The sequence below is a fragment of the Emys orbicularis genome, chromosome 1 (genome assembly GCF_028017835.1).
Source record: "Emys orbicularis isolate rEmyOrb1 chromosome 1, rEmyOrb1.hap1, whole genome shotgun sequence".
In the NCBI taxonomy this organism is placed as follows: Eukaryota; Metazoa; Chordata; order Testudines; family Emydidae; genus Emys; species Emys orbicularis.
Window position 1 is genome coordinate 18,247,482 of NC_088683.1, and position 130,765 is coordinate 18,378,246.

A 130,765-nucleotide genomic window follows, 5' to 3' on the forward strand; every position below is an offset into this window, starting at 1 on the left:
CCCCGCAACACACACAACTTTTGTTATTCTGGGAGCTGGGTTAAGCTTTGTTGAAGCTGGTGGATGTAATTGTAGCCCTTCATTCAGGATAATATAAGAAACAATCAAGCTTCTTTGTGGAATAGACAGTTGAAACTATAGGAGCCACAGCCTCAGGGCCGGTGCTTCCACTAGGCGACCCTAGGTGGTCGCCTAGGGCGGCAGGATTTGGGGGCCAGCATTTTGCCGCCCTCGGCGGAAATTTGGCGGCGGGGGGTCCTTCCACTCCGGGTCTTCGGCGGAAATTCGGGGGCGGGTCCTTCACTCGCTCCGGGACCTGCCGCCGAAGTGCCCCGAAGACGCGGAGTGGAAGGACCCCCGCCGCCGAAGACCCCAGGCCCCCTGAATGCTCAGAGGAGGAGCGCTGCCGCCTAGGGATGCAAAAACCCTGGCGCTGCTCCTGCACAGCCTGGAACGCAGGCCATATAGGGCCAGTCAGAAACTCAGCTATGTAGGTGGAGGGGGTTTTCTGGGCATTGTTTCAGGGAGCTGTGTGTGTGAAGATGCAGCCAGAAACCCTGCAAATCCTCGCAAGGAAGCATCAGACAGACACAGCAGCATTAATAGTATGACCCTGGGGAAAAAACAGAGAGCTTTTGGGTTAAATGCTGGCAAGAAGGGGGCTTGAAATTGCAGTGGTGTAACAAGGCCCACGCAGACCCTGATACAAGAAAGGGTAAGAGGTTCCCTGCCTGAGTTTGAAATCAGCTCCTCCACAGCCCCTATCCAGTCCCAGAGCCAGCTAAAGGCAATCTGCCAGCCTCGGCAACACTTCAGTGTGCCATCCGCCATGCTACTCAAATCTGGCCTGCCTACCCCTCCATCATGACTGAAAGAGGGGGTGGCTGGACCAATCTGAATGAGTGGCATTGCAACCTGGTGCATGGGGTCACAGTGCCAGGACAAAGGGGGCAGCTGCCTAGCTTGCTTATAGCTAGATAGAGCCGCATCTGCTGGCCCCACCCATTCTAGCTTTCCCCAACTCACCTCGCTCCCTTCCAGTCCCCCTCACTCTCCCTCCACCCCCCTCCAGCCAACCTCCTTCAGTCCAGCCCCAATCGAATCACCCCTCCAGGCACTTAGTTCCCTTCCTGTTCCCCCCACTTCATTCATCTGCCCTCCCCCAGCTCCCCCCTTAGCCGCCTCCTGCTCTTCTCCAACCTTCCCACTCCCCCATGCCCCCACCTCTGATCTTGAGCACCCTGAGCTCTACTCCAACCCCCACCGTCAACAGCTCCAAGCCAGCCCTCCGGCTCCACGCAGTTCTCTCCACTCCCTGCCCCATACAAAGGAGCCACTATTTTTACCTTGCTCTCCATCTCTAAGGTGGTCACATCTCCTACCTTCAGACACTCTTCTTGAACCCCCAAACATCCCCGCCCTCTCCACACATGCTTACTGGCTGCTTATACCCAAAGCCTTGGGTTGTCCTGTGCCCGAGTGGCCCACCATTCCAGCTGCCCCCCTGCCATGGGGGACCAGCAGGTTCCACTGTCCCCTGGCAATGGCAGCCTCAGTGGTTGGGCTCCCATAACCTCATGGGCCCTGGTGCAACTGCACCACTTGCACCATTGTAGTTATGCCACTGTGGAATTGTGAACAAACTGTCTCGGTCTGTGTTCAGGTAAACAGGACTTTGCACATTCTTTGTAAATCAACAAGATGTCATCAAAAATACCTGACTAGATCACCAATTTCTCCCCCTAAAGGAAACAACTCACAAGACCCCACATTTTGGCAAAGGGGTCACTTTTCATTAAAACGGAGTGACGTTTATTTTAAAAAGTTTAACTTTTAAACAAAATTGGAAGTTGGAGTTTAAAAAGCAATTTACATGAGGATTTCTACAGCTTCTGGCGTTTAGATATTCTAGTTTCCAGATTTCAATCATAACTACAGCGTTCTAGTTATGTTTGAAACTTATAAATATCTTATTTACAAGACTGACTTAAAGAGGTTTTATCTAGCAGTTTCCTTAGTGTTTTTTAAAAATAGAATAAAAAACTCAAACCTTTAAAAATTTATTTTCTGTTTATTTCTTACGCAATTTCTAAAAAATAATTGCAAGTCACATTTTGGAGAAGATGGTAGAAAAACCATATTACCCGTTTAAGTCCCAATTCATCAAAGTACTTAAACATGTGCTTACCATTTCAGTCCTAAGGACAGCAGTAAATCCGGCGCTCAGATTACGTTTTTGGTGTGACCAGGCTATTCTCACTTCAGGAAGTGAGTCCATGCCCCCCACCTCCCCCGTCATTTTCATTGGTTTTCTACCTGTCTCTGAATTCAAGTTAAGATGTTCTTCCTGATTTTCAGAACATCCCATGGACTTTATTTGATATATTCAATGTACTCATTACCACAGTCTCTGGAGCATGTAAAAAAAATACAATTCCTTTTTAAACCAAAAGTCATAGAATATCAGCGTCGGAAGGGACCTCAGGAGGTCATATAGTGTAAGCGGGGGAATGGGCCCGCTATTGTGGGGAACTTTCCTGGCTTCTGCACTACCCCGGTGAAGTGGGCTAGCGAAAGGATCCGAGTCCTCGCTCCCACTTCCTTTACCCAGAGGCCTCCCTGCCCTTGAGGACTCCCCTTCCACTCTCCTGTCTGGCAGAGTCCTCGTAAACCCCGACAAGGCTGGGCCCAGGATTCCTGGGGGGCTCGACCCCCAACCCTGCTGTGGTCACCCAGGACAGGGGCTAGGGTGTCCCCACTCCGGGGTACTCTCTCTGCACTGGGCACCTCCCTGACCCACTGATCATTTCATACAATTTAAAGCAAATACAAGTTGTTTAATTAACAATTACTTTTAAAAAAGAATAAGGAAAAAGGGAAAGGTTAAAGGAAAACACATCACCCTGCTCTGTGGCAGGGAACATTACAAACAGTGTCTCTGGAACGTCAGGGCAGTTCACAGTCTGTTCCTTGTAGGTCCCAGGCTCCTTCTCAGGCCCTGGCTGTGCTGCAGAGACGCTGCGGGTTGGACACTTGCTCTGGCGGTGGCCACACGCTCTCAGGCTCTAGGTGGCAGGACCCTTTTTCCCAGCGTCGCCCCTGCCCGGTCGGGGTTCTGATCCCCCTCCAAGTCTGGCCTGCAAGGCCTCTTGGCTGAGGCGTCTCGCTGTGCTGGGCCCACTGCCCAGGGTCCCCCTCACTCTCCCCAGCTGCTCACCGCACCCAGCTCCGGACTGCTCCAGCCCCAGCTCCAGCTCCACTCTGCCTCAGCACGGCTGCTGCTGCTGCTCTGCCTCCAGCTCCCTGCGCTGCTTCTCTGGCCACTACAGCTCTGCAGGCTGCTTCTGTGACTCTGCTCCCAGCTCTGACCTGCTTCCTGGCTGCTTGTCTGGCCCCTCTGGCTCTGGTTGCTGCAGCTCTCCTCCCAGGGCAGGTCTGCGCTCTGGCGCTGCAGCTCTGCTTCCAGCAACTTAGCTCGGGCCCCTGCTCTCTCCTTAGCTCCGCCCCACTCTGTCTGAGCCAGGCAATTCCAGCTCACACAGAGGACAGGACCCCCCCTGACCTCCTGATTAGCCTGCCCGCCCTATCAATCAGGCTGACCTGGAGCATTGGCCTCTCGCCATTGTTCCTGGGGACTGTCAGTCTCAGTGTCCTGATTTCCCATCGACCCCTCCCCTTTTAGGGCTGGGAGCTAGCCAACCAAAACACCCCCACTGAATGTTAGTAAGGGGCACCAGTCCCCTTACATAGTCCAACCCCCTTGGTCCCCTCAAGGATTGAGCTCACAACCCTGGATTTAGCAGGCCAATGCTCAAACCACTGAGCTATTCCCCTAACTGCAATGCCCCTAAAAGAACTACCATCCCCATGAGTTTCAAGCCTTATAACTAAAGTAGCTAGTGTAGCTATACTGACAAATCCTCCTAGTATAGCCAGACACACCTTATGCTGGAAAAGGTTATTTTGCCAGTATAGCTTATACCAGTTTCCAAAACAAAATAAATGATACCAGCAAAATGAGATATAACTGCATCTACACTAGGGCTTATACCAGCATAATTATGTCAGTTTAAAAAAAAATCATACCCCTAAGTGACCTAGTTCTGCTGGTATAAATTAAACCAGGATTTAGCTTCCATCTCAGATCTGGGGGACTGCTCTCACTTATAATTCCTTATCTACCAGATACTCTGTCCCTTTCCCTTTACAAATGACTCCAGAGCATTTTTGTGATACTGAATATTAACCATTGTTGCTTTTTCATTGGTTTTCTTTTTGAAATGCTACAATACCCAGAACATAGATTTCAAGACAAAAGACTTTGGCCAGGTCTACGCTAGGAGCACTAGTCTGCTATACCAACAATGCACTGCTAGTGTGAATGCAGCTTATACTTGCAAAGTGCAGTCTTGCCAGTATAACTGTAACTACTCCAGGGGCTTTTGCTGGCTCTGTCGGTCAGGGATCACACCTCCTCACATCCCTGACCAACACAGGTATGCAGGCAAGAGTCTGTATTGTAGATTTGACCTTTATTTCCTAAATGGCGTTAATTGCTGCTTTGCAAACAGGTAAGATGGAAGCTTTGATTTGTATGTTTTTAATCAGTTGCCCCACTGACATCAGTCTCATTTTTCATTTAATGCAGCCAGCGGACGCTATATTTTTCTGTACCAACATTCTCTCTGCATCTGGAATCTGAACAGTCTAAAAGCCTCACCTTCTACCAGCGTTATTGCACCACCACCGTCCCCCTTTGTTTCGAAAAAGGGTGCGTAATCATTGTCGCCAGATCTGTAGATACCCGATACGTGGGCTTAACTCTCTTGGGATGCACCCTAAGCCCTGACTTCCTGAATTACCATCTCTGCAATGGAACTGAGCTAGCTATCGTATTCCAGCAGCTGGCAGTCACTAAAACATCTGCCTGGCCTGCATTGTGCACAGCTTCTAGTGAGTCATTTGAGAATATAAACTGAGTTCCTGCAAGTTGGAACCACCTGCTTCAGCTAATTTTTTTGGCATATCATCTTCTTAGTAACTCTCAATCCAGGATTTTTTTTGGGTGCCAAACCCACAGCAGTAGCTCCTGATTTTAGTAACTGCTGCCCTTAAGTTTAGCTATGCACATAGGGTGATTACTCTACAGGGGCCCAGCATCAGGCCTATGCGCCACTTAAATCCCTTTTAACCCTCGAATAGGACTTGTGTGGCCCAAAGGAAAGAACTCATATTGGCTCACTGCACAGGGGCCAAGTTCACCTTTAGATCTTTTATCTTCAGAGCACAGGCCTACAAATCAGGAGAGCTGGGTTCTGTTCCCACCTCTGCCACTGCCTTGGTGTATGGGCTTGGGCAAGAAGTCACTTAAGCCTAAATTGTCAGAAGTGGCCTCTAATTTTGGGTGCCTAACTTGAGACAGCTTAAAGAGGCTTGCTGGTCAGTGGTGCGGTGTTACTGAAGTCAGTGGGAGCTGCGGGTGCTCGGAACCTCTAAGAAACCCAGATTCTAGGTGTCAAGTTGGGCACCCAAAATTAGAGGCCACTTGGGAAAATTTGGCCCTTCACCTCTGTAGATCCACTACCTTATCTGGGAAATGGGCATAAGGATACAACCCCCCTCTGCATGATGCTTTGAGATCTGAAGATGAAGAGTGTGGTATAAGAGGCCTTAGTTATTAAATGCAATTATTTCCATGTGTACAGCTATTAAATACAGGCACATTTTTCCTTTCATTGTAGGGAGTAAGTCGCTGCCAAACTGTTGCCATAGTAATTTTGCTGCAGTGTGGTCTCTATGAACACAAAAATTCCCATGTCCTATCTGTCAGTCCATCTAGTTCTTGGAGAGACAAGCATTGCTAAACTGAGGACAACATTAGTAACTTTCCAGGAGCCCTTGATTTGCCTAAAATGGAGTGGACGGCAAACATTGTTTAATGGAGACATGTGACCCAGGGAGAGGATAGGTCCCAGCATGCAATACTCCATCTAGCTCAGTGGTGCCCAAACTTTTGAGGGTTGTGCCCCCCCCCACCCCTGCCCACCCCACTGCCAGAGCTGAGGCTACACCTTGAAAACTGTGTCCAGTTCTGGTTGCCCCATTTCAAAAAGGATATAGTGAACTGCAAAAGGTTCAGAGGAAAGCAACGGAGATGATCAAGTGTATGGAACGGCTTCATATGAGGTGAGACTAAAAAATTTAGGGCTGGTCAGATTAGAAAAGAGATGATTAAGGGGGGATATGATATGTCTATAAAATCATGAATGGTGTGGGAAAAAATTAACAGAGAAGAGTTATTTACCCATTCTGATAATACAAAAAGCAGGGGTCACCCAATGACATTAATAGGCAACAGGTTTAGTACAAACAAGAGACAGTACTTTTTCACACAATGCATAATTAACCTGTGGAATTGCCAAGGGATGTTGGGGTGGCCAAAAGGATAACAGGGTCCAAAAAAGAACTAGATAAGTTCATGGAGGATAGGTTCATCAATGGCTATTAGCCAAGATGGTCAGGGATGCAACCGCATGCTCAGGGCAAACTTAAATGTCTGACTGCCAGAAGCAGGCTGGGAAGACAGAGATGGATCGCTCCAACTGCCCTGTACAATCACCTGAAGCTCTAGTACTCTCACCGTCAGCGACAGGATACTGAGCTAGATGCACCATTGGTCTGACCCAGTGTGGCCATTTCTGTGAGCTGCATTGTGGACTTCATTGGATTCTCTCTGGTATGCAGGCTGTAGCTGGTTCCAATTCCACCCAGATTGGTGGTGACCAAAGGCTATTACAATTGGATAGTAGTGCACCAAATTCATTTCACGCAGGCCATTGGTACTGACCTGCTTGGAACTGGACTCAGGCCAATATTATGGATACCATTGCCAGGTATGAACCACCCTCCACCCCTAAAGATGGCCTTCATTCAGGCAAAGCTAGAAGGATACAGATCGGCCAATGTAGAGAGGCTGCATTGGACTGCTAGTTTTGTGGATATGGAGTGGATCTCAGTCTTCAAGGCCACCTTTCACCAGCACTAAGAGTCACATGAAAAACAGAAAAGCGCATTGTACCCCCACTATCTCTTTCCTACTCTCTCCCATTGCTGGGCTCAATGTCTTTCTTCCTGCACTTTGCCCGCATCTGGAACCCCTTCCTCTTTCATTATCAAGTTCTGAGTATTTCCTTATGTTGGAACTTAGGCCTGTCACTACATAATTGTCTGCTATGGGGAATCTACACCTTCCTTTGCAGCATCTAGTGCTGGCCACTGACAACTAGACTGATCACTGGTCTGACCTGGTGTAGCATTTTTTGTCTCTAGTACTGGAGGCAGGGTCCAAGGCACAATGAGCACCGCCTGATTTTCTGGTCCCAGGTGAGCTCTCAGGGCTATTAGTTAGAAAAAGCTTCTCTTGAGTTGACAGCTGGGTGCAGCTGGCCTAGACTCAGATAATCATAACTACAGGACTCCACAGTGTTATGCTGATGGAGCCATTTTCCAGAGTAGAGGCCACTGGGATGGGAAAGGGGAAAAGGCTGCAGCTGCAGAAAATGGCCGCAGCCTCCCATCTGCTAAGGGAGCAACACCCGCTCAAGGATCAGACATCGCTGGCCAGGAAGGGGCCATGGCCAATGCAGCTAGAGGAAGTGCTGATTCAACAGCCTCCACTGGCGTGGCTCCTGGGCTGCCTCACTGCTGCACACATCCTCTGGCTCTCTGCTCTGCGATGGGGGCATGCTGGGTTACTTCAGCATTAGTGACCTCGTGGGATGGCTTGGCAGGCACTCTATAGCCTGGGCTAAACATGCCTCCCTCTGGCCCGCTACCGAGGAGCCCAGCTACATGGGCTAAAAAACTTGGTCCCGTGTGTGCAGCTAATAGCTTAATTTTCCTCTTGGAAGTCAAGTTTCTACTGGGCATGCTCATTCCCACATGTTCAAAGCTTCATGACTCGTTTTTTGAGAGACAACATTCCCCCCTGCCCTGGGACTGCTCATTAAAATCTGTTTACAGATTCCAGGCCTAGGACTCAGACCTAGATCGGTATCACTGCATTGCAAATACTTTGGGTCCACTCGAATCTATTTGCACAACAAATTTCACCCACTTCTAGTCAGAATTCCGTTCCCCTGGCCACACGCACCAACCCTGCTCTATATCGATGGCTTCAAAAGGGGCATCTCCAGGAAGCCAGCTAAGCTAGCTGTAAGGATACTTTGGCCTGCTGCTAGACTAGCCCTACTGGGTGTAGAATTTAGCCCCATGTTTGCAGCTCTGTAGCCATGCATGAGCTAAGTCTAGTCTATAGGAATATAAGATGGTCAGAATGCTGTTGATTTTTGAATAGGAAACATGGTGGAGGTTCATGTGAATGAGAGTATTTCCTCTAACTTAAGCTAACAAAAGACAAAAAGTCACCATCTAGCAGACCAGAGACCAAGGAGCAAAGGTGAATGTTGTGGGGAGCTGATAATGTGTAAAGACAGGAGATTTGAATAGAAACTGTTATGCAGCCTTCATTACTGCAGTCACTGCTAGTGGAGCAATGCCAAGTTTTTTGTCTGACACTTTTTCCCCCCACACAAAAAATTTCAGATTTAGATTGACCGGAACATTTCAAGAATTCATGTTGATTTCACCAAATTGTTTTGGTAGAAAAAACCTAGAACAATTCTGGAAAAAAACAACAACAACCCTAAATGTTTTGTTTTGGCCTCTTTTAAATGAAACCATTTTGATTTTTTTCAATTTACTTCAATTTAAAATGTTATTTCTTAAAAAAACAACAACTCAGTGTTTCATTTGATACACAACAAATTGTTTAACTTTTTGTCTTGCTGAAATTTTCAAAAAAGTTTTCAGGTTGACACCCCTCCCCGGTTTTTCAAAATGTCCAACAAAACAAAAATTTCATTATTTGCACAGCTCTCACCATGAGTCTGGCCACTCAGATTTCCAGACACGTAATTACACCCCCCTCTAAAAAAAACAAAACAAAACAAACCCAACCCTAAACAAAATATTGAGTGAAAGATCAACACTGAAACAATGCTAGTGCTCTGAGGACAGTAATGGCATTTCAAACAAAAGCTACTGGCCTAAGCCGGATTCTCTTCTCACCTGTAGTGGTGTGAAGCAAGAGTAAAGTCAATAGAATCACAGGGATGCAACACTGGTGCAACTGATGTCAGACTCTGGCCCTGTATCTTCAACCCACTCAGTTTGGTTTGTAACCCTTCTGCCAGGTGGAGCCAGCAGCAACAAGGGCCGGGTTCAGTATCTAGGGGTTCCTTTTCAACAATACAACACAAAACCGGCTTGAGCCCCCACCCAGTGACCTGGGACAATTATACACCACCCTCTGGGTGCCTCTAAGAGGCAAAACTTCCTCACTCGCAAGCACAGAGTCTGAGTGTAGCAAAAACATTTAAATAAAAGGAGGGAATTAACTCAGCATTAATTTGGGAAAACACCACAACTAGGACTCATAAACACAAACCATGAGCAAAAGACCCACCCCCAAGTAAGTTGGGCAGTGTCCTTTTCCCCTTAGGGTCTCAAGTCAAGCAACCCAAAAGTCTCTTTAACGTGTCCATCCCTTCTCTGCACCCCACTCACAGTTGCTGTGCTTGGCCAGTGCAGCCCCAGAGTTCAGAGGTTCATCCTCAGAGTTCACCTCCCACCCTGTGTGGAGGGGTAAGGAGGCACCTTACACGCTCCACTGCTCGGGCACTCACTCGTCGCCCCAACAGCCGATTGCCGCACCTCTGCAAGGCTCTGTTCTGGCCCTCTCCGCCAGCCTCCCTATTGACCACTTGTCACGCATCTTCACCAGCTGTCCGGCTGGCCACTCACCAAGACACCTTCAGGCCCCCCCCCGCTACTTAACACAGCCCTCAGTGATTTCAGTTGTTAGTGGGGGATCCTCACTGCTGGTGCACACTAGGTAGTTTCGTGCAATAAAGATACCAAAGTAGGTCTAATATATAAACCTCAGTTCAGTGATTTCAGGTCTACAGCATGTAATAAGATTTTCAATTGACTCTAAATTAGCTCTTTTACAGAGAAAGAAAGGGTCAAACAGTGTCTAGGACCCTTAAACAGGGCCCACACCAAAGGTACACATACTTAGAGAATTTTTTCACTTCAAGGTCCCAGAAGCAAAGACAAGGTTTTCATCTCGAGGCCAAAAGACCAAAAACATCAAGACACTTGACCACAGCCTTGGATAGACCAAGAGACTACCTACACTTGACCAGCGCTCAGAGAGCCAAGAAGCAATCCCTCACTCTCTTAAGTCATTGGGCTTTGGAACCATGTGCCCTGCCTAGCGAGTGCCATTCAGTTGAGGGTGAGTCCCTCCATTGGGGTATGCCAGGTACAGTTCTGCTGCCCTTGGTTCACACAACAAGGATAACAACCCTTTATTACTTCTGCCCCAATAACAAGGAGACTGGGGATCTGACACCAGCCACAAGTGATCATTTGGGCAAGCAATCCCATCATGCTGAGCACCTAGGCAGGGTGGGTGTGTCCATGCAAACAAGATCAGCTTCTGAAGTCTTTTTCCATAGTTCACCAGTAGATGTCAGGGGAGAGCTCATTCAGACCCTGCTTACAGGTTTATATATTACAGCTGTTGGGCCCAAATCTTGTTTATCTCATTATCTAGATCTTTAGATAGACTTGTATGGCTCCATTACAAAAGTATCTAAACACCTCACAATCTTATTAATGGATTTATTCTCACAACGCCACTGTGAGATTGGGCGGTGCTATTGTCCTCATTTTACAGATGGGGAACTTGGGCACCGAGGCTTAGATATGGTCGACACACAGTTTTTGTACAGGTGTAACTATGTCAGCTAGGGGTGTGGTTTTTTTTACTAATATAGCTATACCGGTGTAAGTGTTCCCTGTGACTTAATCCCTGAAGAAGTGAGGTTCTTACCCACGAAAGCTTATGCTCCCAATACTTCTGTTAGTCTTAAAGGTGCCACAGGACCCTCTGTTCCCTCCCATATGGTACAGTTAAAGCAATATAACTTTTGTGGTTAGACGCGGCCTAAGTGATTTGCCCAAGTCACAGGAGTCTGTGGCAAAGAACCTAGGTCTGCTGAGTCCCAGGCTAGTGCCCTAACAACTGGACCATCTTTCCCTGCCGAGTAGCACTTATTTGTGAATGAATTTAATTGACGATAATGGGCTAGATTCCCAGCTAGTGTAAATCCGTATAGTTTATTGATGTCAATGGAACTATTCTGATTTACTCCAGCTGAAGATGTGGAGCTGACGAGATTATTCAGATGAGTAAGGTAAGTAGGATTTGGTCCATGGTTTGCACGCTCACCCACTGCTTAGAATCCGCCTGCAATATCGAGAGTGTGTTGCGTTTTCCTGTGAAGTCTGAATTTCTGGGCTTTCATTGCTGTGTGATTTGACTATTATTAGAAGCAATGATATTTTAGAGGCTATTCCCTTGTATATGCAATGGTGTGATAGTATATTATAGGCCAAAGGCGGCAAAGATCAGGATAGAAAATTGCTAATCGGTTCTGTCATTTATGATATCAGAGGTAGTTTTGAGTCTCAGACTTACCGAATGTAAGCAAAACCACCTCATCCACCCACAGTCGCTAAATATTTAGTCATTTTTAACAAGTTAAACAAAGCCCTTTGATTGGATTTATGCTAATGGCTCTTCTGTCAGCGTTTCTAATTCATTTACATTTCATTTTAAAATTGCCTGTGTACATTTCGGCTCCTCACTAACACCATTAGCAGAGAAAGGAATGAGTAACAGGTCACAGATGCCACAAGATGGCAATAGTTGAAGAGCAATTTGTTTCAGTAAGAAGTGATCTGGATTCTCCAGCAAACTTGTGCCTTATTTAGAAGGGCACCACGCTGTAAAGGTCTGATGCATTTAACCTTAGCACTAACATCACGTTTTTCCTCTGAAAACCTGAAAGCAACTTCTAGGGTGAGTCTCATTCTTCCCACTCCTGATAGGGAAACAGAGGCACAGCACAGGTAAGTGAGTTACCCAAGGCCAGTAGCAGAGGTAGGAATGGAAGCCACCTCTCCTCGCCTTGTGTTTTATCCAACAGACCATACTGCCAAATCTGTGCGGAGGGCTGGTAACTTGGGACAAGAGCGAGTAACATTCAAATGAGCAGCATTAGCACAGCCCATTGCAGCTACCATGAATGCAGTTACCCAGGGGGTGAATCATGGGTCCTAATTTTCCTAGTCTAGACCTAATTTAAGAAACAATGTAAATTTTGGCTTTCCTTGCAGATTATCTGTCTGTAACCTCACTTGTGCTCCTAACAAGACTCATCTGGTCTGGCTGTGAGGGTGTATCACTCGAAAGAGCTATACCTCGCTGAGCAGGATCCTAAAGTGACATCAGAGTAGGGTGACCAGACAGCAAATGTGAAAAATCGGGACGGGGGTGGGAGGCAATAGGAGCCTATATAAGAAAAAGACCCCCAAATCAGGACTGTCCCTATAAAATCAGGACATCTGGTCACCCTACATCAGAGTGAGGCGACAGAAGAGCTCTGCATCTCTGTGCATGGCCTTTGAACCTGACACACCGTTATATCAGCATTCACACTTAAGCAATGCTTAATTTGTGCTTGGCAGGACCGTCCTTAGGATTTATGGGGCCCTATGCAGTATTATTAAACTGGTGCCCCTATGCTCCACAGCAGCCTGGGCTCACATGTGTATTTTAGATGAGGGTGGTCTTTTGAAGGTTTTATTTAAAAAACTATATGTCTGAAGATCTAAGCATTTAAGGCTAAAGATGAATATTCAGATTGTGCATCTAAAAATCTATGCAAGGATTTTTTAGAGATGTGATTTTATAAACTTCAGCAACATACTAACGAAATATTTTTAAAGCAAATTTTAAACTAAGGTCCTGTAGACTAACGTGTTCTGAGTAAATATGACCGTCATGCACAACTGTTTTTGTCAGTAAATTCAGAAACTGACAGTATATACTTGGGGGTTGGCAAAATCCTGTTGAATGGCTTCAATACCACTTGAATGGCTCTTTAACAGTTTCAGTGTTGTGCTAATAGGGCTGGCAGGCTGGAGGCCTTTTCACTTTTAAGTACTAGATCCCCTCTGGAGGGAGCCTGCAGGAAGAGTCAGAACAGGGATAGGAAGATGCGGCAGGGTGGACACTAAGACCCAGGGGTGCCCCAAATGTTCAGGTGCCCTACGCAGCCTCGTATGCCTAAGGACGGCCCTGGTGCCAGAGCTTGGCAGTTCATAGCCCCGGTATCTCTGGATTTGCTGCATCAGTTATATGAATGTAAAAAAATTGCTTGAGCCCCAGCCATAGGCATTGACTCCGTGGGTGCGCCAGGGCTGGAGCACCCACAGAAAAAAATTAGCAGGTGGTTAGCACCCACCCTCAGCCAAACTCCCCCCTCTCCCCCAGTGCCTCTTGCCTGCCGTGGGCCCTGCTGATCAACTCCTCCTGCTCCCTGTTCCAAGCCTGTTCCAAGGGAGGGGTAGGAGTGGGGATGGGGCACGCTCTGGGGAGGGGGCGGAACTGGGGGGGAAGAGGCGAGGTGGGGATAGGGCCTTGGGCGAAGGGGTGGAATGGGGGCAGGGCCGGGGGCGGGACGAGGTGGGGTGGGGGTAGGAGCTTGGGGGAAAGGGTGGAGTGGGGATGGGGGCGGAGCAGGGGCAGGAAGAGGCGGGGCGGGGGTGGGAGCTTGGGGGAAAGGGTAGAGTGGGGATGGGGGCGGGGTGGAGGCTTGGGGAAGGGGTAGAGTGGGTCGGGGCCTGGGGCGGGGTGTCAAACTGCCTGGGTAGAGAGGAAGTCGGTGCCTATGGCCCCAGTACCTCTTTCATTACAAATTATGCAGTGCATTTAAGTGACCCAGGTTTGGATCCCCCTGGCTTTTGAGTGCCACATAATAGCATGTGATAAGAGTGGAGACGAAAGGAGTTGGGGGAGGGGGAGCTATTTCTGGAGAGAGGGCATGGGAATCTAATATAACACTTACAATTTGTAGAGAGGTCAGTGCTGTACTGGGTATGGGCTAAAGCCCGGTTATAGGACATGGCTAAATCAGTGTTAGGTCCTGAGCAGCCTGCAAATTGCAACCATGTTGTAGCTGAGGGTCCCTGGACCTAGCTGTGTTTGTGGTGTAGATGGGCCCTTAGTATAAAAGCACTTTAAAGTGCCATGTGCACCAGATCACTAGCTATTTTACTGATTCAATCGTTTATTTTTTACTGAAATATTCCTGTTTCAAATACAACTGTGACACATCCCAAGCGTGCAACTCTTTGGCACAAAAGCTGGGCCTGGAACAAAGCAAGTGGCTGAGTGTCTATTTCATAATCTAAGGGAGGAGAATCCCGAATTCCTCCAGCTTGATTAAAGGCAATTTATTGTTTAGTAAACAAAATGGCCAAGTGGATCGAGCACTGCTCTGGGCCTCGGGAGACCTGTGTGTCGTTCCTGGCTCCGACACTGCCCTGCTGGGTGCCCTTGGGCGGGTCGCTTCCTCCCCTGTGGCTCAGGTTTCTGATCTCTAAACTGGGGGTATTGACATGGACTCCCTTTGTAAAGTGCTCTGGGATCTATGGAAGGTAAGTGCCCTATAAAAGTTAGGTTTATACCAGTGGTTTTCAAACTTTTTTTTCTGGCGACCCAGTTGAAGAAAATTGTTGACGCCCGTGACCCAACAGAGCTGGGGATGAGGGGTTTGGGGTACAGGAGGGGCTCAGGGCTGGGGCAGAGGGTTGAGGTGCAGGGGTGAGGGCTGCAGGGAGGAGGGGTTTGGAGTGCAGAAGGGGGCTCTGGGTTGGGGGGGGTTAAGGGCTGGGGCAGGAGGTTGGGGTGCAGGAGGAGGTCAGGGCTCTGGGCTGGGGATGCAGGCTCTGAGGTGGGGCCGGGGAAGAGGGGTTTGGGGTGCAGAGGCTCTGGGTTTGGGGGGGCTCAGGGATGGGGCGGGGGATTGGGGCACGGGGTTGGGGCACGGGCTTACCTTGGGCAGCTCCTGGTCAGCAGCGCAGCAGGGGTGCTAAGGTAGGCTTCCTGCCTGTCCTAGCCCACAGACCGCACTGTGCCCCGGAAGTGGCCAGCAGCAGGTCCGGCTCCTACGTGGAGGTACGCAAGTGGCTTTCGCTCACAGGCACCGCCCCCCCCCAGTTCCCATTGGCTGGTTCCCAGCCAATGGGCGTGCAGAGCCGGTGCTCGGGGTGGGGGCAGCACGCGGAGCCCTGTGGCCCCCCTGCCTAGGAGCCGGACCTGCTGCTGGCCACTTCCGGGGCACAGCACGGTGTCAGAACAGGTAGGGACTAGCCTGCCTGAGCTGGGCAGCACTGCCAACGGGACTTTTAATGGCCCGGTCGGCGGTGCTGACCAAAGCCGCCATGACCCAGTGCCTTAAATTCCATAACCCAGTACTGGGTCACGACCCACAGTTTGAAAACCACTGGTTTATACATTATAATAGCAAAATTCTTTCCTAGCTAGTGCCGTGTTGTCAGTGGAGTTCTCATTGCTGGGTTCTGGCCCTTTGTAGTCTGACTCATTGAATTACTGACACAGTGGCATGACAGGAGACAGCGAGCTGGTAAATGCTGGATTTTCAAGCTGAAAACTTGCATGCAAAAGTTATTGGAAGCCTCAGAAGAGTGTTGTCCAGCTAGGAACAATTCACTATAGGCCCGACTGTGCAGCCGTTACTCACAATGGTGAGTCTGTAAATCACATGGATAATCCCATTGACTGGCAGTCTGGTCTCCTTAGGGGGGTGCCAGACTAGTCCAGGAAAGGGGGGAAGCTGAGAAAAGAAGAGGAGTGGGGACAGGAAAAGCTGCAGGACCCAATCCACCCTCTCTCAGCTGCAACCACGGAGCTCTGCTTCCACTGCTGTGAGTAGTTCCTTGCAAGCTAGCCAACTCTCTGCTCCCGCCCCAGCCCTTAATGTAGCCAGCCACAGGATTGACTCAAATGGACCTTGCTGCAGCTTCTCTGCTTACACAGTGCTCAGGTCAGTCGTAAGTGGCACCAGCCCATGTCCCCCACTCTCATGCTCAGCTGCATGTAATCTGCCAAACTGGAGGGACGGGAGGGAGGAAGAGATTAAGTGGCAGAAATAAAAAGCCAAAGGGGAGAGGAAAGAGGTGTTGGCAGACAAGCACTCAGGAGAAACTGATTCATTCTCTGGCCCCCACCTTGTGGTTTGAATCAGGGCTTCAAAGGTTAATGTCCCTGCCACCTAGGGCCCAGCGAGTCACTGAGTCCAGCTGCTACTGTTACGGGTGGTGCAGCTGAGGCAGTGGTTGAGCCAGGACTCCTGAGGCTGCCCTGTGCTCTAGCTGCTAGACAAGACAACTTCCCCAGGGGACTCTCGAGAAGTTAACTGAAAGGCCCACCGCTATCGATCGCCTTCAGTAAAGGGCTGACAGTGAGCACAGTCCTGCAATAAATGTTCAATGCAAAATCTGCTAGCGCTCTAGGGTTAGGCACAGTTGATGCTGTTGAGGTTACGCTGTCAGGAAGGCAATGACTTTAAACACACACAAGCCAGGAAATGAAAATGTTCTCATGGTTACATTATTGTGTATGCAGTTTAGGTAAGTTAATGTGCTGACTAGTTAGGCGGTTACTGTGTATCTTCAGAGAAATCTGCCTGTGCAGGGCAGGTGAGTTACTGTAACTGGGAGAATCATAGTGTTGCACTTTGAGAAGCAAGTGTTCTTCCATTGTGTCTCAGTGCTTTCCATCTCAAACGTCTTTATTTTCCATGCCAAAGACACCGAGCCAGATTCTTAGATGGGTAAATCAGCATAGTTAGGTTGAGCTCAATGGAGCTACCCTGATTTACAATAACTGAGGATCCAGCTGACTTTTTCTAACTGCCAACCCTGCAAACTGTACCTCATCCAGGAAACTCGGCATCAAGCCTATAACGTCTATCTGAACTTTAGAATCTCTCTCACTTAGGCAGGTCTACACTAAGGCAGGGATCGATGCTCTGAGATCGATCCACCGGCGGTTGATTTAGCAGGTCTAGTAAAGACCCGCCAAATCGACAGCCGATCGCTCTCCAGTCGACCCCTGTACTCTACCCTTGACAAGAAGAGTAAGGTAAGTCGACAGGAGATTTTCTCCCGTCAACAGGGCCGGCTTTAAGCTGATTCCCCCGATTCTCCGGAATCGGGCCCTGCGCCTAAGAGGGCCCCACTCCAGGGGACTGCGGCTGCATTTCGGCGGTGGGGGGTCCTTCGGTGCCGCGGAAGACCCGGAGCAGACCCCCCCCCCCCCCGCCGCCGAAGACCCGGACCGCCGCCGGGTATTGGAATCGGGCCCCGCGGGTCATAAAGCCGGCCCTGCCCGTCGACCCCCCGCGGTGTAGACCCCATGGTAGCTCGACCTAAGGTACGTCGACTCCAGGTATGTTATTCACGTAGCTAGAGTTGCGTTGTGTAGGTCAACTTACTGCGGTAGTGTAGACATAGCCTTAGAAAGACATCCAGTCTTGATTTAAAGACTTCAAGTGATGGAGAATCCACCACATCCCTGGATAACTAGTTCCTATGGCTTATTACCTTGCTGTAAAAATGTGCCCCTTATTTCTAGTCTGAATTTGTCTAGCATCAGCTTCCAACCACAGAGCTCGACCCAACCTACTGAGTCCAGGGACATATAAGGGGTCAGCTTGGGAGTGCTGATTGACCCGGTCCTCTCAGATGCGCTCTGTTAGTGTTTGTTAGTGTGTGTGTGTGTGTGTGTGTTCGTCTGATTCTGGGGCTGGAAGAACCCAGCCCTGGGGAACCTAGGCCCTGCAGGATAGCTCCACGGCGAGGAAACTTGCAGAAGGGAGATGTAGAGCTCCACATTAAAACACAAGTGACACAAGCAGTACATTGATAGAATTACAGAACCCCCCTCCCCCAAAGAGTAACCCTAATAAATGAGCATACCCCAAAGTAACGGGCAAACCTGGTAACAGTGCTGGGGGTGCTGCCGCACATAGGTGCTGGAACGAGGGGTGCTGTTGCACCCCGTAGCTTGAAGTGGTTTCCATCATATACAGGGTATACAGTGTGGGTCAATGGCTCTCAGCACCCCCAATATAAAGATTGTTCCAGCGCCCCGTCACTGTATGTTGTCATGTATGAAAATCTCAAGAAAGACAGTTCTGAAAAAAAGAAAAACTCTTTCCAGTGCTGGTGTTAAAGGTAGAGTGTAAACCATAGGCCAGAGATGGTCTTTTTACGCTTGGAAGCTTGTTCATTTCCTTCTTTGCCTGAGGGTGTTCTTTTCCCATTCCTATTGCTTATAAAAGAAAATTCATCCTGTCTTGCATCCCTTGCTGCATCCTGTCTTGTTGTAGGGTAAATTAGTAAATCCCACCATGGACACAGACACCAGTACTGGTACAGGCTCCTTGCTTTAGTAATAAGCCTCTTTGCTGTCTCTGGGCATCATTGCTGTCTGCCTGCCATTCAAACATGCCTGTTCTTACCAATTATGAAGCTAGAGGCTGCTCTAAACCTATTTTGGGATCTACACTACAAAGTGTGTTTGAGCAAGGACAACAGTTAGAATATGGCAGGGATAGCTGGGACAGCTGAGATCTTAGTGTGGTAAAGTGCTATAGCTGACTGGAAAGTTTGAGAATCACACATCCTGCAAAGCCCTTACTCATGTGAGTAAAGCTAAACATGTGCATAAGGACCTGCAGGATCAGGGCCGAGGATGGCAAATATTGTGCAGGCCTGATAATAATTTAGTTGCTGGTCTTTGTGTGTGTATACACACACACAGCCCCAAACACACGCCCCCCCCCCATGTGTACAAAACAACACATGCCAAATCATTTCTCATCCTATTAGGAACCTTTAATTGTGCCTGTGTATCATTTTTGTGATTTCTACCACTGTCTTACTCTAGATTCTGTTTTCTCCTCAACATCCTTTATGCTGTTTTTAACACGACTCTTTCGGCTCTTCAGGTGAATGCAAAGTTTTCCCCTCCATTGCTTGGATTTAACATCCTTCCGAACTCCACTACTGATAACTCTGATGTCTTTACATGTGGTCATCACTGCTTCTGTTTTCTTTAATCTTGCAAAAAACGCTGATCCAGTCCTTTCCAACTTTGGCTGTTGACACTCAGAATGTGGCAGTGCATTGACACTCATTGGATCTTTACAATAGAGCTGGGAAGCTCGGTACATGGTGGTGTGAACTGTTTTTGCGGGACCATGCTGGGAATTAAGGGTCAGATCGTGGGCAGGGGTAAATGGTAAACTGGCATAGCTCCAGCAACATCAATGAAGCCACACTACAGGCACCAGCTGAAGATATGGCCTTATGTTAAATGCCTGATTTTCCACCGCCTTGTGTCACAGGAAGTACCCTTCTGAATCAGAGCCAAGGTCTACCTAGTCCAGCAGCCTGTCTGTAAATAAGTCATCATTTATACCTGTGCAGTGCGGAAGAAAGAATGGGATGGAAATAAATCCAGGTAAAAACACTGGCATTTTATGCTCACTCTACAAAGCTACACCTGAAGACATGAGATGAACGAGAGTGGAGAATCAAGTCCTAAAACTCTCTTGGGTTCAGTTTCACATGTATTATATCAATCTCTTTTTCTATTCCTTTGCTAATAGAAATATCCATATATGGGATCAGTTGCACATTCTTCCAGGGTACTTTTATTACAAGCTGATGATTTTGTACTTGATTGAACTGCATTGATGTGTTCAGACAAACATAAAAATCATTATTTATGATCATTTTAACCAAATGCCTGACAAACACGGGGGAGAGCAGTCACATGCACCAGGGAAACACGGAACAACATCTCAGCATTAAAAGAGAGACACAAGAATGCAAGTTCTTTGAAACAGGGGCTTCTTTTTGCTGTGGGGATGTGTATGGCCTAGCACAATAGGGCCATGGTCCATGCTTGGGGCTCCTCTGTGCTATGGTAATACAAATTAATAATAAATCATTTCTCTGTCTCTGTGTCAAGTCCACTGGCGAAGTTATTTCACTAAGGTCCATGGGATCATTTGGACACTGTGGCCAATGCATCTGTGTTTTTTCATTTAAAGATGACAGACCGAAGTACGTATTCCCCCAGGTTCCCGCTCCAACTAGCAGAACTTCTGTGTTACTACCAGGGAGCTGCACCCCAGCAAAACGGTGTAACCGCAGGCCCACGGCCTCCTGATGCTCCCCCGGGAACAGGCAGACTCAGCACTTGCAAGGTCCTAGGCCCGGGCTCCAGCTCGAGCCTGAATGTCTACACCGCAGTGAAACAGCCCGTTCGCTTGAGCCCCCGCATCAGCTGGCCCGAGCCAGCCGTGGGTTTTTCATCGCAGGGTAGACATACCCTAAAGAGCACAGAGAGAGGAACAGACCATTTTATATTATTGCTTCTAGCCGAGGTTTCCAAGTCATGTTATTACTGCTATTTGAAAACGGGAGGGGGGATTGTAAGAGTTGGCATAAGGAATCATTTGAAGGGGACGTGGGGTGAATTCTCTTCAATTGCTGGCCTTCTATTTTTAAGTTAAGTCATGGGGGCTGAGAACATGTATCTCAGCCCCCTTTTTAGCATGTCTAGGCAATGAAAGAAATGAAACATTATTTCTTAGTAAAAAGAACGAGGAGTACTTGTGGCACCTTAGAGACTAATAAATTTATTTGGGCATAAGCTTTCATGAGCTAAAGCCCACTTCATCAGATGCATGCAGTGGAAAATACAGTAGGAAGATATATATACACAGAGAACATGAAAAAATGGGTGTTGCCACTCTTCTACCGGGTTGCCAGTAGCAAAAAGGGTTGGGTTCAATATCTAGGGGTTCCTCTTAAAATTAACAACGTACCAATGGAAAATTGTATTAAGGAGACACAGCATTAATTTGGGACACAGCAACAATAAATCAACAATATGTTTATATGAATAATGAGTAACACACCCACCTCCGTTTCCCCGTATGATGCGGTGAGTGGTTAGCAAAGTCCAGAAGTGCACTCAGGCAGGTCCGGCTCCAGCCCCTAGGAAGAAGTGCCACTTCAATTCTGTGAGGTGCCTGGCTGCTACTTCTAGCTGCAATACTATCTCTGCACCAATAGCTCCACCTCCTAACCCAGCTATAGAGATTACAGCTCTAGTGGTACTGGGTAGAACGTGCCTTGCCACACCCTTTGCATCATCTCTTGCCATACTACTATCCCTCACTGCAATGTTGTCTCCACACCATCTCTCATCACACTACTATGTCTTATCACAATACCAAGCCTGGGTCTTCAGGCTCTTTCTCTTACAGCTACACCTCTAGTAGTATATCATTACCAGAGTACAGCAGCATATACAACCTTGAAGCAGAGTCCTTCCTACAAAATAGGACCATCCTCCTTGCCTAGCCAAACTCCAATAGCCAGCCATGCAAGATCAAGAATTTTAGTTATGGTGACTCCCCACTCAGGACATATGAATTACAGCTCTATTCCCCTTTTGTCTCATAATAAGAATAACAACATTTCATTACCCCTACAGCCAAAACTTAAATCACTTTTAAACAAAATGACCAGGATGGTCACATTGGGATGGTAAGTAACCAACATGCAAATAAGGCCTGCTCATTCTGTCTCTTACTCTGGTTCAGCAATAGATGGCGGCAGAGAGCTCCTTCCCTCTAATGCTCTCTAATTAGGCAGGTGGTTGCCTAATTCCCATTGACTTTCACACTGATTGCCTTGCCGTTTGTGCTTTTGAAAACCTCCCGTGATATCAGTTCTTTGCCAGTGACTCATTACGAAACTGAGACGCCTGTCCCTCTCCTATCAGGTACCTTGGCTGAGCTCCATTCCCCAAAACTGTGCAAGGAACGGGAGTACGCTAAGCTTCTTATTTGTGAGAAGAAAAATAATCGTATCCGTGGGATCTAGTGGCGAATGCATCCAAAGCTCTTTCACCTGTGTGGGAAGTTTTGTCTGCCTGCTGCCTTTGGCTCTAGTCCCTTAGACAGCCTATGGGGGTTGGGGAAAATGTTAATTTCTCCTCTTAGATGAAGTGGGACAAGGGGCAACATTTTTAGTCCCAGGCCAGAGCACCAAAAAAAGGTGAATGTATCAATCTATCCAAGAGTCTGAAAAGGGCAGTCAGGACCAAGGGTTGGAGCAGGGTCAAACCTGAGGCTGAGAGGAGCAGAGAAGTTTGTAGTCAAGTTCTAGGCCGGGGTGGATACCAAGGATCAGAGTCCGAGTCAATTTTAAGGTCTGGCTCAGAAGGTGAGATCCAAATCAAGCCCAGGTTGAAGCCCGGGGGTGAAGTGCAGGACTGGTCAGAGCAGCTACAGGAGAGACACGTTTTTGCCTGGACACTTCCTGGAACAGCCCTTGGGATTAGAGAGAGCAAGGAGCCAACCAAGAGCCATGAGGTCCTTGAGATAGGACTTCCCTTGGTCTGTGTCTGCAGTGTGTCGTGGGTAGTGGGGTGCAAGCTGGTTGCAGGTGCTGCTGAGTGGTAGCATGGAGGTGTTTGCTGCTTAGCAGCTCTGCAAGCCTGGGTCTGAGACCCCTTATCCTCACAACACCTCTGTGAGGTGGGTAAGTGCTGTTAGACTCTCTAGGGTAGGGATTGTCTATTTAGCACAGTGTCAGTGATTAGATAACATCAATACGTGGCTCTTTTGTGACTGCTCCCCAGGCCACAGGATGCTGGGGCCAACTCCTGGCCGGGCCAAAGCTGTCCATGCTGAATCGAGTCTGTGGAGAAATACAGGGCTGCAGCCTCCAGGGCTGTCAAGCTGGCTTCTCTCACCCATATTACATTATCTTTAAACCCCAGACAGACTCCTGCACTCATCTTGGCCATGCAAGGCCTGAAAGGGGGGAGTGCGGCCTGAGCTCCAGAGAGCATCAGTCTCCAGGTCTAGGAGCACTTGACACTTTTGCTGAATGACGTGAGATGCTCCCTCTCCTGAGGGCTGAGGTAGCATGGTTCCTCTGAAGAATCCCAGCTCCCACTGGCTCCAGGCCCAGCGGTGGGTGGGACCTGATCCTAGGGCTCCTGCACAGCACTGTGGAGAACTAGACTGTTCAACAGTCTCCATTCAGGGCCGCAGAAGGAGTTAAATCTGTCACTGACACAGGCTGGGGCAGAGGATGCTGGGAAACGCCATCCCTCAGTGCAGTAAATACATCTGCAAGGGCTGGGCCAGGGGCATGGAAGACAAATCTCACAGACTCGTCCTGCATCTGTCATGAAAATGATGCAGGACGTTAGCTATACAAGGGGACTGCCGGTATGTAAACCCATTAAGACGAAGTTACAATAGGACGAGGCAGAGCAGAGGGCAAAATGACCAGTGACGCATTAAGCGGCTCTCGAGAGGGCATCATGAAGATTATGAACCAGTTTGGCAAGTAATGGGCTCAAGGTAAAGCCAAGAGATTGTTACCTGCCAAACCGGCTCCTGATTGCTGGTAATGCTTTCATCAGAGGGTCGTGTTGCTGTCACGTGTCACTGGTGAACCAAAGTGGGCGCTTTTTTACATTTCACCCAATGTTTCAGCTTCTGGTCTTTGTTCATCTCTAGCAGCCAGTCTCTAACACAAGGGGATCCCACTTCATTTCCTTGTTAGCTAGGCCTACGGGGTTCCGTGGTTGTTTGGTATTGGGGGAGGGGTTGGCTGGCAGTTTGGGGTTGCACTAAGAGCAGGCTAACTTAATGTTCACTTTGTTGTTTTTCTATTTCATTATTTCGAGTTTGCATTTTCCTCTTTGCTTTGCCTTGGCACCTAGGGCTGTGATCATTCCACCAGCCCGCCCCCTTGGATTGCTGTGGCATCTCTACATGCATGCAGTTAAGTCTCTCAATGCCCCACTTTTGGCTTCACTGAATGCCGACAGCAGGTTCTGCCAAGTACAGCGCCCTCATGGAGCTCACAATTTAAATGCAAGATTCTGCCCCCAGCTGAGGTGAGGAAGGGCCACGTTGCGGATGGAGCTTGTCCAGCGGAATGTCTCCTACGGGACCCGGGTAGGTCACAGTACAGTGATGGGCTCTATCAGCTACGTGTGGCAGCTATTTGTTACACCAAGCATGGCTACCTCCATGGGCTGAGGTAGTGGCCCTGTCTGCAGCAGCCGTCTCCCTCCCGAAACATTAATCGTGGTACTTTCAAAAGCACTCAGCATTGGCTGATACCTGCTTCCATTGACATCAAGGGAAAACTCCCAATGATTTCACGAACTCATGAAAACACTAGAAGGAAGCAGGGACTATCTTCCCCAATGAAGTTCCCGCTAGTTTCTTCTAACTAACCGTGCACTTCAGATCCAACAAGGCCAGATGCTGAGAGAAATAGGTAGAAGTCAGGAAATTACAAAACAAGCTGTTTCTACAGCTCTTGGAAACACACAAAGCACCTGCGCTGCTGTGTGGGTTTCAGACTGACAAAGCCACTAAGGCCTCCACAAAGAAAGGAACCAGAATAGAAACACAACAGGCTTGTTTCCGAGATTTCTCAGTCTTCCTTAGTGCTAACCATTTTTATAAACAGTCCCTGTTTGCACTGGCACACAATAACACCTCCACAGAGAGAAAGGCAGTGAAATTATTTCATTTCTTAAAGCACAGAATCAATGTTTACACAGCTGAGCTAAATTATTTATAGCTATAATATTATAGGTTTCACATCAGTGGCATTTATTAACATTCAATGTATGAGAAATCAGACCTGACCTACTTATGAAAAATGATCTAAACTCTCTCTACAAAGATAGGATACATGGGGAAGGGGCTAATGGTGAACCTTCATTCTCTAGCCACCAGAGACAACCCGTACCTGGGGCTGGATTTAGGGGCAGGCGACCCAGGCAACTGTGTGGGGTGCCAGGCTTGGGGGGCTCTGGACTTGGGATGCTGTTTTTGTTGTTAGTGACAAAAGGGAAAATGGAATGTTTGAAGTAACAAGTTTCAGGTATTCTGTATGTGGATTCATTTTTCACTAACCTCCTAGAATGTTCTGGACCTTTGTAGAATCTCATGGAACCTGCTAGATTTTCTGAGAACTACATTTTCCATGAACTTCCTAGAATGTTGTCAGTCATGCCCTTATGGGTACATAAGGGGCGGGGCGTCGACAGGTTGTCAGTGAGATATAAGAACGAACTGAAGTGAAGTGAGAGGAGAGCCCAGCTGCAATATTGTGAACCTTGTTCTATTGGGTAATTGTGAAAATGGACTTATGTTTTAGACTTGAAGAGTGTAAGTAGTGACTAATAAAGGACATATTTAATGAAATGCCAGAGATATCTATTGAACCCCTATCTATACAACAATATAAAAGAAATACTGTTACATCTTCTGCCATGCTTAACATGTAATGTGTGACTTTCTAAGTCTGTGGAACATAGACTTTTGCTCTCCCTAATACTGTCTATTTCCCCCCCGCAGAAAATAAAAGATGCTCCCGAAGCAGCCTTCAGGAGCTCAGTATAGTTGCGTAAAGCTCAATTGCAATCTAGTTTGCAGCAAGAGGCAAATTTGATGGGAAAATATCTGGAACAGAACAACATAGACCAGGCTTTAGGCAGTATGATCGTCCCAGTGCAGAAGAAACTGAGGAGTGAAGTGTAAATGATGGAAGTCCTATTACTAAGGAATGATCAGATTTACCTGAAGATAAGGAATGGAAATGTGAGGAAAGTGATGGAGAATCGTCCAGTTTTCCTGGTGGTGTAAAGGGGAGTGATGATAAAGAAGAATGTGGCTCACATAAAAGGAGAGTCATGACAACGAAAAATCTGGTTTACATGAAAAGGAGAGAAACGATAAAGAAGAATCAGTCTCGCATGATGACAGAAGCAGCAGTGAGAAAAATTCCACACCACAAATCGATACATCAGATCCTGTTTTATGGCCAGTGATCCTAAACTCTGCCGGTATTGATTGTGTAATTTTGAATGGGCTGGGAAAAATCCAGGCTATGACGTTTCCAGTAAATGAGCAGAAGTGACACTTCTCAAAGTCACACTGCAAAAGAGTGACTGAGAATAGTGAGAAACTGAATTGGCAAAGGCTAGTTTATCGAAATCAACTGATAAAGTGTTGTGTTTTTGTTGCAAAATATTTGACAAGAATGCCAAATCGTTGCTTGCGCTGTCCGGGTACAATTACTGGCATAATTTTAGCTGATGCTCTGAAGCAATATGAAAAGTCACTCGGCCATTTTATGGCCTACTCCAAATGGATGGAGGTCAAGTCCGGGCTCAAGCTGAATAAATGCACAGATGCAGAAAACCAGTGCATTATTAATGTAGAAACCCAGCATTGGAAGAACATGCTCCAGTGTCTGATCTCAATTACCCTCTTCCTCGCAAAGAATAATTTGGCTTTCCGGGGCTCATCGCATAAATTGTTCACTGAGCATAACGGTAATTTCCTCAGTTTGGTAGAGCTCCCTGGGAAATACGAGGATGTCACGCGTGAGCACCTACATTAAGTTCATAAAGAAGCTATGGACCATTACTGCACCAAAACAATTCAAAACAAATTTATTCACCTTGTGGTAAGGAAGGTGCTTGATAACATATTGATGTGGCTCAGAAAAGCGAAGTACTACTCCGTAATAATGGACTGCACTCCCGACATTGATCACAGTGAAAAGATGTCATTTACAGTAAGATTTGTTGACGACGAGGATGGTTGTATCCAAGTAAAGGAACACTTTATCTGTGTCCGGTCTGTGGACGACTCTTCTGGAAAAGGCCTAACAGACTGTTTATGGACGTTTTGAATGAGAATAAAATAAAGCTTCAGGACTGCAGCGGCCAAGGCTATGACAACGGCGTGAACATGAAAGGAAGAAACAGTGGCATCCAGGCAAGGATTCTTGCGCTGAATCCAAGAGCTTTCTCTGTGCCTTGTGGTTGCCATTGTGCCTAGCGAACAGGGGACCACAAACAGGGGAGTTTGAGAGGGAGTTGTAATATAGTTACTATGGTTAGGAAAGGCCACATCGCCAGTGCCAATGCTGCTCCTGTCTCCTCCACCTGTGCTTGTATCCAGACAGACAACCTGACCATGGATGCCTCTACCCAGATCCTGGTGTGGATTTGCAGAGACTGTGGCCTGCATTTCCCACTCATAGAAAGCCAGGCTGGGGGGACCATCCAGTGCGAAAGGTGCCTGCTGGTGGAATCTCTCGTGAAGCAGGTGGAAGAGCTACAGGAGGAGGTGGCTAGGCCGAGGAACATCTGTGCCCAAGAGGAATTCCTCAAGAGTATTCATAGGGAGACATCCAAGGCTGAGGAAGCTATCCAGCTACAGAGGACTGCTGTCACATCACCGGGGGAGGAGGATATGGCTCTGTCACAAGGAAGACCCTGGCTGCTGGTTACTTTTGGCAGCAGGCAGTGCTCTACCCCTACTCCCAATGTACCCATCATGGTGATGGAAAACCAATATGCTGCCCTGGCAACGAGCGATGATGAATCATCCCCAAAGATGGAGGAGGAGAAGCCATGTACCCCCAAGGCTGGGAGGATCACAGCCACCACTCCCAGGAGAAAACGTAGAGTAGCTGTGGTTGGTGACTCTCTTCTGAGGGGGACGGAGGCACCCAACTGTCGCCATGACATGGCATCCCAGGAAGTATGCTGCCTGCCAGGGGCCCGTATCTGAGACATTATGGAGGGATTGTCGAGGATCATCCGGCCCTCTGACTACTACTCCATGCTACTCATCCACGTGGGCACTAATGATACTGCAAGGTATGACCCTCAGCAGATCAGAAGTGACTACAGGGCTCTGGGAATAAGGGTGAAGGAGTTAGGAGCACAGGTGGTGGTCTCTTCTATCCTTCCGGTCAAGGGTAGGAGCCCAAGCAGAGACAGATGCATCCTGGCAGTGATGCCTGGTTGCGAAGATGGTGTCACTAGGAGGGTTTCAGCTTCCTTGACTATGGGATGCTGTTCTAGGAAGAAGGACTGCTAAGCAGAGATGGGGTCCACCTATCGAGGAAGGGGAAGAGCATATTCGGATACAGACTGGCTAACCCAGTGAGGAGGGCTTTAAACTAGGTTCGAAGGGGACAGGTGACCAAAACCCACAGGTAAGTCAAAAACATGGAGACCTGGGAGAAGGGTCGGAATTTGGGGGGAGCATGGGCTGTTATAGCAGGGATAAAGGAGAGACAAGACAGAACTGGGGGGGGGGGAGAGAAATTAAATCAGTATCTTAGATGTCTGTACACTAATGCGAGAAGTATGGGGAATAAGCAGGAAGAACTCGAAATGCTAGTAAATAAACACAACTCTGACATCACAGAGACTTGGAGGGATAATACGCATGATTGGAATATTGGTATAGAAGGGTACAGCTTGCTCAGGAAGGACACACAGGGAAAAAAGGGAGGAGGTGTTGCTTTATATATTAAGAATGTATACACTTGGACTGAGATTAAGATGGAAATAGGAGACAGACTTGTTGAAAGTCTCTGGGTAAGGATAAAAGGGGTAAAAAACAAGGGTGATGTCATGGTAGGGGTCTACTACAGATCACCTAACCAGGAAGAAGAGGTGAATGAGGCTTTTGTTAAACAACAAACAAAATCATCCAAAGCACAGGACTTGGTGGTGATGGGGGACTTCAGCTACCCAGGCATCTGTTGGGAAAATAACACAGCAGGGCACAGATTATCGATGTATTGGAGACAATTTTTTATTTCAGAAGGTGGAGAAAGCTACTAGGGGAGAGGCTGTTCTAGATTTGATTTTGACAAATAGGGAGGAACTGGTTGAGAACTTGAAAGTGGAAGGCAGCTTGGGTGAAAGTGATCATGAAATGATAAGAGTTCATGATTCTAAGGAATGGTAGGAAGGAGAACAGCAAAATAAAGAAAATGGATTTCAAGAAGGCAGACTTTAGCAAACTCAGGTAGTTGGTAGGTAAGATCCCATGGGAAGGGGAAAAACAATAGAAGACAGCTGGCAGTTTTTCAAAAGACATTATTAAGGGCACAAGAGTAAACTATACCACTGCGTAGGAAGGATAGAAAGTCTGGCAAGAAACCACCCTGGTTTAACCAGCTCCCTGCAGCATCTAGTGGCCGTGGTTCACCGTTCCTGGCCAATGGGAGCTGCGGGAAGCAGCAGCCAGCACTGCCAGGCTGTGCCTGCGGAGGGTCAACATAAACAAAACGTCTCACAGCCTGTCAGCGGATTACCCTGATGGTCCGTGAGCCGAAGGTTGCTGACCCCTGGTCTTGAATGATATTTAGTCCTGCCATGAGTGCAGGGGACTAGACTAGATGACCTCTTGAGGTCCCTTCCAGTCCTATGATTCCCTCAACGTGTTTCTGTCAGATGCAGCGTCATCTTCTTTAGTTTCAGTATCTCTCTTCGGAGTACTGCAGAGGATACACGTCCTGTTTTCAGCATCAACTCTCAGGTGGAAGATTCTCATGGACAACATTACAAATCTGGCTGTGAAGCTGCTAAGTGACACTTGCTGGGAGAGCCGCATTGACAGAGTAAGGCCAGTGAGATATCAAGTGACTGAGGTTTAGGACGCCCTGATGGAACTGGCGCAGTCGAGTAAAGCCGAGGCCGGAATCAGACATGAGGTGCAGAGCAAGGAAACTCGTATTCATTGGAAGAAGAGACAGTTTGGTTACAAGGGCAGAGATGAGGTGATGGGAAGCTCAAGAGGGAGGTTTTTTGCTCACTTGTTGAAACTGCTTGAGTGTCCAGCGGTGAAAGGTTTGGACAAATGAAACACCACAGAAAGACCTGGGTTTTTTTGTATGACCTGAATAAGCTGCTGGTGGACAGGAAAATACTCTTGAACAATTGTATGGACCTTCACCAGACGCTGACACATGGGGAATGTTTGGACATCAGGGATAAAGACCTCTATGTCGAATTGGACATCATCTGTCACATTTTGCCAAACCGGAAGCACTCTCCACTCCAAGTTCTCCAGTTCATTCATGATGCAGAGCTGACAGACGCTTTTCCTAATGTGCGGATAGCTTTGAGGATTCTGCTCATGCTCAAGCTCATTAAAACATATCTTCAATCTACGATGGCTGACGAGAGGCTGACGTTACTTGCTATTTTATCACTTGAAAATGCCATTGGCCAGTCTTCGGATCTCTCGGACGCTGTGCTTCAGTTCGCCAAGGCAAAGGTGAGAAAAACGACCTTTTGAACCAAAGGACTAGGGTTAACATTCTAACGCTGTCACCTACTGAAGCACTATTTAATACTGGCCCACCCAATGTCGGGGCACAGTCCAGTATCTTGATGGTAGTACATTTCAGTTATTCTTAAAATTAAAAAGTTTCTATAAGCTTAGAGGAAACAAATTTTTTAATTTGCTTATATATGGATAAATACAGATGTACAGATCCTAGCGTCCAAATTTATCATCTTATACGAGAGGGATAAATCACGCATGCAAATCGGGCAACAAAGTTGTGAAATGGGCTACAAATGCAGTTAAAAATAAGCAATTCAAAAATTTAACGAATTGGGGTGGGGGAGGGCGCTGAAGACGCTCGTCGCCTGGGGTGCCGTTTGGTCCAGGGCTGGCCCTGCCCGTACCCGCAGACAGTGGGGGAGCAGAATGTGGGCAGCAGCTTCAGCAGATGTTACTGAGCATGTTCAGTTGGTGTGAGCATGCTCAGTACAAGCCAAGCAGCACCTTGGGGGGGAGGGGCACATCCCCCCCCCCCCCATGTGTTGCCTCTGCTAGCCACGCTGTAAAAGATGCCTTCAGTGGCATGTAAAAATGAGCGCCAGGCCAAACGCAAGCCCCCATTATTTGCAGACACGTCCCCAGAATGTGAACCGCCATTTGTCTGGGTTTTGGTGAGCATCTGTGCAGCCAGACTTTGTTTGCACACCCAGTCTCAGCTGCGACAAAACCATCTATTTCCTCAAATAGCTAAAGCTTTGCACAGGGTCAGGGCTGACAGAGCGGGAGTTCATCATTGCTACAGCTTGGAATTGGCTTGCTCTGGAGCGTTTCATGAAAGGGGGTCTCTCCAATGGCCATCCTGCTGATTGACAGCTCTGCCTTTGTTCCAGTGAGTGAAGGAATCTCCTCACCGTCAGGTCTAGTTCTATGGCAATAATCCCTAGTTCTTATAATAACAGCAATATCACCACCACTTAATGGTCCTGTTTAGTTCTTTCCAACCGGAGATCTCACAGCAGTCTGCAAAAGGAAGATAATGATGATGATACCAGGCTGTTCTAGCTCGTGCACTTCTTCGGTAGATCTCAAAGCATTTTACAAAAGAAGTCAGTATCATTATCTCCATTTTTTTTTTACAAATGGGGAAACTGAGGCACAAAGCAGAAAATAACTTGCCCAACGTTGCCAGCAAAGCAGTGGCGGAGCTGGGACTTGAACCCATTGTGCCAGATGTGGCAATTTCCTGCAATATCCTTGAAAAACCCTTATTGAGTTAAGCTGAAACATTTTAGGGGTCCGTTGTATTTAATGCAAAGGTTATGTATTATTGTGGGCGAGGATTATGTGTCTTTTTATGGGGGAGAGGTGATGTGAACCCAGGGAAGTGTTATGAACTTCAAAGGACTGTACTGAACAATGGGCCAGACAACAATGGACTTTTGGGACACTGTCAAGTGATTTGCCTGGGGAATCTCTAGGGGGAGGTGAATGCAAATTTTCCACCTCCTGTTAAGCAAAGCCATCCCCTTTCAGAGCGAGGCCTGGAGAAGAGGACCATAGCCTGATGATTACTTGTTCCCAAAGGCTCAAGATCAGAAACCAACCTGTATAAAGTAAAAACTGAGCTATTCATGGGGGTGCTAGTTCTGAGCTAAAGCTGGCATGAACTTACCGCAGAAAACCCCCTTTGTGGGGTTTGAAGGACTGACTCCTATCAGAGCCCTTGTTGGAGATGGGGTGATCTCGTTAGCATATGTGTAGGTTCTTTTGTTTTAATATATTTTCTCTGTAATGCTTTCACCTTAAGAATAAACATGCTTGCTTAGAAAGAGCTCTGTGATAACCTGTGACTGCTGGCAATTACACTGTTCAGAGCCTTCTGAGAGAAAGCAAAGCACAGACACTGGCCTCTCTATCAGTCTGACTTGGTGGGAATATCACACTGCAGCCTGGAAAATACTCCGGTAAGGAGGGAGAAACAGGTCTCACCCAAGAGAGGTGATGGCTGGGGAGTCTGAAGCCTAGAGTGGGTGCCCTTGCTGGACCATGGAGATGCAAGTGAAGTTAGGGTGACCAGATGTCCCGATTTTATAGGGACAGTCCTGATATTTAGGGCTTTTTCTTATATAGGCTTCTATTACCCCCCATCTCCATTCTGATTCTTCACACTTGCTGTCTGGTCAACCTAGGTGCAGTTGACCTAATCTGTGACACCCCGGTCTCCTGAATCCCCGTGCAGTGCTTTATCCACTGGACCTCATCACCTCCTTTCCCCAGCTAAAAAAATTCCTTTTCCAACATGAAATCAGCAGTTTTTGGTAGAGCTGGTGGGAATTTTTGAACCCCTCTTGCCCCCCACAAATTAATTCTATTACATTTAGGACTGATGTGTTTTCCTCAACCAGCTCTCAAGTTGGTCTCAGGTGCTATGGAGTAGATCCCAAGAGTTTGAAAGTTTAGCTTCATGTGGTTTTTCTAATATCCCAAGGGCTCAGACAGCCTTTTCCTCTGAACCAACACGTCAAAGGCACTTACACTTCAGCTGGTTTTCTTCTTGTCTTGCAATTAATACATTTTTAATAAAGCTCAGGCTCCAGTTTCCTTTCATGTTACAGAGAGGAGATCCTTTTCCTGTTACGCTGCACAAGGATTTTTCCCCAAAGTAATAATCTCTAGTGTCCTGTAAACAGGTTAGATGAACGTATTAGCCAAACAACAAGGCACTGGTCGCTGATGCTTTAATTGAAGCACAGGTGACTAGCTACGTTGTTTGCTAGCCCTTACATGGCTGTCTCAACGGTGTGAAATGGCAGCCCTACAATAACATTTGATATTTATTTGTTAGTAGATAGCAAGATTGGCCATGCATTGGCTTTTGATGGTATAATGACAATACTGGTTATGTAGCTTAAGCTCCAATTTAGGTTTTGTAAAAATATTTTTAGAAGTTTACATTTCATATTTAGAGACATTTAAAAACAAAAGATGACAAAGTTAAAACAAAGTCAAATCACACTGAGACAACCTAAGAAATACAGTAACTCCTCACTTAAAGTCGTCCCAGTTAACCCTGTTTCCTTGTTACGTAGCTGATCAATTAGGGAACACGCTCATTTAAAGTTGCGCAATGCTCCCTTATAACGTCATTTGGAAGCTGCCTGCTTTGTCCACTGCTTGCAGGAAGAGCAGCCCATTGCAGCTAGCTGGTGGGGGTTTGGAACTGGCAGCCCCCTATCAGCTCCCCACTCCCCTAAGTTCCCTGTGCGGCAGCTGCCCAGCAGGCTACCAATTGCCAGCAGTTCAGCTGTCCCTCCCCCCACTGCCACGTGCTGCTCCTGCCCTCTGCCTTGGAGCTGCTCCCAGGAGCCTCCTGCTTGCTGTGCAGGGGGGAGAGGGGAAGGAGGGGGGCTGTCAGGGTGTCCCCCTCCCCCCTGCTCCTGCACCCCGCTTACCCCATCTTCCGTAGAGCAGGGGACACACACAACAGGGCTCAGGAGAGAGGGAGCTTCCTGGCAGCAGCTGCTGTCTCAGCTTGCTGATCTACTTAAAAAGGCAATGTACTTAGAGTGGGGTCAGCGTACTTAAAGGAGCAATGCTCATCTCTCTCTCACACACACACAGGGTGTGTCTCTGTCTCTCTCTGCCATGCTGTCTCCCCTCCCTCCATTCGTGCTGCCTTGTAGAGTGTGAGCCTACATTAACAACGAGTTAACCCTTGAGGGCTCAGCCAATTGCTAGTTCATCATTTAGCAGCAAGGTATTCACTGGGAAATATCCCACCCTCTGACTTCACCACCTCAGCCAAGCTTCACAATCATCATCACTGTGTACCAGTATTAAATTGTTTGTTTAAAACTTATACTGTGTGGGTGTGTGTATATATAATATTGTCTTTTGTCTGGTGAAAAAAATGTCCCTGGAACCTAACCCCCCACTATTTACATTAATTCTTATGAGGAAATTGGATTCACTTAACATCGTTTCGCTTAAAGTCACATTTTTCAGGAACATAACTACAATGTTAAGCACAGGGCAGTTCAGCAAAGTTACTAATGTGTGTGTGATTTGTTCCATCAAGCTAGATGAGCATTAATGGTAGGAGGTATGAAATACATTTGGCTCGGAAACCAATTTAATTACTTGGAAGACCGAAGTGAACACAGTTAAACAATTTTTAAAAAGTTATTCTACAATTAAAAGTCACTTAACTGATTCAACTCTGTACAGGCATGCAAGATTTCAGAAGCTCAATGCAACCTCTGAGATCTATAATGGAATGACCATCAGGCGTTTTACTATACAATTCCTCACAGGTGCTACTATATAAAATAGATAAGGTATGGCTGGTTGCTCATTCATTTCAATAGGCCATTGTAATTGATTGATTATTACTAAGGAACATGTTTTCACAGGAAATATTTTCTAAGGCTAAACAATGTTTGATGAGGTGTGATACAGTAGAACCTCAGAGTTACAAACACCTCGGGAATGGAGGTTGTTCGTAACTCTGAACATTTGTTCTTTCAAAAGTTTACAACTGAACATTGACTTAATACAGCTTTGAAATGTCTAAGCAGAAGAAAAATGCTGCTTTTAACCATCTTAATTTAAATGAAACAAGGTAGAAACAGTTTCCTTACCTTGTCAAAAATTTGTTTTAAACTTTCCCTTTATTTTTTACACAGTACTGTTCTGTACAGTATTTGCTTTTTTTTTGGGGGGGGGGGGGGGTGGTCTCTGCTGCCTGATTGCATACTTTCAGTTCCAAATGAGGTGTGTGGTTGACCGGTCAGTTCATAACTCTGGTGTTCTACTGTAATAAGTTATGAAAACATATGTTGTAGCAGCTACTTTTGCATTACGAATATTGGTTTGTCTTTCCTATGTGTTGTTTCCATAGAAGCGGAGCTTAACCTTTTAAGTGAAGATTATAAAGACACCTAATTCAATTAAAATTAGACTTCAAGCATATCAGCACTTAATTCTTATGAGATTTCATATAGCCATTTTTCTGATTGGCAGGCAAAATAGTTCAAAATTCACATAGTTGGGGAAATCTTATTGCTATGGGTTTTTTCATAAGCTTCCCTGCAAATGCCATTTTTTTTATACAAGGCTGTTAAAATGTTAATAAAAATCTTTGAATTACCAGGTACCCCCTTCTGAAATATGGGCATCTAGTACATAACATAGAAGACACATGTTCAATTAAAGTAATTTATTGTGGGTTTTTCTTTTCTGAACTGACAAAGAGGGTTTTCCCAGAGATTGGTAACACAACACAACGTTATACACCATTTCACAACTAGCCCCTTGTTGTTTTATTAAGAACATAGTAATTTAAAAATATCTAAATATTTACATATTAATAAAACATATATACATAAGATTGAGATGCTTTACCTAAACATGGAATGATTTTTCTAATAAACCCTATAAAAAGATTGCTGAAGAAAGTTTGAACAGTAGTCACAGTAAGTAAACACAAAATGCAATTTTTTAAAATTTACAAAATGTTGATTCCATCAGTTAAGGGTTGTGACATGTACCTGGCAGATTTGCTGCACAGGCTGTAGCTTGCCACAGCCCTGCTCAGAAATCCAGACCATGGGGGAAGCAGTCACATCAGCCTTTGAAGGAAATGCTCTTTAAGGGCTGCAGCGCACATTCGATATAGTCCACAGTTTTAAAGAGAACATCACCACCTTTAATAGTACATGTTTTTTTAAACAGGAGGGGAAAGATCAAAAGCCTGATTTTCAATGGTGCTGAGAATCAGGAGCTCCTGTTGGCTTCAGTGTTATTTGCGGGCATTTCAGCAGTTGTGACAATCAGGCCGCCGGTCTTCATGCTAGTTACTGATCATGACAAATATTTGTAAAAAGCAGCAAAAAAATTTAAATATTTTGAAAACAGGCCCACTCTCTGTAATAGCACTTCTGTTAAAACACTCGATAAAAAAGACCAAATAGTTTCAAGGAGAAAGCATCGTGATGGGCTGAAAATATACAAAGGAAAACAAAACACGATGGCAAAGGCTACTGCACTCTGTAGCGTTCCAGGAAACACACACTATTAGTTAACTGGCTGGTGATCAATATATCTGTGGGATAAGATACTTTCTATATTTTTTCTCTCTATTTTTTTTAAAGTGAATTTAGTGCTGGTGAAGGTGCAGAGTTAAAGGTGCAGAGGGCAGCAGGAGATGTCGCATAAGAAGCAGCAGTGCAACTTTCCCCACCCTGCCACATCAGTAAGCCTCAGTCCTGACCTGAAGGGACCACTTACAGGGTGAGAGGGTAATTCAATCTCTTGGTCAATTCACTCATCCTAACTGCTGAGACTCTCAATAGAGTGCTAGTAATGACGGTGGTTTGTATAGGTGGACCTATGTCCATAGGTCCATATATGTCCACAAGGGCAGTGGTTTTCAAACCATGGTGTGTGGACCAGCAGAGGTCCATGAACCCTTTCCCTGATGGTCTACAAAATAAAATGTTTTGAGAACCAGGCAGTGGGGATTCTGAGAGGCTGCGGAGGAGGTGGGGCAGGATGATTTTATGAAGTGAAAATGCTGGAGAACCACTGCACCAGAAACTGGCTGGGAACTCCAACTCATTTCACAAATACATTCTGTATACCATCCACTAGGAAACAGACATTATCAGCATGTACCCTGCTCTATGGCCAAATACAGTGTGTGCCATGTTATTTAGACAGTGTAGGACAGGCAGTTTGTACCATCTCTCTTCAAACATAGTCAAATAGTGAGCAAAAAGGAAAAGTGAGTCTTCCGAACAAAAGAGGACTAACCAATCACCCTAACCAAACATTCTTATTAGCTTCCTGGGCCCATGAAAGGGGGAGATTCCATCACCACTCCCTGAACTGTTTATTTTACTTCTGTGTAATTGAAGATGAAATACAGTTAGCATGCATACAGTCACGTGGGAAAATACAATCAGGAAGAAAAACAAAGGCAAGGGAATTTATTCAGTTGCAGTGGATACCACACTAATTAGACAATGTTCTGGATATTGAAAAAAAAATCATCTCTAATTATGATGGAAAATCTTGAAACAATTTTGTGGCTTTATTATCCCATGTTTCATTAAAAATAGGTGAAACAACTCAAACTTGAAGGGAAAACTGCACGGAACATCCCCCACCTTGAAGTATGCTGAAATGCTTACACAGATCTTGCAGGAATGTCATTCAAACTGAAGGATGTTTATATCTGCTAATGAAACACTGACGCAGAAAGTAAAATTTAAGCAGAAAAATCTGGTTTTGAGTCGACCAGCTTATCTGTTGTGATCTCAAGAATGCTACCTGAAGAAAGAGAGGATTTAAATAAATTAGAAAAAATAAATTATACCAGTTCAGTCATTTCCTAAAATTGTGTTCCAAATTAACCTACATGAGTTAAATATTTAGAGACTCAAATGTAATACTTGTGAGGTTGCTGAATTATCTGTGTATTTAGATGGCCATTGTTGGGTATCAGTTTAGTTGTCTAAAAAAAGATCCTATTATATACTGAATTTGTGAATAGAGGTTTTGATAGCAAAATGCAGAACACATGAAGTGAGGTGTAAAGTGTTAGAATATCGTACAAACCGCACTACAGTGCTTATATCTTTGAAGTTATATGGCTCTAAAGAGGTGAACAAAGCACCGCATGAATTTTAAGCCTACAGTATATACTTTGGGTTATTCTTTGGAAAACTTGAAAAATCATGATACTGTAAATGCATATGGCAGAATAAAAACCAGAGATAAGTTGCATGATTATATCACATCTTTTTTAAAACCACATTAAAATATATTTTTAAACAGAACAATGGAAGACGGACAGAAGAATTATAACTATAGAAGTAAGAACACAGAGCATATAGGAGACAGACATCAATCAGTGTAAGAGGCAAATACAACAAGATGAAAAGGGAGGACTTGTAGAATCATGCACTGAAAGGATAAAGATTTATATTACAATAAAGGATTTATATTTAAGGTTTTGAAGCGGTTTCTAAGGTCTCATTTTCTTCCCATTGTATTCCAAGAGAAAAGGAGGCAGGCTATACAGGATTGGCTCATAGTTATTTTCTTATCTGTTTCTTTAGCAAGAGATCTTTTCACAAAGCTGTATCTCCCTGGGACCCAAAGACTGGCATTTGTACTCCTATTAGTGGTCTCAAATTCTTTCACAACTTGAAATTCACTCCAGTGCAGAGGGACTATGCAAACCCTTCAGCACTGCTTAAATCTCTCGCTTGGGGCTTAAAGAGGACCTTGTAGCATCCCTGGACATACACATCCTTAGTGTGTAATGTTTCGGCTAAAGATACATAACCACCAGTGCTGAGGTTGGATTAGATTTGTTCCCGTTTGATATTTTAGGAAAGTGAGTCAGACTGGTGTTAATCCTCACTAATTCCAAATACGCAGTGTAAATCACATACCAGGATCCGAACTCTTTTGTCATAGCCATTATTCCTTAAGTAGGAAAGTTAAAGATCCTAATGGGGTGCCATATATTCACTCTGCTAAATGTTTATCCAACATCTACCTTGGTCTCCACACCACCAATCAGGGTAACTGGCTGCCTGGTCTCCCTCAAGACAGGGCCCTACAGTTTGGATTTTGGCAGGTCCTAGGCAGTCTTTTGCCTACGCTGAAGTGAATATGGGATTGTAACTCTACCAATACTTTCTAAGGGACCCTAATCACAAAGTTTGAAACAAAACCCAAGTTTTAAATAAGTTAAAATTTAACAGCCATAATTCTTCCAGTTCACTTTAAAGGTCTCCCAATTCACTGAATCCTTTAAGCAGAAGGGAATAATTAGCATCAAAGATACTTTTTAACCACAACACGATTTGTGCTCCTAAACACAGAAATATGGCTAGGCAAAAAATCCTTCCTTGGTTTTAGGATTTAAAAATAATGAAAAATAATGAAACCTTTGGATGTCATATGATTTCCCGTGTTAAGATAATAAGTCCAGGATTTCCTTAACTGTAAACACAAAGGCTGAGGGATCTAAACCCCTTTGTATACTGGGATTCCTCAGCCTGTATCCCCCGTGTTCAGATTTTTAAATTTTTTTCCGCAGGGAAAAAGGAAGGGGTGAACGGGCACCTCTGAGTCATCCCTCTATGCAGCTTAAAAGATTTTTTCATGTTTATCCAAACTTTATTCAATTCACTTGCTCTGAACTCTCTTGCTTCCCAATTTTGTCCAGTTCTTGGATACCCAGGTAATAAGTGTTTTAAATATACACACCATAAATCGATTCAGCATCCCATTCTTGCTCCCAGTCCCACTTCCTGCAGTACTCCCTTCAAGTAATCCCATTCAAACTCTGTGTCAAAGGTTGTCTCTACATCATGGAAGACTAACATAATCCGTTTGCCCTTGACCATTACTGATTTATTATTTATCTTATGGTACTGCCTGAGGGGCCCCTCACCCCCAGAGATCAAGGCCCCATTGTGCAGGGCACTGAACACACACACAGTACGGGAGCGCCTCTTCCCCAGAGAGCTTGCAATTTAAACACACAAGCCAGCTGAATAGATCACATCTGAAACTCTCCTTAAATGATCCACCAGTGACATCCCTGCAAAAACCAGCTATTGTACAAGGGAATCTAATCTACAGGTGAGGATCGCTATAAAGGTTATATCTACCTCCTTTACCAGCCTCCTTGATGGAAGGCGTCTATTTTGGCTTCCTACGTCAGTAACCTTTATTATAACTACCATAATTATATTGTCTGTATATCACTTAAAATGATTTAGTCCCAAGAATGGTAGAATATTAACTATTGATACATTCTATAAAGAGTCACTTGTACATATATAATAATGTGTGTAATTCAAACGCTTGGCTGAAAGCCTTCGGAGTTCACCTTTTTTCCACACACACAATCTGAAAAAGAAAATGACTATTGCACTGTCAATTTAGGCATCCTCCCACAGATTCCAGGGAGATCTATATACTGCAAGACAAATATTAAGCCTTAGAATTGTGCACACATGCATATTCAAGGGTATATGGGCACACATTCAAAAATACACGCTGGAAATCTTGCAGAAAAGAGAACAGGATTCCCAGGATGGAAATCTTGTCTCTTTACTAATGTGGCTGTCTCAATGCATCACATTCATTTTCACCAATAATGTAAGATGTGAAATACTAAAGAAACTACATTAGGCTCCAATAAAATAATTCTGGTACTGAATAAAATTACTAGAGCAATGAAAAGATAACACTGCATAATAACGTAACATTTATCAGGGTTCTCCTTTACTAGAATTGCTTCCATCCCTGATAACAGAAACAAACAGGATGTCACTTGAAAGAGACCTTCAAAACCAGAGCTTCCTGCATCTGTTATCAAATTAGTACCATGAAATGCTCAATGGGTAGCTAAGAAAGCAGCACTGCAGCTCCTATCAGTTAGCATGTGCTCCCAGCCCCCCATGAACAAGTTTATAGCTGCTTCACTGGTCCTACTCCTGAGTAACTCCACATAGTCTGACAACAGGATTTCAACCACCAGTGCCTCACTGCTAGCAGCTCATGCTCCAACCCATAGCACCTCCGCACTGAGGATGTCTGAAGACCCATCACAAGCCTTATGTAAGAGTAATTGGGAAGATAGTCTGCTGGGACAAATGTTGCAATACTGCTCTCATGACCACCACAGAGCATTTGTAGGGTACATTACAGCACTGTGGGGAGCTGCTGTCAAAGTACTACCCTGGATATAGCAATCTGCTAGCAGTAAACAGCCTACACTTATTCTTTGCAGATGTTGCGTGACTAATTTCCAAGGAATCTTTTTCATTAAGTATTAATTATATTGTATTGATCTGAGAGAGAAACTGTAAACCCAAGGTCCTGATCATTCAAGATTTTTACCACATTTTTCTCAGGTCTAGAGATATTAAACTGCAACTTGGTGACATTTTAAATGCAGGTAATTACCATCTATATAGTCAAGATTTTCAAAAGTGATTAGTTATTCTGGATGCCCAACTTGGAACACATGATTTTCAGAGGTTATGTGCTCAGCACTTTCTAACAATCTCAAGTTCAGCACTCAAAAAAAAATCACTAAAAAAATCTTAGCCTACCTACTTAAATTCCAGCTAGAAGTTTCAATTGCACATGGAAATCTTCATCAGTTCCTGCCCTAGACTATTGCACAGTACTAAAGTTTGCTGTTAAACAACTGCCATGTTTGACTGGAGGGTGGGTGCATTTTGAGGGAATGGGGGGGAGGGGGGAAGAGAGGGGTTAAAAGTGATCTTCCATATCAGATAAAGAGCTTTGCAATCCCTTTGTAAACCCAATATATTATTGCTAGTAGTACACCAATGCAGAACTGAAACACATTATGATACAAATTACTGTGCCAGTCCTTGGAAGTGATGTGGTGTCAAGAATTTTCAAAGTACCCAGAAATATCATGAATGAGCACAAGTTGCCATCTGGAGTCATGAAGATCACTTACTGGTTTGTGTCATTTAGCCATTACTGTCAAACTGGAGGTTTTATGAATAGGAAATCAAGGGGAAAATAGTGAAATTCTGGTGCATGTTCTCTCTCTCTTTTTTTTTTTTAAACACAAGGCATTCAAAACTTAGACATCTGGGCCTTGTGTGCAGATTACCCAAACTGTATATGCCAGGAATCGGCAACCTTTGGCACGTGGCCCACCAGGGAAAGCCCCTAGCGGCCCGGGCTGGTTTGTTTACCTGCAGTGTCCGCAGGGTCGTTCGATCGCAGCACCCACTGGTCGCAGTTCGCCGTTCCAGGCCAATGGGGGCTGCGGGAAGCGGCGCGGGCCGAGGGATGTGCTGGCTGCTGCTTCCTGCAGCCTCCATTGGCCTGGGATGGCGGACCGCGGCCAGTGGGAGCTGCGATCAGCCGAACCTGCGGATGCAGCAGGTAAACAAACCGTCCCGGCCCGCCATGGGCTTTCCCTGACAGGCTGCGTGCCAAAGGTTGCCGATCCCTGGTATATGACATACCTAGAATATTGAAATCTGCTTTATGCAAAACAAATAAATAAATAAAGAATTGGTACCTGATAAAAAACTTAATGCATTTTACCTGTTTGCAGTAGAGAAATGTCCAGTTTCTCATCGCAGTCAGTCGTCTCTGCTGATTACAAATATAAACAAGAAATCTCATTACTTTTACTGAATACAGGAATAGGATTAAAAAGCTACATACTGTAGAGTGTTTTTGCCATTCTCTATCTACTCTTCTCAGCTGCAATTTGCTAGCATCCAGTTAAACAGTCACTGCTTGTGCGAAAATGTCATATAATAAAAATGCAAATTTAGGAAAGGTAGTCTGGGTATTAATCCGTGGTTATGCTGGGCATTGGATTGGAGTAATACACTACTCCCTTGAAGAACTCAAACTCCTGCTGATATAGCAACAGAGGGTCCTGTGGCACCTTTAAGACTAACAGAAGTATTGGGAGCATAAGCTTTCGTGGGTAAGAACCTCACTTCTTCAGATGCAAGTAATGGAAATCTCCAGAGGCAGGTATAAATCAGTATGGAGATAACGAGGTTAGTTCAATCAGGGAGGGTGAGGTGCTCTGCTAGCAGTTGAGGTGTGAACACCAAGGGAGGAGAAACTGCTTCTGTAGTTGGATAGCCATTCACAGTCTTTGTTTAATCCTGATCTGATGGTGTCAAATTTGCAAATGAACTGGAGCTCAACCCGCCAACCTTAAGCATATTCTCACCAGCAACCACACACCGCACCATAACAACTCTAACTCAGGAACCAACCCATGCAACAAACCTCGATGCCAACTCTGCCCACATATCTACACCAGCAACACCATCACAGGACCTAACCAGATCAGCTACAACATCACCGACTCATTCACCTGCACGTCCACCAATGTTATATATGCCATCATGTGCCAGCAATGCCCCTCTGCTATGTACATTGGCCAAACTGGACAGTCACTACGCAAGAGGATAAATGGACACAAGTCAGATATCAGGAATGGCAATATACAAAAACCTGTAGGAGAACACTTCAACCTCCCTGGCCACACAATAGCAGATGTAAAGGTAGCCATCTTACAGCAAAAAAACTTCAGGACCAGACTCCAAAGAGAAACTGCTGAGCTCCAGTTCATTTGCAAATTTGACACCATCAGATCAGGATTAAACAAAGACTATGAATGGCTATCCAACTACAGAAGCAGTTTCTCCTCCCTTGGTGTTCACACCTCAACTGCTAGCAGAGCACCTCACCCTCCCTGATTGAACTAACCTCGTTATCTCCATACTGATTTATACCTGCCTCTGGAGATTTCCATTACTTGCATCTGAAGAAGTGAGGTTCTTACCCACGAAAGCTTATGCTCCCAATACTTCTGTTAGTCTTAAAGGTGCCACAGGACCCTCTGTTGCTTTTTACAGATTCAGACTAACACGGCTATCCCTCTGCTGCTGATATAGGACGCTTACAATAATTTTGTAACTTTTACTTAACAACTGCCACCCCAGATCAGACCAGTGGTAACACTGAGGCTGGTATTCAGTCTCCAATGGTGGCCAGTATCAGATGCTTCACAGGAAGGTGCAAGAATCCCAAAATGTGACCATTATATAACAGCCTGCCCAAAAGGGATTTTTTCCCCCTAATCCTAATCAGTTTGGGCCAGATTTACAAAAGGATTTAGGCACCTAAAAATGCAGACTGGAAGCTAGCTGGGTAGATTAGGCATCTAATTCACATTGAAAGTCAATGGGAGTTAGGTGTCAAATTCACTTGTGCACTTTTGTAAAACCCAGTAGGTCCTTATCAGCATCTTTAAGCACCTAAATCCCTTTGTAAATCTGGCCCTTAGTTGCTGGCTTATGTCCTGAAGAATGAGAATTTACAAGACTGATCAAAAGCCCACTGAAGCCAAAGAGAGTCTTCTCAGTGACTTCAGTGGGCTAAGGATCAGGCTCTATACCCCTATCTAATGTAACGTCAGATGTTCTCATTACACACACAAATTTCTACATCTTTTTTTGAACGCTGCTAAGATTTTGATCTCTAGTGGCAAGAAGAGTAAACAGGAGTACCAACACACTATCTCTGTACTACTATTTCATGCATCACTCCTTATATATTGATATTTATATTTTTTTTCAAAGAGGATCATGGTCATAAAGCAATGGGTACATTCCCACTGTAATGTGCCCCCGTCTTCGCAGATGTCAAAAACTGCCCAAAGTAATACAGATATATTGAACAACCAAATTCAGTGCACGTCCTTAACTGGGTTGTTTGTGCTGATTACCCTTAACAGTGTTGTCAAACAGCACCAAACTCATTGAAAACAAGGATTAGTTTATTTTTTAAATAGCGGAAGGTCTTAAAGCACTATGACCTGCTCAGAGCCAACATTAAACAGCCTTTTTCAGAGCCCTCATCCAGTGAGCTCCCTTGCCTCCCAACAGAAGATGTTTCAGATGATTATTGGGGAAGCAGGTCAAGCTAAGTTCAAGTTCACAAATAAGCAATAAACACCTTGACCCTACAAATGCTGAGGCAGATCACCCTTCCACATTCCATTCTAAACAGGAAAATGTGGTTTGCTTTCAAACACCACGCCCATCGGCCATGAGCCAAATCGTACTTGTCTCGACTTCAATGGGCCTACCTGCATGACAAGGCAAGCAAGATTGGAATTTTGAAACTCTCTTGTATTCTTTGTTTAGAAAGAGTTTGGTAACTGCGGTAAACACTCCTGTAGCCACGTCCTTCAGACCTTTTTCCAAAATCACTTTGTTGCTGCGGAATGTGCCTGTCTGGCAAATGTGCACCTGCTATTTTGCTGCTTGCACAGAAGCATGTACGTGCAGGAATGAAGAGGTTAATAGAGAGGTTTCCCTTATTAGTTCTGCTGTCGTTATTCTCCTGAATCTAGATAAAATACTGGCCAGGAAAGCATAATGTTACTCCTGTGATTCCCATCCAACATAATATCTGCCCTTGTGTCTGCTGCTAAACATAAATCAGCACTAGCAAGAATCTGCTATCTCACAAGACACATATGCCTTGTGTATTAATTACACTGCTCTACAGCCAAAATGCTTCTTAAATAAATGTAGTCAAACTTTACTAATTCTGGGTCACTGAGAACGAAAATGATGCTTAAAATTGTTGATTGGCTCTAGTTTTCAAGATATGCTATTGGGTCAGTATATACGACCCTTGACTTTGGAATGGCGGAGGATAAGTGAGTTATAAAGGGAAGGGATCTCAATTTAAACCAGAAATGACTAAAATACATCTTTGACTGGATCTATGAATAAATCTATGACTGGGTTTGGACAGTACTTGCTTTTTAGGCAAAACAATGAATGATGCAATCTGAAGCTGGTATTGCGTCATACATGATATGAATTGCATCATGTTATTCCTAGAAGTCATGGATGATGCAATCATAACGAAGCTTACATCACTCTGCTGAACAAATTGCCCTATATCAGCTCTAGAAATCATACAGTGTCGTGCTCTCTTATTTGTCAGTGTTTGATTTTGCAAAGGGACACATTTCTGTTTAGCCAAAGTGAGCAGAGATGCCTCGTACTTGTGTGAACAGTGCAGATAACTTCTGCTATGTTTGTGGTGAAGTGACTTTTGCATCACAAAAGCGCAGTATAACCACTATGGTTAAGAAAGCCTATCACCTTTATTTTGGCGGCAAAATTGGAGATCAGGACAAGAGGTGGGCCCCACACATATGCTGCAACACTTGTGCAACAAATCTTCGCCAGTGGTTGAACAGGAAAAGGAAATCTATGCCTTTTGCAGTGCCAATGATTTGGAGAGAGCCAACAGATCATACCAGCAATTGTTACTTCTGCATGGTGCCTCCAGTTGGGAAAGGTGTGTCAAAGAAGAAAAAGTGGACTGTGCATTATCCAAACATTCCATCAGCTATACGCCCAGTACCCCACGGAGAAGGACTGCCGGTTCCTGATGCACCAGAATCATTCTCACTTGAGTCAGACGAGGAAGAGGAAGAGGATGAAACTTCTGGTCCTGAACCATCAATGTCACAGGACCCACATTTTCTCCCATCCTCCTCCCCTGAACCACACCTCATAACACAAGGTGAACTGAATGACCTTGTCGGGGATTTGGAACTACCCAAGAGTAAGGCAGAGCTGTTGGGCTCCACACTACAGCAGTGGAATCTCCTGGCAGGTGATGTTAGGGTTTCCATGTTCCGTGACCGTCAAAAGGATCTTGTCCCATTCTTCTTCATGGAAGGTGATCTTGTAGCCTGCAACAACATCAATGGTGTGATGGCAGCCCTCAACATCATTCATGATCCAGATGAGTGGAGACTGTTCATTGATTCATCGAAGACGAGTCTTAAAGCTGTTTTACTGCATAATGGCAATGTTTTGCCATCAATTTCATTTGGTCATGCAGTCCATAGGAAGGAAACCTATGACAACATGAAACAACTTTTGAGGTGCATAAACTATGACCAACATCAGTGGCAGCTTTGTGGCGATTTGAAGGTTGTTGCTCTCTTGCTTGGTCTGCAGACTGGATACACAAAGTACTGCTGTTTTCTCTGCGAATGGGATAGTCGTGCAAGAGATTCCCACTACATCAAGAAAGATTGGCCACTCCGACGGTCATTGGAGCCTGGAAGGAAAAGTGTTCAGCATCCACCACTTGTTGAATCAAGGAAGATTTTGTTACCACCCTTACACATCAAGCTGGGTCTGATGAAGAACTTTGTCAAGGCCATTGACAAAACACAAGCAGCTTTCAAGTACCTCCGTGGAAAATTTCCAAGGTTAAGTGAAGCTAAGATAAAGGAAGGTGTCTTTGTTGGTCCTCAGATTCGTGAACTTCTTCGAGATGATGCATTTGACCATGCACTGCGTAGCAAGGAAAAGACGGCATGGAAAGCCTTCCAGTTAGTGGCAATACATTTTCTCGGAAACAACAAGGCAGACAACTACAGGTTGTTGGTGGAAAACCTCCTCAAGGCATACAAAAGCCTTGGTTGCAACATGTCACTAAAGATACATTTTTTGCACTCTCATCTAGATTTTTTTCCACCAAACTGCGGAGCAGTGAGCGACGAGCACGGCGAGCGATTTCACCAGGACATTGCAACAATGGAGAAACGCTATCAGGGCAAATGGAGCCCATCAATGCTTGCAGACTGTTGCTGGACAGTGACAAGAGATGCTCCATTTAATGAATACAAGAGACAAGCCAAGAAGCGCTGAGTAGACACTGAATAGGACTAAACTATGTACAGAATAGTTTTTTGCCTTTTGTTTCATAATAAATTTTATTTATATAACCCTTTTGCTGATTTTTAAAGTGTTACATAAACAGGACAGGTGAAATATTATCATGTACAGCAACCATAAACACATGAAAAGACCTAGGTTTACAATTTATGATTAAAACTCTACTATCTACACAATATACATAGACATAAAATGTAAAAACTTAAATATCTTAGAAACGGTAGCCAATCAGTTGTTTTAATTGTCATATTTGAATTCAGCACATCAAAATACATAATAAATAGCACATTTTATCTCTGAAGCAGACGACTTCTCAAAAATTGTAGACCAGTGTTACATCATGAAGAGAGGACCAGAGAAAGCAGAGGACTGAGAGGAGGGGCAAAGACACAAACAGAGGGGAAAAGAATACCACAAGAGACATAGGAAGATGTGGTAATGATGGAGTGGAGGTCTCAACACATGGGTGAGACAGCACAGTCCGGCAGGGATTTAATATAAGTTTTTCTCCTCTCGCCCCCAGCATTTTCCATTGTAATCAGGCAGTGTTTAAAATAAACAACAGTACAATGATGCAACTACTATCATCATGTCAGGTGACTACTTCACACCAATCAGACCTGAAAAGACTGAGCACATTTCATAGTGCTGCTTCATTTTCCTTTATTATGTGTGGTATTTAAAGGCTTTTGAGTTACACACAGTAAAATCATATTGCATGAAGAACTCTTTCTCACTCTGTGCTTTAGGAGCATTTAGTCATACTGTACCAGCATTCCTGTCTATATGGAGGCTTTTAGCAACATACTGCCATTAAAGAATAATGGCTCATAACCTTTTCAAGACTTGAAAAGGGAGGGAGGACTTATCACAAGAGATGTGTGGCTCATGCCCCATTTTTTATTATTGGAGACAGAGTGGAATAGCCAGAAGGTTTGGATACTAGTTTTGGATGCAGAGATGATGACAACAGCAGGGCTGTTTCCTGCTGAGACTAGCCCATTCATGGCCCTCCTTAAATCACTGTGCCAACGGCTGTGTCTCTGGATGTGTTGTCGCTGGCTGGTCCACTGGCCACCTACCCATATTCCCCTTTTGTAGCATGGCAAGACTACACAATGGGAGCTACTGCTGGTCAGGGCAGCTGTAAATCACAATGCAATTTGCATTGTAATTTATCCTGTTCTAAAAAGGGAAATGTATACATCTGATTTTTCCTCAACTTCATGTCCCTGGCCATACTCCCTCCCTCCCCAGCAGTTGCAGGGAGCTGAGCCTAGACGTTGTGGAAGGGATAGAATTGGCAATATGATCCAGTGCCCCAGAATGCATACAAACATGTGGATTTTTTTTGGCCGTGCCAATTGCATGAAGTGGGACCAATAGTCAAAGGTGAATAATATTATCATGCTATTTTATTTTAATTATAACATCTATTTGTAATGTTAACCTCACAGTCTTTTTTCCTCCCTTGTGACAGCCAACTTGTGAAATTTTGAAAAGACTGAACAAGGCCAATAAAAATTTAATGGCAATGACAGCTTTATTCTCAGATCTAGCAAATTAAAAGAAAAAACCCAAGTCTCAGATCTAAGGCAATAATCTAATGGAACAGAGAAAAATCCAAAGCAAAATAAGACTATTTCCAGTTATGAAAAAATGTTATTGCTGATGCTAACCTTAAATTAATTTCTATTTGTATTAGGATAACAACCTTTCAAACCCTACCCAGGGGAAGTTTTTTCTAGAGAGAGAGCAGGGTTTTTTTAAAAGCAGTTTGTTGATTAGCCTTCCCAGTCAGAGACTATTCTGTACCTAATTCTAGGAAATGAGCCAAATATGATAAATAAGGTTGAAGCTGGACAACATCTAGGATCCTGTGATCAGAATATCATTTAATTTGAAAATACTCAAGAGGGTAAATACTAAAGAAAGCAGCACTAAAGGCAGATCCTCCCCATTCATTTGCTGGAGTTCTCAAGCTATTACTGCCACAGATGGCTAGGGGAATACACTGGCGTTTACACCATTAGCTTATCAAATTATCAAACCACAGGATTCAGCACGGAAGATTACTCATGAACATAATTTGTCATCATTTGGACATGCAAATAGCTACTTGGCCTAAATAGAAAACCCAGTCAGAGGGTGGACTGAATGCATCAGAGGATTGGTAATGGAATAGAGAGCCTTTCCCTTCCAAGTCAGCAGTTCAAATTCAGCCCAACTCAGTAGGGGCCAAACGGCTTTTGGTGGCATTTGTGAAAAACAACAGTGGTCTCAAGCCTGTCCACACACAGTTTGTGCACCAGCTTAGCTAGAAATTGAATTAGTGAAATTCGTGCAACCCACCAGTGTGGACACACTTATATCAGTTTAACAAAGTCTTAAACCAGTTTAGCTTAACTCAATTGCAAATAAGATCTTTAGGTACCTTGGAACTTAGGGTACGTCTCCATGGGGAGTTATTCCAGAATCAGAGCACCCATATATGGAGTTAATCAGGAACAGCTGTTCTTTAATTATACACACTACCTCAATTTGAATCAATTTTTCTATGTAGACAACCCCTCAGGCCTGATCTACACTGATCTTACTATTTCAGCAAAGGGTGTGATTTTGTATGGAAACAGTTACATGGGTGGGCACAGTTATACCAATAAAAAAGGTGCCTTACAGTTTGTTCCTATACATGTATACAGCTATAACTATAGGGTTGCACTAGTGTAACTAAATCTGTTTCTATAGTTAAAGAACTACAAAAACTGTGTAGACCAGAGCTTAAACTGAATTAAGAGTGTCTGCACTAGAAGTTGCATAAATCAACTTAAAATCAAGTGGGTGAGGTAATATCTTTTATTGGAACAATTTCTGTTGGTGAAAGAACGCATGTTGCAAGAAACCAGGGTTTCCTGAACTCCCATTTCTGGCCTTCAAACAACACCCACAGTCTCACCAAGCTTACCATCAGAAGTAAGCTACCCACAGCCATGTCTCCACTGCTGTGATGATCAATACTTCCCACAACATGCCTTTCAAGCTTCATGGACCGACACATGACTATCACAAGGTGGTGTACTTCAGCCAGTGCATCAAATGCACGAACAATCTAGACAATCACTACACTCTTGAATGAGCTCACAGAGAAAAATGATAAAAGACAAAAACACCCTATCCCTGCGGGGGTGAACACTTTGTACAAAATGAGCGCTCTATATCTGACCTCTCAGACCTCGTCCTCAAAGGAAAGCTGCACAACACCTTCAAAAGACAAGCCTGGGAGCTTAAATTCATAACTCTGCTAGACACCAAAAATCATGGACTCAACAGAGACACTGTCTCATGACAACAGTTTGTAACCCATTCTCTCTCCTTTGTCTTATGCTGCAAAGATCTTAATTGCCAACTTCATTTTGAACGGTTTCTTGCAACTTGTGTAAACTCCTTATGCTTAACAATCTGTTCCACCTTATATTTAACTGTGCCACTCTGATTACCTTTCCCAGTACTGAAGAATAGCTCTGTGGAGCTCGAAAGCTTGTCTCTTTCACCAACTGAAGTTGGTCCAATTACAGGTATTACCTCATTCACCTTGTCATTCTAATATCCTGGGGCCAACATGGCTACAACAACACCGTAAATTTAAAAATCACACATTTAAGTAAACTGGTGCAACTGAGGCACACTGAAGTCAATGGGAACTAGTCACCTAAATACCTTTGTGGCTATGGGCCTGAGAATTCAGACCAGACTCCAGTTTGGGTTCTAATTTCAAAGCATCCCCACACAAGCCATTGCCTTTGGTACTAGGTTACCAGTCTATATTCTCACTCCTGGAGAGTCTAGACTGCTAACCTTGGTCTCTCCAAGGTAGGTGGAGCGTGCGGGAAGCTTGCACGGCCAGCACCAGCCGCATATCTGTGCTCTCTAATAATGAATTTCAGTCTCTGGGTCTGACAAATAGACCAGCACCTTTCCCAGGCACTACATTCATTATGCAAAGTTTTAAAGTAAGAATAAAGAGAACTGGTTTGAAAACATGAAGCTGCATTTTGGAAGCTAGAAAGAAATTAGCCCCAAGGTGCTACAGCTCTGCTCTGAGAACTCTTTTGTTAGCGTGTTCTGCTAGGAAAATTATTACATAGTTCTGTGATGATGTCAAAACTGAGGATGAAGTAAATAATGAAGGAAAAAAAGCAACCACATACGGAAGATGAAATCCTGGCCTCACTGAAGTCAATGGGAGTTTTGCCATTAACTTGAAAGGGACCAGAATTTCACCTCCTGGACTAGCTCTCCTCTCACTTACTCCACTTCTACTCCATTGAAGTCAGTGGAATTATTCCTGATTTACAAGTGTAAAGCTCTATACACAGATTTTAGTTTTAGTACCAGTATGTGTCAATTAAGGGTGTAATTAAAAAAAAAAGGTTTTACCAGCACAACTCCTAGTAGGGACGCAGTTATACCAGTATATATTATTCCCCTCTCCATATGGGAATAGCTAAACTTGTATAAAGCATCGTTATACCAATATAACTGCATCCACACTGGGGAGATAGTGCCACTTCAACTATACTGGTACAACTTGTGTATAGACAATGCCTAAGTGAGAGGACAACCAGATCCAGAGAGATTGGGATGTAGGTGAAGGGCCAGTAGAAAAAACATACATTAAAATATAAGAAACAATATAAAATAGAGTCTTTCCAACAATTCAGCTTCTATATACTAATTGGAAAATGGGACTATGGGTTAATGTATTTCTTTTCATTGTCCACCCACGCACTGGGTTGATCGGTTCCTGTCACTGGGCAGGCATAGTTAGTACCCCACCTAGTTTAGTATACTGGGCTCAGTTTCACTCATCTTTTCATTGGAAGCCTCTTACTGCTAAGGCTGAGATGCAGCATTCCCAGTTCGGCTCCCCAATATTGGGGAAAGAGCATAGGTGCGAGTGGTTCCTGGTAGCCCCTCTTTAAAAGAAAACCAGTAAAGTCATTGCTAACTCCCGCAGTAGAGCTGCAGCGCTAGCTACCATCCTGGAGAGGCACACCACAAAAAGCAAATAAGGGCTGGTCTACAACTTCAGCTACGCGAAGTATCTTAGATCGAATTACCTGGGGTTCACACGGCGCGGGATCGACGGCCGCGGCTCCCCCATCGACTGTGCTATCGCCGCTCGCTCTGGTGGAGTTCCAGAGTCGACGGTGAGCGTGTTCGGGGATCGATATATCGCGTCTTAACGAGACGCGATATATCGATCCCGGATAAATCGATTGCTACCCGCTAATACGGCGGGTAGTGAAGACATACCCTAAGAACGTTGGAAAAATATTCAAAACAAACTAAATCAAATTAGGTCAATGGAAAAAGCGACAAAGAGTCCTGTGGCACCTTATAGACTCACAGAAGTATTGGAGCATAAGCTTTCGTGGGTGAATACCCACTTCGGAGAGCTTATGCTCCAATACTTCTGTGAGTCTATAAGGTGCCACAGGACTCTTTGTCGCTTTTTACAGATCCAGACTAACACGGCTACCCCTCTGATAGGTCAATGGAGTTATCAACAAAAAGTTCTTCTGCACCTCTGCAGATACCCCAAGGGCCCCCAGTCTCTCTCCCTGCCCGCCTCCTCCACTGCACATATGAATCTTCATGTCATTGAAGAACTGCACCATAGTGCCATTCTTCCAGTCAAGGAGGACTAGGTAGCCTTCTGAAGCCTTCATCAATGGCAGAAAAGGATGCTGCTGTGCAACGACAAGCAATCCGATGATTCTCACTGGCAAGCTCACCTCATAACCTCATATTCAAGGGCAGAGTTGGCTTGATAGTCTAGGGGATTTGGTAAACTCACTTTTTTTTTTTTTGAAGAGGAGGATTATTGCTAGCAAACGATCTGCCCTTCTTTCCTCCTTCTTGTTTCTATATCTCCCCCTCCTTTCTTTTACACTCTTACACTTTTCTGTGTATTTCCCATTAGTGCGATAGAAGAATGCCTCAGCTTTTACATAGTTACCTCAGATACTTGCCTAATCAAATGCTACAGACAAAGCTCAGGACTGAAAATGTTGGCTCTTTGGTGCATGGATCCAGCAAACAGCAACAGTTCATTCATCTGCCATGGTCTATCTCATACTCTTTGGCCAGCTGAATATTCAGCCTTTGGAATTCACAATGGATTTTTTTTTTTTTTTAAAGGCTATACATAAACACACACAAGTTCAATAGGTCAGAATAACTCCAGTTGGCCCAGAAGCCTAGAGCTTTACATTGTCAGATTGGACACCTGGGTTCAGTGCTTCATCCAGCTCTTTTTTCCGGCAGAAACAATGCACTTATTTGCAGTGAGGAGCAGTAAGAAAAAATAAAGGAAGCAAGCTAAGAAAAGTGGCTGTAAGGAAGGGATATTGGTGTGATGCAAATGATGTGCCTCACACAATGGGGGTCAGGTGCTATTGGAGAGAGGGCTGTTGGAGAACTGGGAATACTTGCATATGGAGACTGAAGAAAATGCTGGGGAGAGAAGTAAGAGATAACCAACATAAGAAGAGAGTCCCCAGCAGGAAAGGGGGCACCGTACTTAGAAAGGAGACTGGTAAAAGTTTATAAAATAATTACACATACATCACTATAATGGGGAGAAACTTTTTTCAGCTTTCTAGGAATTCTACCGTGGATTCTGAAACTATAAATTTTATTTCAACTGGAATTGACAGCACATGGGCAGTGCCTTGCACCAACATGCCATTAATTATAAGATTAGAGCCTAAGTATGTCTTCACTGCAGAGTTAAGTCAGGTAATCAGCACCTGAGTTAGCCTAACCTATGTGTGGGCAGCCACTCGGCAAAGCCAAAACTACTGTGTCCTCACTAGTGCTGCACTTACCCACGTGTGTCGCTAGGACTTCCGGGGACATATCCTATGCAGTGGCGGATTAGCCACTGGGCCAACGAGGCCCGTGCCCAGGAGCCCCGGCCAATTGGGCGCCCCCGTGCCCTGACCCGCTCTGCCAGGCACTTCTGCTGGCGAGCAGGGTTGTGGCATGGAGGCTTGCCCCACTCTGCCCACCTGGACCTCCTGCCAGGGAGTGGGGAAAGCTCGCACTCTCCGACCCCGCTTCCCGGCAGGAGCGCCGGGCGGGCGGAGGGGGGCAAGCCCCCGTGCCCCAATCCCAGTGGGTGGGGGGCGGGGCAAGCCCCACACCCCGCCCCCATTTTCCCAGCAGGAGCGCCGGTGGGATGGGGGACTGCAGGTGGAAAGGGTGGGGAAGGGCCCCCACTTGCTCTGACCTATGGCCCCACAAAACAGTAATCCGCCTCTGATCCTATGATTCTTTGGGCTCCAGTAAACTGAGCTCTATGATTCTCTCTCAGTGAATTGTGGAAGAACTTGTCTGCCCCTTTGGGCGCATGGGGGGGAATTGTGGGAAGGCACTGGAGGATTCTCAGCATTTGAGTAATTTAGCCTGTGTCCTCACTGAGGAGTGGGCAGGTTACCAGCCCAAGTGAAAGCAGCCCCTAACCTCTAGTAGTCTATAGCCCCAGCTGGGAAGCTAGCCTGGGCTTAAAGCACTGCTAAACTCAGGTGAGATGGTTGTGTGTATGGTGGACAGGAAGGGCTTCGAGGCAACACCTGAGAAAGAGCCTGACTTAACTCTACAGTGAAGACATACCTTAAGACTATTACCATTCAAAACATATCAAACACCACATTTTGCATTCTAGCGGCAACATGCCAAAAGTGTATTGGCTTCATTTTCAGAGGTACGGAGCCCTCATAACTACAATTAAAGTCAAGGGGAGCTGTGAGTGGCTCAGTGCACCTCTGAAAAAAATCAGGCTCTATGACTTTAGTCTTATGCTAAGTTGTTATTTCTGACATTTTCATGCTTACCTGAGCCTCTTTTTAACCGTCTTCTTGCCAGTTTAATTTGATCCTGTAGAATCTGTACCCAGTCTCTGGGGCCAGGAAGTTTATCCACGTGGTTAGCAGTGCAATATTTTTCTGTGAAGACTAAAATAAAAGGTAGCATTTTTTTTAAAGTGTCTTGTCAAAATTGAGAAGGGGAAAACAAGGAAGAGGAGGAGGATTAAAAATAAAAACAACAATAACAAAAACTGAAGTTGAAGTGGCCAAAACTAGGGGGGCAAGACCAGAGGTCAATTCAATGTTCTATGTGTTTATCTTTAAATATATTATTTTGTGTCTAGATACTATATTGATTAGCTGCCTATAAAAACCTGAGAAAGAGAGAGAATGTCTACATCTCATGTATGTCACATACAGAAAATCTGTATTAAAATAATGGTGAACTTTGAACTAAGCCTCACAAGTGGTGGATATTTATAACTGTCTGTTCACCATATGCATTCTGGCATTAGCGGAGAACTGCAGGTCTCCTCCTGGTCCTTCTGGTCTCATGATCTTATCTGTCAGGCTGCTAGCAAACAGGAGATAATATGAAGAAGTCCTAAATCTTCAGTGGGCATTTATCATATTGGCAAAACAGAAGAGGACACTGAGCTTTTATAAACACATATAAAAACAACTGCTTTAAAGGGGACAATGTCAATCAGGTCCAAAATTTAGATTTTGTAAAAAACAAGCTTTTACAGAGCTTAAAATACTAGATATATTTTCAAAATTTGTTATAATTCCAATGAAAAACAAACAGATAAAACATTCCCCTGCTGTGTCTGCAACCCTAACACATTGCAACATTGAAAGCAAGAAATGAAACTGACTATAAACAAAAGTGAAACTGACTAATTGTTTTCACTGTCCACCTGAGAGAAGTGCAAAAAGTAAATCAGAACATAAATAGTCTAAGTATTACTATGATTAACAATGCTATTGCAGTAGTGGCCAGAGGTCTCAAAATCTGGAGCACCATTATGTTAGGGCAATATACAGGAAGACTTGGTCTCTGGCTCAAAGTGCTTACAATCCAAGAGGACTTCATATATCCAAGTAGTATATGAAAGATTTTTTACATTTTTATATGTGTGTGTATATATATATTATACACATACACAGTCTTCAAAATATTAATAAATAAGTATAAAGGGTTCAAAAATAATGTATTTTAAAAATTCTTTCAGTTTTGATAATGTAAGGCACTATTCACAATATACAGGTGTTTGTTTACAATCTATGGCCTCAATCCCGCAGTCTGATCAGTGAGGGCATGGGGTAGCCCATCTGGAGTCCCACAGATGTCAACAGGGTCTCACATAGGTGCAGTGGTCAGCTTTGCATGAACTGAAAGCTTATTGGATCAGGGACTGTCTTTTTGTTCTGTGTTTGTACAGTGCCTGGAACAATGGGGTCTTGATCCATGACTGTGGATCCCTAGGGGCTACAATAATAAAGTAATAATAATCAACTGGATACAAAATCAGAGTCTATGATGTGAAAGATTACATTGTCCTTTGAAACAGACATCAACTTGAATTCTAGGAAATTAAAAAAAAGTTGATAGTAGTTTCAGCTTCTATTCCTCTGCCAATTTTTGTGATTTTACAACCACATTTGCTTATTTTTAAACAAGATTTCTCTCTCTATGTTGTGTGAAAGACACACAAACAACAGGAGGAAACGACTACTCAGGGAAAACAGTGAAACTGTCGCTACACAAAGTGTGCGCAAAGTAGAAAGAGAGAATTTCTCCTCTAATCATTTTCAGTTATAGGAATCTTATATATAATTTGTAATGATAGTAGGTAAAATGTTTTCAGACAGAAGGACGATTTTCAAGTTGACAGTGTCCCCTTAAGTTCTCAGCTAATTTCTCCAATGAATGTAGTTTTTTCTCCATTTCTGTATCCACGTCATGGAAAAGGACAAAAAACATCACTAAACAATATCTGAGAGTTTGGTAGCGTAATGTCTTAATGATAATGCAAACAACATGATGTTGTTCTCATGGAGATTTCATACTGGCTCAGTCATTACTTGGAATAAATGAACCCACAGTGTCTTATAGCACAGCTCCTCAGGGGAAAAATAGTGCTATCGGAGCCAGGCTGAGTAAAGTTCCACACTGTGTCAACCCTTGGCAACTTGTTGCATTAGTCCCTAGGAAAGAACTCCCCTAATGAAACATGACAAAGGTCATGCACTGTCATTTGGTTGATACTCTAAATGCAGTGAATGCAATCCTCTTATTATAGCAGCGCCTAGTAGTACCACCACAGACACATTTCTATTTCCATTACAAATTCTATTTTTGAGGGTTTTTAATTGAAATGTGGTCATTTTTGTTTAACTGCTTGTGACTGCTGCTTTCTACAGTAGGGCGAGTTTTGCTATTTCAATGGTGCTGCCCCACCTACTGGAAATATCTGTCCCCTGCTACCTTTCCTCCATGTCAGCGGATTTAAAAATTCATATTGAAACCTTCCTGTTTTCTCTAGTTTATGACTAACTTGCCCTTTAAAGCTTTTTGTGACTTGTATGAAGGATACCATGTAAAAAATAAATTTTCCTTGTATGCCAATGTTTATCAGCAATACAGTATTCTGTATGATGGGTCCTACTGATATCATCCAATGGACCTTTCGGTGCTAATATATCGTCAATGCATTGGTACAAAACCATCAACAAGATGTGAATGGAGGCACTGAGTCAATGAACATTACATAGAAATTGCCATTCCAGATCAGTCGTCCATCTAGTCCAGGATTCTGTCTCTTGCAGAGGCCAGTACCAGATTCTTCAGAAGAGAGTGTGTAAGAAACCCCTCACTGGACAAATTATGAAATAACCAATTTTTTTCCTGAGTTAGGCAATCTAAAATCAAACTTCTAATATAAACCTGGTTCTGAATCTGGTTGTGGTTGCAGTCAATACCAGAGATTCTATCAGAAATATAAGTCAGGACTGTGTCACGGTCACAATCACAGAATCAGAGAAGAGTAGGACTGGAAGGGACCTCAAGTGGTCATCTAGTCCAGTCCCCTGCACCCAAGGCAAGACTATGTAATAACTAGCCAATTCCTGACAGGTGTTTGTCTAACTTGTTATTAAAAACCTCCAATGACAGAGAATCCACAACCTCTGTAGGCAATTTGTTCCAGTGCTTATCTACCCTAACAGTTAGGAAGTTTTTCCTAATGTCCAACCTAAACCTCCCTTGCTGCAATTTAAGCTCATTGCTTCTTGTCCTATCCTCAGAGAGCAAGGGGGATAATTTTTCTGCTTCCTCCTTGTAACAAATTTTTATGTACTTGAAAACTCTTATTATGTCCCTCCTTAGTCTTCTCTTCTCCAGACTAAACAAACCTAATTTTTTCAGTCTTTCCTGATGGTCTAAAAAGACATGAGCTTTCAATCATTTTTGTTGCTCTCCTCTGGACTTTCTCCAGTATGTCCACAACTTTCCTGAAATGTGGCACCCAGAACTGGACACAATACTCCAGTAGAGGCCTTATCAGTGCAGAGTAGAGTGGAAGAATTTACTTATCGTGTCTTGCTTGCAACACTCCTGCTAATACATCCCAGAATGATATTTGCTTTTTTTGCAACAGTGTTTCACTGCTGACTCATATTTGGCTTGCCATCCACAATTACCTCTAGAGCCCTTTCTGCAGTACTCCTTCCTAGGCAGTCATTTCCCATTTTGTATGTGCAACTGATTGTTCCTTCCTAAGTAGAGTACTTTGCATTTTTTCTTATTGAATTTCATCCTATTTACTTCTGACCATTTCTTCAGTTTGTCCAGATCATTTAAAATTTTGATCCTATCCTTCAAAGCACTTGCAACCCTTCCCAGCTTGCTATTGTTTGCAAATTTTATAAGTGTACTCTTTATGCCATTATCTAAATCAATGATGAAGATACTGAATAGAACTGCAAAAATAACAGGAGTACTTGTGGCACCTTAGAGACTAACAAATTTATTAGAGCATAAGCTTTCGTGGGCTACAACCCACTTCTTCGGATGCATATCATATGTAGCCCACGAAAGCTTATGCTCTAATAAATTTGTTAGTCTCTAAGGTGCCACAAGTACTCCTGTTATTTTTGCGGATACAGACTAACACGGCTGCTACTCTGAAACCTGAATAGAACTGGACCCAGGACCGATCCCTGCAGGACCTCACCCGATATGCCCTTCCAGCTTGACTGTGAACCACTGATTTACATTCTGGGAATGGTTTGTCAACCATTAATGCACCCACCTAATAGTATCTCCATCCCGGCTGCATTTCCCTGATTTGTTTATGAGACGGTCATGCGAGACAGTATCAAAAGCCTCACTAAAGTCAAGATATAACATCTACTGCTTCCCCCCATTCACAAAGTTTGTTACCCTGTCAAAAGAAAGCTATTAGGTTGGTTTGACATGTTTTTCTTCACAAATCCATGCTGACTGTTACTTATCACCTTATTATCTTCTAGATGTTTGCAAACTGATTACTTAATTATTTGCTCCATTATCTTTCCAGGTACTGAAGTTAAGATGACTGGTCTGTAATTTCCCCCGTTGTCCTTATTTCCCTTTTTATAGATTGGCACTATATTTGCCCTCTTCCAGTCCTCTGGAATCTCTCCTGTCGTCCATGAGCTTTCAAAGATAATCGCTAATGGCTCAGATATCTCCTCAGTCAGATCCTTGAGTATTCTAGGATGTATTTCATCAGGCCCTGGTCACGTAACAACATCTAACTTGTCCTTTTCCTATTTTAGCCCTCAAATTCTACCTCATTTTCCCTGGCATTCACTATGTTTGACTTCCAATCGCTACTATACTTTTTGGTGAAAACTGAAACAAAAAAAAAGTCATTCAACACTTCTGCCATTTCTACATTTTCCGTTATTGTCTGTTCCCCCTCAGTGAGTAATGGGCCTACCCTGTCCTTGGTCTTCCTCTTGTTTCTAATGTATTTGTAGAATGTTTTCTTGTTATCCCTTAGGTCTACAGCTAGTTTGAACTTGTTTGGTGCCCTGGCCTTTCTAATTTTGTCCCTACATACCTGTGTTATTTGTTTATATTCATCCTTTGTAATTTGACCTAGTTGCCACTTTTTGTAGGACTCTTTTTTGAGTTTCAGATCATTGAAGATCTCCTGGCTAAGCCAGGGTGGTCTCTTGCCAGACTTCCTATCTTTCCTACACAGTGGGATAGTTTGCTCATGTGCCCTTTATAATGTCTCTTTGAAAAACTGCCAACTCTCTCAGACTATTTTTCCCTTTAGAATTGTTTCCCATGGGATCTTACCTACCAACTCGCTGAGTTTGCTCAAGTCTGCCTTTTTGAAATCCATTATCTTTATTGTGCTGTTTTCCCTCCTACCATTCCTTAGAATCATTAACTCTATCATTTCATGATCACTTTCACCCAAGCTGCCTTCCACTTTCAAATTCTCAACCAGTTTCTCTCTATTTGTCAAAATAAAATCTAGAACAGCCTCTCCCCTAGCTGCTTTCTCCACCTTTTGAAATAAAAAAATGTCTTCGATGCATTCCAAGAACTTGTTGGATAATCTGTGCCCTGCTGTGTTATTTTCCCAACCGATGTCTAGGTAGCTGAAGTCCCCCATCACCACCAAGTCCTGTGCTTTGGAAGATTTTGTTAATTGTTTAAAAAAAGCTTCATCCAGCTTCTGCCTGGTTAGGCGGTCTGTAGTAGATCCCTACCATGACATTACCCTTGTTTTTTACCCCTTTTATCCTTACCCAGAAACTTTCAACAAGTCTGTCTCCTATTTCCATCTCAACCTCAGTTCAAATGCATACATCTTTGATATACAAGGCAACACCTCCTTCCTTTTCCCCTGCCTGTCCTTCCTGAGCAAGCTGTACCCTTCTATAACAATATTCCTGTCATGTGTATTATCCCACCAACTCTCTGTGAAGCAACTGTCATAGTCGTGTTTATTCACTAGCATTTCTAGTTCTTCTTGTTTATTCCCCATTCTTCTTGCATTAGATTATAGATATCTAAAACGCTGATTTGATTTCCCCTCTATGTTTCCTCTTGTCTCTCCCTTATCCCTGCTATAATGGCCCATGCTCCCCCTAGATTCCGACCCTTCTCCCAGGTCTCCATAGTCCATATACTCTTAACTTCCAGGTTAGCTCACAGCAACTCATAACTAGGAATGAATCACATGTATTTTAAAAGCTTCAGATGGTACAAAATGCAGCAGCCTGTCCACTTAACACAGATCACTAGCTTTCCTTTCTGCACTAGCTCCCTGATTAAGTTGAATACAAAGCCTCTGTCCTAATACTCAAAGCCCTGGACCATAATTTCCTCTAACAGCTATATTCTACCGGTTATCTTGAAACTGTTGATCAACAGGGGAGACAACTCAGAGGTGGACAGAACATTCACAGGAGCTTGACCTATGGAACTCACTCCCATAAGACAAGCAGGACCACAACCTCACTGACATCAGAACTAGATAGAAAACTCATTTCTTTTACTAGATTTTCTTCAATAAGATCTTCCTCACCTCACAGCCAGCCACAAACTACTAATCCAGTTATTCATAGACTAGATATGACACAATCAGATGAATGGCAAGTTTTTCCATTCTACCCTGCCGATGTGCCTCAACCCTGATCTGGGAAGATCAAGACAGAAATATGGCAATCCAGGACCCAAGGTAAAACTCAGGAGAGTTCTCCCATTACTCTGCATCTCCATGGAGTGGCAGCAGGCTCCAATCTAATGAATGAGCAGTGCATTTCTCTAGTTGGAGCAATTGTTTCAGGCTGTCTTCTGACTCAAAATGGATATCAAGTACTCTCTGGTCACATTTTCAAGTTTTTCTTTACATCCATGAAGGCCAGAAAAAAATTAAAGTTGAGATTCTTATGTCATCACAGGCCTTCAGGGGCTGGGGACCTAGGCATAAGCCTCTAGCTTAATCTGGTCTGGAGGGACCACTTCAGAAATTATGGAAAAATTATAAAAAGAATGCACATTTTTCTGACCTAAACACCAGGGATTCTAACTTCCTGGCATTACTCAATGACTAGAACATATTCTCAGCAAAGGATGGAGACACATATATATAGGAAACAAAGCAGAAACATACCTTTTATTGCACCCACAATATTTTGGTCTAGTCCTTTTCGGTTGTCATTGAGTCCTCTTTTCCTCTTGCCATTGGGTAAAGAGTTAGCCAAGGTCTTGTCATCAAAAAATGCACACACCAGCTTTCTAAACAGCAGGCTTCCTGAGCGAGTATAGTTTGACAATATAGAGTCCAGCTGAGATTTGGGCATAAAGACATCAAAGCCTTCAGCAAGTTGCACTTCTGGCTACCAAAGGAAAACAAATATTTTAATTAAAATAGTGTTCACACACGTTGTTTTACATTGTCACTTAGTGATCACATCCATCACATCACTTCATTGTCACTTAGTGATCACATCCATGAAGCTTATCCAGGGGTTATGATAAAAAACGGTTACTCACCTTCTCGTAACTATTGTCCTTCAAGATGTGTTGCTTATATCCATTCCAATCAGGTGTGTGCGCGCCGTGTGCACAGTCATAGGAAAGTTTTTCCCCTAGCAGCACCCGTTGGGTTGGCTGTGGAGCCCCCTAGAGTGGTGCCTTCATGGCATTCAATATATGACTCGGCGCCTCCTCAGTTCCTTCTTGCCGGTTACTCAGACAGAGGGGAAGGCGGGTGGGTTTGGAATGGAGATGAGCAACACATCCCGAAGAACAGTTACGAGAAGGTGAGTAACCGTTTTTTCTTCAAGTGATTGCTCATATCAATTCCAATTAGGTGACTAGGCGGTGGGGTCGGAGTTATGGAATCGCAGATTGAAGCACCACTCTGACAAAAGCTGCAGCATCTCTGGCATGCTGGACGATGGCATAATGAGAGGTACCATATGTACCGAGGACCAAATTGCTGCCCTGCAGATTTCTTGGATCAGGACCTGGGCCAGGAATGCCACCGACGAGGCCTGTGTCCTTGGGGGACTGTGCCGTAAGTGCCTGGGCTAGTGTCTTGGCGAGCTCATAGCACGTGCGGATCCAGGACGTGATCCAGGAAGATATTCTTTGAGATGAGACTGGTAGGCCTTTCATGCAGTCAGCACCCGCTATGAACAACTGGTTCGATTTACTGAATGGCTTGGTGCATTCAATATAGAAGGCTAACGCTTGCCAAACATCCAAGGAGTGCAGCTTCTGCTCACGGCTCCTGATATGAGGCTTCAGATAAAAAACAGGCAAGAATATGTCTTGGCTGGTATGGAAATGTGATACCACCTTAGGCAGAAAGGCCAGGTGAGGTCTGAGCTGCACCATGTTCTTGTGGAAAACTGTATAAGGTGGGTTGGAGGTAAGGGCCTTAACTCAGACACTCTTCTTGCTGATGTGATGGCAATTAGGAAGGCTACCTTCCACGATAGGTAGAGAAGGGAGCATGTCGCCAGTGGCTTGAATGGGGACCCCATTAATTTGGAGAGGACCAAATTAGACAGCAGGAACAGGCTGTCTAATCTGGGGATGTAGCTGATCCAGAGCCCAGACCCTTGAGGAACCGTCCAACCATTGGGTTGGCGAAGACGGCGCGTCCAGAGGCTCCGGGGTGGAAAGCCGAGATAGCCACTAGGTGTACCTTTACAGATGACACTCCCAGGCCTTGCTGTTTCAGGTGCAGAACATACTCCAGAATAAGAGGTAATGGCATCTGAAGTGGGGGCGTATGACGCTGGTCACACCAGCAAGTGAACCTCTTCCACTTCACCTGATATGTGGCCCTCATGGAGGGCTTTCTGCTGCCGAGTAAGACCTCCCTTACCTGCACCAAGCACAGGAGCCCCATAGGGTTCAGCCATGAAGCTTCCAGGCCATGAGGTGGAGGGACCGGTGGTCTGGGTGATGAAGATGACCATGGTCCTGAGTGGTCAAGTCGGGGAGGAGCAGCAACGTGACCGGAGTGTCGACTTACAGATCCAGAAGCGTGGTGTACCAGTGTTGTTGAGGCCATGCTGGCGCCACCAGAATGATCTCTGCCCCGTCTCTGCGGACCTTGAGCAGGACCTTGTGCACGATACTGATCGGGGGAAAGGCGTAGAGCAGACGGCCTCCCCAGGGTAGCAGGAACGTGTCTGCCATTGAGCCCGGGCTGCTTTTCTGAAAGGAGAAAAACACTGGGCACTTCCTGTTGCTCCGAGTGGCAAATAGGTTGTCCTGGGGAAACCCCCACCTCAGAAAGATGGAGTGAAATCCAGCTGGATGGACCACGCGTGGCTGTGGAAGGACCAGCTGAGGTGGTCCGCCAGTACGTTCTGGGCTCCTGGCAGATATAAAGCTTCCAGGTGAATGGAGTGGGCTATACAGAATTCCCAGAGTCTGAGAGCCTCCTGACAGAGGGGTGAGGACCAGGTTCCACCCTGCTTGTTGATGTAAAACATTGCAGTGGTGTTGTCCGTCATGACTGCCACGTGGCTGGCCTTGAAGACGAGACTGAAAGGTCTGGCATGCGAATCACACTGCTCTGAGCTCCGTGATATTGATATGGACAGAGAGCTCGTCCTGTTACCAGAGGCCCTGCATTCGGAGATATCCCAGATGTACGTCCCAACCTAGAGCTGATGCGTCTGTAACTAGAGACAAGGACAGCTGAGGGCTGCTGAAGGGGACTCCTTTACAGACTATTCGAGTCGAGCCACCACTGGAGTGACTCTAGCACCGGCTGTGGCACCATGACCACTAGTCCCAGGCTGTCGTGCCCTGAGCAGTATGTTGAAGCGAGCCATGTCTGGAGAGATCTGAGTCTCAGCCTGGTATGTCGGGCCACGTACATGCAGGCTGCCATGTTACCGAGAAGACTGAGGCAATTCCTTGCTGTAGTGGTCGGTACTCTCTCATGCATCGAATGACGCTTGCCGTGGTTTGGAATTGGGACTCCAGCTGGCTTGCTCTTGCCTGGACCGAGTCCGACACTGCTCTGATCACCTTGTCTCCGACCCAAAGGATCGAGTTTGATTTGTTCACATTGAGGAGGAGACCCGGTCTCTTGAACGTGGATGGGGCCAGACAGACTGCGACTCCACCTGTTCTCTGGTGTGCCCCCTGAGCAGCCAATCTTCGAGGTAAGGGTATATCTGCACCTGCCTCCTTCAGAGGAAGGCTGCTACCACTGACATGCACTTGGTGAACACTCGTGGGGTTGTTGACAGGCCGAAGGGAAGGACCGTGAACTGACAACGTTTTTGGTCAATCGTGAACCTTAAAAAGTATCTGTGAGTAGGGTGAATCGCTATGTGAAAGTACACGTCTTGCATGTCGAGGGCGGTGAACCAGTCTCCCAGATCCAGAGAAGGGATAATTGTACTGAGGAAAACAATGCAGAACTTCAACTTTACCATGAACTTGTTGAGTCCTTGCAGGTCTAGAATGAATCTGAGACCCCCTTTGGCTTTGGGGATTAGGAAGTAGCGGGAATAGAATCCTTTGCCCCTGAGCTCCTCAGGAACCTCCTCCACCGCTCCTATGGCAAGGAGCGCCTGCACCTCCTGGATAAGGAGTTGCTCATGAGAAGGATCCCTGAAGAGGGATGGGGGGGGAACTGGATCCTGCTGCGCCGATGCGGGTTGCGGTCTAAGTGCTGCCTCCATAAGGAGCTGTTTCAATCTAAAGTCCCGCTCCTTCTTGGTTTGGGGGTGAAAGCCCTTACAAATCCTGCCCTGTTCTCACTGATGTGCTTCCCCCAGACACTTTAAACAAGCGTCATGAGGGTCGCCCATTGGCATGGGCTTGTTTCAGGCCTTGCAGGGCTCGAACCCCTGGGACTTAGGCATGTAAGTCCCCCAAAGAGAACACAGTCGGGGTGGAGGGTAAACTCCCCAGCCCAACAGCTAACTACTAACTAGAACTACAATAACTAAGAACTAACTAAGAACTAAACAACTACAAAATACAGTCTGAAAGAGAAGCTAGGGAAACAGAGAGAGCTTGCAAAGCAGTTCTAACGACCGTCACTGGCGGTAAGAAGGAACCGAGGAGGCACCGGGTCGGCAGGGTCATATATTGAGCGCCATGAAGGTTCCACTCCCGGGGGTTCCACAGCCAACCCGACAGGTGCTGCTAGGGGAAAAGCTTTCTGACGACTGTGCACACGGTGCACACACACCTAATTGGAATCTATATGAGCAATCACTCGAAGAACAGTTTATTTGACTGAAATAAAAGTAACCAGTGAATGAGCACATTAAAAGGCAAGTCAAATAATTATACAGATTGTCATCTTTATGTACCATTGCAGCTACTCAACACTTACTATGCTACTTCTTTGTACACAGCAAAAAACTAAACAAAACAAAAACCCAAAGGGCGAGGATACCTTGCAATATGCAATTACCCAGAAGGTCACCACCAGAACAATTTCATTTGGACAAGGCCAAATAGCCTTTTAAAATAGTGTTTATATGACCCTTTAGTGGATCTGATTCACTCCCATGAGCACAGGGAGTACAATCTGCATCTTTCTGCACTAATGGAGCAGTTCACCCATAGGGCACCCAGGGAAGACAGGTGGTTGTACGGCAACCATCTTCCAGTAGGGTACTGGCTTTAAGTTCTATTCAAAGCTCCACAGGAAGTCAAGTCAAGTCAGTAGGACCTCGCAATGCAAGGACAACTCGTGTGTGTGAAAGATGGCAGAAACTGAGTAAATGATTGCTCCCAAATCCTGTGTTGGCTTGTGAATCACAATCTTTCTTGTTATCATGTATCATGAGTGCATCCTTAGGATATGATGACATTAAATTGACAGCTTATTATAGCAAAAAAATTGTGGTAAATCATATACTAAATGACACCGTCAGAAGAAAAGGGGGAAAATATCACTGCCTTGTATTTCCTACACAGCTAGACTCTCTTATTAAGCACTTTTAGGTCCAACATTTTCCAAAGGTCTCTGAGAGGGTCCCCACCTCACAATACACACTGGGCATGAACAATGTATATTTTTGTGCAATTACACATTTTTGGCAGGTTTGCTCAAGCAACATTTTGTTTTTGTTTTATTAATGCAAACATCCACCTGCAAATACGATGGATATGTTTTCAAAGACGCATACACAGGCATAAGTGGTAGCGTGTACAGCGCTATGCTGCAGGAGAGCTTCTCTCACCAACATAGCTACTGCTGCTTGTTGGGGGGTGGTTTAATTACGTTGACGAGAGAGTACTCTCCCAACGGCATAGAACGGCTACAGAAGAGATCTTACAGCAGCGCAGCTGCATCGGTACAGCTATGCCGCTGTAAGCTTTCTAGTGTAGACACGGCCTTAGAAATCTAAGGCCGTGTCTACACTTACAAGCTTACAGCAGCACAGCTGTACCGCTGTAAGAGCACTCGTGTAGCCGCATTATGCCGATGGGAGAGAGCTCTCCTGTCGACATAATAAAACCAGCTCAACAATCAGCAGTAGCTATAGCACTGTGCACACAAGCGCTTATGCCAGCAGAACTTATGTCGCTCAGGGGGGTGATTTTTTTCAAACCCAGGAGTGACAAAAGTTTTGCCAACGTAAGTGCTAGTGTAGATGTGGTCTAATAAGATCCCAGTGTTGCAAGGAGGAAATGCCATAAACAAATCTAATTAATACTGCTGTGAATTACTGGTGAAAAACACCTATGCATCGGGGAGGTCGGAGGGGGAGAACAGAGTCAATGTAATGTTAGTTTAGGTTTTTCTAAATAAATTAATCAATTTGTACCTCAGCCACATAAATTGAAGGTAAAATGCTGATTTATGACTGCATTCCTTTAGTAGCAAATTATTCTTCAATCAAAGGCAATCAGTACTTAATTGAGCTTTCATGGACAACTTTGAATGTGATTTATCAAATGGAATAGCTCTTGTTGGCAGATAATAATTAGATATAATTAAATATAAAGAACCAGTGGGTAACTATTCATGTACAGTGTAACAAATTATCTGCATTAATAGTAAAGCAAAGACAAGAAAGTTTAACTATCGTTATATTTTAAAAGGGCTAATCAGGTTCATGGGCCAGATTCTGAGCTCTGATCCACTGATGTGACTCCTGGGTACCTCAACTGAAACCTTAACATTGGTTTCAATGAAGTTATCCTTGATTTACAACTGAAGTGGAATGGGGATCGCTTTCTAAGCAAAGATGTAGTGAAAATAATATTGGCATTGGTTAGTAATTTTATAAATCAGTACATACAAGGCGCAATTTGTACAATTTTCCAATGAGAGTATTTATTTACTGTACTATCAAAACTCCCTTTCAGTTTTCCTAGGCGCTCAGACACAATGGTTGTAAGTGCAATAGAAATGCCTATAAATAAATAGAAGGAAAAGATAAAACAATGTCCTCATTCATTCTTTTTAAAAAGTGATATTATTTAATACATTCAAAATGTTTAGAGATTTCATTTTATTTCCACTGGTAAATATATCCACTCCCAAACCTCAACTTTCTTCTTTTGAAAATAAAACCCATATGGTTTAAATAATAATAAAAACATCTTGCTTATTTTCAGAACTGTCCTAAGCTGCTTTGACGGTGGGGAGGGTTCAGATGCTGGAAACATACTGAACCAACAAGTGTGGCAAATAGTGCATGTCAGTTCCAAACAATGGAAGCAATATGAGGCCCAATTTTTAAGCCAAGCTTCCATTTTCAGGGTGCAAAACTGCCATCTACAAGGAACTGCAGCCAGAATGAATCACCACAGAACTAGCGTGAATGAAACGAACCCACAAAACTATGGATGAAATTCCATTGCACACACAAAGCTTCCTGAAAAACTGGAGATCCAACCTAAAAATCAGGCCACAGGCATAGAAGTGTTATAAATGTAAATTGCATATCTGAGGCAGAAGTTATCCAATATCTACTATCGCTTCAAACCTTTCTAACCACAATACTACAACAGAAGAACCTTTGAAAAGCATTGAACTAGTTGCTATATATCATTACACAGACTCTCTTGCATGACACCGTAACCTAATTAGTAGTGTCGCTTGCATCTATATAACTGAATTATCATGACTGCTCTTTTTTATTATTAGTTTGCACTTCTAGAAAGGTACAACATTATCTACAGGATTCTTTTCATTTACGCTCATTGATACAAAATTTAATTATGTTCTTCTAGCTCACTGTACTTAGGAAATTGGAAACTGCCTTCTCAAAATTAAAAATATATTAAAGAAATTAATGATCAGCTTATTCATCAGTGAACTTTTCAGACATCACCCATCTGATCATTAAACAAAGCCAATCAACCACCCCTATGGTCACCAGATAGACACTTCATTAATCAATGCCACCTGCAACCTTCCATACGCTAATAGCTGCTAATTCTAATCCTGCAACTGGATCTGCCTGGGCAGCCTCTTGCACTCATACAGAGCCCCACTGACTTCAACAGCAGGATCAAGGCCTTTACCTGGATACAACAGGGATGAAAGTTAAATACCCCAATCTTGCAAAGATTTACACACATACACCTCTACCTCGATATAACGCTGTCCTCGGGAGCCAAAAAAATCTTACCGCGTTATAGGTGAAACCGCGTTATATCGAACTTGCTTTGATCCGCCGGAGTGCGCAGCCCTGCCCCCCCGGAGCACTGCTTTACCGCATTATATCCGCATTTGTGTTATATCGGGTCGCATTATATCGGGGTAGAGGTGTACTTAAACTTTATTCATGCGAGCAGTCCCTCTGAAGCCAATAGAATTACTCAAGTGTGTAAAATTAAGTAAATAAATACTTTTTTCAGGAGCAAAGCTTAGGTGTGGAATAATTACATTAGTCAAGAAAGGCTAGGGTTATGAATTCCTTAAACAGCTCCTTGCAGGGGCTCCTGGACTTACTTTGGCCCTGGGTAGCATGGCAGATGGGGACAGCAAGTTTATTTTGCAGGGGCAAACAGAGCTCCCGATCCCTATAGAGCATCTACAGAGTGGTTTCTATGGGGTCAGGGAAAGAGAATATAAGGCTTTGGAAGCAGCACTCCCCTTTCATGACTCCAAATCCAAATCCCCACTTTTTTTGTGGTAGAGGAAACAATATAGCCTCAAGTAGACTTCAACATTGATCCCTAAGTTATAGTGCGGTAAAGTTCTCTGGCATTTTATGCAACTGAAATATCAACTTACATCTGAGGAAGATGATTCAAGAATGATACCAAATCCTGAAACATGGGTCTCTGGCTTTGGAGTATGTTCAGCTGCTTGCAGGCTGGATCTTTCAGAGTTTGCTGACAGTTTCTTTTCCTTCTCTACAGTGCTGGGCTTCTTATTCACAGTAATGGGCTCAAGAGTCTTTTGGGGCAATTTTTTCTTTTTATTTCTCTTTCTTGATATTGTTGACTTCTGTGCACAGATCAGGGGAATCGGAGGCTGCTGTCTGTTTTGGGTGCCAACTGAAGGGAAAAAAAGCTGTGAATATATTTATAGAAACACGTACACCACTGCAGGTTAAACGTAGTTATTAACTTGCTGTATTCATCCTCTGGCTAAGCAACACTACTGACAATACAGTTTGTGCATATGAAGCATTTATATTTTCTCACGTTTGCATAATTAACCCTGAATATTGAAAAAAGGACTTGAACAATGATTACAGTTGTGTGAAATCGTATATCCTCTGACATTATCGACGATCTTATGGTCTTTCAACCTCTTTTACTGACATAAATAAGAAAACTCTAGATGCATTAGCAATCATGCTCTTTTCTAAAGAAAATTGGCTCAAAAAGAACATTTAAAAAACTATTTTAGCAAGAATTAGTAAAAAATATTTAACAGTTTAATTTCTACATTCTGGGAAACAGTTACCTGTTTGGTTTTTTTTGAAGCCTAATGGGTCTTATTTTCCACATATATTAATATTTTATATTTATATAGCATCTTTCAAGGACACATAAGTGCTTTACAAATTAAGGCCCTACTCCTGCAATCAGATCTGTCTGGATTGACTTTGTGCAGATGTGAAGGTCCAGCCACATGGATCAGATTTTAGAATCAGGGCTACCTAATCAGTATCAAGCAGCTCAGGGCTTGTCTACACTTGAAACGCTACAGCAGCGCAGCTGCAGCAGCACTTCCGTGTATACACTACTTACCCCAATGGGAGGGGTTCTCCCATCTCATAGACTTTAAGGCCAGAAGGGACCATTGTGATCATCTAGTCTGACCTCCTGCACATCACAGGGCACAGAACCTCACCCACTCTCTCTTGTAATAGACCCAAACTTCTGGCTGACTTTCTGAAGACTTCAAATCATGATTTAACGACTTTAAGTTACAGAGAATCCACCATTTCCTGTAGTTCAAACCAACAAGTGACCCCTGCTGCACACTGCAAAGGAAGGTGAAACCCCCCCAGCATCTCTGCCAATCTGACCTGGGGGGAAAATCCTTCCCAACTCCAAATATAGTGATCAGTTAGACCCCGAGCACGTCGGTGAGACCCACCAGCCACACACCTGGGAAAGAATTCTCTAGAGTAACCCAGAGCCCTCCCCATCTAGTGTCCCATCTGCAGCCACTGGAGATACTTGCTACTAGCAGCCGCAGATGGGCCACATGCCATTGTAGGCAATCTCATACTACCATCCCCTCCATAGACTTATCAAGCTCAGTCTGGAAAGTTCAGTCTGTTTTTTTGCCCCCACTACTTCCCTTGGAAGACTGTCCCAGAACTTCACTCCTCTGATGGTTAGAAACCGTAGTCTAATTTCAAGCCTAAACTTGTTGATGACCAGTTTATATCCATTTGTTCTTGGGCCAACATTGGCCCTTAACAGAAACAACTCCTCTCCCTCCCTGGTGTTTATCCCTCTGATGTCTTTATAGAGAACAATCATGTCTCCTGTCAGCATAGGTAATCCACCTCCCTGAGAGGTGGTAGCTAGGTTGAAAGAAGAATTCTTCCATTGATCTAGCACTGTCTACACTGGGGGTTAGATTAACTTAACTACATCACTCAAGGGTATGGATTTTTCACACTCCATAGCGACTATAGCTGGGTCAAAGTAATTTTTTAATGTAGAACCTTATTTTTTTCCATGGGCAATTGAAAGCCCCATTGAAAATGCTACAGCTTCCAGGGAACAGCAAACTGCCATCCTCTGCAAAGGTTTCTTAATAGGAACCCCATTCATAGTGGTATTTACTTAATGGATTTTGGAGAGGTTTCTGGCAACGATTACAAGGGCTGCAATTTGTACTTTGTCATTTAAATAGGAAGGTGCTTAACTATCAGAATAAATCATTATGCTTTCGTGTACACATTTGTATTTTAGGTGCTAATTCTTTTTTTTTTTTTTTTTTAAATAACAAAAGTGTCAAACAAGTGTCTACATACCACAAACTATAAACTATTTCCCAAAGCTTTTCATCAAGAGGTCCATTAAATTACGAACTTATTTACATTACAGATACACAGCACGGAAAGAGAAACACTCCTATTATCTTGGATTCCAGTTTTCATTGCAGAAGGTCTAGTCCTGCATTTTTTATCCACAAGTCATCCTTACTGATGCAAATAATCCCCCTGAAGTAAATGTAACTACTTGTGTAAAGGGATTTCTCATGTGCGTAGAGGACCCTCACACTCCTTTGAAACCCAAACATATTTACTCACGGTAGCTGACATTACAATACTTGTCTCATCTATCCTTAGCTCATAGTAACATTATTTCAAGTATGATACTGTATGCATACAATCACCTTCTTTGTCCTTTCAACTGCCACCATATTTCAATTAAAAGAACCCCCCCACACACAATTCTAACTTGTGGGGTCCCATGCGGAGCGGATAAAGCACACGACCAATGTGGTTGCAAGCTGAATCTGAATCCTGTTTATTACAAGCTTTCTTTTATAGTCTTTCTCAACATTATATAACACAATTAGGCTATAATCACACATCTACAGATTGGACAAGAAGGAGAATCATGTGTTTATCACATGTATAGCCCCACACCGATTGGTTCAATCGCTCCTTACATAAGGCCATGATTTATTACCTTGTTTACCTCATCTTATATAATCCCTAGACCACCAGGGGGCCTTACATAAGGCCATGATTTATTACCTTGTTTACCTCATCTTATATAATCCCTAGACCACCAGGGGGCCTTACATAAGGCCATGATTTATTACCTTGTTTACCTCATCTTATATAATCCCTAGACCACCAGGGGGCGCCTTTGTCTTACAAGGCCATGAGCCATTGCCAGGCAAGTGTCCCATCGTGACCCTTACCTTCTCATGGAACTTTCCATTAGGTTGGCGTAAGGATGATACATCCCCACACTAACTGAGGGCTGTCATAATTCAGATGACTGCTCCTGTGTTTCCCCCTCATGGTTCACCAAGGGCACCCACTTTCAGACTTCTGGCTTCCCAGCTGTCACCTCTCTTGGGCAGAGACCTGCATTTCTCCTCCTCCTGACCGGGTATTTCCAGGCTCCACGGTTCCCTGCCTACATTGTGAATTCTCCAGCACGACAGATAGCCTAAACAGGCCCACTTTGCCTTCTTCTCAGAGATTATGAACAGCATAATTCCTCAGAGATGGGAAACCCATTTAAATCCCTTCTCCCCATCAGGCAGAGTGGGGAACTGAACCAGGGTCTCCCACATCCCAGATGAATATCCCAAGCACTGAGCTAAAAGTTACAAAGGAGCTGCGGCTCCTCCTCCTTCTCCCTTTGTTCCCAGGCCATGTTATGTGGAGTTAGGTGGCTGCCTAACTTATTCCCATAAGAAATAACTTGGGGTGCCTAAGAGGGGTTCCCATTAGTGGATCACAAGCAGAGAGAGAGGCCTTTCTGCAGCCCAGATTTAGGCGCATATCTCCGTGAGAGAGTTTGGGTTTAGGACACACCCCTATGATTGGCATCTCCCCACTTAGCATGCTGGCTTTTGTGAACTGCAGTCTAAGGTGCCTATCTCTCCCCATTTGTTGTACAGAGAGCCTAGGTGCCTAACTCAGGCTTTGTGGATCAAATTGTTGTTCTAGTGATTTTCTAGGCATCTAAAAGTTAGGCATTGCGACGCTTAGCATAGCAACACCTAAGGCTAGGTCTACACTACAGCGGGGGTCCGACCTAAGATACGCAACTTCAGCTACGTGAATACCGTAGCTGAAGTTGCGTATTTTAGGTCGGTTTACCTAGCGGTGAGGACGCGGGAAAGTCGACCGCTGCCGCGCTGCCGCCGACTCCGCTGCCGCCTCCTGCCGAGGTGGATTTCCGGAGTCGACGGCAGAGCGATCAGGGATCGATTTTACCGCGTCTTCACTAGACGCGGTAAGTCGATCCCCGATAGACCGATTGCTACCCGCCGGATCGGCGGGTAGTGAAGACAAAGCCTAAGTCTCTTTGTGGATCCAAACCTTAGGTGCCTAAGGGCCTTAATGGGCTCCTATGGCACCTAGGCACTTTTGAAAAATTGACCCCAAGAAGCAGAGACTTGAATCCTGGTCTCCCAAGTGAGATTCCTTAACTACTGGACCATTCTTCGTAGTGAAAGCACTCTGGAAATATCCTGACTAAAGATATCAGACACAGATTAAAGGAGTGTGAGAAAGAGAGAGATCATGGTACCTGCTTGAATCTGCATTAACTTTCTCATGGTCTTCAGCTCTTGGAGAATGGCCTGCAAAGTTGACTGGCAATTACAAGTACAACAGTTTGGTCCAACTGATGAACTGACCCCTGGAAGTTCTCCTGAAGAAGAAATGAAATAAAATAATGATACAATCAAAAGAGCTGGACAGGATTTTGAAGCTAGCAATGTACGCTATCGTGAAATTGGACCCAAGGAAAGCACAGCCAATAATTACCAAAACATTCATTTTTGGGAGGAGGGGGCCATTGGGTTTTATCCGGCTACCAGTATATATTGCTTACATACTCGGGGGGACATGATGTTATAGGGGTTGGTGAGGACTGCACAAAAGCGTGAACACAAGGCGCTCTCACAGCAGGGCTCTCTATTGTCAGGCTAGTTCATCTCAGATAACAATAGCTCCAAATCTCATTATAAACATACTCACTTTATCATGCACAAAAAACCCCATCTCCTAGAACAGTCCTACAAAGAATGGGTAGCCCTCTGTGTAATAAAGGTTTATATTATGCATTAAATAAGGGCCTACCAATTCTAAAATTGGATGTTACCTACCCATGTTGCTTTATAACATGAAGAACTCAGAATGAAAATCAGATCCTCTGGTCACAGAATCACAGAAATTACTGATGGGAAAGAACCATCAGCAAGAAAACCTATATAATCTGCTCCATCCTTCTGCCAGTACTGGTTTGTTTCCTACAGCACATTTTCTCATGCTGTGTCCCAGGAGATAATGTTCGCACAACTCCCCTTGGGAGACTATTCAACAATTCAATAGACTGCTTTGTCCAGAATTTCCTACTGATATTTCAGCCTAATTTTCCTTTTCTTAATTTCATTCTTTTACTTCTGGTTCTACCTCCCTGAAAAAACCTTAACTCTTCCTCAGTCTCCAGACTGTTTTCATCTTTCACATACTTGGAGGTCTTGAAAAAGGGTGGCTCCCACAAGCTCAGAGAGCTGGTACCTTCCTCTGCTAGCTGTATTTTGTGCTGCAGAATCTGAAGTTTTTGTTATCAAAGAATTACGTTTCTAGCCTTTAAAGGTGCAAAGAAAACCTTCAAAATACAAATAGAATGTCAACTGCTGCAAAGGTATCAGTCTGAACCTGTAACCAGACATGAACTGCCCCTATTCATTTCAATGGCCGTTAATACTGAAGACTTATTTAAATTGGTAACTATTTTACTGTTTTGCAAAGCACAAAAGAAGAGGGATGATCCTATTATGAAGATCTGAACAACCTAATACAAGTCATTTCATTTTTGTATCACAGGTGTGCGGACCTTTGGAGAGTACATTGTTTATTTTTTCTCCAACCTGACTAGTCGAGTTATCGTGTGCCCTTTAGTTATCATTTAGCAAACTCTAAGGATACGTCTACACTGGATAGCTTACAGTGGTATAGCTGTACTGATGCAGCTGTGCCGCTGTAAGATCTCTCATGTAGCTGCTCTAAGCCGACAGGAAAGACCACTCCTGTTGACATAATTAAACCACCCGCAATGAGCGGCGGTAGCTATGTCAGCAAGAGAAGCTCCCCTGCCGACATACCGCTGTCCACACTGGCACTTATGTCAGTGCAACTTATGATGCTCAGGGGAATGTCTTTTTTTCACACCCCTGAGCGACAAGTTTTGCCAAGTGGAAGTACAGACAAGTAATTAACTCATTTAATCTTCTCTCAGAAGTCCCTCCAGCCTCAATTACTTTTGTTGCTCTTCTCAGAACTCCCTCCTATTTGTTAATAACTTTCCAGTTTCAGCTTGTACCTTCTGGATCAGATCCTCAGCTAGCGTAAACTGGCACAGCTCCACTGGCTTCAATGGAGTCATGCTAATTTATAGTGAATGAGCATCTTCCACATTTCACCCAATCCCTGGAAAACCATGCCTGATGTGGCCCACCATGTTTTACTCCTCTCTTCCTTCACGTCTCTCCTAAGAGTGTCTTCTTCCAAAAGTCCTATAAGCACTAATCCTTCCCACAGAGAAGTATTGGCAAACTAAACAACTGAATCTCCCACTGTCCCACCAAAAAAATCAAAATAAAGACTGAGAATCAAAGATTAATGGAAAATGTAATTCTTCAATCACACTGCTTTGTGTGACATCCCCATAGATCAGACTGGGGGGAAAATAAGTAGTGTTAATTCTCCCAAGAGCCTCCCAGTTTGTGGTACCAAAGTGAAATGTCATTCACAGTAGATTGCACAGAACTTCACAATATGACCCTTCCTCTTCCTTCTTACATATTTTGATTGCCATCGGCAAAGTAATTAAGAATGCTACCATTTAAAATTCTCTCCCTGTTAACACCACATTGAGATGAATGGGGCACCTCACACTTCCGAGACCTGCTGTTTCAGGCGCTCTGTGAATTTAGCAAACACAACTGCACCAGTTACACTTGAGTCATGTTTTATGGTTTTGTTTGCAGTCTTAAAGGTAGCAACTTGCTTTTTCTTTTTTCAAACAAAAAAAGTGATTCCAAAGACCAGGAAGGCAGTCTCAATTAAAAAATAACAAAACTAACAACAAAAAGGGGTTTACTGATCTGGCACAAGCCCAAGTTTGACCCATCCCTCATCCTTCCTTTGTACATTGCCTATTCAGACTTATGCCTGGTTTACACTACCCGGATAGGTCGACGTAAACTGCCTTGCGTCGACCTAGCTGTGGAAGTGTCTTCACTTAAATCTGGCTCCCGCCGACCTAAGTGCCTCTGTACACCAGGGGTCGGCAACCTTTGGGAAGTCGTGTGCCAAGTCTTCATTAATGTAAGGTTTCGCGTGCCAGACTGGCAGCGCGGGTGGCAGACGGAACCCCAGGCTGGAAGCGGGCTGAGCGGGGCCAGCGGCCGGGACCCCGGCTGACAAGGGGCCAGCGGCCGGAACCCCAGACCGGAAGCGGGCTGAGCGGCTCATCCCGCTGCTGGTCTGGGGTTCCGTAATCCAGGCCGGCAGCAGGCTGAGCGGGGCCACTAAAAATCAGCCTGCGTGCCGCCTTTGGCACGCATGCCGCAGGTTGCCAACCCCTGCTGTACACCAATTTAATAACACTACCTTCCTGAGTGGGAGTGTCAAAGTCGATGTAATTAGGTCAATGCAATGTCAGCGCAGACTCTGTGTTACTTATGTCGACTGTTACTGGCTTTCAGGAGCTGTCCCACAATGGCCCACACTGACAATACAATTGATACAAGTGCTCCTAATGAGGAAGCATACCACCGACACAAGGAGCCAACTGTGCACACACACTAGCAATTTATTAACTGCGGTGGCTGTATGCCGACATAAGTTAGGTCGATATAATTCTGTAATGTAGACATGGCCTTAAGGTTCTTTGAGGGGAGGAATGGGACTTTGTCTTCCCAATTGTTCACAATGTGCTTAGCACAGTGTTAGAGCTACACAAACACCACATAAGGAAGGTTTTTATTTTTAGTCTTGTGGCAGATCACTCAGGGTATGCCTACACTTAAATAGCTAGAGTGGCACACAGCCACTGTAGTGCTTTAGGGCTTGTCTACACTTGAAATGCTATAGCAGCACAGCTGAACCGCTGCAGCTGAGCTTCAGTGTAGACACTGCCTATGTCAGTGTAGGTAATCCACCTCCCCGAGAGGTAGTGGCTATGTCGATGGAAGAATTCTTCTGTCATTCTAAAGTGGTCTACATGGGGGCGTCGAGGTAACTATGTCTCTCAGGGGTGTGGATTTTTCACATCCCTAAGACATACCTACGCCTATATAAGTTCCCACTGTAGACCAGCCCTCCTAGTCCCTGAAGAGACTTCCACCAACACCCAATTGAACGACAAAATTTTTATTGTTCACAGGTGCTTAAACCCTCCCCTCCCCCCCAAGACAAAAGTTTTGCCACGGCAAGTGGCAGTGAAAACAGTTCGTTGTCGGTACGAGCGCTCTCCTGTCGACAATGCAAACCCCACTCGTAGGGGGTGGAATTATTTTGTCGGCAAAAGTGCCGACAAACAGCATTTACACTGCCCGACTTTTAGTGACACGGCCGTGTCGCTAGAAGCTGTGTAGTGTAGACAAAGCCCTAATGTCAGTAGGAGATTAGGTTCAAGGCAGCTTCCAAATGTGTACGTGCTTGGTATAAAAATTCAGCAGCAACACCATGGCCCCCTCCTCCCAAAAATGAATGTTTTGGTTATATTATCAACAATAACGAAAAAATCCCAGTCACCCCTCCCTCTGGGCTTCTCGAGGTCATCCTATCTACTCTATCTTCTTTGAACAATAAGCTCCTTGGGACAGGCCCAGTCTTATTTTCTCGCTTGTAAGGCATCCAGCAAATTGCAGGAGCTTAGCAAATAATAAATAATATTTGAAAGAGTAGATATTTTCAGATTTTGCATATTTGTCTCTAGAACATAGAAACTTTGACTAAGCAAATACTGCCAAGTAAATACCTGTTCATCTTTCCTGTTACAAATATAGTACATTCCTAATGAAGGCACAGAGGCCCTGACTGAAAACCAAAGGGTCTGTTTTCCCATTGAGGCATGTGGGATTTACATTATAATTCCCATTAGCATTGATAGAAATTACCCATGTAAATCTACCATATGTATTGTAAATGGGAAAGGAGACCACCAGTATTTCAAATCAAAGCAGACTTCTGCCAACTTCATACATATTCATGAAGAGTTTTTATTTTTCTTCCATCATCTCTCTTCCAATCAGTTACAATAGCGGAGTAAGAAACATCTTGTAGAATGGTCTCAATCATTGTTCCAAGCACTACCTTTATCATTTTTAGAGGACAAAAGCAACTCTTTTCTACTCGTTATAAATCAATTTTTAATTTTAAAAAGAAAGCAGACTTTTTATTTTTATGGAAGAGTCTTTAAAGACCCATCTCCCTCCATTCTGGAGGCAAGCCAGCATGTGAATTTGATAGTGGCTTGTATGACGGAAGAGACACAAATACATCGCTTGGTGGTTCTCTCTGCATAATCAGCAAGTACCCCAGGATGGTTCTCTACAAATGGATCCGCTGACAGTAAATCATGTTGGTGTAACAAAATTACTACACTAACAAATTTATTCTTGAAAAGCACTTAGTACAATTCATCAAAAACAATTTGAGCGTAACCAAAAAGCAATTAAGATGGCACATTGCTGCCAGATCCTCTAAAGAATCAGAGAAATAATAATAAAAAAAAAATCTCAAAAAATAATTTTGGCCCAGATTCTGTAAATACTTCACTTACATGCATGAGTGTTTGCAGGATTGGGATGTTAAGCCAGATCCCTGTACCAGACAGACCTCCATTAAAATCAGTGGGGCACTAAATGAGCACAGGAATCTGCCCATCCTGGTCAGCTTGTAGGATTAGTGCCTTAAGGCCTGACCTAAGCAACGCTCCCACTGGCTTCAGTGGTGCAGAATCAGACCGTTGCTTTGTAATTATCATTATTTCTTTCCTTTGGTTACAATAATCCCTGCACCCCCTTCACCTTCTTCTTCCACGCTTGTCTGTGCTGTCTTCTACACTTGGAACTCCCACCCTATCCCCTTGCGCAGGGCACTCATCCTCCAATCATTCAAATCTCTCCTTAAAAAACAAAACCCTGTGAGGCCCATAAACCCTAAATTACTGTATCTCTAAAATATACTGTCACACTAAAACAAACAAATCCACAAAACCTGAGTTACTGTAACACCATCCTCTGGATCTCCCAATACATGTGAGTCCAATCATTGTCTATACAGGAATATAGTCAATCCAGGAGGACTGAAACCTAAGCTTCTGAGTGCAGGGATAGTACTTTCTCTTGTACAGCATAGGGAATAACAACAGTAATCATTTTTTCATCTGCTACAAATGATGAATACATGCGTGTCCTTATAAGACACACAACAGATATCGTTCTATGGCAATTATTTTTAGAGAGAGAGAGAGAGAGAGAGAGAGAGAGAGAAAAGATTCCTATCTCATAGAACTGGAAGGGACCCTGAAAGGTCATTGAGTCCAGTCCAGCCCCCTGCCTTCACTAACAGGACCAAGTACTGATTTTGCCCCAGATCCTTAAGTGGCTCCCTCAAGAACTGAACTCACAACCCTGGGTTTAGCAGGCCAATGCTCAAACCACTGAGCTCTCCCTCCCAGAATATCTCTGGGGATAACTGCAATTTAGTTGACAATGTTTTTGGATAGAAGCTCACAATTGCCATTTAAAATTTTGATAAACAAGATATCAGAATTGAGGCAGGTTTTATATTAGAATTTTGGAATTTAGGTTGAATGTCAGGGAAATTTCTTGGACAGAAAGATCTAGCAGATTATGGAAGAATCTTCCAAAGGAGTAGAGAAAGCTCATTTGTGACATTTAAAGCACTAAGAAAATATACATTTAAAAGCACTGGAAAATCCACCTCAGGGAACAAGCCTACATTGGAAGCGGGGTGGACAACATGCTCCAGATTCCATCACAATTTATCCCTAATGGTCCCATAAGAACAAAAGCCTACATGTGCATTTGCCCTGTGTTGAAAAAACTGGCATTTTAGATCACAGCTACAATGGTATTTCATATCTGGATGTAAAAAGTAATTTAAGTCCAATTCTGCCACCCTTACTCACGCAGAGTTGGATTTTACTCACAAGCAGTCCTCTGACTTCATTGTGCTATTCAGTGTGAGTATGAGGGACAAAATCTGGCCCTTAAGGCACTATGAATTCAGTAACAATGGTTTTAATGAGTACAGAAATAAAGTCTATAGAATAAAATATTAATATTATGCCCCACCACTAGGAATCCACTTTACAACTTAAGGCCTATGGGAGTAGCATGCACCAGGCCCACACCCACAGTCTTTCAAAGTGATAACTATAATAATGTATTTATACCTACTATAATTATCTGAACACAGGTAGATATTTAGTATAGTAAAAAATAGTATTTGTAATATCTAATCTAGATCATACCATTGGATCCTACAGTTCTTGTTTCATTTTGGAAGCTTTTAGACCGAGTCCCATACTGCCCTGAAAAATGGCTAGCTTGAGGTGATACTTCATTCCATGCACCATTCTGAGAAGGATGGAGGCTCGCCTGGGAGTCTGCAAGGGCAGTCAGGCGCTGGGCCCATGCTATATCTAAATCCTGGGGTTCTTCCTTCAGTTTTTCTCCTTCTTTGCCAACTCGCTGATAAATTCTTCCAGTGCTGTCATTCAGTAATCTTCTCATCCCTGTAATTTGTTTTTTAATTTCCCGGCTTTCATCTCCTAATGAAAACAGAGCCACAGTTATCACTGTACATTTGCAAAAATGGTAATGGGTAGAGATTAGTGATTTTAGATGCCAATAAGAGTTTCTAGCTGCTGGACTACAAAACAACAAATAAATAAAAATAAAAGACATACTCGAGTGGTAGTTATGTATTGTGCCATGCTTTAATACAGCAGTAGTTGGGATATCCATGGTTAAAAAACCCTCTCATCTTGGCTTTCCTAATACTGTTTTTAAAGCTCTTACATATACCATACCATGGTTTTTAAAGCCCTTACATATACCATACCATGGTTTTTAAAGCTCTTACGTATACCATACCATGGTGTTTGCTGTTTTCTGCTGAAGGAAACAACAATGGGTACAGCTGTTTCAAATACACTATCATTTTATGAGCCTAATCCTATTCAGACATTGACATCAATTGGAGTTTCATCTGAGTTAAAGGGTGCAGGATCAGACTGTAAAGAGAGGAGCCAGATACCTATTAAGGGATAGACCCAGCTCCCGTTGAAATCAACAACATAGCTCCCATTGACTTTAATTGGAAAAGGATCAGTCTCTTGGTCCTCAGAATTTCATCATAATGGGATACATAGAAATAAATTTAAAAAACAGCTAATATCTGTACAACCTTATATAGACAAACTTCTGGATGCCTTAAAATGCAGATTATATGAGAAAAAAGAAAATATATACAAGAAAAATGTAACTGTTTCAAATAAATTCAGCACATTTAAATAATAACAATTACATACTTAATGCTCTCAGCACCGTTTAAGAATTAATTTTATGTATGAAACTACTGATTGCACAATGAATATATATGTTTTGGGCAGATAGTAGCTATTTTTCTCATTAAAGTAGGCATTACATTTCATTAGTAATAAGGAAATATTCATAACTACTTCTGAAATAAGAAGCTTCTATTTTTTACTGGTAATAGAAAAAAAAATCAAACATCATAAGCAAGAGGAATAATGAAGATCAAGAAACTGATCAAATCAATCCTCCTCTTAGAATACATTTAAGACGGTGCTACTTGGCATCATCTGTTCTTTAGAAAAGATTTCAACTTCCATTCTTACATACCACCCCAAAATAAGACATTTTTAAGGAAAAATAACTGTACAAAACAGATTTTGGGAAGAAATGTATAATGGCTCCAATTCAGCAAGGTCCTTAAACACATGCACAACTTCAGGAATGTGAATAGCCAGTCTCATCAACTTCAATGAGACTATTAATGAAAATTAGGCTTTTGTGATGCCTAAAATACTTGATAACAGTTAGGCAGTTGAGAACACAGCACATCATGTTGACCAACATGGTCTCATTGTTTCCTTGTACTCCCCCGTCTGTATCCATTTGCTGTCTCTTGTCTTACAGACTGTAAAATCTTTGGGGTACGGACTGTCTTCTTGTTGTGTCTGTACAACATATTCTGGGGGGAATTCTGCACCACTGCACAATGCAGAATTTTGCAGAAATTAATGTTGTGCATGCAGAATTTCCTTTCCCCCACAGAAATGGGCAGCAGTGCTGCTAGCCACCACTAGAGGCTGCTGGACTTGGAAGAGCCCACCTTGCACACAAAGACACTGCTGGGGGGAGGGAGAGGGAGCCAGAGGGTTCCTGGCAGCTGCAGTTCCCAGAGTGCCCTGAGGGAAGGAGAGGACGGCATGCAGGAAACTCTGTGCAAGCCTGAGACTGAGCATCAGGCTGTTTCTCCCTCTTGGATCCCGGGGCTCTGGAGAGGGGAGGGGGACAGGTGTCTGGGCAAGGGGGGCCCCACAGCTGGGCTCTGGGGAGGAGGGGGTTCAGGTATATTGGTTGGGGGGTAGCAACAGGTGGGCTCTGGGAAGGAGGGGTTGGGGGTCTCTGGTCCACTGGCTGGGCTTGGAACGTGGCAGAGAAACAGGAACTGGGTTGTCATAGGGGTTTCTTTAACTCTCCACTCCTGGGGGAATTTTTGTGTGTGTCTGTATTGTTACAGACGTACTTGCTGATAGGTATTTTGAAATAAATTACCAAAATAATTGACACTGGCATGATTATGTAGTGTTATTTTGACAAATAAAATTTGCAGAATTTTAAATTATTGTGTGCAGAATTTTTAAATTTTTGGCACAGAAATTTTAATTTTTTGGTGCAGATTGCCCCCAGGAGTAACAACACTTAGCGCAATGGGGTCCCGGTCCATGACTGCGGCTCCTAGGTGATACAACAATACAAATAATAGCAGCTATGTGCTTTGGTACTTTGCTGAACTGGAGCCTACTTTTTTTTTTCTTTTTTTTTAAACTAATACACAATATGGGTCTGTAATTGTGCATCCTGCAACCCCAGTGTGCCCATGGGGCCAGCTATGTTGAAGGAGAGCTTTGGTCTTGAGTGGAGAATAAACATGGGAGGACAGCTGCAAAATCTATCTCCAGAGAATCACTGCATCTCCCATCTGACTTAGCTTCAACATTGCCAGGGCTGGCTCTGCTCCACTGTGGAGCTGTGCGTAAAAGTGGCAAAATCTTGCCCTATTTTAATATATCACAAGCATTGTTCAAGAGAAATGCTCATAACCAAGGTGTATGACAAAACATACTTACTATTTCTTGTTCAACTATAACTCTTCTATGCCAAAGCGTAACTAATTTGTAATTTTCAAGTGGCCTATCTTCAAGCTGTCTTAATAAAGCTCAGATACTACTTATTCTGAGGAATGGATGTGCTCTCTTTAAAATAATGTTAAACTGTTTCCTTATTGAGTGAGAATTTGTGTACAGAATTTACAATACTGCTTTGAGAATCATCAAAATACTTCAAATTAAAACAGGTACAAACTGAATTCTCCCCCGATAAATGCATGTGTGCTTCCAGGTGCTAAATATTTAACTGTATTAAGTAACAACAGTGTATTTATAGCAACCTGAATTAATGAAACACCACTGGTAATGTTGTAATGTAATGCCTAAACCCCTACTTCACCAGTATGTTTTCACTATTTTTCTTTATTGTTATACTTTACCTGTATGTAGTATGTTGTCTAAATGCAGGTCATTGTGTACTTTTCATATAGATTAATTTCATGGGCTATCTTTATCACAGTGGTACATAGAACTACCTAATTTTGCTACCCCACGTTGTGAAAAAAATTATATGATTATACTGTAGTAGCTAAGAAATGGTATGTGATCATGAAATGAAAATCTCTATTGAAATACATGTATAGGCTCAAGAGGAAAGAGTTAAAATTACACCTTCATCCTTTGCTTTGGCATTTCCTGAGTGCATAAATTAAACAAATAACCTTAATGTTCCCTTAGCACAGTTTTAACTTCCAATTTTTTATTTTAAATAAAAAGTAGGAAATATTTTAAAAATATAGTCAGTTTTACCTTTTACTTTACACAGCTTCAAAGTTTTGCTGAATTACAAATAATCGCATGAGAGCATTCAAGTTCTTCCATTCAGAACATCACCAGAATGCTGCCTTCCTGGACAAAGGCCAGCAAAACTCAGCTGCCGTATTTGAAGAATTTACACGGACCAATTCAAAGCACTTCAGGGGACCAGGGAGTTTAAAGCACACAACTACACACGTGCATGCCCAGTGCATCCTTTCTTATGTGCATCGCTAATGAGCCAGCCAAAACTCTCATACTCAGGCTATATGATTTACAAACACTTGGTCAAAAGAAAGTGAATTTCTCCTGGCACAAAAACATGCAACCCTCCTCTGCAAGGACTATTTCTATACCAAAACACAACTTTCAAACTTCAGCTGTTTCTGCTGTAATCCTCTTCAGACGTCACCAAATTATGGTTTTGAAATACAGGCAATTATGAAGGCCAGCCAGTAGAAAAGGTGGGAATAGGACTGCCAACCTCATGCCTCCCTGCTCTGTGCACATTTCCCTAGATTAAGGAAGTATTTTGGCTGAGAAAATAGAGGCAGGAGGGGGATCCTTTTTATCAGATGATAGGTTTTCCAAAACAACTGAAAAGTTGTCCTGGCTGTTTTGTAGCTATCTGCGATTAGTCATTTCACTTTATAGCTAAATTATGCACATCTGGTATAGCAACATTCCCTCATTGTACACTTTGGCCCCAGTCCTGCAAGCCCCTGAGCCCATGTGGAACCCCAGTGAAGTTAAAAAGGTCCACATGGGTGCAGACATCCATCTCAGCAGAGCAATTTACAGGATCAGGTTCTTAGGGTCAGATCCTCCATCAGTGGGAGTTCTGCTATTGACTTCAATAGGAGCAGGAGATAGCCCTGGATGAGCTTAGCAAAGGGGGGAAAAGCATCCTTTACTGTGTGTGCTTGGTATAAGATTTTCAAAAGCTTATTATCAGTCAGATCAAAAACATTTTCCCCTGGAGCAAGGCTACTGTCCTTTCATGCTACATTACAACTATTAAACTATAGCTAGATGTTTCATCTGGAGGGCTGTTCAATATATAGCTAAATAAATAGGGTTGCATGAATTTTTTAAAATGAAAAGTGTACTTCAAATCCACCCCTCACTAGGAATGCTAGGAACCATTAAGAAAAGGATAGATAATAAGGCCGAAAATACCACATTGCCTCTATATAAATCCATGGTACGCCCACATCTTGAATACTGTGTGAAGATGTGGTCGCCCCATCTAAAAAAAAAGATATATTTGAATTGGAAAAGGTTCAGAAAAGGGCAACAAAAATGATTAGGGGTATGGAACAGCTTCCATATGAGGAGAGATTAATAAGACTGGGACTTTCAGCTTGGAAAAGAGACGACTAAGGGGGGGTTATAATTGAGGTCTATAAAATCATGACTGGTGTGGAGAAAGTAAATAAGGAAGTGTTATTTACTCCTTCTCATAACACAAGAACTAGGGGGTCACCAAATGAAATTAAGAGGCAGCAGGTTTAAAACAAACAAAAGGAAGTATTTCTTCATACAACACACAGTCTTCTTACATTCTTACATACCACCCCAAAATAAGACATTTTTAAGGAAAAATAACTGTACAAAACAGATTTTGGGAAGAAATGTATAATGGCTCCAATTCAGCAAGGTCCTTAAACACATGCACAACTTCTGTGGAGTCTGTGGAACTCTTTGCCAGAGGATGTTGTGAAGGCCAAGACCATAACAGAGTTCAAAAAAGAACTGGGTAAGTTCACATAGGATAGGTCCATCAATGGCTATTAGCCAGGATGGGCAAGGATGGTGTCCCTAGCCTCTGTTTGCCAAAAGCTGGGAATGGGCGAGAGGGGATGGATCACTTGTTGATTACCTGTTCTGTTCATTCCCTCTGGGGCACCTGGCATTGGCCACTGTTGGAAGACAGGATACTGGGCTAGATGAACCTTTGGTCTGACCCAGTAGGGCCATTCTTATGTTCTTATTTGAAAACAAAGCTATATATAAGAAACCCTTTTGCAAGTTTAACTATAGTAGCTGTGACAAAAAAATCATATCTGGATATAATTCTATTAAAACTAACAAGTAACTTCATAGACTTAAGTAAAGTCAACTTTTTCTGTATGAATAAATTGTGGAGGATATTATTCCTGGAACAGAATATATTCTTGGAATTACTGAGTAATTTATGCACTGTTCCACCATTCCAAGTACACATTATTTATTTTATCATGACAAAATAAAGTTATTAATCTGCTGACTTCCATTTTAACAATGTGAAATGCTGTAAAATGCACAGACACCTGCATTACAGTACATTTCAGTTCCACTTTATATCAGCCATAAACATCTCTGTTTTGGACACCGCTTCAAAACAAATGCACACAGCATACTGTATGTGGCATTCGATTTTATGAAACTATAAAAGTTCTTCACTGTTAATTACACAGACAAATGTCTCATCACACATTTGGCTACCAGGATAATAATTAGTTTTCCACATTAACCTTTCAAAGACAGAGCATGAATTTCAAGTCAAAAGCACTGTAAAAAGACTCAGATAGGAGGTACCTTACATTATACTTTAACATTTTTGTGAAGATAATAAAATACAAAGACTGAAGAAAACAAATTATGTATGCAATCAACTTTTTAAAAGCCATTGTGTCTATATGTAACAGTATTGTCTGCATGATACAGTGGTACAATCCTCTCAAGGACTTGCATGCTCATCTCTGAGCTAACATTTTTGTGCTAAAACAGACATGCTGTCAGTATCTGCCAGACAGTTATGGGGCTTTACTGATTCAAACATCAGACCCAGAGCCTGAGCCTGACAACCTTTACTCATGAATTTAATGGGACTATTCAGGATCAGAGATACTGGATTTGCTTTCAAATCCAACTCTCACTGATGTCAACTGAAAGACTCATATTGACTTCACTGGGAGGTGGATCAGGCCTTTAATGAGGGGATGTCTTGAGTATCTTCAAGTCTTGCTGAAGTCCATGGGTTAAGACACAGCTCTTTTCCGCAGAGGCTCAGAGCCTCTCAAGATCAGACTCTAGATAAGAATGGAGTGGAAATGTAAAAGGAAGAGTACACGGCCACAAAAATGATGAGCGGCTCAGTGATAACTAGTTCTATCAAGCTGTAGTTAAAGCAGACTATATATTACATCTCTGTTTTCTTTACACATTTTTGACTGTTGATTTAATTCGATTTTGCGATGGCAGTATTAGCAGCCAGGCTACAGAGGTGAAAGGACATTACATTAAGACATTACATTAATCCTCTGTCCCACCCAGGGCAGAAGCAACACCAAACAAATAGCAGCTTCCTGGAAATTGAATTTCTGTTATCCAGATGTCAAAGATGTAATATCCCCAATTACACAAACTACTGCCAGTGAAGCATGCTAGTGAATATGCAATGTAAATGGGGTGAACAGAGAGCTGCAAAACTGCCCAGTCAGCATCTGGCTCTGACAGTGAGTGATAATTAGCACTCTGTGTAGACTCTAATAAACATTTATGTCTGAAACTACAACTTTTAGCAATGTTAATAAAGGATATATTGGCAATCTGTAAAATAAAAAGGTCTTGAAGAGACTGTCATATTAAACAATGGCATACAGCTCTTTGCACTGCCCCCTAATTGCAAATGGCTAAACTGTGTTGCTCATAAATTAATTGACACAAGAACATACCTAAAAAAACTGATTGTGTTTCTTTGGTCTCCCCATTAACATCATTGCTGTAGTCAGAGATCTTGTATACCTCATGATGATAATCTGGAATGAAAAAGGATAAAAAAAATTAGAGCTCAAGTGATCTGGAAAAAATGAATGCTGAACACACTGCTACAGCTTTACTACATCATTTATCAATGTATCTGCAGTTTATTCCATGTACATCAAATTAACCACAGAAAATGTGCTCTGTATCAGCACTTCCTAAAAAACTTTGCTCACACTGAAGAGAACTAGGGTGACCAGTCAGCAAATGTGAAAAATTGGGACGGGGGTGGGGGGTAATAGGAGCCTATATAAGAAAAAGACCCAAAAGTCGGGACTGTCCCTATAAAATCGGGACATCTGGTCACCCTAAAGAGAACTGAAATATTTCAGATTTTCGGGACAAGTTATGCCTGGCGTAAATTACTATGTTCATTTTCACACTAAATTATTTCACCAGATGCCTATTATCTGGATTCTTGCCTTACAGATGGAATGCAAATATATAACGTAAATGAAAACGTTACCCTCTTATAGGCCCAGGGAAACTTTCACACTACCTCAAAACAAAATTAGTGATATACATTATGGGATAAATTTTTAGCTCTGTGGCCTGATCCTGTGCCGCTGATGTCATTTGGCCATTGAATTCCTATGGGACCAGATTTGGGCGCTATATATGGATATTGACTCATGGCAATTGATTTCCACAGCCATCATAAAAATATTGATTTTCTATTTCAAATGAAATGCAACTTGGATAAACAGTCTGAGCTCTGACCACGGGTGTGCATTTAGTGAAAACAACTACACTCTCTACATGCACACAAGAAGAGAGTAGCATTTACAACAGGGAATACTGGGAGACAGCACGCCAGGATTCTATTTCTGACTCTGCTACTGACAAACCTGACAGTGACCGTGACCTTGTGACTGTGTGAACTTGGGAAAATCACTTTGGACTGAATAATAAGGTACTAAGCAGCTCTTGTGAGATGTTGCACACATTCAATTCTACTGACTTTAATGAGACTTGAGCATGTTCAGCACCTCACCAGGACTGGGTTCTCGAATTCCATGCGTCTCAGTTTCTCCCTCTGTAAAGTGTTTTTATAACATTCACTTGCTTCATAAAGGTGTTGTGAGGCTTCCTTAATTAATGTGTGGGAAAGTGCTTTGAGATATTCGGAAACATGGCACAACAGAAGCAAGAAGTATTATGTTCACTCCTTTTATGAGAAAGGCACCTGCCTCTCTGACAAAATAATCAGGTCCAGAATGTAAAGATCCCCTAATATACGGACTTTATTGTTACTTATTTTGTAAGGCACTACTAGTGTGACTAACTCAAAAAAAAAAAAAAAAAAAAAAAAAAAAAAAAGACACTCTCCAGCAGCAAACCAAAATCACACATAATACAGCAACATGACAGACAGACAGAAGGGCTGTAAGGGAAGGATGAGGACGGTGAACATAAGGAAGAAAAGGTGAAGAAGTGAGTGATGATAGGTAAGTCAGAAGAAATGAGATTTGGTTTTGGGTTTTTTGGATGGGGCAGATAGATGGATGAAGGAGAATTAAGTTGCACAGCACATGGGACTAAAGATAAAGTTCCAGGCACAGAGGTGGGAAAAGCTAAGTCTCTTTTGTGAGAATTATAAAAAAGAGGATTTACCAGAATCTGATACATTATTCATTTTTTCCTATATTTTGATACCTCCTGGTGAAGATTGTCAAAATCTGGGCAAAAATGTGTAATAATGCTTAAGAACTATAGTGAGGGGCAGATTCATAATGCTTAGAGAAACAGATTGCATGCTGTCTCTCTAAAATTTTCCCTGTCTCCAGTTAGATATGGTACTCTTCACTGTTTCTTAACTGTTCTATGACCGTTTCTGCATTTCACCCAGAGGTGGCTGCATTGGAGGTATACACAATTTTATGTATACAGTAGTCTGAATTAGTTCAATATGATGATAAAGTACTTTGACAGGTTTCAGAGTAGCAGCCGTGTTAGTCTGTATCTGCAAAAGGAACAGGAGTACTTGTGGCACCTTAGAGACTAACAAATTTATTAGAGCATAAGCTTTCGTGGGCTACAGCCCACTTCTTCGGATGCATATAGAATGGAACATATATTGAGGAGATATATATACACACATACAGAGAGCATGAACAGGTGGGAGTTGTCTTTGAGATTTCTTGGAATGAAAGAGGCTACAGTATACAGTAAACGTGACAATAGTTTACATAATATAAGTCAATATAACAGTGGGTGTCTCCCTTAGTCCTTTCTTCTACCTGCGATGTCATAGTCCAGGGCCTATGAAATCCCTATTAATTTCCTCACAGTAAACACTAAACTATGACAATACTGAATGACCCAAGCAGGAAGCACCGGCTGAGTAGCAGGGAGACACCTATTTATACATAATTATCTTGATAATCAACTTGCATAGGAAATGGGGGGGAGGAGGGTAACATGAAAGCTGAATCTTACTTTGTTAAAATACAATTTTTATCTTCTCCATTCTCCCAGAATCAAAATACAACTTTCTCAGAAATTGTGTTTAGTGTGGCTGGTCTCTAAATTTCTATAACCAGAAGGGTTCTCAGACAAACCAAAAATAGATAAGAATTCACTAGTGAAAATTAGTTATCTATGATTTAAAGTTAAAAGTATTATTCAAAAAATTATCAATCTACATTACAAATGACACCTTAAGACTGAATGTTTGTAAAATATTAATTTACTTTTGACTATTTGTGTTATTCTTCACTTCTTACAGTTTATTCAACTTGGAAATACAAACAACTAATCAGTTTCATTTTCAGATCCTCATACTCTAGCACAATTCAGCAATGCTTATATTATAAGCAATGCAAGAGAATATAATTGTTAAAAAAAAAAAACCTGTTTCCTTTGGAACGTTAAACCCCAGATATGGCCAGCAGAAATGTGTTTGCAAATGTTTGTTTTTACAAAACCTACAGTAGTTTTTTGGCCAATTTTGACCTGACAGTATTCCTTTAGATTAAAAAAAAGTTATGTCCAATGCTCAAGATTCTACAGTACTGTAATGTTAAAATTAAAACATTTAATTGTTCAATGTTTCCTCAAAGTGAGGTTATTTTCATTTTTAAATTCCTTTGCTTCCCGTTTGTTTTAATCTAACGTTGACTGAAGAGGGATGCCTAAATATACTAAGTGCAAAAAAAAAAAAAAAAAAAAAAAGTGTGACATTACACCAAAGAAGTCACTTGCCTTGAACTTAACATGCAGGACACACACAGCATTCCATGGAGATATTTCAGTTCAATACTTTAAAACACGGAAGTCAAATCAATGAGAGTAAAAGATCTAATCAGCTGGAGTAGCAGTACATACCCCCACCAAAATAAAACGCTAAGGCTGTAAAGTCCACCTGTGAAAATGACCACCAGCGACTCTATCTTATTTTTTAAAAGATCGAAATAGAGAGGTCTGTTTTTTTCCCCGACATAAATCCAAGTATTTTCTTAACCATCCCTTTTAAAACACCCTCTTCTTTTCGTAAAGCAAACACACACCGAGCGAACAAGTTACATGCCAGGAATTCTTCCTTACCATGTACAATTAATTAGCTGCGTTGATTTTTTTTTAAAGCAACCTCTATTAGGTTTTTCTTTGAAATACGTGTATGTACGCAACCAACAGGAAAAAAAAAAAAAAAAAAAAAACCCTCCACAGGAGTTGAATACCGAAAGGGTTCTCTGTTCCCCAAGTACCATTATTTTGATAATTTCCTGACTCGCTTTTTTTGTTTGACTGGGTTTACAAGGAAATTGCGATCCAACTTTATTTTGGATAACATCTGCCTTGAAAACCATGCCCTCGCTGGGGAAGAGGGTTTTCAGAACAAATCCAAGGAGTTAAATAATAAACAACAGAAGGCAGAAAGACACTGAAGGAGACAGAGGGAAGGGAGAAGCACACATTTCATAACATCCTGCTCTTCTCCTTTGATACACGTTGAGCCGAAAGTCCTTTTGAGAGACAAATAAGCAAAAAGTCACACACCAAGCCGCCCCCCACCAGCACCACTTTACCTTGGTTGATCAGTTTAAAGCTTTGGGATTTCCTGCTCCTCTTCCTCTCAGTAAACTCCATGGTGTGGGCAGAAGGCAGGAGGAGGAAGAAAGGAAGGAGAAAGGGGATGGCACAGAGCGAGTTGGAGGCTGAACAGCCACCCAGCCGCAGGACCAAGGTCCGTCCCTTTAATCAGCAAAAATAAACCGGGGCTGGGAGATTTCAGTTCCAACTGCGGATCGGCGGCGATCTGGGGCAAGTTGGCTCCGGGCTCCCTCCTTCCCCCCGGATCCAACCCCAAACTTTGCGGGGGGCTGCTCGCCCGGCGCAGGGGAAGCCCTCGCTGTGTGCGGGGAGCCGGCCGGGCCGCCTCCGGGGAGCCACCGCCGCCGCCAAGGGAAGCGCTCCGCGGCTGGCGTGTGTCGCTACCTCAGCGGCGCCTGGGACCCCGCTGCCACCTGCTGGGGGAAGCCTGCGCGCACCACAGCGCGCCCCGTGGTGGCTGAGGGAGCCTGGCCCGCAGGCCGCCACCCCGAGGCCGGCCCGCAGCCCCACGCCACGCCGAGGCGGCGGCGGTGGCAGCGGGCCCCAAGGGAGCTGGGAGGGGGTTCGGGGGAGGAGCGGGACAGCGGTTTCAGCCTCATGGTCGTGAATGAAGAGGACGGCGAGGTGATTCTGCGCCTCCCCCTCCTCTGCCGGCCCGGAGGAAAGGGGGTTGGTCTCGGAGGGAGGTGGATCGGGGTCTGGTTATCGGAGGGGGAGGGGGACGCAGGGGCGGCGCCATTTTGTGCCCCCGTCCCCAGTGCGGTCCCCTCACGCGCACGGGCTGGCTCCCGCTACTGCCTCCTAGAGCCGCGGGCGCTCCCCGACTGAGGCACGGGCTGGGGGCCCCGCAGGGCGCTTGGGGGCGAGCCAGCTCCTCTGGTCATCCCGAACTGGGTGACATTGAGGCAGGCGGGTGGCATTGCCCCCAGTCCCCCAGGGGCTGCATTCCCCCAGCCGGGCCTGGAGCGAGCCAGGGCCACTTCTCTCCACTGCAGGGGGGGCTGCTTGCTGGGCACACCTGGGGCCAAATCCCACCCTCCTGCCCTGCCAACTTTGCTCGGGAGAGGGGGAGCGATGGCCTGCAGTGGAGCTCCCCAGGGGGTTGGGCCCAGAGAGGAAGAGGCAGACTCTGCTCTCAAGCAGCCTACACTGGGGGTCAGATCCTACCTCCCACCAGCAGCTCTCCCCCATGCCTGAGGCTCTGCTCAGGGAAGGATTTGTCATGTAAGCAAAGGTCAGGCCCTGGATCAGACAAAGGCAGCACCTTTCAGACTAGCAGAATACTTGACACCGGGCTTCAATTAAAAGCAAAGAAAAAAGGTGGATGATTCTGCCTGATTTTTGTTTAGGCCTGGTCTGCGCGCAGTGTTTGTACCAGAACAACTGTTTCGGTTAGGGGTGGGATGTTTAACCAGAATAGTTATACTGCTACCAGTCCTAGTGTGGATACAACTATGCCAGTATAGAGGTGCCTTATGCTGACATAGCTGGATCCACACTGGGGGTTAAACCACTTTTAAGTGCATTAGGCTTGGTTTACATTACAGGGTTAGGTTGATGTAAGCTGCCTTGCGTCAAACTAGCTGTGGAAGTGTTCTTCACTTAAATTTGGCTTCTGCTGATGTAAAGGCCTCTCTACACCCATTTATCAAAGGGGTAGCCGTGTTAGTCTGTAGCCACAAAAACAACGAGGAGTCATGTGGCACCTTAAAGACTAACAGATTTATTTGGGTATAAGCTTTCGTGGGTAAAAAAGCCACTTCTTCAGATGCATGGAGTGAAAATTACGGATGCAGGCATACATATACTGACACATGAAGAGAAGGGAGTTACCTTACAAGTGGAGAACCAGTGGAGATCCACTTCCTGGACACTAAAGTGCAAATAAGTAATGGTCACATAAACACCCTATACCGGAAACCTACTGACCGCTATACTTACCTACATACCTCCAGCTTCCATCCAGGAAAACATCACACTATCCATTGTCTACATCCAAGCCCTTAGATACAACCAACTTGCTCCAATCCCTCAGACAGAGACAAACACCTACAAGATCTTTATCAAGCATTCTTAAAACTGATGAGGAAGTGAGGAAACAGATTGACAGAGCGAGACGGGTACCCAGAAGTCACCTACTACAGGACAGGCCCAACAAGGAAAATAACAGAATATCACTGGCCATCACGTACAGCCCCCAGTTAAAACCTCTCCAGCACATCATCAACGATCTACAACCTATCCTGGAAAATAATCCCTCACTCTCACAGACCTTTAGAGGCAGGCCAGTCCTCGCTTACAGACAGCCCCCCAACCTGAAGCAAATACTCAGCAGCAACTACACACCACAGAAACACTAACCCAGGAACCAATCCCTGTAACAAACCCTGTTGCCTACTCTGACCCCATATCTACTTTAGCAACACCATCAGAGGACCCAACCACATGAGCCACCTCATCAGGGGCTCATTCACCTACACATCTACTAATGTGATATATGCCAGCAATGCCCCTCTGCCATGTACTTTGGCCAAACCAGACAGTCTCTATGTAAAAGAATAAATGGACACAAATCAGACATCAGGAATGGTAACATACAAAAGCCAGTAGGAGAACACTTCAGTCTCCCTGGACATTCTATAACAGATTTAAAAGTAGCCATACTTCAACAAAAAAACTTCAAAAACAGACTTCAAAGAGAAACTGCAGAGCTACAATTCATTTGCAAATTTAACACCATTAATTTGGGCTTGAAGAGGGACTGGGAGTGGCTGGCTCACCACAAAAACAATTTTCCCTCTCTTGGTATCAACACCTCCTCATCAATTATTGAGAGTGGACCATATCCACCCTGATAGAATTGCCCTGTCAACACTGTTTCTCCACCTATAAGGTAACTCCCTTCTCTTCATGTGCCAGTATATTTATGCTGCATCTGTAATTTTCACTCCATGCATCTGAAGAAGTGGGCGGTTTTTCCCACGAAAGCTTATGCCCAAATAAATCTGTCTTTAAGGTGCCACCGGACTTCTAGTTGTTTTTACACCCATTTAGTAACAGCACCTTCCGGAGCACAGACACAGTTGATGTGTCACAGAGTCATCTGGGTGATGCTCTGGAACTACTCCCTACAAAGCCAGTCAGGACTCTGGGGGAGCATGCCTCCTCTCTCTGAGCATACTGTCTCCAGGGCAAGAAGCTTACACAGCTTCGACCTTCCTGGGTCTGGCCTTGCATCCCCTTCCACACCGTGCGCTTCCCGCAGCAAGTCCGCCCAGGTGGGCCTCCTGGGGAAGGCAGAGGGCCCTGCACCTCAACTCCGCAGTCAGCAGTGACTCTCAGCCAGCCTGTAAAACAGAAGGTTTATTAGTCGACAGGAACACAGCGTAGGGCAGAACTTGTTAGCACAGAAATTAGTGACTTTCAGCCAAGTCCATCTTGGGGGGAGTGGAGCCCAGAGCCAGTGCTCTGGCCCTCCTCCTGTGTCCCAAGCGAGCTGAGGGCTTGTCTACACTACAAAATTAGGTCGGATTTATAGAAGCCGGTTTTATAGAAACCGGTTTTATGCAGCCGACTGTGTGTGTCCCCACATAAAATGCTCTAAGTGCATGAAGTCGGCGGACCGCGTCCACAGTACCGAGGCTAGCGTCGACTTCCGGCGCATTGCACTATGGGTGCCTATGGGTACCTATCCCACAGTTCCCGGAGTCTCCGGCGCCCATTGGAATTATGGGTTGAGATCGCAATGCCCGAATGATGCAAAGCAGTGCCGCGGGGGGTTCTGGGTACATTGCGTCACGCCCCTCCCCCGCCGTCACAGCAACGGCAGACAATAGATTCGCGCCTTTTTACCTGGGTTACCTGTGCAGACAACATACCACGCCAAGCATGGAGCCCGCTCAGCTCAGCTCACCGTCACCATATGTCTTCCGGGTGCCGGCAAACGTGGGACTGCATTGCTAAACAGCAGCAGCAGATTACTGCCTTTTGGCGGTAGACGGTGCAGCATGAGTAGTAGCCTTCATCGGCGCTCGGGATGCTGGTAGCTGTGGGGCTGGCAGCCGTAGGGCTGCATTGCACCAGCCCCTTGCCTTTTGGCAGTAGATGGTTTATTACGACTGGTAACCGTCCTGTCAGTATTGTCTGCTGAGCATCCAGAAGAGGCCGAGGGCGATCTGGGTGCTCAGCAGATCTGCAAGAAGAGCTTTCCTCAGGTCTGAAAGCAAGTAAATTTAGAGGTTGCCTGAAATGCTCATAGATTATTGTAGCCTGAGCGCCTTTACCGATCCTTCTGGCTACTGTACAGCAGCAACCCCTTGCCTTTAACCGTCCTCGTTGGACAATGATGGTTACCAGTCGTAGTATACTATTTGCTGCCAAGTATTGTCTGCTAAGCACCCAGAAAAGGCCGAGGGCGATCTGGGTGCTGGCAGACATGTGGCTGGCACACGTGGGGCTACATTGCTACACAGCAGCAACCCCTTGCCTTTAACCGTCCTCGTTGGACAATGATGGTTACCAGTCGTAGTATACTATTTGCTGCCAAGTATTGGCTGCCAAGCACCCAGAAAATGCCGAGGGCTATCAGTCATGCTGCACTGTCGTCTTAAGATGTAAAAAATAGATTTGTGTTTTATTCATTTCCTTCCCCCATCCCTCCGTCAAATCAACGGCCCGCTAAACCCAGGCTTAGGAGTTCAATCTCTGGGGGGGGGGGCATTCTGTGTGACAGTTGTTTGTATTTCTCCCTGATGCACAGCCACCTTTCTTGATTTTAATTCCCTGTACCTGTACGCCATGTCGTCAGTCGCCCGCCCCTCCCTCCCTCCCTCCCTTCTTCCCCTGGTCTTTAGATACTAGTTTCGCGCCTTTTTTCAGACCAGACGCCATAGCTAGCACTGGGATCATGGAGCCCGCTCAGATCACCGCGGCAATTATGAGCACTATGAACACCACGCGCATTGTCCTGGAGTATATGCAGAGCCTGGACATGCCAAAGCAAAACCAGGAGGACCAGCTGAGGAGGAGGAGGCGATTGCAGCGCGGCGACGATAGTGATGAGGAAATTGACATGGACCTCTCACAAGGCACAGGCCCCAGCAATGTGGAAATCATGGTGTTACTGGGGCAGGTTCATGCCATGGAACGCCGATTCTGGGCCCGGGAAACAAGCACAGACTGGTGGGACCGCATCGTGTTGCAGGTGTGGGACGATTCCCAGTGGCTGCGAAACTTTCGCATGCGTAAGGGCACTTTCATGGAACTTTGTGACTTGCTTTCCCCTGCCCTGAAGCGCCAGAATACCAGGATGAGAGCAGCCCTCACAGTTGAGAAGCGAGTGGCGATAGCCCTGTGGAAGCTTGCAACGCCAGACAGCTACCGGTCAGTCGGGAATCAATTTGGAGTGGGCAAATCTACTGTGGGGGCTGCTGTGATCCAAGTTGCCAGGGCAATGAGAGGCCTGGTGATATCAAGGGTAGTGACTCTGGGAAACGTGCAGGACATAGTGGATGGTTTTGCTGCAATGGGATTCCCAAACTGTGGTGGGGCGATAGACGGAATCCATATCCCTATCTTGGCACCGGCGCACCAAGCCACCGAGTACATAAACCGCAAGGGGTACTTTTCAATGCTGCTGCAAGCCCTGGTGGATCACAAGGGACGTTTCACCGACATCAACGTGGGCTGGCCGGGAAGGGTACATGATGCTCGCGTCTTCAGGCACTCTCTTCTGTTTCGAAAGCTGGAGGAAGGGACTTTCTTCCCGGACCAGAAAATAACCATTGGGGATGTTGAAATGCCTATCGTGATCCTTGGGGACCCAGCCTACCCCTTAATGCCATGGCTCATGAAGCCATACACAGGCAGCCTGGACAGGAGTCAGGACCTGTTCAACTACAGGCTGAGCAAGTGCCGAATGGTGGTGGAATGTGCATTTGGGCGTTTAAAAGCGCGCTGGCGCAGCTTACTGACTCGCTGTGACCTCAGCGAAAAGAATATCCCCATTGTTATTGCTACTTGCTGTGCGCTCCACAATATCTGTGAGAGTAAGGGGGAGACATTTATGGCGGGGTGGGAGGTAGAGGCAAATCGCCTGGCCGCTGATTACGCGCAGCCAGACACCAGGTCGGTTAGAGCAGCACAGCAGGGCGCGGTGCGCATCAGAGAGGCTTTGAAAACTAGTTTTGTGACTGGGCAGGATTTGGTGTGAAACTTCTGTTTGTTTCTCCTTGATGAAATCGCAGCCCCCCCCCCCCACGCACCCGGTTAACTCTACTACCCTGTAAACCAAGCACCCCAACCTCCCCTACCCTCCCCTCTTCAAGCACCACTTGCAGAGGCAATAAAGTCATTGTTACTTCACATTCATGCATTCTTTATTAATTAGGCACACAACTAGGGGGATAATTGCAAAGGTAGCCCGGGATGGGTGGGGGAGGAGGGAAGGAAAAGGACACACTGCACTTTAAAACTTTAAAACTTATTGCTGTGGAAATCATCTAGGGTGGAGTGATTGGGTGGCTGGAGGCCCCCCCACCGTGTTCTTGGGCGTCTGGGTGAGGAGGCAATGGGACTTGGGGAGGAGGGCTGGTGGTTACAGAGGGGCTGTAGCGGCGGTCTCTGCTCCTGCTGTTGGTTACAGAGGGGCTGTAGCGGCGGTCTCTGCTCCTGCTGTTGGTTACAGAGGGGCTGTAGCGGCGGTCTCTGCTCCTGCTGCCTTTCCTGCAGCTCAACCATACGCAGGAGCATATCACTTTGATGCTCCAGCAGCCGGAGCATCGACTCTTGCTTTCTGAGTACAAGCTGACGCCACTTCTCCTCTTCAGCCCGCGTTTCAGCACGCAAACTCTGCTCTTCAGCCCGCCACCTCTCCTCTCGCTCATATTGGGCTTTTTTAAAATCAGTCATTGACTGCCTCCACGCATTCTGCTGTGCTCTGTCAGCGTGGGAGGCAGTCTGTAGTTCAGTGAACATTTCGTCACGCGTCCTTCGCTTCCTTCTTCGAATATTCACTAGCCTCTGTGAAGGTGAAACATTTGCAGCTGGTGGAGGAGAAGGGAGAGTTGTTTAAAAAAGATACATTTTTGAGAACAATGGGTACACTCTTTCACTTTAGATTTTGCCATGCATCACACAGCACATGTGCTTTCGTTACAAGGTCGCATTTTTCCTCTTATATTGAGGGCCTGCCTGTTTGGTGTGAGAGATCACTCACGCAGTTCCAGGCCACAGATTTCAGCTTGCAGGCAGCCATGGTAAGACACAGTCTTTTGGCTTTTTTAACCTTGGTAACAAGTGGGGATGGTTTAAAACAGTACTGCTCTCATTAACCATACCAAGCACCCGTTGGGGTGGGTTGGCCATTTAAAATGGGTTTGCAATGTAAAAGGAGGGGCTGAGGTTTCAGGTTTAACATGCAGCACAAACCCAACTAACTCCCCTCCCCCACACACCCAATTCTCTGGGATGGTCACTTCACCCCTCCCCCCCACCGCGTGGTTAGCAGCGGGGAATATTTCTGTTCAGCAGAGCAGGAAGGGGCACCTCTGAATGTCCCCTTAATAAAATCGCCCCATTTCAACCAGGTGACCGTGAATGATATCACTCTCCTGAGGATAACAAAGAGCGATAAGGAATGGATGTTGTCTGCATGCCAGCAAACACCAGGACCATACGCTGCCATGCTTTGTTATGCAATGATTCCAGACTACGTGCTACTGGCCTGGCGTGGTAAAGTGTCCTACCATGGCGGACGGGATAAGGCAGCCCTCCCCAGAAACCTTTTGCAAAGGCTTTGGGAGTACATGAAGGAGAGCTTTCTGGAGATGTCCCTGGAGGATTTCCGCTCCATCCCCATACACGTTAACAGACTTTTCCAGTAGCTGTACTGGCCGCGATTGCCAGGGCAAATTAATCATTAATCATTAAACACGCTTGTTTTTAAACCATGTGTAATATTTACAAAGGTACACTCACCAGAGGTCCCCTGTGTGCCCACAGGGTCTTGGGTGAGTTCGGGGGTTACTGGTTCCAGGTCCAGGGTGACAAACATATCCTGGCTGTTGGGGAAACTGGTTTCTCCGCTTCCTTGCTGCTGTGAGCTATCTATGATGTTCTCTCCATCCTCATCTTCCTCGTCCGCCGAACCCGCTTCCCTGTCTCCAGAGAGGGACTGATAGCACACGCTTGGGCTACTGGTGGCTGCACCCCCTAGAATGGCATGCAGCTCCTCGTAGTAGCGGCATGTTTGCGGCTCAGCCCCGGACCTTCCGTTTGCGTCTCTGGCTTTGTGGTAGGCTTGCCTTAGCTCCTTAATTTTCACGCGGCACTGCTGTGCGTCCCTGTTATGGCCTCTGTCCTTCATGGCCTTGGAGATCTTTTCTAATGTTTTGCCATTTCTTTTACTGTTTCGGAGTTCGGCCAGCACTGCTTCATCTCCCCAGATGGCGATCAGATCCCGTACCTCCCGTTCGGTCCAGGCTGGAGCTCTTTTGCGATCCTGGGACTGGGACTGGGACTCCATCACGGTTACCTGTGCTGATGAGCTCTGCATGGTCACCTGTGCTCTCCACGCTGAGCAAACAGGAAATGAAATTCAAACGTTCGCGGGGCTTTTCCTGTCTACCTGGCCAGTGCATCTGAGATGAGAGTGCTGTCCAGAGCGGTCACAATGAAGCACTGTGGGATAGCTCCCGGAGGCCACTAATGTCGAATTCTGTCCTCACTACCCAATTCCGACCCCCATAAGGCCGATTTTATCGCTAATCCCCTCGTCGAGGTGGTGTAAAGAAACCGGTTTAAAGGGCCCTTTAAGTCGAAAGAAAGGGCTTCGTCGTGTAAACGTGTCCAGGCTTAAGTCGACTTAACGCAGCTAAAGTCGACCTAAACTCGTAGTGTAGACCAGGCCTGAGACTGACTTGCTTCCAGCTGCCTGGCCCCTGCCCTGCCCGTTGCTCCTCCTCTGGCCTTTGTCTCTCTTCCCGGGCCAGAGTCACCTGGTCACATTCCCCTCCTGGATCTCAGGTTACAAAGGGGCATCCATAGCATCCCTGCAGCAGCTGGAGCAGCCTCTGCAAAAGTCACACACAGCATTCATGCAAAACAGTAAGACTCACATACAACATAACAAGGGAAAATCCCTACTTCATCACATGATGTAATTATGTCAACACGTTGCTTATGATGACTGTTACTGGCTTTCAGGAGCCGTCCCACAATGCCCCACACTGACAGTACAATCAATACAAACATTCTTGCTGAGGACACGCATTGTTGACACAAGCAGGGGCGGTGCTACCATTTAGGCCAACTAGGCGGTTGCCTAGGGCGCCAAGCTTTGGGGGCGCCAAAGAGCGGCGCCCCCAATTTTTTTTTTTTTTTTTTTTTTTTACAGCGGCCTCTGCACTGGGAGGAAGAGGGAGTCTGAGCTGCCGGCAGGCAGCCCAGGGGTTCCCCTGGGTCAGCGCGCCGCCGGCAGCCCAGGAGAACCCCTGGGTCAGCGCGCCGCCGGCAGCCCAGGGGAACCCCTGGGTCAGACCTGCCGCACGGATCCCTGGGCCGGGGGGTGGGGAGCTGCCCCGGGGGGGTGCCTCAGGGCGAGGGGGGAGCTGCCGCACGGCTCCCTGGGCCGGGGGGGGAGCTGCCGCGGGGGGGGGGGCCTCAGGGCAGGGGGGGAGCTGCCGCGGGGGGGGGGGCGGGGAGCTGCCACAGGGCTGGGGGGGGGGGCGCAATGTGGAAGTTTCGCCTAGGGCGCGAAACTTCCTTGCACCGGTCCTGGACACAAGGAGTCAAGTATGCGCACACACAAGTGATTTAGGCCTGGTCAACACTACAAGTTTAGGTCGACTTTAGCAGCGTTAAATCGAATTAAGCCTGGACACGTTCACACGACGAAGCCCTTTCTTTCGATTTAAAGGGCCCTTTAAACCGGTTTCTTTACTCCACCTCTGACGAGGGGATTAGCGATAAAATCGGCCTTAGCGGGTCGGAATTGGGGTAGTGTGGACGGAATTCGACATTATTGGCCTCCGGGAGCTATCCCACAGTGCTTCATTGTGACCGCTCTGGACAGCACTCTCAACTCAGATGCACTGACCAGGTAGACAGGAAAAGGCCCGCGAACGTTTGAATTTCATTTCCTGTTTGCTCAGCGTGGAGAGCACAGGTGACCACGCAGAGCTCATCAGCACAGGTAACCGTGATGGAGTCCCAGGATCGCAAAAGAGCTCCAGCATGGACAGAACGGGAGGTACGGGATCTGCTCGCCATATGGGGAGATGAAGCAGTGCTGGCTGAACTCCGAAGCAGTAAACGAAATGGCAAAATATTAGAAAAGGTCTCCAAGGCCATGAAGGAAAGAGGCCATAACAGGGACGCACAGCAGTGCCGCGTGAAAATTAAGGAGCTACGGCAAGCCTACCACAAAGCCAGAGAAGCAAACAGAAGGTCTGGGGCAGAGCCGCAAACATGCCGCTTCTACGCGGAGCTGCATGCCATTCTAGGGGGTGCAGCCACCACTACCCCAACCGTGTGCTATTACTCCCTCACTGGAGAAACACACAGGAAAGCAGGTTCGGGGTACGAGGAAGAAGAGGATGGAGATAATGTAGATAGCTCACAGCAGCAAGGAAGCGGAGAAACCGGTTTCCCCAACAGCCAGGATATGTTTATCACCCTGGACCTGGAACCAGTAACCCCCGAACTCACCCAAGGCGTGCTCCCAGACCCTGAGGGCACACAGGGGACCTCTGGTGAGTGTACCTTTGTAAATATTACACATGGTTTAAAAACAAGCGTGTTTAATGATTAATGATTAATTTGCCCTGGCAATCGCGGCCAGTACAGCTACTGGAAAAGTCTGTTAACGTGTATGGGGATGGAGCAGAAATCCTCCAGGGACATCTCCAGAAAACTTTCCTTCATGTACTCCCAAAGCCTTTGCAAAAGGTTTCTGGGGAGGGCTGCCTTATCCCGTCCGCCAGGGTAGGACACTTTACCATGCCAGGCCAGTAGCACGTAGTCTGGAATCATTGCATAACAAAGCATGGCAGCGTATGGTCCCGATGTTTGCTGGCATGCAGACAACATCCATTCCTTATCGCTCTTTGTTATCCTCAGGAGAGTGATATCATTCACGGTCACCTGGTTGAAATGGGGCGATTTTATTAAGGGGACATTCAGAGGTGCCCCTTCCTGCTCTGCTGAACAGAAATATTCCCCGCTGTTAGCCACGCGGTGGGGGGGAGGGGTGAAGTGATCATCCCAGAGAATTGGGTGTGGGGGGGAGGGGAGTTAGTTGGGTTTGTGCTGCATGTTAACCCGGAAACCGCAGCCCCTCCTTTTACATTGCAAACCCATTTTAAATGGCCAACCCAACGGGTGCTTGGTATGGGAAATGAGAGCGCTACATGTTAAGAAGGTTAAAAAAGCCAAAAGACTGTGTCTTACCATGGCTGCCTGGAAGCCGAAATCTGTTGCCTGGCACTGCGTGAGTGATCTCTCACACCAAACCGGCAGGCCCTCAATATAAGAGGAAAAATGCGACCTTGTAACGAAAGCACATGTGCTGTGTAATGTGAACAGCAAAATTTAACGTGAAAGAGTGTACCCATTGTTCTCTAAAATGTGTCTTTTTTAACCACCTCTCCCTTCTCCTCCACCAGCTGCAAATGTTTCTCCTTCACAGAGGCTAGTGAAGATTAGAAGGAGAAAATGGAGGACGCGGGACGATATGTTCACGGAGCTCCAGATGTCCTCCCACGCTGACAGAGCACAGCAGAATGCGTGGAGGCAGTCAATGTCAGACTACAGCAAATCACAATATGAACGAGAGGAGAGGTGGCGGGCTGAATCGCGGGATGAACAGAGCAAGTGGCGGGCTGAAGATGATAGGTGGCGTCAGCTTGCAGACAGAAGGCAAGAGTCGATGCTCCGGCTGCTGGAGCATCAAACTGATATGCTCCAGCGTATGGTTGAGCTGCAGGAAAGGCAGCAGGAGCAGAGACCGCCGCTACAGCCCCTGTGTAACCAACAGCCCTCCTCCCCAAGTTCCATAGCCTCCTCACCCAGACGCCCAAGAACACGGTGGGGGGGCCTCCGGCCACCCAGTCACTCCACCCCAGATGATTGCCCGAGCATCAGAAGGCTGGCTTTCAATAAGAGTTAAAGTTTTAAACTGCAGTGTGTCCTTTTCCTTCCCTCCTCCCCCACCCATCCCGGGCTACCTTGGCAATTATCCCCCTAGTTGTGTGATGAATTAATAAAGAATGCATGAATGTGAAGTAACAATGACTTTATTGCCTCTGCAAGCGGTGCTCGAAGGGGGGAGGGGAGGGTGGGGTGGTTGGTTTACAGGGAAGTAGACTGAACCGGGTGGGGGGGGGGGCGGAGGGTTCATCAAGGAGAAACAAACAGAAGTTTCACACCGTACCCTGGCCAGTCACAAAACTCGTTTTCAAAGCTTCTCTGATGCGCACCGCGCCCTGCTGTGCTCCTCTAACCGCCCTGGTGTCTGGCTGCGTGTAATCAGCGGCCAGGCGATTTGCCTCAACCTCCCACCCCACCATAAATGTCTCCCCCTTACTCTCACAGATATTGTGGAGCGCACAGCAAGCAGCAATAACAATGGGGATATTCTTTTCGCTGAGGTCTGAGCGAGTCAGTAAGCTGCGCCAGCGCGCTTTTAAACGTCCAAATGCACATTCCACCACCATTCAGCACTTGCTCAGCCTGTAGTTGAACAGGTCCTGACTCCTGTCCAGGCTGCCTGTGTACGGCTTCATGAGCCATGGCATTAAGGGGTAGGCTGGGTCCCCAAGGATCACGATAGGCATTTCAACATCCCCAACGGTTACTTTCTGGTCCGGGAAGAAAGTCCCTTCCTCCAGCTTTCGAAACAGAGCCGAGTGCCTGAAGACGCGAGCATCATGTACCTTTCCCGGCCATCCCACGTTGATGTTGGTGAAACGTCCCTTGTGATCCACCAGGGCTTGCAGCAGCATTGAAAAGTACCCCTTGCGGTTTATGTACTCGGTGGCTTGGTGCTCCGGTGCCAAGATAGGGATATGGGTTCCGTCTATGGCCCCACCACAGTTTGGGAATCCCATTGCAGCAAAGCCATCCACTATGGCCTGCACGTTTCCCAGAGTCACTACCCTTGATATCACCAGGTCTTTCATTGCCCTGGCAACTTGGATCACAGCAGCCCCCATAGTAGATTTGCCCACTCCAAATTGATTCCCGACTTACCGGTAGCTGTCTGGCGTTGCAAGCTTCCACAGGGCTATCGCCACTCGCTTCTCAACTGTGAGGGCTGCTCTCATCCTGGTGTTCTGGCGCTTCAGGGCAGGGGAAAGCAAGTCACAAAGTTCCATGAAAGTGCCCTTACGCATGCGAAAGTTTCGCAGCCACTGGGAATCGTCCCACACCTGCAGCACGATGCGGTCCCACCAGTCTGTGCTTGTTTCCCGGGCCCAGAATCAGCGTTCCACGGCATGAACCTGCCCCAGTAACACCATGATTTCCACATTGCTGGGGCCTGTGCCTTGTGAGAGTTCTATGTCCATGTCAATTTCCTCATCACTCTCGTCGCCGCGCTGCAATCGCCTCCTCGGCTGGTCCTGGTTTTGCTTTGGCATGTCCTGGCTCTGCATATACTCCAGGACAATGCGCGTGGTGTTCATAGTGCTCATAATTGCCGCGGTGATCTGAGCGGGCTCCATGATCCCAGTGCTAGCTATGGCGTCTGGTCTGAAAAAAGGCGCGAAACTAGTATCTGACGGACCAGGGGAAGGAGAGAGGGAGGGAGGGGCGAGTGACGACATGGCGTACAGGTACAGGGAATTAAAATCAACAAAGGTGGCTGTGCATCAGGGAGAAACACAAACAACTGTCACACAGAATGGCCCCCCCCAAAGATTGAACTCAAAAGCCTGGGTTTACAGGCCGTTGATTTCACGGAGGGAGGGGGAAGCAAATGAATACAGAACAAATCTATGTTTTACATCTTAAGCTGGCAGACAACGGTGCAGCATGACTGATAGCCCTCGGCATCTTCTGGGTGCTTGGCAGAAAATACTGGGCGCTTGGCAGTTAGTGTACTAAGATTGATAGCCATCATCATCAAGACAGTTCAATAGGACTGAGCATGTCTGCCCAGGTGCCTCTGATCGAACCGCAATATGACGACGACGGATATCAATCTTAATACACCATCTACTGCCAAAAGGCAAGGGGCTGCTGCTGTGTAGCAATGCAGCCCCACGTCTGCCAGCCCCACGTCTGCCAGCACCCAGATCGCCATCGGCCTCTTCTGGGTGCTTAGCAGAAAATACTGGGCGATTGGCAGAAAATAGCATACTACGGCTGATAGCCATCATCATCAAGACAGTTCGATAGGACTGAGCATGTCTGCCCAGGTGCCCATGATTGACAGCCACTGCAGTACGATGACGACGGATACCAGTCATAATATACCATCTTCTACCAAAAGGCAAGGGGCTGGTGCAATGCAGCCCTACGGCTGCCAGCCCCACGGCTGCCAGCACCCAGATCGCCGATGAAGGCTACCAGTCATGCTGCACCGTCTACCGCCAAAAGGCAGTTAGCTGCTGCTGCTGTGTAGCAATGCAGTCCCACGTCTGCCGGCACCCAGATGACATATGGTGACGGTGAGCTGAGCAGAGCAGGCTCCATGCTTGCCGTGGTATGTTGTCTGCACAGGTAACCCAGGTAAAAAGGCGCGAATCTATTGTCTGCCGTTGCTCTGACGGAGGGGGAGGGGCCTGACGACATGTACCCAGAACCCCCCGCGACACTGTTTTGCATCATTCAGGCATTGGGATCTCAACCCAGAATTCCAATGGGCGGCGGAGACTGCGGGAACTGTGGGATAGCTACCCATAGTGCAATGCTCCGGAAGTCGACGCTAGCCTCGGTACTGTGGACGCGGTCCGCCGACTAGAGCACTTAGAGCATTTTATGTGGGGACACACACAATCGGCTGTATACAACTGATTTCTATAAAACCGGCTTCTATAAATTCGACCTAATTTCGTAGTGTAGACATACCCTTAGTATCTGCAGTGGCTGTATGCCAACATAAGTTAGGTGGATGTAATTTTGTAGTGTAGACACCTCTACACTTACAGAGACAGGGTGGGTGAGGTAGTATCTTTTATTGGACCAACCTCTGATGGAGAGAGACAAGCTTTTGAGCTTACCCAGAGCTCTTCTTCAGAAGAGAAGCTCTGCCTTGGTCTACACCAGTGGTTCTCAAACTTTTGTACTAGTGAACCCTTTCAAATAGCAAGCCTCTGAGTGCGACCCCCCCCCCATTATAAATTAAAAACACTTTTTAATATATTTAACACCATTATAAATGTTGGATGCAAAGCGGGGTTTGGGGTGGAGGCTGACAGCTCACGGCCCCCATGTAATAACCTCACGACCCCCTGAGGGGTTCCGACCCCCAGTTTGAGAACCCCTGGTCTACACTACGATGCCAGTGTTGGTATAACTACATCGTTCAGCAGTGTGGAAAATCCACACCCTTGAGCGACACAGTTATACCAACCTAACTCCCAGTGCAGACAGCATTATGTTGATGGGAGGGCTTCTCCCTTCAACATAGGTACCGCCTTTCGGGGAGGTGGAGTACCTACACAGATGGGAGAAACTGTCCTACCGGCATAAGTAATGTCTTCACTAAGCGCTACAGCCCCCTGTGTAAGTTCAAAACTTGCCTCTTGCCAACAGAAGTTGGTCCAGTAAAAGATACTACCTCACCTACTTTGTCTCTCTAATATTCTGGGACCAACATGGCTACAACACTGCATTTAACTACATAGGTATATGTTAAAGTAGTACAACTTCTGTGTGTAGACAAACCCCATTTCTGAGTTTGCTGAAACTTAAAACTAAAAGCTAAATGCACATTTTTTCATATTTTTACAATGTGCATATTTAAATTACCCATAAGAATAATATCAAATTTTGGGGGGATGCAAACCAAGATCAAAAAAAGTTTTGCACAAACCTTTGTGAATTAAGGCTGACAAATTTCGTGCAGCTTAGTTTAACGTGAATACCCAAAGTAAGAGAAAGATAGAGTCTTCTCCTGTGAAGGAACATGTGTTGGCATAGCTGGCAATCTGTGTAATGAATTACAGGAGGCCCAGTTTAATATTTACAGGATTGACAGTTGAAATTAATGCTGTAATTTATTCACCAGTTGACACCTTCACACATTGCAATTTTACATCTCATGCTGTCTGCTAAAGTAGAAGGGCTAAACTCTTTCCTGGTGTAACTTCTTTGCAGTCAATATGTTAGGGGTGCATTTAGGACAAGTGTATTGTTTGCAGAGAACAGCCTGGACACACAATCCTGGACCCAGAGACTCTCAAACTCTGGGGAAGGGCAGATCAGAATCTTGTGGGTCAGACCCATCCCCAGTCACTTGGTGAAATGACAACTAAAAGGGCACACGATAACTTGCCTACAAGTAGGGTTGCCACCTTTCTAATTGCTGGTAACCAGACCCCCAAGGTCGTGTCCCCTACCCCGTATCTTTCCCCAAGTCCCTGCCCCTGTTGCTCGCTCCTCTCCCGCATTGCTTGCCTCCACCTCCACCTCCCCGCTCCTAGCTCTGCTCCGGGGCTGGGACGGGACCTGCTGCAGCCTGACAAGGAGGCTGCCTGCAGGTAGGAGGTAGCCTCGACTGAGCAGGGTCTGGCATGGGTTAATGACCCAGCACCTCCCACTGCCCTGCGGTAACTAGGCTTTTGGTATCTGGTCAGTACATCTGACCGGACACTGCCAGGTCCCATTTTCGACCAGACTTTCAGGTTGAAAACCGGGCACGTGGCAAATCTAAATGGTACCCAGGCTCAGAAGCCAAAAAACGGACTGTCCAGGTAAAAGCCGGATGGGTGACAACCCTACCTACTTGGACTCCTAAGGGAGGTGATGGAAACCTCATAGTTTGGGCAGGAGTGTCATTTTATATTACATTGCTTTGGGGACAATCCCAAAAGGCAATCAGTATGCTACATTGGGGAATTTTCTAAACTTCAATGCTAGACTTTCTCAGAGAAAGTTGGACTTAAATACTATCTTAAATCCTACATCATATTTTGGGTGTGGATGCTGAAGCAGTGGTGGTAGGTTGATGTTGTATACCGTGTGCTAAATTAAATAGGCCAAAGTAATACCCACTGTAACTTCACTGAAGTCAGGTCTACAGTGCAGTACCTTAATTTTGTTTGCAAAAATCAGGTTAACTGTTTAATAATTACTGCTGATTCTATTCTGCTAACCTGACAAAAGATTTAAAATATCTGGGACTGCTATGATTAGCACTCATCTTTAATGAGGACAATAGAGGAATTTTATGAAGCATAAGTCCCTCATTCACTGCTAATCTAATCACATGATAGGATCCTGCAGTGGACCAAGGGATATGCTGTAGGCCAAAGAGATCTTTTCTAGTATTTCTGTGTTCTATATCTTGTATTGTTCATGTCTGTGAAGCATTTGGGGATACAATTTGTGAAAGAGATACACAAGATAAAATTGTATTGGTGGTTGTCTTCCCTTTTTGTTCTTTCCCTTTGTTATATTTTTGTCCTTGAAGGGACACTGTCAATTTGAAATTTTCTGTCTGAAAATTGTGTAAACACTAGTTACAAGTAACACCTAAAGTTATTGTCACAGAAAGTTATCATAAACCGATTTCATTTTTCAGTTTGTTGTAGAGTTGCCAACTCTGACTGAAACTATTACAGGAGATATTTCCCCCCAACATGACGTAATGTCACTTTCTTAAAATATCCTATTAAAATCTCCCGGATTGCTTTCAATAGTCACCGGGAGATCGATGCTGATTCCAGGAGACTCTAGGCCAATCCTGGAGGGTTGGCAACCCTAGTTTGTTGCCTTTGTGCATGTGACAGAACTTAGGGTACAGTCAGTTTCACTCTTTCCCCTGTATAGTCAGAACCTGATCCTGCAAACATAAACACCACACACGTCAATTTACTCATGTAAGTAGTCCCACTGACTTCCCCTAGATAAGCGTTTACTGACTCATACACTTAGGCCCTGATTCTGCAATCTGTGCTGCATGGAAATGAATTAGAAACTAGAAAATTGGATAGCCCTTTAGATCAAAGTCCTTTAGTTATTTATAGAACAGATATGACATGGGTAGCTACTGAGCACTTGTCCTTACTACACTGACAATGTGCCTCAGCCACGACCTGATGGGACCTCCTTGAGAGATCACAGGGTAGTTTGGTCTCCATGTATCTTCATTCCTGGGCCTGTGGGTTGGGACTGGGTTGGTATTTTTATGCTCTGGACAACTAGGCCTCATCTACACTTAGAATGTATGTTGAAATAGCTATGGCGCGCACAGGGTCGGCTCGAGGCACCAGCGAAGGAAGCAGGTGCCTGGGGCGGCCAATGGAAAGGGGCGACACGTCCGGGTCTTCGGCAGCAATTTGGCGGCGGGTCCCTTAGTCCCTCTCGGGGGGAAGGACCCGCCGCCGAATTGCCGCCAAAGATTTTTTTTTTCCCGCTTCGCTGCTTGGGGTGGCAAAAAAGTTGGAGCCGACCCTGGGCGTGCAGGTTGTGAAAAATCCACACCCTGGAGCGCTGTAGCTATGCTATCCTAACCCCAGTGTAGACACAGCTAGCTCGACGGAAGAATGCTTCTGTTGACCTAGCTACCATCCTTCAGGGAGGTGGTTTCACCTACATTAATGGAAAAACCTCTTCTGTTGCCGGCCTAGTTATGGCACGTAGCTAGAACTGGACTCAGACCATCAGCTCACTTGTCACAGGCCACCAACAGATTATTCTAACTAGAGACCCACAGATAAAAGTCTTCTTTATTCTGTTACCATGGCTGCCATGTTCTACCCTACATATTCAGTACCTGCTCTTCTGTGGTGGGCAAGTGACTGTAATAAAGGGAACTGGATCAAAGGAGCAGAAGGCTTTTAATTTCACCTTTTAATTCAATTTAAATCTCAGGGCTGTATGAATATTACATTTTAAGAAAATATTGTTCCTCTTTGGTGGAAACCTGGGAGTATTATTTATCCAGTTCTAGTCAGGGTTTATTTGGGAATGTTTTATTTCAAAATAACACTTGACATTTGTATATATTCACAAACAGTCAAAATTATTTGCTCCGTTAAAATATTCATTGAATAATTTGTTTTTTTAAAAAGTCATTAAATTAAAATAAAGCCAAGGCCATATCTCACAACAAGCTCCATGTGGAGGCAGGATCAGTGCCTAAATGGATCAGTTCTATCCCTGACCCAGTCTCTCTCCTTCCTAGTTATTATGTTCTGAGTTACTCTGCCTTCAAAACCAATTTCCTGAATCAATACCGGTCCTTCCGGGTCTGTTGAATCTTACGTCTGCACGCACACGCGCGCGCGCACACACACACACACACACACACACACACACAAACACTCTCTCTCTCTCTCTCTCACACACACACCTGCAAATAGGGATAATGATACGGGTCTCCTATGTAAAGGACTTTGAGATCAACTGATAAAATGTGCTGTATAAGAGCGAGGTATTATTACTGCAGTACTAAATAATAATGCTTTCTACATCAGGATGTTCTAGACACTCAGTGTTTCTTTGCTCCAAGGCTTATCCTAAAAACAGGCATGTTCAGCTATTTAAAAATATTTAGCTGTGTGCAAACAATTATTATGAAGGCAGGATAGCTCAGGGCAAACAAGAGGAAAGGAGAGTGATGGTACAGGAGTACTATGTGTGGTACAGGAGCACTATGTTCCCTTAGCCATTTAATTTAAAAATTGTACATTAAAAAAAGCCTTGACTTACAAATCTCCAGACTCAGTTCAAAGTATTATATTCACATGTGTAAAGGAATCTGCCAGGCTTGTGCAAGCAGAAGTGGCTGTCAGTTGCAATATTAATATTACTTTTATTGGAGATGGGAAAAGTTCACTGTGAAATGAAAGACCAAGAGACAGTTGAAGAGGCCGATGAGAGCATCAGGAGTTCCATAGGTGACTGGTTAGTGGGCTAGCAATTCAATTTCAGCTCTTTGTTTTTAGTTGAATGTATTCAATTATTTATAAGCTGTGGTAACCATTTCTCCCTGAAGGTTTCCACTTTTCTAGACAGGTTCAGGCAGTCCTTTTTTAAATCTGTTCGCTTGCTAATAGGACACACCCATGCTATGTTTACTCCTCGGGGAATTCTGCACCAAAAAAATAAAAATTCTACACACAATAGTTTAAAATTCTGCATATTTTATTTGTCAAAATAACACAATGTAATCATGTTAGCCCCATGCGGCTGGGCTGCCATTATTTTTTCATGCAGAAATCACAAATTCTGCATGAAAAAAAAAAATTCTACAGAAGACATTAATTCTGTGCAAATTCTGCATTGTGCACTGGCGCAGAATTCCAGCAGGGATATATCTTGTCTCTCTCATTGCAAAGCATCCCTTACATAGAGCCTGAATGTTAAAACAGCTGGAGACTGGGCCACTGCGGATATGGACATCTGGATGCCATGAAGAAATGCTTCTGAAGTTTGTGGTAACCTGTTTTGTGGTCCTCCACAATTTCTTCCTGAAACACTCTTACACCAGTACTTGAAATCTTACTCTTCCACTGCTCTTATTCTCTTTTTCATTTGAGAGAGTATTTTGCAAATTGCTCCTTGTCTTGTTCATTCCCCGGGTTGTTCTCATATAACTAATATTACAAAATCAAAAACCTCAAAACCACCCAGGGCTACAAGGGGGTGTACTACTTCTTACAACTTTTTGCTACCTAACATCTCTCTTTTCCTCAGTGAGACCTCTTGAGAAGAGCCATGAAAAGACAACTGACAAGCCTGTGTCATTCTCAGCTGCCCTACAGCCTTCTGAGCTAATATTCCACCTGTTCTCATCTGAAAGGGGCATTTCCCAAAACATTCAGTTGCTGTTTTAACAGCAGTACATTGTGTAACCTGTACTCTTGCAGCAGTCCCTTCAGCTTCCATTCCTCAAACACAGTCATGAGAATACACCCATAGTAGTAGTCAATCACTGCAGCTACACCCGGAAAAAATATCCTTAATCAGCTGCAGGCCCAATGGCACTTAGCAACACTAGCCACTCCAGCTCCATCGGGTTATAGGAAGCTGTACAATGAACCTCTCCGCATCCCCTAACAGCCAGCCTCACGTAAGTCCCGACTGAGGCTAGTAATGGAGACATTACTTCATACTATGCCTCCACAGCTCAATCCTATCATTGCTTCCAGCTTGCCATAGGGATCTGCTCCTTGATTATGTTTTGATCCTTTTCTATTTCTTGTACATTTGCACCAAAATCAATAGGACTTTGCAAACTAAAAGTAATGTGTGCTTTGGTATGCTACTAATCCACTTATTTGGATCCTCTTACTGCTTCTTTGGGCTGCCCTGATCTTCTCTATCAGCCCACCCAGCTGCTCTGATCTGGTCTCTAAACTTCCACTGAGGCTATATTAGCATCCCTGTCAACTCACAAGGCCGCTCTGTCAACTCCTCCAATCTTCTCTTCCAATGAGAGACTCTGTACTAAAATATAATGCTTGTAACATAGAACACTGATGTAAGCTAAAATCATGAAAAGTTGCTACAGCGCCTGCTCAGAAGCTGTATTTCCCCAAATGTTTAAAATTCAGACAACTGAAATGGTTTAGGCCACACTAGGAAATAACAGCCTGCTTTTCAGTTCTCAAAATTAAAGCATTTTTGTCCCAGGGAGAATGTGGAAACCCCCGCACCTATTTAGAAAATAGATTATGTGAATTTCATACCTGTGGGAGATTGACAACCCTGGAGACCAATGTCCTTATTCATCAAGAAGATTTATGCAGCAGCAGTTTAAACTTCCTTGAACCTACCAACCACTAATATGGCTCTCTCTTGATGTGGAGAAGCTGCGTCTAGGGATGAAAGGATAGTTCAAGTCTCCATGACCCCTTCATCCTTGACCCCTCTGCCGAAGCAGATGATAGTGTTAATGGGGGTGAGTTTTTTGGGTGACATGGACAGATTCAGTGGAAATTAACTGACAAAAACCAGACCTGAAAAAGAGCTCTGTATAAGCTCAAAAGCTTGTCTCTTTCACCAAGAAAAGTTGGTCCAATAAAAAACAAAATACCTCACCCATGTTGTCTCTCTAAAAACCAACTAGCAATCATTGGGAAACAACTTTCAATAATTACCATCCTGGGCTGCATTTGAATGAATGATCTAGGAATTAAAGGTACAATATCCCATTTAAAACCACTGAGCCATTCATCTTCAAAGACCATTCAAAAAAACCAAGCTGTAATCACTAGAAGTGCTTTCATAGGGTTTTCTACAGTTTCATTGGAAAATATTTGGCATTTGGGTTACTGTAATAGACGGTGTATTCAACTATAATTTAAGTCAATTTAAAAAAAAATCCTAAAAATCAGGGTTTGCACTCACAGGCTCCCTGAACGTGTCATCTTTCTCTCTTGCTCCCCTCCCCAGGTCTATAGTTCTACCAGTTTTTTTAAAAAATATACCCTCATTTTTTATTCTTGGAGACCAGTCTGCATTTTCATTGATCAGCCCTTATCTGCCACTGCAGCTTTCCTTGAAAGAATTTCTATCAATAATGACAGCACCATGCTCCTGTTGCACTGAATGGTCACTGCTGGAAGCTATGCCTCCAGCTGTCACCGACACAACATATCACCAGCAAAGCGTGGAAACTTCATTGCCTGCAGATGCCCCACTTTGGGCTGTGTACTTGTTATATCACAACCAGGGTTGGGCTGGGTCAATAGTTGTAGGCTGGAAGCCAAGCTGTGGGGCTGACTCATGCAGGAAGTTTTTATATGTTTTGGATACATTTGTGCAGTATTGTCTATAATTATGTTTTCCCTTGAATTTCTTGTCTTGTGTATGTGTCAGAGGGATAATATTAGTATTGTAACTGTTCAGCGTATAAATGGACTGGTATCTATGTGTATTCTAGCAATAACTTGATTTGCCTGGTGCTACTGAAGCAATAGAAACAATAAATATATTGTGGCCAGGAAACCAGAGCTAACATCCACTTTCTTGCAAGAAGTTCTGTGAGCTTTCTTATGACCACAGGTGGTCAGGGCCTCCATTTTATTTCTCAATCAAAGGAGAGCACACTGTCCCCTGACATACTGGAGTACTGATTCAATAGGGACTCAGATGACAAGAGCGCCACTAATTGAATCACCAATACCATTTCCTAAAGCAACCAGGTTTTACTTAGAGATCTCCTGTCCCTCCTAAGTAACATGCATCTGAAGAAGTGGGTTTTTTACCCACGAAAGCTTATGCCCAGATAAATCTGTTAGTCTTTAAGGTGTCACCGGACTCCTCGTTGTTTCTAAGTAATAGTAATACTTAGCGCTTCATATATTTAGAACACTTTACAGACATTAACGAGTCCTCACAACACTCCTGTAAGTTTGGTAGGTTTTACATCTCTGTGATGTTACCCAGCACACAGTTTTTCTGGACCAATGAACATCTGTGTCCCCTCAGCTGTCCCACCAGGGGTGCCTTTTACACTCCTTTGTTGTTGGAGTTACCACTCCTGGTCTCCTCACACAGCTTCCAGCATGTAAGTTACTCCCAGTTATAGTATATGAGTGCCATGGCCAGCCACTCTTCAATCACTCTGCAGAGCAACACCAACAAATTCCCAGTCCCAGACTTTCCCCCAGAAACGTACATCTTGTACTGCCCAGCTCTCTCCTGGACAATACAAGCTCATATAATGTCCGTCATTTTATTAATAGAAAATGATATGCACAAATCCTCTTATCCCAAATGGAGTTTCACACACACTGCAGTCCAAACACACTCGTTTAGATAGATTAGTAAAAAAAGTTTATTAACTACAGATTTTAAGTCAGAATTGGTTACAAGAAAATAAAAGTAAAATGCAACTAATGCTTAACTTAACAAGCTAAGTGAATTCAAGGCAAAGTCTCTCTCACCACATGTTTTAGCAGTCTTCAGTCAGAATCCCTTCCTCAGTCCAATGCCACTTCATTCACCGTACACCTTCCAAGTTCTGTAACAAGTGGGGGATCTTACAGACAACAGCTTCAACTACTTTGACAAGATAGATGTATTCAAGTCAGCAAAGCCTGATGAAATACATCCTAGTCACGGGGAGCAGGTATAATAGACCAGGGAAGGCTTAGTCTGCCCTGGCGCTGCTACCCACCTGCCGCAGGACACCTGGGCTACGGTGGCCCCGCCCCGTCCCTTCCTCGAGGCCCCCACCGCCTGCTGCTGCTGCCTGCCTGCCATGTCTCCTCCACTCCACCCAGCCTCTGGAGGTCCCCGATGCTCACAGCATCCCTCCTCCTCAGGGACGGGGATGTGAGGAGGGACACAGAGAGTCAGCGGCGGGTGGGGGAGTGAGGAGGCTCAGCTGGGTGCTGGGGACGGCGGTTCGCATGGTGGGGGCCGGACCAGCGCTGGGACCGGCCTGGTGCTTGTGGGGGCCGGTGGCCCAGCGCTATTGGTTGGGACCAGCGGCTCAGCCGGGGGAGGGCCTTCAGAGGCAGTGGGGCTGGCAGCTTGGCGGCTTGGCTTGGTGCTGGGGCCGGGCTGGCTCAGCGCAGTGCTGGGGCTGGCCAGGCACTGGCAGTGGGGGCCGGCGGCTTGGCCAGTGGCCAGCCTTCAGGGGCGGGGGGATCAGCCTTCAGGGGTGGGGGGCTGGTGGCTCATCCCGGCACTGGGGCCAGCCTGGCACTGGGGGGGGGGGGGGCAGGGAAGCCAGCTTGGCCTGGTGTGGCTGGGGATTATCCGGTCATGGGGGGGCCCTCAGGGCTCTCTTGGCAATAATCATTTTGTAAGCACCTAGGGAATAATAAGGTGTTGCGGGGGGGGGAGGAGGGGAGAGGGGCTCTGGCATGCGGGGGCGGGGCCTTGGGTGGAAGGGGCGGGGCTGGCTGGCTAGCCTCCCCAAAGCAGGGGTTCACCCGCCACCCATGATCCTAGAGTACTTAATGAACTGGCTGACAAGATCTCTAGCCATTAGTGATCATCTATGAGAACTCATGGAGGACAGGAGAGATCCCATTGGAAAAGGGCAAATATAATGCCTATCTATAAAAAGTTGAAATAAGGATAACCCAGGGAATAATAGACCAGGCAGGATAACTTCAGTTAATGGAGTAAATAATCAAGTAATCATTTTGTAAGCAGCTAGAGGATAATAAGGTGATAAATAACAGTCAACATGGATTTGTCAAGAACAAATCATGTGAAACCAACCTAATATCCTTTGAAAGGATAACAAGCCTTGTGGATGGGGGGGGAGGGGGAACAGCTGATGTGATATATCTCGACTTTAGTAAGGGCATGTCTACACTACAAAACTAAGTCAATTTAATTTAAGTTGACATACGCCACTGCAGTAATTAAAGTGGTGTTTCATGTTCACACTATGCTGCTTCTGTTGGCAATGCACATCCTCACCAGGAACGTTTCCACCTACTTAACTGTGTGAGCATTGTGGGGCACTGACAGCTGGACTTCCTCCTGCCCTGGGGCTGACAGCCTAAGCTATGAACCCCGCATGGGGCTGACAGCTCGGGCTGTCAGCCCCGGGGCAGGAGGATTCCAGCTGTGAGCCCTGCATGGGCTCTTGTGGAGGTGGAGTTATTAAGTCGATGTAGTGGACAACTTACATTGGTGGGAGCTACATTTTAGTGTAGACACTTACAGAGTTAGGTTGATGTAAGCTGCCTTATGTCGATCTAACTCTGTAGTGTAGACCAGGCCTTAGGCTTTTGATGGTCTCACATGACCTTCTCATAAACAAACTAGAGAAATATAGCTTAGCCAAACCTACTATGAGATGGATGCACAACTGGTTGGGAACCCATACTCAGAAAGTAGTTATCAATGGTTCACAATCAAGCTGGAAGGGCATATCGAGTGGAGTCCCACAGGGATCTGTCCTGGGTCTGGTTCTATTCAGTATCTTCATAAATGATTTGGATAATAGCATAGATAATACACTTATCAAGTTTGCAGATGATACCACGCTGGGAGGGATTGCAAGCACTTTAGAGGACAGGATTAGAATTCAAAATGATCTTGACAAACTGGAGAAATGGTTGAAATTCAATAAGGACAAATGCAAAGTTCTGCACTTAGGAAGGAATAATGAATTGCACAAATACAAAATGGGAAATGACTGGCTAGGAAGGAATACTGCAGAAAAGGATCTGTGGGATCCCAAACTAAATGAGTCAACAATGTTATACTGTTGCAAAAAATGCAAACATCGTTCTAGGATGTATTAGCAAGAGAGTTGGAAGCAAGACACGAGAAGTAATTCTTCCACTGTATTCAGCATTGATAAGGTCTCAGCTGGAGTACTGTGTCCACTTCTGGGCACCACACTTTGGTAAAGATGTGGACAAACTAGAGAAAGTCTAGAGCTGAGCAACATAAATGATTAAAGGTCTAGAAAACATGTCTTATGAGGAAAGATTGAAAAACATGGGTTTGTTTAGTCTGGAGAAGAGAAGACTGATGGAGGACATGATAACAGTCTTTGAGTACATAGTGACCCCAGACTTGGGTCATCAGCAGGGCTTTAGATACACAGCACAGATGTCTACCGTGGAACTAGTAGAGTAAATAAGTGACAGTTTTTTAACAGTGAGGGTGACTGACTAAGCATTGGAACAAACTACCAAGGGAAGTGGATCCCTTTCTAGAAGATAGGCTTTAGTCAAACAAATTATTGGGATCTATCCAGGGGTAACTGGGTGAAATTCTGTGGTCTGGTTATACAGGAGGTCAGACTAGATGATCCATTCTAATGGTCCCGGCTGGCCCTAAAATTTATAAATAAATAGTACAGGGGTGAAAGTAAGTCCAGTGACTTACCGGTACGCTGGGGCCAGCTCTGGACCCCGGAAGGGGCAGGGCCTAGGGCAGAAGGGGTGGGGCTCAGGGGGTCAGAGCCAGCCCCAGCCCACCCTGTAAGGTAAGTGCCTCCTCCTCCTCCTCTTCCCCCCTCCCCCACCGGGGTAGCAGCAGCAGCCCGGGGCTCCGGGGACTATTTAAAGGGCCCGGGGCTCCCCTGCTTCTACCACTCCAGTCCTTTAAATAGCCCCTGGAGCCCCCCGCTACCCCTGGGCTCCGGGGGCTATTTAAAGGGCCTGGGGCTCTCCTGCTTCTACCGCCCCAGCCCTTTAAATAGCTGCCGGAGCCCTGGGGAAGTGGCGGGGCTCCAGCAGCTATTTAAAGGACCGGGGTGGCAGAGGCAGCTGGAGCCCCAGCCCTTTAAATAGCCCCTGGAGCCCCCCGCTATCCCAGGGCTCTGGGGACTATTTAAAGGGCCCGGGGCTCCCCTGCTTGTACCGCCCCAGCCCTTTAAATAGCCGCCGGAGCCCTGGAGTAGTGGCAGTGGGGCTCCAGCGGCTATTTAAAGGGCCGGGGCGGTAAAAGCAGCAGGAGCCCCGGACTTTTTAAATAGCAGCCAGAGCCCCGCAGCTCTACCCCAGGGCTCTAGCAGTGGGGCTCTGGTGGCAATTTAAAGGGCCTGGGGCTCCAGCCCCTGCTGGGAACCCCAGGCCCTTTAAATTGCCCCCTGGGAAAGCCGGGCCACCCCGGTACGGCGCACCAGCTCTTGCCAGTATGCTGTACTGGGGCGTACCAGCTTACTTTCACCTCTGATATAGTAGCAGTAGTAGGCTGTTATCCTCTAGGGGGACCAGAGAGTGGAAGGGGGATGAGACACACACTTTGCCAGTGGGTTTCTCAGCTATTTGCTGTTAACAGAGGCATGTAGAGGACTCCTGGTTCAATTCCAGATTTTGTATATAATTGTGCTCTAGTGGTTATTGTCCCCTGCACCCTTATTTTTGTGCCCTTTCTGCTCTATCAACCCTCTCCCACCCTGGCTTCTGCTCCCTATCACTCTGCTGCCATCCAACTCCTCATCTACCCAGCTCCTTCCTCTCTCCCCCACTGGACCCTGGGCCTCTGTCCTCCTACTTCAGCTTCCTCTCACCCTTTGGCTTCTACAATTCCTCTTCCTGTGTCCCCATCATCATTTCTCACCCTCTGCATTCCAGTCACGTTGCTTCTTCTTTTTCCTCCTCACTGCCTTGCTGCCAGCAGGGGAACCTTGAGGGCACAAGAGAGACATTTATGGTGCCCTCCTAGCAGCCAGGTGGAGTGATTCCAGCGAAAGTCCTGCTCAGCCCCTGCAGCCCTGGGATGGAGCATGCTCATTCACTCTGTGCAGATCAGACATGTGCTGTCCAATCACATAAAGGTGCTATGAGCGGATGGAGCATGCTCAGTGCAGATGGAATGTTAGATAATTTAGCTGTCAAACTGTAACAAGTTTCTAATGAGCATATGGAAACAGATTTTTCATGGGGAGCTGTGGGAACCGCTGGGCCCCTGTAACCACTCAGTTGTGTTGGCCCTGCTCACACTGCTTGGGAGCCCAGCCAATCTTACCCAGGCCCTGTTATCACCCAACATGTCAGCAGGTGATGCCACACACCCAAACTGAGCTATCTGAGAGAGCAGCTTCACCCAAGCCACTCAAATACATGCAGCAGACAGCTTTCCAGACTCCCCCCTCCCCCCACTGGAATATGAACCCAAAATTATATCATCTTGCGCTGCACAGGGAACCGTACAGTGTAAGCTCATAAAATTCACCACCTCCCTCAATGTGGAGAGGAATATGCAACAGTCTTTGCCCCTGAGTTATGATTCCCACACATTTCACTCCAACTCACTGGTTTAGATAAAGCAAAAACAAGTTTATTAACTACAAAAGATAGATTTTAAGTTATAGCAAACAGATCAAAGCAGATTACCTAGCAAATAAACTAAAAATGCAAACTAAGCTTAATATACTAAATAGATTGGATGTGAATAGCAGATTCTCACCCTAAGAGATGATACAAGCAGGCTGCAGATTCTTAAGGGGCAAGCTGCACTTGCTTTACAGCTTGGAATCCCCAGGTGTTTCATTCACAGGCTAGAAATCCCTTTAGCCTGGGCCCAGCACTTCCCCCAGTTCAGTCTTTGTTCCTCAGGTGTTTCCAGGAGTCGTCTTGGGTGGGGAGTGAAGAACACCAGATGATGTCACTCCCTGCCTTATATAGCTTTGTTTCAATGCTTGGTTCCCAGACCAGTCTGTGGAAAAATACTGGCATCCCAAGATGGAGTCCAGCATCATGTGGTCTGATCACAAGGCCTTGTACATGTCATAGCAGCCATTACTCAGAGGCTGTGTGTAGCGTTCTCAGGAAGGCTCCCCAGGTGGGAGATAAGCTTCTCTTAAGGCCTATTGTTTTCTCCTCATGGCCCATTGCCCTGAATAGGCCCTTCCCCACCCACTATCTCGACTGAAAGCATCTTGTCTACGGGGCATTACCCAGGTGTAACTACATGTGAAATAGATACATAGTCAATATTCATAACTTCAGATACACAAATGATACATGCATACAAATAGGATAATCATATTAAGCAAATCATAACTTTTCCAATGACACCTCACATGACTTATCTTGCATAAAATACATTATAATTATGTCATAATCATATCATAATATCACTTCGAAGAATATGAGGTGCAGTGTCACAGAAACCTGCTATAGAAATGTTTCTTCCTTCTCCCCCAGATATGAAACATCATCCAAGTAATTATCATAGGATAGGCAAAATTCAGTCATTAGCCAGTTACAATGTTTCTGTACATAAAAATGTTATGCCTGCATCATGGCCCGGCTGAACTTGAATGAGAGGTTTATCCCATTGGAAATAGGAGATTCCAGGCTTTTCATTAGACCCCAGCGCTCACTTCTACTCCACTGAACTTCAAATTATAGATATCTTTGATGGATGAGATTATTATGGAGGAAGAGAGTTCTTCAAAGCCCTGATATAAGAACTAATTATTATGATTATATCTATCAGCATCACTTGAATCTTGCAGCTAGGGTCAGCTCTAACCAACTGCTCTTCATCCAGGTGCAGATTTCTGACAGATATTGAGAAAGCTGGGAAAAGGTGCTGTTACATATGATGTAAAGGTGATGAGGCTGTGGATGTCATCTGTATACCGTTGTCATTTTCAGTTCTCTTTATAGGCATGAATATTACAGGGGAGGGGACTGAGTTTGAGGGATCAGCAAGTGAGGGCTTTGGAGGTAAAGGAGCAACCTTCTGGGTTCAGTCTGAGCAGAAGGACCTGAGTCAGTTTAGGGCAAAGAGGTTCAGCAGGCTGAGCATGGGTGTACTCCGATGTTTGTGGCTATCCACCAGAGCAATGAGTGCTGTCTTTTTAATGTGCCCTAGCCCAAAGCCTGACTGAGAGGGATCCAGGTTACTGGCAGCTAACAGTTGGTGTTGGAGACTGCAGGATCGGGACCATAGTTTGTAAAGCACTTTGGGATTTTAGGGGTTGAGATTTTTGAGACAAAGTCAGGCATCATGAAATTTTAGTGGCATAATACAGCATTGCAATGTGTTAATGTTTCTTGACATCACAAAAGTGAAATCAGGATTGTGGATGTGAGACTGTCCTGGGGAAACTGGTATTGTCCTGAAAGTGTCGGGAGGAGTGGAGTATGAATTCCTGATCTCACCAATTGCAGGAAGAGTTCCTCATCTTAGATGGATTTTCAAAACAAGAATATTCTGTAAAAGGGACACCATTAGCTTCAAATCTAGTCAAAACTGTTTTACTAACGCATAGTCACCTTGCTCACTTTCCGTGTTTGTTATACCTCTTTCTATTTGCTTTGTCTATTTGTTTGCCCTTTTTTTACATTGGGAGATCTTTGGGGAAGGTATGATCCACGCTTTCTTTTTTGTTTGTCCAGCAGCCAGTACGTTGTGGGTGCTACATTTTACAATTGCAGTTTCCTATGTTTTCTCCCCCCTGCTGCTGTGTGAAAAACCCACACAGTTACGAGAAATTGACTAGCTCAGGCCCTAATCCCAGAACCTGCCCTGTGCCTGTGCAAAACAGCTTGCAGAATCAGGCATAATACGGGTGGGGAGACTCTGAAACTATCTATGAACAATGTTACATCTGCAACTCCATATAAGCCAATCATCCCTTTTTCATTTATGAAACTTTAACTGGATGAAGACAACAAGAAAATAAAATCACAAAAATGAATCAAGCTAACATAGTGAGTGGATCCTTATTTACAAGGTGTATTGGGCACAACTCATTTTGGAGTTCAGTTTCTGAGGCCAGCTGTAGTTGCCGCTACAGGATCCGTCAAATGTTCCATACCTTAATGATGTAGTAACCGTTTACGCCTGGGAGAATTCTTCACAAAAAATTAAAAATTCTGCACACAATATTTTAAAATTCTGCAAAATTTTATTTGTCAAAATAAAAACAAAATAATCATGCCAATTTCAATTATATTGATAATTTATTTCAAAATACCAGTCAGGAAGTATGTCTGTAACAATACAGACAAAAAAAAGATTGCACCAGGAGTAGAGTTAAAGAAACCCCTGTGCCCACATGGATCCTCACTGCAGGATCAAGATATAAGTTACCCTAAAGCAGTGGTTCCCAAACTTTAACAACCCGCGAACCCCTTTCACTAAAATGTCAAGTCTCGCGAACCCCCTCCTAAAAATGAATATTTCCAGGGATTTTCTCCCTTACCTGAGCATAAATTATAAAAGCAGTGATCTTGGAAATATAAAATTTGTTTTTATGACATGCTTATTACACACTATTATTATTATTTATCATTACAGTAATTTTATGACATTATGAAAACGGCAATACTCTTCCAAGATCTCACTTTCATAGCTTGTATCACTTTGATTAAGCCTGTTATAAGACAAGGCTTCTATGTTTCATCAAGGAGTATCAGATGTGAAACAGCATGAAGGTATTTAAGAAGCCAACTCAAAGAGTTCCTCCTACACAAGCATTTAGGTCTTGAGCAGTCCAGGCAAAGAACACACGTTACAACAAAGCTTAAACTTGTTCTTCATAATAATTTTAAAAACAATCCTAGCTGCCTATTTAATTTTAAAAACAGCAAAATATTTCCATCTCTCTTTCCATTTCTTATAAGGAGTGTTGAAGTTTAAATCTCCTTAGTGTGATAGATATGCTTTCTTTGATCTGCTTAGCTCTTGGAAGTCCGCACGGCATCGGGCTGCTGGCCCCGTGCTGCCCAGGATCCCTAAGGACAGCTCTGTCCACCATTAGGAATTTTTTGCCCAGGAACCCCCTGTAACATTTCGGGAACCCCCAGGGGTTCACAAACCCGTTTGGGAACCACTGCCCTAAAATAAGAGAGATGGGAAGGAAGGCAGAGAGCAGATTAGTCAGTTGAAATCATAGGCGCCGACTTCCCCTCTGCCCAGTGGGTGCTTGACCACCACCCCCCGGCCCCGCCCCTGCCCCGCCCCCTTCCGGCCCCCATTCCACCCCCTTCTCCCAAGTCCCCGCCCCTGCCCTGCCTCTTCTCCACCTCCTCCCCTGAGCACGCTGTATCCCCACTCCTCCCCCTCCCTCCCGGAAAGTCCTAAGCGCTGCCAAACAGCTGTTAGGCAGCGGGGCGGGAAGCGCTGGGAGGGAGGGGGAGGAGAGGGGACGCGGCGCACTCGGGCTGGGGAGAAGGAGGTGAGGAGAGGGGAGCTTGGCTGCCGGTGGGTGCGGAGCACCCGCTAATTTTTCCCCATGGGTGCTCCAGGCCCGGAGGACCCACGGAGTCAGCGCCTATGGTTGAAAGAATGCATTAGCTTAGTGGGGTCGATCCCTGGTCTCTTCCCAGGGAGAGGTGAGGGTCAGTATTTTCCCCAGAAATTGAATGCAGGGGTGGGGTGGTTCAAATTTACAGGGAGGTGAGGGCTGAGGGGTGAGACTGTGAGGGCGAAGGTGGGCTATGGCACCATAGTAAAAACTAAAAAATGTTTCGTTATTAGATTTAAATCATGTTTTAAAAACATCACACAAATTAAAGTTGGCTACTCAAGCCTTCTGTGAAGCACTACATCTACATCCTTCTTGGTTTCTTGTTGTAATTTTGCACAATTCTGTTAATGAACTTCTCAAATGCAGTGTGTTCATCTTTGGTAGCTTCTCATGTGTCCGATATGCTGGAAGGGCGTAATGAGTGGGGTCCCAGGGATCAGTTCTGGGTCCAGTTCTATTCAATATCTTCATCAATGATTTAGATAATGGCACAGAGAGAGTACACTTATAAAGTTTGCGGACGATACCAAGCTGGGAGGGGTTGCAAGTGCTTTGGAGGATAGTATTAAAATTCAAAATGATATGGACAAACTGGAGAAATGGTCTGAAGTAAATAGGATGAAATTCAATAAGGACAAATGCAAAGTACTAGGGTTACGATACGTCCGGTTTTTCCCGGACATGTCCGGCTTTTCGGCAATCAAACCCCCGTCCGGGGGGAATTGCCAAAAGGCCGAACATGTCCGGGAAAATGCCGGCCGGGCACTTCCCCTCCCGCGGCTGCTCTGCTCCTCCTCTGACTCTTCGGCTCTGTTTAAGAGCTGAGCCGCCCAAGCACTATGGGCTTCAGGCAGCCCCCTTGCCTCCGGACCCCAGCCGCCAGCCGGGCACTTCCCCTCCCGGGCTCCGGCGGCGCAGGGTCCGGAGGCATGGGGGATGCCCGAAGCCGGTAGCGCTCGGGCAGCTCGGATCTTAAACAGAGCCGAAGAGTCAGGGGAGGAGCAGAGCCTCCGGCCGCGGCGGCTCTGCTCCTCCAGTGACTCTTCGGCTCTGTTTAAGAGCCGAGCGCTATGGGCTTCGGGCAGCCCCCATGCCTCTGGACCCTGCGCCGCCGGAGCCCGGGAGGGGAAGTGCCCGGCCGGGGGCGCAGGGTCCGGAGGCATGGGGGCTGCCCGAAGCCCGAGCGCTACCGGCTTCATGGTTTGCCGGGCAGCCTCCAGACCCTGCGCCCCCGGCTGGGCGCTTCCCCTCCCGGGCTCCAGCTGCGCTGGGGAAGCGCCGGCCGGGGGCGCAGGATCTGGGGGCTGCCCGGCAAACCATGAAGCCGGTAGCGCTCGGGCAGCCCTTTTCGCGTGGCTGGGAGTGGGAGGGAGGAGGGGGCGGAGTTAGGGCGGAGTTGGGGTGGGGAAGGGGCGGGGCCAGGGCCCCGTGGAGGGTCCTCTTTTTTTATTTGTTATATATGGTAACCCTACAAAGTACTCCATTTAGGAAGGAACAGTCAGTTGCACACATACAAAATGGGAAATGGCTGTCTAAGAAGGAGTACTGCGGAAAGGGATCTGGGGGTCAGAGTGGACCATAAGCTAAATATGAGTCAACAATGTAACACTGTTGCAAAAAAAGCGAACATCATTCTGGGATATATTAGCAGGAGTGTTGTAAGCAAGACACGAGAAGTCATTCTTCCGCTCTACTCTGTGCTGTTTAGGCCTCAACTGGAGTATCGTGTCCAGTTCTGGGCATCACATTTCAGGAAAGATGTGGACAAATTGGAGAAAGTCCAGAGAAAAGCAACAATTTTTTTAAAGGTCTAGAAAACATGACCTATGAGGGAAGATTGAAAAAATTGGGTGTGTTTAGTTTGGAAAAGAGAAGACTGAGAGGGGACATGATAACAGTTTTCAAGTACATAAAAGGTTGTTACAAGGAGGAGGGAGAAAAATTGTTCTTTATAACCTCTGAGGATAGGACAAGAAGCAATGGGCTTAAATTGCAGCAAGGGAGGTTTAGGTTGGACATTAGGAAAAACTTCCTGTCAGGGTAGTTAAGCACTGGAACAAATTGCCTATGGAGGTTGTGGAATCTCTGTCATTGGAGGTTTTTAATAACAAGTTAGACAAACACCTGTCAGGAATGGTCTAGTTATTACATAGTCTTGCTTTGGGTGCAGGGGACTGGACTAGATGACCACTCGAGGTCCCTTCCAGTCCTATACTTCTAGTCCTTCAACTGATATACTCATTAGTTCATTCACATGATCGGGCAGGAGGCAATTTTTTTTAGAGCACAAAATTCTATTCAGTGATGAAAAAGAACGCTCAACTGTAGCTATTGTGACTGGGAGTAGCAAGAGATGAATTCCTACTTCTTTCATCCCAGGAAACATAGCATCAAGATTGGGTTGAACCACTAGTGATAATGATGAAGAAGTTGAAGTCAAATCTTCATTCATTCATGGTATGACATTCCACGCATTGTTCAAATTCTCTATTCTGTCCTGATCACATGGCAGCCCCACTGTTGGTAGTGCCTCACTCCACTCAACTGTGGATGTTTTATAAGACAGACCTCTGTAAAAGCTACATAGAGTTGAGTAGAATCCAGAAGTCACTGTTGTACATTTGTAAGAATCAAGTCCGTGTACTTTTTCAGCTGGCTTAACAAACACTTCTTGTCCTCTTCACTTAAGGATTCAATATTAGTGCCTTCATTAGTCAACTTCTGAAATACAATCTTTGCTTCTTCCAGTATATTTTCAATGGACATCTCTCTGATTGATCCAAGTGTAGCTTCTATTGCTGAACTAAGATCTACTATTGTTGCAGAAGATGCCTGGATGGCATTGTTTAATGACCCAAATAGTTTCTTGTCAGGGGATGTGTTAGTGTGTCTGACTGTGAATGCATGTTATTGTGCCGGGGCGGTGGAGGGGGGTTAGTGTATCTGCATGTGTGTGTGCCAGGGTGTGTGTCAGTGTGTGTGAATGTGAATGCATGTAATTATGCCAGGAGATGCATCAGTATGTTTGAGGATGAGTGTGTGTGAGTGTTCCAGGGGGTGCACTAGTATGTCTGAGTATAAGTATGTGTGAGTGTGCAGGAGGTGAATTAGTGTATCTGATGGTGAGCGTGCCTGGATGTGGTTGATTGTGACAAGAGTGGGATAGTGTTCAAGAGTGTGACAGCAGAGGTGAGTGTGCATAAAATAATCTCTCCATTCTGCTGTCACAGGTCCAATCACTTCACTAACAGAGATTTAAAAAAAACATGAGGGAGTTTGTAAAGGTCTCATTGACTACAAGATCCTCCAGCACAAGTCAAAGATATGCTGAAGTGAAACTGGCAAATTAGAACCCTTGTGGATTCAGCTGAAGGATGTAAATCTCAAACACTTCACTCATGTCCCAATATTTTTTTACACAGCAGTTGAAAAAGTGAAGAATTGTCTCACCACATTCAAAAAATTTGCATACATGGTTGATGAATGCATGAATGTAAATGGGCGTCAAATATTAAGTCATTATATACATTATCTTCATGTCAGTGATAGGCCAGTACATGCATTTCTAGATGTTCAGGTTATAGAAGACACATTGGCTGCATCTGTGACAACTCACATCTTAGAAGAGTTAAATGCTTGTAAATTGGACCCCAAACAGATGGCTGCTTGTGCATTTGATGGAGCTGCAAACTTCTATGGAAGATATGGTGGAGTACAAGTTTTGCTCAGAGAAAAGTATAACCCTAATCTCTCCTATGCACACTGCAGAGGCCATTTTAACTTCAGTGCCTGGAAAGATAATGGAGCAAATAATTAATCAATCAATTTGCAGACACCTAGAAGATAATAAGATGATAAGTAACAGTAGCACAGATTTGTCAAGAACAAATCATGTCGAACCTATCTAATGGCTTTCTTTGACAGGGTAACAAGCCTTGTGGACAGAAGGGAAGCAGTAGATGTGGTAAATCTTAACTTTAGTGAGGCTTTTGATACTGTCCCACATGACCTTTTCTCACACCAACTAGGGAAATACAACCTAGATGGAGCTACTATAAGGTGGGTGCATAACTGGTTGGAAAACCATTCCTAGAGAGTAGTTATCAGAGGTTCATAGTCAAGCTGGAAGGGCGTATCGAGTGGGGTTCCGCAGGGATCAGTCCTGTTTCTGGTTCTGTTCAATATCTTCATCAATGATTTAGCTAATGGCATAGAGAGAACATTTCTGAAGTTTGCAGACGATA

The 130,765-nt window shown here is 45.0% G+C and overlaps 1 protein-coding gene across 1 annotated transcript; it reads right to left on the reverse strand.

The window, feature by feature from the left end:
• Positions 1–35,738: 35,738 nt before the first annotated feature.
• On the reverse strand, positions 35,739–94,029 carry BEND7 (BEN domain containing 7). Its single transcript, XM_065413151.1, has 9 exons — positions 93,688–94,029; positions 89,572–89,655; positions 82,148–82,447; positions 75,161–75,283; positions 70,701–70,966; positions 62,622–62,847; positions 55,465–55,584; positions 42,360–42,410; positions 35,739–37,565 (listed from the first exon to the last, which is right to left on the reverse strand). The coding sequence occupies exons 1-9, from the start codon at positions 93,746–93,748 to the stop codon at positions 37,504–37,506; spliced, it is 1,293 nt and encodes a 430-aa protein (XP_065269223.1). The 5' UTR covers positions 93,749–94,029; the 3' UTR covers positions 35,739–37,503.
• Between the last annotated feature and the right edge of the window lie 36,736 nt (positions 94,030–130,765).

Bases quoted from the DNA above. Each gene is read 5' to 3' on its own strand.
- BEND7 (XM_065413151.1), bottom strand. From the start codon at position 93,748: ATGGAGTTTACTGAGAGGAAGAGGAGCAGGAAATCCCAAAGCTTTAAA. The intron at 82,448-89,571 runs GTATGTTCTTGT...TGTTTTCATTAG, and splicing joins AACACAATCAGTTTTTTTAG to GAGATGAAAGCCGGGAAATT. The intron at 75,284-82,147 runs GTATGATCTAGA...TTTCTTCTTCAG, and splicing joins AAGAACTGTAGGATCCAATG to GAGAACTTCCAGGGGTCAGT.